This window comes from Poromitra crassiceps, assembly GCF_964638095.1.
Source record: "Poromitra crassiceps genome assembly, chromosome: 10".
Taxonomy (NCBI): domain Eukaryota; kingdom Metazoa; phylum Chordata; class Actinopteri; order Beryciformes; family Melamphaidae; genus Poromitra; species Poromitra crassiceps.
In genome coordinates, this window is record NC_139631.1 from 31,622,002 (window position 1) to 31,743,897 (window position 121,896).

At 43.2% G+C, this 121,896-nt stretch overlaps 6 protein-coding genes across 7 annotated transcripts; 3 read left to right on the forward strand and 3 right to left on the reverse strand.

The window, feature by feature from the left end:
• Positions 1-44,081: 44,081 nt before the first annotated feature.
• On the forward strand, positions 44,082-60,389 carry adrb3a (adrenoceptor beta 3a). Its single transcript, XM_083644498.1, has 2 exons — positions 44,082-45,846; positions 59,342-60,389. The coding sequence occupies exons 1-2, from the start codon at positions 44,513-44,515 to the stop codon at positions 59,367-59,369; spliced, it is 1,362 nt and encodes a 453-aa protein (XP_083500624.1). The 5' UTR covers positions 44,082-44,512; the 3' UTR covers positions 59,370-60,389.
• A 3,487-nt stretch (positions 60,390-63,876) lies between these two features.
• Positions 63,877-73,574, forward strand: got1l1 (glutamic-oxaloacetic transaminase 1 like 1; the record flags this gene model as incomplete). The annotated part of the gene is made up of 8 exons (XM_083645393.1): positions 63,877-64,042; positions 67,842-68,023; positions 68,702-68,825; positions 69,794-70,011; positions 70,113-70,263; positions 72,129-72,294; positions 72,651-72,793; positions 73,435-73,574. The coding sequence occupies 8 exons, from the start codon at positions 63,877-63,879 to the stop codon at positions 73,572-73,574; spliced, it is 1,290 nt and encodes a 429-aa protein (XP_083501519.1).
• Positions 73,575-86,947: 13,373 nt separating this feature from the next.
• prlhr2a (prolactin releasing hormone receptor 2a) lies at positions 86,948-90,217 on the forward strand (the record flags this gene model as incomplete). Its single annotated transcript, XM_083643859.1, has 2 exons — positions 86,948-87,411; positions 89,587-90,217. 2 exons carry the CDS (start codon positions 86,948-86,950, stop codon positions 90,215-90,217), a joined length of 1,095 nt encoding a protein of 364 aa, XP_083499985.1.
• Positions 90,218-93,388: 3,171 nt separating this feature from the next.
• On the reverse strand, positions 93,389-99,252 carry LOC310783935 (E3 ubiquitin-protein ligase TRIM35-like). Of its 2 annotated transcripts, XM_083644869.1 has the most exons (3): positions 99,236-99,252; positions 96,742-97,823; positions 93,389-93,498 (listed from the first exon to the last, which is right to left on the reverse strand). In XM_083644869.1, exons 2-3 carry the CDS (start codon positions 97,804-97,806, stop codon positions 93,487-93,489), a joined length of 1,077 nt encoding a protein of 358 aa, XP_083500995.1. In that variant the 5' UTR covers positions 97,807-97,823; positions 99,236-99,252; the 3' UTR covers positions 93,389-93,486. The 2 variants fall into 2 exon arrangements, with proteins under 2 accessions (XP_083500995.1, XP_083500994.1); XM_083644868.1 differs by lacking the exon at positions 93,389-93,498 and having other exon boundaries at positions 95,585-97,823.
• Positions 99,253-102,542: 3,290 nt separating this feature from the next.
• LOC310783936 (nuclear factor 7, brain-like) lies at positions 102,543-106,312 on the reverse strand. The gene is made up of 2 exons (XM_083644870.1): positions 106,223-106,312; positions 102,543-104,784 (listed from the first exon to the last, which is right to left on the reverse strand). Exon 2 carries the CDS (start codon positions 104,765-104,767, stop codon positions 103,370-103,372), a length of 1,398 nt encoding a protein of 465 aa, XP_083500996.1. The 5' UTR covers positions 104,768-104,784; positions 106,223-106,312; the 3' UTR covers positions 102,543-103,369.
• Positions 106,313-111,097: 4,785 nt separating this feature from the next.
• LOC310784386 (E3 ubiquitin-protein ligase TRIM39-like) lies at positions 111,098-121,000 on the reverse strand (the record flags this gene model as incomplete). Its single annotated transcript, XM_083645394.1, has 4 exons — positions 120,910-121,000; positions 117,305-118,704; positions 112,974-113,026; positions 111,098-111,251 (listed from the first exon to the last, which is right to left on the reverse strand). Exons 2-4 carry the CDS (start codon positions 118,685-118,687, stop codon positions 111,098-111,100), a joined length of 1,590 nt encoding a protein of 529 aa, XP_083501520.1. The 5' UTR covers positions 118,688-118,704; positions 120,910-121,000.
• Between the last annotated feature and the right edge of the window lie 896 nt (positions 121,001-121,896).

The following is a 121,896-nucleotide window of genomic DNA, read 5'->3' on the forward strand; positions in this document are numbered from 1 at the left end:
TAAAAGGGGTGCTTCTCACGGAGAGCGTGTTACCCTATAGCATTATATGACAATTATGCAAAGCCAAGTACATGACTTGACAAAGGCCACCAGGCCGAAACGTTGTCCTTTTATTAAATTCATTGCATCGGAGCCAGAGTGTGCGGTTTCTATTCTTTTTATAGATTCTTGTCCGTCACCGGCACCTCGCTGAGATTTTATGGTGTGCATTCTCTCCATTTTTGACAATTATGCAAAGCCGACCCGCTCTGACTGACCGGCTGGCGGCTGCGACCATATATGGATTTCCTTTCCACTCCCTCCATGACGAATCTGTCTATCTCAAATGCCTCTACCCCTGCGCGTGTCGAATCTGTCGATCTCAAATGCCTGTGCCGCTGTGAAACAACATCAACAATGCTAGCTCGTTGCTACACGCAGAAAACGATTGAATCTGTATTGTGCCCTCTTGTTACTTTGGGTGGTTGGATGTGAAGGTCAATTTAGCCTTTTCTCCCCGCTATACCAGAGTGCCAGCCAGTACAAGTTCAAGTTCAAGTTCAAGTTTATTCATATGTCCCAGAAGGGCACTTTGGGTTGCAGCAGAGCAAAAACAAAACAGTCATAAAATCACACAAGACGTACAGCCAGACTCTCTCCCGTTGTAGGGAGAGAGTCTGGCAAGCGAGACTAGCCGATCACAGACTAACAGCAGCCAGCGCTGAGGCTCTGTCTGGCTCCAAAGAAACCAAGATGGCGACGGTGAAAATGTCCACAAACACGGGTGACGTCATAGAGGCTAAGTCCGTACAGTGAGTCTATGGTAAAACAGCTGATGAAAGTAAATCGGGTCATCATGGGATAGGATTACGAGACAATCCAGATTCACCTGTAACTTTCCACATCAGTCCCTCTCCCCTCAACACAACTGCTCCTACAGCTGGCTGCCGACTGGAGCTGCAGATCGTTATCAATCCTGGCTCAAACTGCGAAGCCCTTTTTAGTCTTTGATTGGTCGCAATCACAAATCCAACAAATATTTTCTATCTTGAGTCAACATTGTGAAGGTTCAAATCTGTGTCCCATTTGATCGCAGCCCAATTAGAAAATGTCCAAATTTGGCAATAGCCGTGGCTGATGGATGTGTGCACCTGATTCTGAGTGTCCTGGAATAAGAACACATTCCTCAATCTGATTTATGTCATCTTTCAGCATGCATGCCTCATTTTCCAAGGAGATATTCACACATCACTCTCTCTGATGCAAGAGCATTGTATCACTTGGGTACTGTAACTCATATCTAATTTAATGCCTGTTTAACTGGGACTGTAAATTCACTGCTTATAGAGAGGTCCAGTAACGAGTCCGGAAATCATCGATGCTAACGCCCCTGGTTCTAAACAGTTTTCGCCTATGGGAGTTTTGAATGGGTTTTTGGCGCGATGCTTCTAATAATCTCTCTGGGCAACGCTGGCTTAATCAAACGCGAACCAGTGTTTAGTAACATCATCTTCACACATGAAGACCACTTTTATGAGTTTTGAAGCTTTTACATGCCGTTAAACGGGCGGCTAGCTAGCAAACGGCTAAATGAGACTACACTGCTGAGTCGATGTGGATATATACGTCAATAACGTCACCACTTCAAAGGGCGAACACGGAAATTCTCTTTCCCTCACCTGGTTCAGCCCATGGATGTATTAGGTTCAGCCCCGTTCAGCCCGAGGTAATCAGTGCACACATCAACAACAGTCCAGGTTGAGTGCTGACGTGACGTGAAGCCTATGCGACAGTGTGTAGTTCAGGATTAGCTTAGCTCGAGCATTTTACTTCTAGGGCTCGCATTTACGCTACAAAACTCATGAAAGTGGTCCTCATGTGTGAAGATTATCCCGCTGAACCTTGGTTCGCGTTTGATTAAACTTGCGTTGCCCACAGACATTATTTGAAGCATATCGCCAAAAACCCATTCAAAAATCCCATAGACAGAAACAGTGTAGAACCAGGAAGTTCGGGACTTCCGCATTCAGCCTACAAAAATACGTCATCCCTGGACCTCTCTATTTAATGCCTATTTAACTCAGACTGTAAATTTCATGAAAATTCAATGTATACTCATATTTAACTCGGACTGTAAATTCACTGCTTATATGTTTCGGTCCCTCGACCTTCGTCAATAGTGTTTTACTGCAGCATTCTTGCAACAATGATCTTAAAGGTGGGACGGGGGCACAGTGGTAGCGCTGTCGTCTCACAGCAAGAAGGTCCTGGGTTCGATTCCCACACCCATTTTGCTTAGAAAACTGCAAGAGAAAACTATAGCATAATGTAATGAATGAATGATAACCAACCTTTTGCAGAATACGGTATACATTACAAAATAAGAAATGGAGTGAAAGAGTAACCATTAGTGCCTCCTGAGAAGATTTATTTGAACGTTTAATTTATTTTCATTATTCTGACGTTTTTCCATTTCCCCCTTTCTCTCAAGTACCCCTGGTAGAACCTCCACGTACCCTTAGGGGTACACGTACCCCAGGTTGGGAACCACTGCCTGGCTTAGGGCATCACATGCCATGGAATCTCACTGTTCAATCCTTTGGGGAATAAAGTTTGCAAATTATGTATCCAGTATACTTCTCTTCTGTTAAGAATTTCATCAATATGCAACATGCATATCTCCACGTTTTCATCGACACTCAACCTTATGTACTTGGCCCGGGCACAAAGTCACCATCTGTGTTGTCGCATTTTTCTGTCTCATTAAAGGAACAGTTTACCCAAAAATGAAAGTTCTGTCATCATCTACTCACCCTCATGCCAGTTGAAAACAGGTGAAGTTTGTCCATTTGACACAGAGAGGTTGCCAGCACAACTCAAGAGGGTCCCCATGGATGTCAGTACAGTACAACTGAAGGCAATGGGAACTGGTTTTCTCTCAAGTTGTGTTGGCAACCTGCCTGTGTGTTATATGACAAACTTCACCTGTGTTCCAACTGTCATGAGGGTGAGTAGATGACAGATTAATTTTGGGGTGAACCCAAAAATGAGAGCAGAGATTAATGAGAGCAGAGATGAGAAGTAACTAAGTACAAATACTTTGTTACTGTACTTAAGTAGGAATGTCAGGTATCTGTACTTTACTGATCGGTATTTATTTTTCATACAACTTTTTACTTTTACTCCCTACATTTATCTGTACTTTCTACTCCTTACATTTTCGAAACTAGTTTAGTTTTAATGCACGACAGACAAAAACAATGTAACGTTGTCTGTCTCTCTCATCTCGCACTCTCTGTGCACCTCTTTTGTGGAAAAACCATATCACACAAATTATTAATCAAAGTATAGTCTTTAAATATCTTAAAACATGTTGGAGGGGATCTTCTAAGTTTACTTACTACTATACTTCTCCAATGTCTGTCCGGAGTTGCAAGAGACGCCGTTGCTCCGACCGCCTCCAAAATTTGCCAAAACACTTTTCAGGGGTCTGGCATGAATCTGGTATGGAGAAAGAACAGAAGACACATCCTTTTTATACCTGATTTCAGAGCCTGTATTTTTTTTTTTTTACTTTTACTTGAGAGTAATCAAGTAGAATCAGTACTTCTATTCTTTTACCAGTCTTTTTTTTTTACACAAGCAGCTAACTGTAATACAGAATGTGTGTACTTTTCCCATCTCTGAATGCAACCTCTTCAAAATTGTCACCATTACAGAATGAAAGTACATGAAGTACAGCCTGGCCTGACCTGAACTAAACCCACCACAATAGGTTTCATTGTGGACCGATTTGGTAAACATGGTCAAACCAACATCATCACTTTGCAAGATTTCAGAGGAAATCCAAAGTAGAAAACAACCGACTGACATGCGTGCGTGCATCTCTGACTTGTTTGCTGGTTAGGTTTTTACATTTGAATTTGAAATATAATTTGATAAATGATAATCACTCAGCATTGATCTTTCTTCTTGGTTTTGTTGTTTGATGTCAGATCAGAGGGGATGATTTGACAAAAATTTCATGTTTTTGCCCTAAATCCCTGTGCGGTGCCGAGCATCCGAGGTTAAACCAGACATGCAATTCTAAGAATTCCTTACAGAGGAGTAAATATATATGCCAGTAAATATTTGTTATTTTCTTTTATGATGATGCCAGAAAACAGAAGTCCCACAGCAATGGCAAGTAGCTGGGGAGGTGCCTTTGATAGCTTAATGCTCAGATGGAATTGTTTTGGAGAGGAAAGTTCCCACTGCGTGTACTGCAGATGCCATATAGACGAGAATAAAGCTGCTTGTTCCCCAGAGTGACTGATACAGATACCCTGACTACTTTCATCCCCCCTCCTGGCACAACACACTGCATTCATCGCATGTATACCCCAGCCCCTGGTGGACTGTAATACTGCACTAATGAGTGGGCAGTGGAGACCTTGGACCTGACCTGACCCTCTGGGCTACTGAGCATGTACTTACAAGAGTCATTTGGACATGATGGCCTGACACTGCCGCACGGATGGCTTCATTTCTCCCATATGTGACATGCCTGGTTTGGGAAACGAGATGTCTCACAGGAGTCGTCTGTGTGGATTGTTAACTGCAAGAGTGGAAGATATTCTTCTGCAAACTGTTTAGGTTTCTACCAGCATAAATCCCAGCCCAAAAGGAACACTAGCAAATTTGGACACCAACTAAAATGTTCGTATCATGAGAACAATCAGAATCGACACTCGTAAAAGACTGGAAGACTTGACATTCGGTGAACAAATGTTACAGGAGTGGCTCCAATCCACAACAAATGTAAACCAATTCATACGTATCTATCATATTTTTGAAGCAGTCCTTTAAGATTCCACTGGACAGTCCATTAGGACTGTAGAGTCCTGAGTGGCATAACTTTTCATACAATACAATACAATGATTGTGAAATTCCTGTAGGACAGGGATGGGCAACTTTGATGATAGAGAGGGACACCATTTCTATTATATTTGTTGATATATGGTCTGGATTATGGAGAATATGGTTATTTTATGGTGAATACGGAGCAGGCTCCCCATCAGATCCAGTCACTGCTCTCACAGAAGAAGAAGCTCCATTGGGGCAAAGTGAGCCTTGACTGGGACAGACTGAAAGCTGTCATTCTCTGATCCTGATACTAACACACACATATACACACCTTCACTGATGGGCTTTTTCCCTATACTTTGTCACTGATCATACTCTGAAGAGATGTTACCAGTGAAGGTCTCTGTAACAGTGGAACAGCAAAGTTACGGGGCGTGCCCACCAACCAACATTGAGCACTTGAAGCGCTGGTGTTGAACTCTGACCAACTCTGACTGTCACGCACCTATCATTCTCACAAACCCTGAACAATATTCTCGACTCACTGTTTACATCACACATGTCATGTACCACTGAACAGTCACTAACTCTGATGCCTTATAGAATGATGTATTTATTTATTGGATGTATTTATTTATTTGGGTCGATGCACTTTACCTTGGTGTTTCACTGTAGCCTACGTCTCAGGGAGATGCTTGTCTATAGGCTATCTCGTTGTTGGAGTAATTTAACAATGACAATAAATATACTTGAGAAATTACTAATCGGGAGCACAGCGGGAGAAAGGGATACTCTCGTGGATATCGGGCGTGTTGGCATGTATATGACATGATTTCTGTGTTTCAACAGATTTTGACAGGTCGTCCTGTCAAATCTGACAGGACGATCACGCCTCTGTAAACAACATCAGCTGTTAAAGACACGTCACACACCATCTAGTGACACCTCTGATGAAGACGGAAGTATTGCCGTCGAAACATGTCAGGTAGGAACAAAAACCTGTGTCTGATATAGAAGAAAACCTAACGATCTATCGCTCTGAATTGTTCAATTGGATCCTTAAAATGAAGCGAATGTAGCCTTTTGTGTAATTTTCTTATAGGAATAGAAAGCCATGAATCTATATCTGCCTAAGTCATCTATGAACCTTACATTTACAGAAGGGGGCTCAGTCTCATGTACCGGTAAATCAAAATTTCGGAATTATCCTCAGTTCCAACGGCTTATTGTCCAGGCAAAATAGACCAGAAAAAGTGCAGGAAAACTGGTATAGGCTAATGCACGTACACTTTGATGCAAAGTTTGATTGCAAAAATTGTACTGATCAGCCATGGCAGCCATTTTTCTTCCCTCTATTACCTGGAAATGGGTTTTTCTCCAGATCTGCTGGAACCGACCGTGGCGCCAGTGTTCAGGGCATCGAAAAGAACATACCGATATTGTTTTTTTTATGCAAATCTGACCCATTTATGTAAATTGCACCTGGACTAGCACAGACGAGAGCGTGAATATTTTTCATCTGCTGCTGCTAAAGCTGGTGAAGGTCGAGGGATGGATGCAACGTTCATCAGTGAACCTGCAGTGCGTACGTGCGGAACGGAGACTCAGCCAGCGCCTGCAGTCATGCTTGGCTGCGGTGCAATACATTGACAAACAGGAGACAAATAAGCAGTCACTGTAAAATAAGATGGATGGTGTGAATTGAACCTGGCATTAAGGGGGTTGTCATACGCATCAGCAATGTTCCTCCTGCCTGACATCTCATTTCACTGCTCCAAAATAACGCACAAGCTTCTGGCAGCATCCCAGGCAGCCAGAGAAATCCGGGTTGAAATAACAAATGAAACAGTAGGAGGATAATGCTTTCTCCTGCCGATTCTGACCTTTTCATACACAGATCATTAGTGATGGGGAAAAATAAAAAAAATAAAAAAATCTCAGTGCACTCTATTAGGGGTGGGAATCACCAGATGCCCCACGATACGACATTATCACGATACGAGAGTATTGCGATATTGCAAATTCTAGAATTGTGATATATTGAGTATTGCGATATTGCGATATATTGTGATTTGTGAAAGACATCTCTGTGGTTCTAACCGATCACCCCTCGCGAGCTCTTACCTAAGATCCAGCAAACTTCACACAAATTTCCTAACAATTACTTTTTTTCAACTGCAAATGATGTCCCCAAATTTTTAGGATGCCCCCCATTTTTATTGCAGTAAAATGGAATTGTCAAACTGACAGACTGACCAACACTGACATGAAAGCCTGTCATAAATGTTGCATGCACTTGACATTTTGTATAATAAAATAGTATGATAGTTGGCATTCGATACGATATATTGCCCACAAAATATCGCGATATATGCTGTATAGATCCCCCCACCCCCACCCCTACAATCTAGTCTATGGTGACATAATTTAAATATAACATTTATATGATTTTACTTTTTCTCTTTTTTCTTTAGAGAGAATGTTTAATGGCCAATTTCTTTCTCCAAATGACTTCAAGAAAGGCTTTCCTATTCATTATTCTATAACTAAATGATGAAATCAAATAAAATCTCAGTGATATTATTGTGTGTGCATGTGATTTGCTTGATTTCTTTTTTTATGCTTCACTTTCCACTTTGATTATTTTGTGGCTTTCACCTTTTCAGGTTCCTTTTGTTTTCCTTGACCCCAGTGAGTTGTGTTTTTTAATCTTGAAATAATGAGTTTGATCTGAAGGTTATGAATTAATATTAGACTTGGGCCACATGCTGCTATAACCTTTCTTCATTTTGCAACTGACAGGCAGCAGTTGAACTATGAACCATTGAGTGTCCTCAACAAAAACCTTTAATTTCATTACTACTTAATTGATAAGAAACATTGTCTATCTTACCTCGAAAATGTTTGGCAACCCTTGGATTATGCTACAGTCACAGCAGGCTAATTCCATTTCCCACTAATGCAATTTTCCCGCTAATTCAATTAGCCACTATCCCACTCAGGAACTGATTCTATGCAATGAAAATTATTTTCTAAGGGACCTGTAACTACTTCAGCCAACTAAGTGTTTGAATGTGGGTGGTTGCAATGAAAATGCAGTGCATTGTTTGGAGGATGGTAGGAAGTGAAATGCTTGTGAATTTTCTTTTCAAAATCATCGGCCAAATCCCATTTCCTTCCACTGCCCTCTGTGCACACAAAAACGTCTGATAAGTAAGGGGGGAGATGATGTTGGCAATCTGGCTTTTGGGTATTTTGCCTCAATTTTTGTATGTGGATGGATTATTAATTTGCCGTATGCCCAAATTCACATGCTCTGTTAACGAAATAAAAGAAATAGAGGGAAATACACATAATCTCAGTTGCATGTGTTGATCAGAGTTGTGGTTAAATGGTTGGGTGGGCCCCGGAAGATTTTCAGATTTTAAAGTGGGCTGCGGCATTCTGAAGTTTGGGCACCCCTGCCTTACATCACTCAACAACTCCCTGACAAGTCATAGATCAACCTGACATATAGTAATGTTGTGACTCACTGTTAAAACAGATTCATAAAATTGGCTTGTGATGATTAAGAAACTATTTTTTATACAGTTGTAGTTTGTTTTGCCCAGTTGGCTACAGCAGATAATAATCCACTTGATTTGGACTATTTATGAAAGTTATGATGACCATCAAGAATGAATGCGAAAAAAGGCCATTTGCAATGTTATATTACAACAGAGCATGGCTAATGATGTAAACAATATACACACATCCCACAGTCGAAAGATATGCAGGTCATGTGGATTGGAGACTCTAAATTGCCCCAAGGTGTGCAGCCGGAGGCTTTCTACACCCTCGTCTCTGAGTGGGAATGTGTATGAAAAATCAGTGACATTTGAATTTGACAATACTGTAGCTCATTGTTTATGCCCTACACCTTCTCATTACAAGGCACAACACATACATCCACTCACTGATTCAACAGACTTCTCACACTCCATCCTTAAATCCTCTGTGTATCAATTTCTTTGTTGAATAAATTATTGATTGTGCACTCTCAGTCGGCGTTTGTCTCCCTTTGTTACCACCTGTTGAAGTTGTAACAATATTAATAATAAGAATAAAGTTTCAGGAATGAAACATTTAATTATATGGAGTTGCTCACTGCATCCACAATAATCGACATAAATATGTAATACCTGTGTAATTACGTGTGTGATTGCATGGGATACTGTAGTAGGCCCTACTTGTCAGAATCAGAATCAGAATCAGAATCACTTTTATTGCCACAGTATGCAAGTTATATACGAGGAATTTGTCTTAGTGTCTGTATGCAGCGTAGCGGTTACATCAATATACAGGGATAAGAAGTAGGAAGATAACTAACGGCAATCGCAAGGTTGCAAGTGCAATCAATTAAAAAATCAAATCGAGTCAATATATACAATATGTAGGAGTGGTGAAGTGTTCTGTGGATGATAAATATGAATTTACGTTGGATTTACATGAGATTTACAGACTGAGTTAAATATACGTTAAATAGGCAGTGGATTTACATGAATTTACAGTCAGAGTTCGATAAGAGTTTACATTGAATGTACATGAAATTTACAGGCTAAGTTAAATAGGCGGTAAGGTGTGGTGATTCATTCACTGAACACAGTGCTGTACATCATAAAAACAGCATGTTCACTTCACATCAATGCATTCATTTATTCATTCAAGCTATTCACACTTTACTCGAAATAAAGTTATTTCTGCATCTTTGGATCTTGAACCCTATCATCTTAAATCCCATCTGGAGAAACATTAAATGTCCATTAACAAAGCCCCCCACCCCTCACCCACTTTCGAGGATACACTCACTTACCAAAGGGGGAAAAATCACACTTGGCTAGACTGTAATGCCTCATCATCGTGTCAAAGGCTTGTCTGAGGTTTGTAAAGCCATTGATTGATTGCGCTCAAAAGCTCCAAAAGGCTATTATTGTGCATATTACTGAGGAAGCTATTATCTCAACCTTTGGCTCCATTCTGAACCCGAGTCTCAGAGCCAGTGTTTGTCTCCGTGTTTTGTGAGGTCATTTTCGCCACTGAGCTCTTTATTTCCAGGGCAGATAAGGTCGAATCGGAGGGAATGTAGAAGAGTAGTCAGTCACTGGCTTTATTTGGTGGAGAGCTTGGTGAGAAATGACTCGGGAATGGGATTTTGTTTGTGTCTCTAGTTCCAGTTCAATAAATCTTGGACTCTAAACTACTGTATTAACACATAGTTGATGGAGAGATGTGTTTGGTTCCTTTAGAAGTCAACATACTTCTTCAAACTGCATGGAAGCAATTTTCTCACAGCACCAGATGGGGGGGTGGGGGGGGTGAAGTGGTGCCAATTTGAAAGAACCCCACTTCCAATAGATCACTGGGTCTCGGCAGCATCAGGCTGGGAAAGGATTAATGAAGTATGAGATTGGGCTGAGGGCCCAAAACCTCTAAGCCCTCGTGGTACAACTGTAGAGGCGCCCAAAAGTTATTCACCTCACCTCACCAGGAAGCAACATCTCACTTAAGCCCCACTCTATCTGCTGGCCTCCGACCTGAATGATCACGGCACACATCATCACATCGTAAATGTTAGTCTCCGGGCATCAGCCTGAAAGGAAACATCTGTTGCGTTCAGCTGCTAAAAGCGTGAGGCGCATGGTCGGCGTCGCATTTCCCAAGCTACTGTACTGGTGTGCACTGACAACGGCGCCTATGGATGAACGGCAGCGCAACAGCGTCCTCATGGCAACAGCCGCGACGACGTGGCTTATCATTAACCAGGTTCTAAAATACTCCAAATGTGACCCGCCGTTTCCCAACCTACTCAGTCATGTCTAAATGTGTCCTGTGATCAAGGCAATTATATCATGAGGGAAGCGATGGCTACTGGCAGTGGCAGAGTGCCAGGTTGTCCTCACTGATCGCTGCTCTGTGTGGTGAACTCAAATCCATTAATGTGACGTCAGTTCTCAGCTTCTCTGTTGACATTTGATCACACTTGAATAAGCTCTAATTAAAGATCCACCAGGGCAATAGATTCCATATTGAATGCATTAATCACTCTGATGCATGTAGAGTCTCAGAATAAAAAGCACGAATAGAATGCTGCCGGAAGGAGTCTCAAAGTCAAACCCTTTTTAATGGGTTTTGGATGCCTGAAATAAAGTCTGTGGTTAACAAAAGTTTATGATACTTAGACGTTTTGTTCAGCAAGGTAATCTTCACGAATGAACACCACTTCATTTTTGAAGCTACGGAACTACTTTCCGGAAATCGCAAAGTGTTTACAGCTGGCTTATTAAGTTGTTTGAAGAAAAAGTCGGCTGGCCCAGTGCATTGCAATGAAGAAATATGCTGCCCAGAGTGGCAGCATGGCTCTTTGGCGTGTTGTTAATGTTGTTTTTTTAATTCTATGGATTTCTATGGCTGCTGGGACATGGACATGGATGAGATTTGTTGGCAAAACAAAATCATTGCTGATTTTGTTATTTTCATATGATTTGTTGACTGTAAGCGATTAATTAAAAAACACCAGCCTTATCCTTTAAGGAAGCAGAGGAGTCTCAGTGTCTCTGCAGTTTGATGAGCTGTTTCAATATATATGATTAGTACTGTATATTGCATGTTATAAAACGGCTCTCTCAAATCAAGCAATCTGATTGGTTCACAGCCATTGTATAAATCCAATAACCCACTCCAATAACCCCATGGGTTATTGAGTTGCCATGGCAACTCTTACTAAAAGGCTTTGGTTACCTCAAATGACAGTGTAGAAAAAACAAATGGCGGAGACAGCTGTCAGATCCTTGTGAATCGATCTTCGCTTATAACTTTACTAATACTTCGCAGAAAATTATGTTTTGTACAAGAATAGACGCGGGCTAATGTCTTAACCCCTCTCTCGCGCGCCCTCACTCTTAACCCCGCATTTCTAAATAAGACGTAACGTTAGTTGGTGTCGGCATACGGCTCTGGTGTCGGGCTTTGCAAAAAGCTTTCAGCTTCTCAGCAAGCGCCAGGATTGGCCAATGTCAACTTCAGTCTCCAGAACAGGGCCGTAGCCAGGGTTCCGAAATAGGGGAGGTCCAGCGGGCGCCGCCGAATTTTTTTTTAGTTTTTTTCCCCCCCTTTTTAAGCCATATTTAGAGTAATATATCATTTTAAATCAACATTAGGATTATACTGTTGTGATGTCATTATTCAGTATATTCTCTTTCATGTCACCACCTGCTCAGCTCTCCTGTCAACATAATTGTAACTAACAAACACAAACTGTTTTAGCCAAATTCATATCAAAATGACACCTACAAACACAGGTACACAACCCAAGCCGTACACAACACACAAAGTCATCATCGATAATAAAAAAAACATACAGAGGGACATTTATTTATTCCTGATAGGAACGATTGAAAAATAAAATAAAATATATTCTGTTGTTTTTAACTTTACACCACCTCTTTTTGTTACTTATTGGGTCATGAAACTGAAACCATGCATATAGCCACCTGCATACCTGACTTCGGGAGCTTGGCAATTGGCATCATGCATGATTAGCCAGTAGCATCCCAACGTGTCACACAGGTAACATTACTTAAGAGACAGACTAGACACTTACTTTCTTGGTTGTTGGTAAAAAATCTGTCAGTGTCACTCACTGTCTGTCATTCACTCGCTCACTGTCTCGCAGCTCGCTCACCTTCAATTATCTCGCCAGGCAGACAGACAGTCATCACTCACCACCATGCTGCTGCTCTCTCGGAATCAAGTTACCGCGGACGCGGCGTCAGATGACTTCCTGCCTGACCTGCCTTTCGTTTCAAAATAAAAGCGATCCCGTGTTTTTCATGCTTTTCCATGCAGATTGTTTTATAAAAAAAAAAAAAAAAAAATTTTTTTTTTTTTTCCTCTGAAATATTAGGGGAGGTCCGGACCTCCCCGTCCTCATAGCTAGCTACGGCCCTGCTCCAGAACGATCCAATCAAATCACCCGCAGGTCTATCTTCTTGCTAGAGGTCCCGCCTTACAGTAGTGTTTCAACTGACTCTATCAGAATACCATGCCAGTCGGACTTATAGTATTATTATTATATTTATATTATCATACTTGGAAACCGTTTTATAAAAGCAATATAGCACTCGAGCAGCATGTGTTGTGGCATATATCCCGCTGCTCAGCAGTTATCCCACGAGGCGCAACAACTGATCAGTGGGATATATTTGCCACAACACACTGGCTCTCATGCTATATTGCTTAAATATCCATAACAAAATCTATAATAGCCTACATGTATACGTCAACACCTTCTAATAATGTAATTAATAATAAAATAAAGTAATAAGACATTCTCATTATCTTTTCCTCTCATAATGAATTTTCTCCACATCTGTGGGTGGTACAAGGACATTCATATTCTGACTATACTGACCTTTTGAGTGGGCTATTTCAGGACAATTTCTTTCTCTCACTTTGGCAATCTCTTGAACCCTCTCAAAAAGGGGGTTTTAAAATGTGAAAAACAACCATACTGCCCTTTGAAATACATGTTTTTTATTGCATTGGGTCAACACAACAATTCCTTCGGAGAGAGAGAGGGATAAATAGCTAGATACCTGGATTAAAGAGAGAGAGAGAGAGAGAGAGAGAGAGAGAGACAGAGAGAGAGAGAGAGAGACAGAGAGCTGACAGAGTCCGGAAGTCCGGAGCAAGACCGGACTTCCGGAACAACACAGTCCGGAACAACACAGTCTGTAAACGGCTGTTGTGGTTTTACAGTCTGAGATACAACAACAGTGGTCAGTGGAGAGATCATTGACCATGACAACACAATTGATCTCACAGCTACAGTAGTGCAAGGCTGTCATAAGCCTCTCAGTATGGCCTGAGCCCAACCTGTCATCTGATCTAATGCGGAGAAATTTCCCTTTCTGCCTTTGCAAGCAGTGCATTAACGCAGAGGCCTATTCATTCACTCGACAACTGTCTCCCATTCCTTAACGCTGGATGCAGCAAGTAAGTCAATGAGTAGAGTCGGACTGCCCTCAACTCAACTGTCGCTGCGCTGCGGCAGGGGCGGGGGGTGACCCAGGGGACGGCCATGTAAAAACCAGCTCCGGGGCCTGAGAACAGGACTGGAATGTGGCACTGCACCGATTCACAAGCAATGCACATAGCCGCCCACTGCTGGGATGAAAATAAACTCCAGAGACATCATAAATAAATGTATAGGTTTAAGCAAGGCTCTCTTGTTTTCAAGTTTAGAAAATATACCTTGCGTCTCCAGGGAACGGGTCTTTGAAGAAGTTGTACTGAGGATTCCCATTGGTCCCAGCTGAGTTCCCACAAACTGCTATTGGCCTCGGCTTCGTATGGGTGGGTGGGAATGTGTGTGTGTGTGTGTGAGAGAGATTAATCATGCTGGCTTAAAGAAACCCAGACCTTTCCAAGTTCACAATACTCTCATGTACCCCCACCCCTTGCCCCCACCCCATCTCCACCCCAAGTCCTCATTTCCCATTGTCTGTCCTCCAGTAAAAACAGCCTGCGTTATCTCCCGGATTGCTGATAATGCCGGTAGGAATAAATGTGGCACTGTTTGTTCAGCCATTATGGAGAAAATTCACCAGCCTCTGTACATTACAGGCACTATCTGACTGAAACTTGTTGCACAAGTCTAAAAACAGAGCTCCGAGAAACCACGCAGGCCAGCTGCGGCGACACTGCCCCCTGTGGTCGAACCACAGTTTGTTGCTCACGGACAACAGCGTTGAGCGTTTCATCATATTTTTGAAGTTGCGTAACTCATTGACTGATAAGCATGCAGCCCACGGTAACTAATCAGCCAGTAGATTACAAATACTGACATTGTATTCATTTTTGCCTTCAAACAGACAGCCACACTGCAGGTGGACGTGGGGTTCAGACTAGAGCGAGGAGGTAAGAGGTGACATGCAGGTAATATCTGATTTGGAGTGAAAGCCCAGAGGAATCTGATGATCTGATGCTGTAGTCCGTCTGGGTTTATGCAGGGCGCCTGACTCAAGCAGCATACTATCCCCACAGAGCCACGTCACTCACTCCCTAAAGCCCGGGAGAGGTGACACTATAGATGACGCTCGCTCTCAGACCACACACAAGCAGCTGCTCGCTACAGCCGATAAGCAGCGTCCATCAAACACACACTATTTCTGCTCAGTAACAACCAGGCTTATAGACACACAGCAGGCTCCTATTACAGAAGCTATAGTTAACATCCCTATCCTGCTTTACACTGGAATTTCATCCATCCATCCATTTAATTTAATGCTTATTTGATATGGGACAGATGCACTAAGCATATATAGGGAATTGCACAACAATTAAAACTATCAGCATTTAGCATTTATAGCTACTGATCATTTCCAATGTTCAGGGGGCACGGTGGCTCAGTGGTAGAGCTGTCGCCTCACATTCAGAAGGTCCTGAGTTCGATTCTCACCTGGGACACTGTGGGTGCTGTGGTTGTGTTCCCCCCCATATCCTCAGTGCCTACTGCCCAGGTGGGGTATCTCGTCGTAAGGGCCTTTCTCTCTGTGTGGAGTTTGCATGTTCTCCCCGTGCTCCCCCAGGGGGTTCCTCCGTATATAACCCCCCCACTAAAAAACATGCAGAAGATCAGATCGTCATCGTCATCCGACCAGTGACGACAACACCCGAAGTTGGTCCCCGGGCGCTGTACGAGAAAGCGACCACTGCTCCTGGCCTGCCCCCCGGAGGAAAGGACATGCCTGGATGGGTTAAATGCAGAGGACACTTTTCACCGGCCACCGTCAGCATTGACAATAAAAGACGGGGCTTGTCCCGTTACGAGAGAGTTTTATGTTTGTCCCTACATGCACCTTTAAAAAACAGACATAAAACATGTTCACATAAAACACACACACACACACACACACACACACACACACACACACACACACACACACCCCCCCCCCCACATGTCTAGATGATTGATTGATTGTTAATTTAAAAATGTTGATTTTTTTTTACCATTTTGGTCTGTTTGGAGTTAGATAGGCAGTGCATTGTGTGTGTTATGTGTGCATGTGTTAGCTCCCTTTATTGAAAAGGACATCATATGTCTGGCCAACGGAGGTCTTCATTCCACTATGATACAGTTCCCTGCTGTGGTATTCCTAGTGGACAATCCAAAGGCCTGTAACGCTCGCACCATAAGATTGAAGTCTGCAAATGCAATGTAGTTGTCCAAACATATTGTAGCGTGTTCAGGTCCCTCAGGATGTGACACTGGTGTGATCTTATTGGCCTTTTGTCCAATATTTTTATTGCATGATTGTATAACCTCTCTAGGGGGCTGATGAACTTGCCTGCGACCATGAGGTAAAACATTAGCTAAGGTGTATGTGTGTGTGTGTGTGTGTGTGTGGGAAGGGGAGGGGGGGGGGTCATTGAGTGCATATATTTTGGCTGCATCAATGTTAGATAGTCTCTGAGTCTAAATATGTAGATTGACTTGTACAGTTCTACTCATTCTTTTTGACATGGTTGTCAAATTTCAGGTGAGGTTCCAAAGTTAGGGCTAGATATTTCAGACCTCGGGAACTTGATTGATTGGCTGACTGTTACAATTTACATCTAGTTCAGTTGATGTGGGCTGTCTTCCAGAAGAAAAAGATGGACCTTATACACGAGTGTTCAAGTCAACAGCTTGAACACCAGCCCTTTTGCACAATTCAGGAAGGTCATTTATGTATAGACTAAAGACTATTCGTCCTAGTACTACTAGGTCCTCCTTTAAGTTCATTTTCTTTTTTCTTTTGAACATTTATTAGAACAGGTTCCTTGACAACACATCTCTCACACAGTTCATTTTCTAAGTTCATTTTCTAAACGTGAGAGATCCCGTTTTGTTTCTACAAGTTTATCTGATTTTGGCAAGCTATAGTTGCCAAAGCATTTCTTCGTTTGTTTCCTGGCTGCTAGAGTCATGTTGTGATTCGACGATCCCATCATGAGATTGTACATCTTCACAATATGTTCTTCCTGGTTAGAAAATTAAAATGTCAAATCAATTTGGGACTCAGGGAGTGGGTTCATCTGGTTATTCGCGTTGGCCGTTTAATCTTTAAGTCATACATGGAACTTTTGAGTTTCTTTGTAGTTTTCTTGTCTCTGCAGTTAGCAGATATTAAAAGCACCAACAATCATCACTTCTGTTTTATGAGAGATAACTCTGAGCAGTTTTTCTAGATTATCATAAAATCTAATGTAATACAAAAATAGAGTCCGCACACTGGCAGCTGCGGACTCTATTTTTGTATTACTTATTTGCACCTCGGTCCTGCACCTGGTTTTAACCCCTCACTGGATGTGCGTGCCTTTTTTGTACTTTTCATCAAATCTAATGATGGTTGAATCTAATGAAACCATGGTTTGGTTGTATAAAACTGAAATACGGAAGTGCATCTTTGGGTCTAGATATACATTTGATCCTAGACTTTCAATAGTGTCATGGCAGATACAAGCCCTGGGCATAATCATTCATATTAAGGCTTTATCTTGTTTGTTTAGGGCTTCCAGCAGCCTTATCTACCCATGAACACATTTAGAAAAAAGGGGGATTTCAGACTGAGTGAGAAGCTTAGTTTGTAACAGGGCCCATTAGCTTCTCTGATGCCGATCCAATGGCTCGTCTTCGGCCAGCACATTCCTGTGAGATCCACTGGCTTCCTCCTCGTTGATCGTTTGGTACAATATATAAAACGTAGACAAAACTCAAAAACAAAACTCAGTTTCAGAAAAGGGGAAACTTCCAATCTATTGCCATATCACAGCATTTAGCCAGATGCCATCTTGCTGGGAGAGAGTGAGAGCTTCACTGTCCTTTACACAGTTCCAAAATGTCTCCCAGCCGTACACTCTCCTCCGTGTGACCCGTTAATTTAATAGATCCATGGTGTGACCTCTAGCAGCTTTCGAGAGTTTACCCGGAAGTCCTTCTTCTAGACTTCCTCAACGGCATAACCCTGTAAGCTCCACCCCCCTCAGAAAGCTACGAGGGTGTGTCCTGCCGTAACAATAGAAACATAATAAACGCTGATGTCATTACTCACGCTGATGTCATCTAAGAAGCTGGCTTAATATAGAGAAAGCCACAGGCCTGCATCCATGTTGTGTGTGTGTGTGTGTGTGTGTGTGTGTGTGTGTGTGTGTGTGTGTGTGTGTGTGTGTGTGTGTGTGTGTGTGTAGAATCAATTACCGTATGTATGCGTGTCTTGGTATCCTGTCAGCTGTGTAGAACTTGCTCATTGTTGGACTCAGGATGTGGGGTTCCTGCTGCAGAGAGGGGAGCAGAGCTATAGGACTGTGTGTTGAGGGACCACTGGGGAAGAAGACTCACATCAGCCTCACTGACTCACACCCACTCAACCTACTCTCTTACCAGGATGGCTGGCCGAGAAAAGTCAAACAAACATGAGGAACGCCATACACATAAAAGCAGTCCATCACGTCGCCCTAATGCAGCTTTCATGCACGTTGAGATACAGCTTTGGAGGTGTTTGCGGTGGCGTCGGTGGTAAGCTTTGGGGTCAAAGTGTGGTCAGCTGCAATCACGCCATCTGGGCTCTGTACCTGCTGCGGAACCCACAGATGGAAGCAGAGTTTGCACAGCACACACGGTCACAGCATTCATTCAACAGGACGACGTGGAGAGCTGGAAATTTCCTTTGTGCCGTGATCACACTGGGGGATAAAAAAAAAAAAAGCCCAGTGAGGGAACATGATTCATTGTGGTCTGGAGATTCCCAATGGCAGGTCTGAGTATACACCTGTTATGAATTAACAATACACTGTGCCTTCATGTACATGGAGTGGTATAATCTTAACGATTAGGAATGCAGAAATAGTAACTTTGTATGAGCTGCAACAGAAACACATCATAAAACTGCGGATCCATCAGAAAATGGACAGAATTGTGAATTGTTTTGGAATGTCAACGTTCGCTTATAATGAAACAACAACAACAACAGTTGTGACTATTTGCTATTGCTATTTGCTAAACGGACGGTGACAAATCCGTCCATCGAGAGAAAGTTCAACTGGGTTGAACTTTGATTTATTTTTCTTCTGACTTGTCTGTCAAAACCAAGTGGGCAAGCTCTGCCCCTTTCCCACAAGGATGCGGAAGTAATCCCGAAAGCTGTAATTCCTTGACTGGCCACTTGAGGCAGAGCTCAGAAGTCCCCTCATTCCAGTTCAACCCCATGTTAAAATGCCCCACTTTTAAGCATCTTTACAGCCTGGGCCTTAACACGGTTTTGTTTTGGTCTATTCACCTTATGTAGAAGAGACCGTCGGGCTTGAGAGACTAACAGGAAGTGTAAATACAATCGGAAATTCCGATTGAATTTACACTTCGTGTGCCTCATAAACCTAGTCTGACTCATATGTTTGTCAGACTGTGCTATACTCTTCCCTTCTGCTCCAATCCATTCACCATCACACGTCTCTCTCTCTCTCTCACACATCTCACCACACACTCACTACATAAACACCTTTCTCTCTCTCTCTCTCTCTCTCTCTCTCTCTCTCAATCTTTCTCTCTCTCTACCACACACTTGCTAGGTATTGGTAAAATCACTCCACACTGCCCTTGTTTTTTTCTTAACCTTTATTTTTTCAGGGGAGTTTTCCTGAGAGCAATGTTCTCTTTTTCAGGGACGCCCTGATCATATTCAGAGACACATTCACACCTGGAAGCTGACCAGTACAACCACAGTCTGATCTGCTGGCCACTGAGCAGCTCCACTGGAGCGGTTTGGGTTAAGGGCCTTGCTCAAGGGCACCTCAGTGGTGGTAATGACGGAGGGGCAAGCGCTGCTTTTCACTTTCCCCACCCAGATTTATCCTGCCGGTCCCGGGGGATCGAGCTGCCGACCTTCCGGTCACAAGCTCGCTCCTCTAACCTTTTAGGCCACCACTGCCCTATTCTCAGGGGCTATGCTGCTCCTATAACATACTGTACGGTTCAAGCTCAGTTTAGTCTCAATGGTGAAGTTTCTGTCTGGATTTAAACCAATTAATTTGTTAATTCCTTATCATTTTTAATTGGTATTTTTGTCAATTGTTACATTTAAACACGCACATATGCTACAATTTGGAAACGAGAAACATTCAATATTACTTTGAATGGGGTGGGCGAACAGCGCTCTGTGCAGCAGGGGGGTGAAACGGGCACGGCACTAGTGGACAAAATTTGCACATCCGCAAATCAGTATGTGAATTCATGCATTCATGTATTCATGAGAGCTTAACCTGTAGAACATTGACTTCACATGATTTGATACAGGTGTGTGAACGTGTTTTGCACCATATTCACTGCACTGCAGCAACTGTAGCAAAAATATGAGCGTACGAATTTCTTAATTTGTGATTTGTAAAATCGGATTTGTGTACCTGCAATGAAGAAATTTAGAAGGTGTTAACTGTTGTGTTTGTGGGAGAGAAGACCAATTCTACAAGCTTGCAAGTTTGACTTCAAATGTACTGATACACATGTGTGGGACTATTTTCTAGAACTACAAGTTCCACTGTCACAGGTCACAGGTCACAGGTGTTCAGTTGTTTTGCTTCAAAAATACATTCATCACACCTACCTGGCAGCAGGATGGATGTGATCCACCCACCATGCAGTGGGAGGATAGGGGAATGCTGGAGCCAACCAAACAAACAGCTTCCCAGGAGACTCTAAACTGAGTAGGAAGCACGATGTACTTCTCAGATAAAGGAGGAATCCAATTAGAAGGCACTCTGTGTGGGACGCCGGGAAAGAGCGGCAAAGCAAAGAGCAAAGCTCAGAAAGAGCGGAGAGAGCACTGCAATTTGACAAGATTTTGAAATAAGTGCGACCGCCGAGTTAAATCTACATTAAAAATAGAAAACTGTCCTCTAAAAATGAGCTAAGAGTCGAACTCATTTGACTTCAGAGTTATAAATTACCAGTGAACTTGCAAACTCAACATTGGGAGAAAATAGAATGAGGTAGCACTAATCGTATTCAGAGACTCATGAAAGAACGGCTGCCTTGGGTTCCCATGGCTTATATAGATATGGGCATTAGTTATCTTCATGGGTGTCCTAAAAGGACGAGAGATCACCAAAGCGTATCGAATGAACGAACTCCAGCTGTGCTCATCTCTTCACAGCGCACTCTCACACAAGAGGCCTTATCATCCATCCTATTAAGTCTAAGTGGCTCATGACAATGGACAGGATCAACAGAAAACTTAATTTGATTTAAACTAACTGACCCGACCTACTTCTGCACCTTTCTGGGAAGGACGTCTCCGTGTGGAATCACACAATAGCAAGCAGACCAACATCAAGATTAGTCCCCGAACTCTAGCAGCCTCTCCATCCGCCTCTTCTTCCAATGTCTGGATCCTGACTTGGAAAACTAGCTACCGTTTCAACAAAGCATGGAAAAATGGTCTATAAGGACAAATATTTGTTTTCACTTTGGCCGCTGGCTTCCTTCATTTTTCTGCCCCCACACAGAACTATGACCTTGCACACTGGGGGGGGGGGGGCATCATTGCAAAATGGATTGTGAAGATGGCTGTATTTGCACGCACATGGCTGCAGGCATGCCGAGTGCACAGTGAACAAAACATTCCCTGCATGGGTGCACATCTGACCATGGCCTGTTGCTCAGCTTAATCTTTGACCAGAGGCTGTAGCAGGATGCTATAGATGAGCCTGCATGACTCAGCACTGGGTGGCAGGAGCTACACTGTGTATGAACATGTCAAATGAAAATTCCACATGTTGAACTCATCACCATTATTCCATGAATGGTGCACCGTGAGGGCACACTAGGGTGAGTGGGACATGGGAAAGCACCACATTCAATCTCAAGTTTCAGGTAGCGATTCACTTCAACTCCAGTGAGTTGTTCAAACTCTTTTCACATGCCATGAATAGCACTAATTAGGTTGATGAGCCTTCTTTCTCCCGTCCCTTCAGGGCTGATTTTGAAACCAAAACAATTTGCTCATGGCCTGCAGGAACAACAATAACAAAAACAACAGCAAATCGGGCAAAACAGGACAAGGCTCAAATCACAGCAATGGGAAATTGCTGATGGCGTAAACATGGAAATGAAAGATTTTCTTTCCTGGATTTTTAAATTTTCTCCCCAATTGTACTTGGCCAATTACCCCTGCTGTCCCGGTCGTTGCTCCACCCCCTCCGCCGATCTGGGGAGAGTCATACAGCCTAAACACACGCTTCCTCTGATACATGTGCCAGCCGCTTCTTTTCACCTGACAGCGAGGACTTTTGACTGGCCGGATGTAGCAAGTGGGAGGATCACGCTATTCCCCCCTGTTCCCCCTCCCCCCAAACTAGGCACCCCTACCGACAAGAGGAGACGCTAGTGCAATGGCCAGGACTCATACCCCCACCACCAGCTTCCCACCCAGAGACACGGCCAATTGTGTCTCTAGGAACGTCTAACCAAGTCGGAAGCATCGCTGCCAGGAGTTGAACCCGGGTCTCCGCTGTGGTCGGCGAGTGCTTTTACCTCTACAATACCAGACGCCCCCGGAAATGAAAGAATTCAATTCTTACCACAGACCTACAGTATTTTTGTAGCACAAGAGAAATCGATAATTTCTTATATAATACTGCTGACCAGCCTGGTAAATACACAGAAACAGTCCGAGAACCAGGAAAAGCAATTGCTCCCATATCTCAGTAAATAACTTCCCCTTGGCTCTAGACATCTCATTTAGCTTGGCTCTGCTATTTGGCATCATTCAAATCTTTCTCTCATATAAGGGGACAATTCTCCTCACGGCCCCAGGTCTAATCTGTCATCTGAGGGCTGCAGCAGCAATGGGAAGCAGAGATACTGTATGTACAGACAGCCAGGGAAACAAACACACAACGGATTCAGGGTGAGAGCTGATGAATAGGTGGGGCACTCAGCATTCAAACCGCTCCAGCGTTTGAAACACTCATTTCCTGGTGTGTCACATGATCACAGACAGGTAAAATTATACCAGCACTCTGTATCAGCACTATCTATCCTAATTAGATGCATTAGTCTCTAGCACATGCCTAAAAATTCCTTTGGGTTGTCACTGATAAAGATCGCTGCTCGGCGCACGTTATGAGCAATCCGATTTCCATCTCGGCTTCACCCAGTATCACCCAGTAACAGCTGATCCATTTCTGAGCAGCGGAATACACAAGTCAAGCAGACTGAGGTGATCTTGCCCACCTGATTGTATTGTCTGCTGCTGATAAGATGGTAATTAGAGCGCCAATCAAAGTCTCCATGACACGTAATCCCATTACTATGCATCTGTCGCCGTCCTAATCAACACTATGTAATCCTGCTTGCATTTCCCACAAATTGTGTTTTTTTGTATCTTAATGTCATCAGGGATGGATGTCATGATTGTGATCAGTGTCATGATAATCACAAGGATACCCCCCCCCCCCCCCCCCGATACAGTATAATAAATAATTTTATCATGGTAAAATGTCCTTGTCATCGTCAGTTTAGATGGCAGAAATGTGTGTTAATCTGTTAAAACAATCTTCATGTCGTCAATGTGGTTCCACTGGGGGACGTGGACGTATTGGATTATCGTCCAGCAGCCGTATGTAAAATTGCCCAAAATGTCTGAACGGCAATTTATCTTTATTCTATGCTACACTTTATTTCCCCATGTTTGCATTCTGCTATGTACTGTTAAACTTTAAAAACAGAAAAACTAAAAGATATTGAACAAAACATGTCTAGCCTGCCACTGAGCTTGCTGACACTGCCTGCATCAAACCAACTGCACTGAATGGACGGTGAAGCCCAATGTCCCCCACTGGCTGCGGTACGGCTGACGGAACACACTCTCGCCCATGTCATAGATGGGCGATGCATGACCGGCAAAAAGATGCACCTGTTCTATTTGAGCCAGATCCTCATGGGGATAAATGAGCTGAAACACCCCACCACCACCACCACCACCACCACCTCATAAATCTCTGTGGTGGATTTTGATTGAGAAAGGATGCAAATATCAACACAGATGTGAAATATGAAATGCAACACCTGACTTTCCATATCCTATTGTATTGCTTTATTGAGGTACCTGATGGAAAGGAGAGCTGTCCCATGTTGAACAGAGAGCCACTTAATGCCATGCCAATAAAGCATGGCAGCATCTACCGGTACTGTGACTACGATTCTGACTCAACAGCGAGCCCAGCAGTTGACAACCACATACAGACACACACACACACACACACACACACGCACACGCACACGCACACGCACACGCACACGCACACACACACACACACACACACACACACACACACACACACACACACACACACACACACACACACACACACATATTGGAGGATTGGTTTCCCCTGTGCAATGAGTTGTCCTGTTTGCATTTTCTTTTTGGGCTGGTACCCTGACTGCTGGCCTCGCTGCAAAGGCAGAACCAAACACAGGGCCCGGCTGTTTCTATTTTAGAAGTCAGAGGAACAGGTCTAAGCTCGTCGCTGGCCTACATATACGTACCATTAGCAATGCGAGCAATGTTCCAAAGCAAGAGGAAGCCGGCTGCAGAGATGCTATCGCGGGGTCGCATGCTCATGTTTTCATGCAACTTCTGGCCCTCTCCCGTCTAAACCTGGAGCCTAAACTCTCCTGCCCTCTTATCTTCTCCTTCAAGCTGATCCCTCATCCACCCTCCTGACAATTCCACATTCTGACAGTCTCCTCCATTCTCTGTCTCCTTTCTGCTCGCTCTCTCTCTCTCTCTCTCTCTCTCTCTCTCTCTCTCTCTGTCTCTCTGTCTCCCCAATGCAACTCAAGCATAAACTGGCCAGTCAAGATTCTTGTGAATATGCAGAGCAGCAGCGAGGTGTGTCTTTCTGTTCTAATCTTAGTCCGACGGCAATTGAGGTGAACGTGTCAAGGGAGTTGCGTGCGGCACAAGTATTTCGGAACAAAGGAGGGCAGATGCCTGGTGCCCCCTTGTCCCGTTATCTCTAACGCCGCCCCCTAGGGATCACCAGCAGGGCAACAGAGACTGACACCAGGCTTTCACAGCGCAGAACATATACGCTGGTTTTATTTGATGAAGTATCGTCCAAAATATCGTCATAATGCGACCGAATGTTGTTCTTCTGAATGAGGGATCATTCAGTCTTTAGGTTACACAATGCAGTTCCCGTTCCTCTACATTTCCTATCCTCAGCTTTATCTCCAATCAGCATGTTAAGCCTTCTGTCAATATGCATTGCATGGCCCCAGGGGTTGAGACTTCCTACGAACTCTTTAGACTTTGGAAATAAGTCAATGATTTTTTTGTGTGTGTCATCCTTGACATGTTTTTATGACGCTGGTAACATGTATTTTTAATCAATCTGTCAAATGAATCAAATAAAAAAAAAGACACTAGTGTCTCTTTGAGACACTGGAAACGGGGAGAAGTCGTCTATCAGTCTGTGAGTGTGTTTCCTCTCTTTTTGTCTCTTAGGATAATGCACTACATGAAAAAGTTATGTATGAATAAATATGATGCTCAGAGAATTTCTGACATACAAAAGATGATACACTGTCTCGTTACAAACAATATTGTGTGAGCTTGAGAATATATCCAATATCCAATAGCTGCATAAAACATGACCTGAGGCCATGCTGACATGGTGCCATGTTGTTAGGTTCTCAGCATAGCCGGTAATATGAATGGGACTTGCAGTAAACAGTGTTATTTGATGGGGGCAGTGATAGGCCAAGGCTAAGAGCAATTAGAGTTGAAAAGTGCAAGCCGTAAAAGGATATGTAAAGGCCCTGCGAATAAAAAAGTAAAGGCAATCAAAAGGAACAGCAAAAAAAAAGAAAAAAAAAGGAAAAATGCGCATTATGATAGAATGCTGAGCAAATTCCTCGATCTATACTGTAGATTCTGCAGCTGCTGTGGGCCCACCAACATGTTCCTAGTGTTAGTCTATTCACCTTAGAAGAGATCTTCTGCCTTGAGAGACTAACAGGAAGTGTAAATACAATCGGACGTTCCGATTGTATTTACACTTCCTGTGACTCGTAAACCTAGTCTGACTCATAAGAAACATACTAATGCTCAGTTTAAATATGCTCTACGCTATATAAAGAGAAATGAGAACACCTTGAGATCTGATTCACTGGCGAGGAAGTTTCAAAGCAACAATATAAATGATTTTTGGAAAGAAATCAGAGTAATTAATAACAGTAAAACACCTTTACCCTGTAATATAGATGGTGTGAGTGGCTCTGATGAGATCTCTCTGCTGTGGCAGAGGAAATATCAGGAGCTGTTTAACTGTGTTAAAAGTAATGTTCTTGATGTTGGCAATGTAGAGTATGATGAGGGGATGATTATTACTCCCTCTGAAGTTCATGACGCAATCTTGAAGCTTCGTGACAACAAGGCATGCGGTATGGATCATATAACTGCCGAACACATGAAACATGCAAGTAAGAAACTCTGTCCTCTGCTTAGTCTTTGTTTTACTGGATGTCTAGTCCATGGCACCTTACCTGATACTATGATGGCTGTCCTGCTTGTGCCGGTCATAAAAGATAAGGTTGGCAAGCTTAACAGCTCTGATAATTACAAACCAATAGCCTTAGCCAGCATACTGTCTAAAAAGTATTGGAGAGAATTCTGATGTATAGATTGGAGAGGTACATCCTCACTTCTGACAACCAATTTGGGTTTAAACATAAACATAGCACAGACCTGTGTATTTTTGCTTTGAAGGAGATCTTGGATAATTACAATAGACAGAATACGTCAATGTTCCTGTGCTTTATTGATGCCTCCAAGGCATTCGATCGTGTGAATCATGAAAAAATGTTTAACAAACTGTGTATAAGAGGGGCTCCTAGATATCTTGTTAGAATATTGGTATATTGGTATGCCCATCAGACCATGAGGGTAAAATGGGGAAAGTCAACATCTGCCCCATTCCATGTGAACAATGGTGTACGCCAAGGCGGAATCTTGTCTCCTTTATTGTACAATATTTATATGGACGATCTGTCAAAGAGTCTCATTGCATGTCGTACTGGTTGTATGGTGGGTGATAGTATGATTAATCATCTGATGTACGCAGATGATTTGGTCATCTTCAGCCCGTGCACTGCTGGTCTACAACAGCTGTTAAGTTTATGCACCCAATATGGAATAGAATATGATATTAAATATAATGCAAAAAAGAGCAACATCTTGATTGTGCGCAGTAGAGACGATCGCCAGTCGAGGTTTCCAGTTTTCTGTTTATCTGGCTCTGCCCTCAGTGAATGTAACGAGGTTAAATACCTTGGGCACTTTATCTCTAATGATCTTTCTGATGATAAAGATATGTATAACTATCTATCTCGTAACGGGACAAGCCCCGTCTTTTATTGTCACACGAACACCACAATACATGCATGCGGCCACAACACACTCATGCTGACGGTGGCCGGTGAAAAGTGTCCTCTGCATTTAACCCATCCAGGCATGTGTTAGGATGACGTCATCATTCCTACTTTGACATCGTCATTCCTACTATGATGTCATCGATCACTGATGATGTCATGATTCATAAGTGTCTTTCATGCCTTTCGCTGGTGATGTCATAACACAGGTGATGTCATATTCGGATCTATAAGGGCCTGTTCCTGCAGGTCCTGGCGAGTGATTCATACTGTCAGGATCGGCGTCGGAAGACATGTGGATCTATTCGTGGGTAGTTGAGGGCCAAGACACTCTCCAAGTGTAGGGGAGTTGTGGAACTTGATAGCTGGGGCTGCACTGTTCGAGGTTGGGAACGGTTGCAGAGGTTGCGGGTTGCAGAGGTTGCAGGTTGCAGAGGTTGCAGAGGTTGGTGTGATCCTAGTTTAGATTATGAATCACTAGCCAGGACCTGCAGGAACAGGCCCTTATAGATCCGAATATGACATCACCTGTGTTATGACATCACCAGCGAAAGGCATGAAAGACACTTATGAATCATGACATCATCAGTGATCGATGACATCATAGTAGGAATGACGACGTCAAAGTAGGAATGATGACGTCATCCTAACAGCATGTCCTTTCCTCCGGGGGGCAGGCCAGGAGCAGTGGTCGCTTTCTCGTACAGCGCCCGGGGACCAACTTCGGATGTTGTCGTCACTGGTCGGATGACGATGACGATCTGATCTTCTGCATGTTTTTAGTGGGGGGGCTATATACGGAGGAACCCCCTGGGGGAGCACGGGGAGAACATGCAAACTCCACACAGAGAGAAAGGCCCTTACGACGAGATACCCCACCTGGGCAGTAGGCACTGAAGATATGGGGGGGAACACAACCACAGCGCCCACAGTGTCCCAGGCGAGAATCGAACTCAGGACCTTCTGACTGTGAAGCGACAGCTCTACCACTGAGCCACCGTGCCCCCATAGACAGTGTCGTAAATTGTACGCTCAAGCGAACATGCTGTGCCGTAAATTTAATATGTGCTCGGTTCCTGTTAAAGTAGCCCTGTTCAGAACATTCTGCACTCCCCTATATACTGCCCACCTCTGGTGCAGATATAGACAGAGTAGCTTGAGACGTCTCACAGTGGCCTACAATGATGGTATGAGGCTACTGCTTAGAGCGCCTAGAAGCTTTATCGCAACCGTGGCAGAAATGACGATGGTGTCTCAGTCCACAATGCACAGCGAGAGATTAGATAAGAGTCCTCACAGCCCCCACTGCTAATCTAGCCTAAGTATATGCTGAACATTGACACCTACACATGGACCTAAATATCCCTTTTTCCATGGACGCTGAGAAATAGAGAGAGAGGACATATTTGTCCTCCACCCACCCACCTGGTACTATCTCCATGTCCATCTCCAGAGGCACCGGTCTGGCATAGTTCCTCAGCTGAAGCGCGGATATTCCCTCCGTGTTCTACAAGAAATCATTTACTTCCTGGCAACATACAAAAAATGTTCCTAAATGTTCCTATTGGTTATTTTTTTATGTGTGTGTGTATATATGTGTAATTGTGTATATACATGTATATTTATTTTTTTAATGTTCGAATGTTTCTAATGTTCGAAAATAAAGTTTCATTCATTCATTCATTCATTCATTCATTAATAATGTATTATGTTTACATGTGTATGGTGTGTGCTACTGTTGGCATGCCATACCTTCTGTCAGTCTGTGTGTGTGTGTGTGTGTGTGTGTGTGTGTGTGTGTGTGTGTGAGAGAGAGCATGTGTGTGTGTGTGTGTGTGTGTGTGTGTGTGTGTGTGCGCGCGCGCGCGCGTGCATCCTGAGATCCCTACGGCCACCTTGGCAGCAGTGCCCTGCTAGCAGCCTGCTACTGTCAGTTGCTTTAAAAGCATCAGTGGTCTCAGATTAATATAGCCTAGTATGCAGAGGACATGTAATTGGCTCGTACACCGATTTTGTTTTGTTTTGAAAAATCGCTCGTGACGATAACAGATCAATAGAGCCACGGCAATGGCCTTTGTGCCCAGGAATTTGCCCTAAACAAAGATTGCAAGGCTGAAGGCCAAATGGATTTGCCCCTAAAATGATGAAATTCCGACCCTGGTGGACCCCCGCGCGTGTTAATAGGAGTTCAGCATAGGAGTTGCGGTTTTAATGAATAACATCACATATTTGAACACAACAACGATGTGTCCTTGACTTGTGTGACATCTGCCCCAAGTGTCAATATGCAAAGCAAATGTTGTACCTGCACCACATCACAAGCATAATGAAGAATGTCCCAGGTGACTTGAGGCACCTCACATGACCGTTGGCCTCACCAGATGAACTGCAGCTTCGTGAAAAACAAGCTTTTGGGAAGAATAATTCAGAACGCTTTTTTTCCTTCCGACTCTAAAGTACAATTATTATAAATGACTCGCTCTGTAATAAGGCCACTTAACATGGGTGGTGGTAGTGGTGGTGGTGGTGCAAGGCGAGCCACAATAACCCCGCCTTAAAACTCTGTGTCCAAATACACACGACAAGCCGTTGGAAACATTTGGTTACTGCAGCATGACGAGTGCGGACGCAAAGCTAGTCAAAAGGGTTTCTGTACGGCCCGAATAAAGGCTGTTTGTGTTCCTGCTGCGAAAAAACCATCTCAAGGCTGATTGACGGGCGTCCCACATCTCAATTATTAGAAGGTGGAATTGGGCCAGCCAGAGAAAATGGGTGGTGCACCTCGTTTACAAAGTTTCAGTCCAGTGGACTGTGATGTGCAGCGCGAGGCCCAAACTGCCTGGCTTTGACAGTCTGATGACGCCTGGGCTTTGACAGTAGTCTGGAAAATGAGTGTCTATATCTTTCCTTCTTCCACTATGACTGTACAGATACTTCTTTATAACATGTTTTATGTTGGAGCACGCTAACCTGTCACAGTAGGTAATGTCTGCATAGTGTCCAATTCCTCACTAATGTTTAGATGTCACAGCAGGAGAGTCTGTGAGCTGCCGCAGCTGCAAAAGCAGTAGCTCACAACATTATAAACAACCTTGAATATGCAACGCCTGTTAATGAACAGAACATGGCACCATTTTAACTGGTGGCACGGTATCGCAACGTGAAAGCGGTCATATCTGAAGTTTGCAATCGCTGGACTGATAAGAATGAACAGCGATAGCAGAAACGACTCATATATCTTGACATCTTGAACATGGTGTTCATAGTGTAGAATCTGTTCGAACCTGTTTTAAAGACCATTTCATGAGCAGGCAAATATTCTAGGCCAGCGTTTATCACAATAAGTGTGAGGTTCACTATGTCACCCACTATGTCACCAACACTGATTTTGTCCCTTTTGTAGGTGATCGCAATGGGGGAAATAGAATTATACAAATAGAATACTTTCGCCGCCTCGGAGCCATTCCGAGCGTGAGCCACATTAACAATTTTAAAACCATGACCAAACCCTATCCCCTAACTTTAACCAAGTTGTTTTACTTGCCTAACCATAACCGTAACAACAAACCGCTGGGACGCATTTCAACGTTTTTCGTGGCATCCCGACGGGTGCTCGGACTTCGAGGAAAAACGTGACACTCACACACTGGACTGAGGCAAAACGTGACACTGACACACGACTGAGGCAAAACGTGACACTGACACACTGGACTGAGGCAAAACGTGACACTGACACACTGGACTGAGGCAAAACGTGACACTGACACACTGGACTGAGGCAAAACGTGACACTGACACACGACTGAGGCAAAACGTGACACTGACACACTGGACTGAGGCAAAACATGACACTGACACACGACTGAGGCAAAACGTGACACTGACACACTGGACTGAGGCAAAACGTGACACTCACACACTGGACTGAGGCAAAACGTGACACTGACACACTGGACTGAGGCAAAACGTGACACTGACACACTGGACTGAGGCAGAACATGACACTGACACACTGGACTGAGGCAAAACATGACACTGACACACTGGACTGAGGCAAAACATGACACTGACACACTGGACTGAGGCAAAACATGACACTGACACACTGGACTGAGGCAAAACGTGACACTCACACACTGGACTGAGGCAAAACATGACACTGACACACTGGACTGAGGCAAAACATGACACTGACACACTGGACTGAGGCAAAACATGACACTCACACACTGGACTGAGGCAAAACATGACACTGACACACTGGACTGAGGCAAAACATGACACTGACACACTGGACTGAGGCAAAACATGACACTGACACACTGGACTGAGGCAAAACGTGACACTCACACACTGGACTGAGGCAAAACGTGACACTCACACACTGGACTGAGGCAAAACGTGACACTGACACACTGGACTGAGGCAAAACATGACACTGACACACTGGACTGAGGCAAAACATGACACTCACACACTGGACTGAGGCAAAAGTGACACTGACACACTGGACTGAGGCAAAACGTGACACTGACACACTGGATGGAGGCAAAACATGACACTGATGACACACTGGACTGTGGCAAAACGTGACACTGACACACTGGACAGAGGCAAAACGTGACACCTCTATTACATGCCATGGCGTGATACCGGGTTGGACCTGCATGTACAGTATGTGTACAGATTGTTGTGCCTCTATTTGACTTTTTTATGCTCAGTTAACAGTGGCTGCATCTTTTGTCCTGTTATATTTTCATGTACTGTAGCCTCTGCGTCCCCTCTGTGTTTGTGCGTGTGTGTCGTGTTGTGTCGTGTCTGGAAGGGGGGGGGGGGGGGGGGGGGGGGGGGGGGGGACGGACGGTGGAGGCGGTGGTGGTGCGCTTTTTCTTTTCCTTTTGTATTGTATTACTTGTTAGTTTGCATTTGGTTTATTTGGGTTTATTTTGGATTTCTGTAATTTAATGTTATTTGCTGTTGCCATTTACTGAGAGTTGATTTGTTTTATGTTTATTTTGTAACCACTTGTTTTCTGATGTTTTTATTGTGCTGTTTGAATTTTTAAAAATCGCAAATAAAAATGAACAGTGGCTGCTGCTGTTTCGTTTCACGTTCCTCTTTCATACTGACAAGATTGTCCTCGCTCCTGTCATCAAGATTCCCCCTCCTATGGTAAATGTGTGTCTGGTATGTTTAGCTGACAGCATTATTAATGGTCTCAGCTGGACCCACACTGTCATCCATAATCCAGTAGGATAATAGGTGGTATTCCGCCATTATGAAGATTAATGACTAAACTCCCACTGACTACAGAGGGCCAACATGGTGCTGATGACACCGGCTCTAGTCATCTAACCCTGGCGACCAAACGATGAGCTGAACCAGAACCACCGCTGCAGCAGAGTGTCTCCCGTCTCTCTCCGTCTGCTTCTGGCGCCAGCACCTGGCCCTCCTGCCTTCCTCACTGATCTTGAAGATGAGCAGAGGCAAACTGGTTCTCTTACGAAGATCTAGGCCCAGAGTCAACCTTTAACCATGTGAAACTCATGACAAAGCTTGGGAGTTTATGGGTCTTTTTTATGTGGTGTATTCTATAATGGCCAAAGGTAACAGGCTAACAGACTTGTGATCTCGCAGCCATCTGCTTTGGATTACTATCGGGTGATGATTCAAGACTGAGAGCTCAATAGGAATATTTGTCTCTGATTCTGCATATCACCAAAAAATGTTTCAAGTTAAGGGTTAAAGTGAAATCCAGGTCACATTTAATTGTTTACTAAATAGGAACACCCACATGCTTGTCCTATATAGCGTGTGACAATGCTTTGGTTTAGAAACAGAATGAGATCTATATATATATATATATAAACCAAAATAATTGGCCTCTTGGCTATAGTATGTGTGCTGTTTTTTTGCAACTCTTTTTTTTTTTTTAACTCTTGTTCATTACAAGCTGTGAACTTGTCCTGTATGGTTACTCCCAAAGAAAACACCAGCGAGCTTCCTACGTGTTGAAGAATGGAGATTTAATTAAAAGGTTGCCTAACGGAGAGGTGCCATGGAGGAGGATTTCCCTTGGTTGATTGTAACTTGAGTGACAACTTCACAGGTCATCAAGTTGAGCCGTCTGCAGTGCGCACACACACACATACGTCTGTGTATTGTAATACATGCAGAAACCATCACAAACAATACATTTCTGACTGAGCAGCCTTTTTATTTATTGCATACATGGAAATACAGTTATGTTTGGCGTTGAAGGCTCCGCTCTTTACAGAAGATGCTCCTCCCTGAACCGGCCCAGCAGCATGTTACGCCGAGCAGGGAGGAGGAGGTGAGATTGAGGAGGTGTGGGAAGTACCGGAAACTTGAAAGAAGAAGAAGAAGAAGAAGAAGAAGAATAACCAGGTCTAGAGTGAAACCATCCAACTGTGAGAGGCAGCAATTGCCGCAAGGCATCAAGTCTGCTGGAAAGTCATTAGAAGAAGAAGACACAATAGTCCAACACACTTTACACAGCCCTTCAAAATAAAATTCAACACACACGTCACACAGCCCTTCACAATAAAAGCACAACACAGACATCACACAGCCCTTCACAATAAAAGTCCAACACACAATAAAAGTCCAACAGACACTTCCCACAGCCCCAACGGGTTGGCCAATCCATCTGAAACTACACATATGGGCATTGAGCATTGGCACATGCAGGAACTGACGAAGCTGGATTTTCCATTTTCCCAAATTTAAGCTGTTTATTAGCATTTTTGGGAAGTCTGCATGGAGTTGTGGCTCGCGCATTGCCAGCTATGGACTAGTAATTAAGATAGTCCACAAAAAAGCCTGATGATGTTGGACCTGGGTTTCTCCCCTGTGTAGAGAGGGTCCGAGGGACATTGGTGTGTCCCTGCAGTGTTGCGGCCTCCAGAACCCCAAGCATGTGGTTCCACTCAGAGTGTAATGAGTGTGATTTCCCCATGCGCCACATGATAGTTGTGGAACGGCGAACTCCAAGGTCTCCAAGGTGGCCGCCTCTCACCTCCACACATGATCTCACACCACATCTGCTGGCAGAGGAGATGATGCTTGTGGGCTTCAACCCTCACAGGATGCACAGACAAGGACAATACTTTCTCTGTTCATCTGTTTTTAGGCCAGGTGGACTCATTCCCAGGATTCATTTTCTTCAGATTCTTATATCTCAAAAACTGTATATAATTTAACCAACTGATGCAGAAATTGTTTTGTAGCTACACAGTACAAATTGCAAGCTCATGTGTGATTATGTGTTTTTATGACTGTGCTATGACACACAGTAGAGCTGTCCTGAGTGCCCCACGGTCTTGTTGTGTGTTTGCTCCTACAGCTACTCCCTCCCCCCTCTGCTGTTGATTAGATTCTCCAGCTAATGGAGAGTTTCCTGTGTAGCATCAGACAAACTCACAGAAGGCATTTGTAAACGTCGGATGTACAGAAAAGTCACAACAATCGAGAAAAAAGTAAAGCTGTGGTTGGTGTGTGTGTGTGTGTGTGTGTGTAATGGCTTAATAATGGCTTATATCTTCTATAAAATCATTCGCTCATGTCAGCTGTATTTTGATCAAAAATCCTTAATGTAGTAGAACATATAAAACATATAACATATAAAAAGTTGGACTGAAGCTAGAGAACCTTCCTAAATGGAATAGCTTGACCCCTTTTGTATTGCTTATTCATATTCATACCTCTGGCTCCTGTTCCACTTTTGTTTGACAGGATGAAGACATTAAACTTCCCTCTAGTCTGCGAAGCAATGGTAGGCACTTCAGCAGACCCAAACAACATCTTGAAAGGTCACTCAATTAAAAGAAATCCACATAATGTTAAACAAATGGCCTAAGATCACTATTGGTGAACATCTGATGTCGCCAAGAGTTCTCCATTGGCAATGAGTGGGCGAGTTAGTTGTGTGCACTTTTCCCAAGCATGGCAGTGTTGGCTCTGTCCAGATAGATTGCACGGTGAATTGAAATGTAAGTGTAACAGCGTTGTGTAGGTGGTACTTGCAGCAACCCATGTTAAGGGCCTGTCCAGGGGTGGATTCGAACTGCCGACCCTCGGCTTGGGAGTCCGACATGTCAACCGCAACGCCAAGAGAGCTAGCTCCCTTGACGGAGCTGATTAACATGCCTTTATACCTGGGGAGTGAGTTTAACCAATCCACTCGCTACCACTCGGGACCCACGAGGAATCCGCGCTGATTCAATTCGGTTACATAAGCTTGTAAAGTCCAGATAGCTAACAGAGTTCAGGCCATTGCTTCATGCTGCACTCAGACAGAGGAACACCAGTAGTTTTTCGAATGCCAGCTGATTGGATCACATCACTGGTGAGATTACAAGGAAAGGAAACATTCCCAGGGTACATGCGGGGAGCCCGCGTGTAATGAACAGGCGTTCTAAGGCGTTGTGACTGCTCCGATGACTTAAGAGCCTGCCATCCTAAACTAAGCAGGTTCTGCAGCACTCCGCAGTCTGTAAATTGGGTTTTCTGTCTATGAAGAATGGTTCTGCATTCAAATCTCTCTCCAGAGATACGGCTCGCTCCACAAAAGGCTGGAAACAGCTGACAGTGACACAAACATTTCAGTGACGTATTGCATATTGTTGGTGGGAGCATAATGCAAGTGTATTGAAAGACCATGTTAATCTGAAGGATTTGCTCTGATGGTTTGGAGGACAGATGTAATGGTAGCCACCGGGTAGTGCTGTGCAGTAAGTAAACCTCATTCTCCGAGACCTCAGATGCTCTAACGACAGACGATTAACGATTAACGGTACGGCAACCATTTTAGGGCATCCTCCTCCCTCAGAGTATTGGCTATCATTCCTCAGTCTAAGCGTTGTCAGTTCTTGTGTCTCATACTAAATGATGTCTTGGACTATTTTCAATAATGAAGACTACTTAACAGCCAACGCCCAGTCTCGTCATATCACGCCCCCTTTCTTTGAGGTCGTATAACCCATTCATTGTTAGGCTCGCCTCCTTTCTCTGATGCTGTCTCCTCACCCATTCACAGTTTACCACACATGTGGCAATAACCAATCAGCCCAAGGTATTCCTCTCCAGCTGATCCCAATCACCTAATCAGCGTAGTATATCAGGGTCCATGTTTACTCTGTTTGCTATGTGCTGTGTATGTGCCATGTGTCATTCTCAGTTGCTGATCATCATCGCTGAAGCAGTTGTTTTCGCCCCACCTCCTCCCCTGACCACCACCATCGTCATGACTCCTGATCGAAGAATTCCCTATGGGTGATTTCCTATCCTATTCTTCACTGACGACGCCCTCTCATCATCTCAGGAGAGCGTCATCATATCATGGAGTCATACGCCAAAATTAATTTGTTGTATCATTAAAGCTTGTTATACTTTCTACTAGTCTCTCATTATTGAAACCGCATCGGGTCTGCTCTGAAACGCCTTCAGTCCTCACACGAAAATGTTGTCATTCTTCCTGCAATGACATTCATCCTCTGTCAGCGGCAGAGGATGCATGGTGCCTGTTTAAGATTACATTTTTAGGGGTCATTAACCGGCTGGCCCCGGTCAAATCGGTCAGGTTTAAAACTAGAACTGAACCCTGGATAAATGCAGATATCATAGAAGCCATTAAGGTTAGAAATAACAGCCTGCAGAAATTTAAGATTATAAAAGATGAAGCCTCCTTCGGCCTATTTAAAAAACACCGAAATTAAGTAAATAGGCTAATCAAAAGCAAAATCAAAAATCAGCAAAATCAGTTTGCTCTTTCTAACCGACCACATCAGAAAGGAAGTTGACGCTGGCAAATACTGTGGTATGGTCATGCTGGACCTACAAAAGGCATTTGACACCGTTAACCATGATGTTCTTCTGTGTAAGCTCGGGGGTCTGGGCTTCAACAGCACTTCCCTCAACTGGGTTAGGTCCTACCTGGAGGGTAGGGAGCAGGTGGTGGACGTAAATGGAACGATGTCATGTCCCCTCCCCCTGACGTGTGGGGTCCCCCAAGGAAGTATTTTAGGGCCTTTATTCTTTTTAATTTATATTAACGATATGCAATCGGCCTGTGATTGCAACCTGTTCCTTTTCGCGGACGACTCCGCCCTCTTGTTCTCGCACAAGGACAAGGGGGAGATCGAAAGGAAATTGAGCAGCGAGCTTCACAGTGTTAGTGAGTGGCTCTCAGATAACAAATTATCACTTCATCTGGGGAAAACGGAGGCCATTTTATTTGGGTCAAATTTTAATTTAAAAAAGTCCCCCGAGTTTAAAATCATGGTTGGTGACGTAATTGTTAACACCAAGGAGGAGATTACATACCTTGGCTGCATTTTAGATAACAAACTTTCAGGAGAAAGCATGGCCGCAAAAGTGATTTCCAAAGTTAGTCAAAGAACCAAATTCCTAGCCAGAATTTCTTCTTTCATTGACAAGAGCGCCCTTGAAACCTTGGCAAATGCTCTGATTCAATGTCACTTTGACTATGCTTGCTCCTCTTGGTTCACGGGAATCACCACCAAACTCAAAAACAGGCTTCAGACCTCCCAGAATAAATTAATTCTGGTTATTCTGAAGCTTCATCCCAGAGTCCATCTCCTCCCCTCCCACTTCCATAGCCTCAGGTGGCTCAGAGTGGAGGAGAGGGTTTCCCAAATTAAATTGTGCATGGTTTTTAGGATTATTAAACGGGAGGCTCCTCGTTACCTCACTGACTACTTTTGTAAAGTCAGTGAGGTACATGGCTACTCCACAAGAGGAAGCACCTCCAACATTGTTCCCACCAAATTTAAAACCCTAAAGGGTAAATGCACCTTCTCCTACTCAGCAGCTATTTTATGGAACAAACTCCCTGAGAGTATTAAGACACTTAACTCCAGGTTCTCTTTTAAGCTTGCCCTGAAAAAATGGCTGGTGGGCTCACAAATGTGGTCTTAAACCTTTTACTTTCCTTTTTATTTTTTCCTTTCTTAAACCTTTTATTTTCCTTTTCTAATGTCCCCTGAATAGGCGGGGTTTTTAAATCCCTAGGTAGGTTCCTCTTTTTAGTATATGAGCTGGTCTCTATCTTATTATTTATTGATTGACGCATTTTTACTAGGTATCTAATTAACCATTCACTTAAGGTTTTAGAATTTTGATTTGAGTGGTAAATGATATCATCTGTTTGTGTATGTTTTTGTCCTGCGCACACACGCGCTCATACCTGCATACAGATTCACTACTCTTGTCCCACACACAAGGACCACAATGGAAACAAGCCCTCGGGCTTTATTGTGTTTTATTCCTTTTGAGCAATAAGTTACTGTTGAGTTTGTCCTGTACTTACCTGCTATTATTGTTTCAATAAAGTTATCAATCAATCAATCAAATACTGTTTCACTCCTCAAGCGTCAGTGATCGCACAATACGGTGTCAATCATCAGTCCTCATTCCTCAGTTATCACAGTTCATACAAAACCTCTGTCAGTCGTCGCACAAAACGGCATCACTCCTCACGCCTCCTATCATCACGGCGTCATTTCTCCTCCTTCACTTTGAAAAAATGCAATCTATCACAAATGGACTACTAGAGTGTTTAAAGTGTGACTGATCTGTGTGTGTGTGTGTGTGTGTGTGTGTGTGTGTGTGTCTTGGTCATCAGTATTTATTTCATTTATTCAGTTGGTATTGTGGTTATTATTTATTATTATGTTGTTTCTATGAGCAGGGAAGGGGATGCTGGGGGATAACGGGGGAGGGCGGTTCAATTATATAAAAAGAAAAAAATATGATTCTATAATACTGTTCATCGTTCATCTGCCGGACCATGCTGAGGATGTTCTATGAGTCGGTAGTGGCTAGTGCCTTCCTGTATGCTATTGTGTGCTGGGGCAGCAGGCTGAAGGCAGCGGACACCAACAGACTCAACAAACTGATCCGTAAGGCCAGGGACATTGTGGGGCTGGATCTGGGCTCTCTGACTGCGGTGTCGGAGAAGAGAACGTTGTCCAGGCTACGCTCCATCATGAGCAATGACTCGCACCCACTCCACGGCATGCTAGTCAAACACAGGAGCACGTTCAGTGAGAGGCTGATCCCACCTAGATGCAATACGGAGAGGCACAGGAAATCATTCCTGCCTGTGGCCATTGGACTCTTTAATGCCTCTCTTAAAAGAGCACCTCAGAGACACTCAGTCTCCCTGAGACTGAGCCAGCCGATAGGTTAACTGTGCCTGGCTGAGCCACGTGTAACGTAAAGGGCAAGCCGACTTAATATAAGTCCAGTGTGCAATAACTGCAATTGTTACGTAATGTATACTTACTCTGCTTATTTTACTTACTTTATACGTACTCTACTTTATTTTGCTTATTCTTGCTTACTATCGCATTTTACTACTGTTTATTTTATGCTATGTTGTGTTCTGTGTGCGAGCTACTGTAACCTGTCCCAATTTCCCCCCGGGGATCATTAAAGTCTTTCTGATTCTGATTCTGATTCTGATCATAATGCAACTTGTCAAATAAAATTTGTTTTCAAAAAAAGTGCTACAATAGTCTTGTCAGTCCAGTACAGTGCATGTAAAAAAAGTTGTATATATGTAATATAATTCATAACTAGTTAAAGGTGCGTTCACACCGACCTATTAAAGCTGGCATCGAGTTTACATACAAAGTCAATGCAAACGAGCGATTTAGCGTATATTCGCCCGGGAGAAAAATCGCTGGGCGTCCGAGCGGCAGAGAGAGAGCGATAGGGCGAAAATTCGCTCGTCGCCCGAGATGAAATATCACAACTCGTGCGAAATTTCGCTGGCATCAGTCGCTCGCTGTTCAACGCTGATTGGCTGCCATGTGAGAGTGAGTCAAGGATCACACTGGCTTGGAACAAACCGCTGGTTTATTGTGTGGCAACAAACGACATTGACAGCTGATTGACAGGCTGACAGCTGACATGAAGTGAAGTCTGTACTACCGGTATAGAGCTCGCGTTAGGAGCACGCTCATAGGCTTAGCTTGTAAACAACTACGGTGGCTCGTAGTGGACAAACATCATGACGTTGCGTAACGTTATAGCCCCCAGATGTCCGTCAATTATTGTGCCTGTTGACGAGCGATTTAAACACAGCGACAGAGCGATTCCAAAGGGTTGAATCGAGCGACAGAGAGAAAAATAAATATCTCGGTGTGAACACAGCTTAAGGGTTTGCCTTGCACAGCGCACTAATGTTCTCAACAGTGCTTCCGCTGTTACGGTGAGAAAACTACCGAGGCTGATTTCACTATAAACAGCTCAGCTCAGCTTGTGCCAGTCGCCATGCTTGACTAGACTAGGACTGGCTCCAGATCCATCAATGGCATATTCTCACGCAAACACAAACGAGCAGCTGTCAAGCTTGTCAGTTGTCAGCTCCACAGTGGCGACCCTCGTCTAACGCCGTCAGATAGGGCCTCTTGGACATCAAGCCTAAAACGGGTTTAGTGTTTTGCTTTTGCCCACTTTTCCGTCTCTGAATGCTCTCCCAACTTCACAACTTCCTGTCTAAAGACCGACAAAAAGACCTGAGATCCATTAAAACCTAAAAGGGGGGGGGGGGGGGGGGGGGAGGGAGGGGGACATCAAAAGGTCCAGGGCATGCAAATATATCATGACGACAAAGAAATGTACATGTTTTAAATACAATTTGATTAAACGTCTCTCTAAGCTTCTCTCTCACGACCATTTGTTTCAGAGTTGACATTTATTGGTAACAAATAAGTACAGATGCAGACAGCCAGCGTTCCACCTACACACAAGAGCACTGTGTGCTGTTCAATGAAAAGGAAAAAAAGAAAGAAAAATAGAGACTAATGCTCAGTGCCTCCAAAGTAGATCATCATAATGCTAGTGCCTCCACAGTAGATCATCTGTCGGTAGGGGTGTCACGATACACTCAGTTCACGATACGATACGATACACGATTTTGGGTTCACGATAAAGATACGATATTTTAACAATATTTTTTTGCGATCGATTTGTAAGTTGAGGGGGCATCCTCCACGCTAATTTGAGTAATTTCACCATTTTCATCCTCCGTGTCTGTAACGTCCCTCGTCTGTTCAAACAAAGCAATGAAAAGGAGAGCGAGCATGCAATCAGAATGCAGATCAGTGCCACCATGTTCAGCTTCTTTTTCTCACGATATGAGATTTCATCTCAACGATACATATTGTCACGTTTTGATATCGCGATATATTGTGGGACGATATATTGTGACATCCCTATCTGTCGGTAATGCATTTAATAACCCAGGTATCATCATGCTCTGATTACAATCCCCATTGGACAATCCATAACTAAGAACTTCGTATTACAGATACCGCATACCTAGTCAGCTTTCAGAGCGATGCCACTCAGCTGATCTCATGGTTTATTATCCTTCTAGTAAAGTTTTCCTAAAAGCTTTTGGTGTGATAAAACAATGATGTGCTAGCAAAATACGGGAAAACACAAGTATATGGTACTGGATGTGAATCTATCAAATGACAAGGAGTGAAATGAGGAAAGCGCCTCACTTTGTAGCTATCAATCAATCAAAAATCACCATTCAGGATTAATCATCTGTCCCAAAAAAAAAAGTCATTACCAACAACAAATTCATTCTTATCTCTCTATTTGGATATCCTGTAATTAACTCAATGAAAGAGTAATGACAAGAGAAAAAACCAAAAGCACTTGGTAAGAGTGATCAGAGCTGCTGTAGTAGAGCTGACCAAAGAAGGAACTCCTGGATGACGAGTGGTAGCCTGGGTAAACCCAGCCTTCAACGTGACGTCACAGGCTATGCTTGCTTTATACTTCGTGACTTTGGGGACCTCGTCTGTGGGGGCAACCCATACGTCTTCGTAACTGATAGCACATAGAGGTCACGTGGAGGCTGGGTTTACCCAGGCTAGACGAGTGGTACACTCGCAGCGCAGCACTCCTTCAGATGTCTGAAGTGAATAACATGAAAGGCATTTGCGTGATTGTTCTTCCTCAATGCACTGGCTCGAGTCACAGTGAGATAGCAATCTATTATTTTCTTTGAGTGCTTTGAGTACTACAGTAAGTCACAGGGAGGCCACTGGTTTCCTGTTCTCTGCAGTTTTAGGGGTGTCTCATCCCTTGTGGTCTGCAAAGTTGACCACAAATTATGTTACAAATAAACCATTGGAAACACTTCCAGGACACGAAGTCTTGCTAAATGTCTCGACAATGTGGTTTCCTGGATTACAGTATTAAATCAGAGATGATGAGCTGTAACCAAACTTGACAACTGGAATAGCAACATGGCAATATCAACTATTTTTAAACATAAATTAAAGGAGAACTTCACCGAAAAACAATGCTAATATATTTTGCACATAATCTCACATATCTGAAAACTGTAAACAGATTTGCAGGCATTCATTTAGTTTGACAGTTATTGAGAGTTGATTTGAGTTAAGTTCTGGACCAGTGATATTATTTGTGCATGAGTGACAGTTCTCCTTTATGCTTTATTTTGATTTTGAAATGTAAAGATATTATTGCAAAATATATTATTCCTTTGGAAGCATGGCATTTCGGCTTTGGAAATAATTTGTGTGGGATAAGGTGCGTATGTGTGCACTTCTCAGTGACTTCTCTTCGCCACTAAGCAACTTTGGGCGCTGGATTTAAAGATGGGTCAGGGTTTGCATAGATATTATTATTATTATTTGCGTATGTTGTCTTGTTTACTTTTAAACGGTTTTGTTGTTTACATCTAAACGTCTGCGTGGGATACCTTTGGAAGACGATACTGCGTGGTGAAACACAGATTGGATAGAGTAGAATCAGGGATACCCAACTTGCTTTGCCCGGGGGGCACTTTTGCAAAATGACAGGAGGCCAGGGGCCAGTTAATAAACAAACATTAATGTTCATTTTTCTCTAGCGGATTGTAGGTTTTTGGGGTGTCAGCCGGAGTTTTGCGCACACAGGATAGTTAGTTAGTTAGGTTAATTTAAGTTAGTTAACTATATACTGTAAGTGCCTGGGTGGCGAGCAGATGGCCATAATTGACAATTTAGCTGGAGCTCAGGCAAACTTGATTAGTTTTCATTGTGAATTAAAAAATGGTCAGGGGGCCACTCTGCACCCTGTCGCGGGCCGCATCTGGCCCCCGGGCCGCGAGTTGAGTATCATTGGAGTAGATAGTCACTGGACAGGTTAGTCATGGTTTTAGTAGGGATTCTAAGTAAGGTTTGATAGATGAGACCCCAGGGGAATACGCAGAATAGCTCAATTGTGTGTGTGTGTGTGTGTGTGTGTGTGTGTGTGTGTGTGTGTGTGTGTGTGTGTGTGTGTGTGTGTGTGTGTGTGTGTGTGTGTGTGTGTGTGTGTGTGTGTATATATATGGCTTCAGCAGACAGGCACACTTCACGGCTCCTCCCCTCTGCCTTCCGCCGGGGTGTGATTAGAGCCAATACAAGCTGGGGCGACCTGACTAGAGAGAGAGAGAGAGAGAGTGAGAGAGAGAGAGAAAGAGAGAGAGAGAGAGAGAGAGAGAGAGAGAGAGAGAGAGCAAAAGAAGGAGTGGGCAGCCACTCTGGTGCACTCTGGTGGTTCTTGCAACAGCGTCACTGTTGCTTGATCTCCAACAGCCCAACAGCGGCATCTCTACCAAGATTCAGCGAAAAAACTGCTCTAATCCCAGTGGACACATTCTAATGGACCGGGGTGGGTTTTCCTTCTAAGAACTTTTTTTCACACAACCATTTGGACATCTTTCTTTTTCTTCTTTATGAAACTGACTGCAAATCGATGAGCTAATATTGTTTTTTCCAAGCCTTTTGGACACTTCGGATGCACATCTTTGAAAACCATGTTGCTGTTATATACATCAGGAGAACCTCTCACATGTCTTTCCTGGTCTTTGGGATCAAGGCAAGAGCAGCCAATCAACCACTGATGGTACCTGAATGCTGCCAAACCAGGTGTCAGATGTAAGCAGTACCTGTAACACACAGCGAATGAGAGAGTATTCCACAGAAACGTTTTGAGCTTTTGAGTTGGAGCGAATTTAAAATGCCTGTAAGAAACGTTGATTGTTTGGTTCTGTCAACTTTGCCACTTAAAAACACATCTTTGACTTGAGTTGCACATAGCTTTGTCCTCCGGTGAACATGGACTACAACTTGAGTTCCGCGGCCTCCTATCTGGTCAACACCACCACCATGACCCCGAACAGAACGGGACCCTACCACCCTGCCGCGGGACCCTGGAGTCTCATCATATTGGTCATCATCATTCTGACCATCGTAGTGGGAAACCTGCTCGTGATCATAGCCATAGCGCGCACCTCGCAGCTACAGACAATGACCAACATTTTCATCATGTCTCTGGCCTGCGCAGACCTGATCATGGGGATCCTGGTGGTGCCTCTGGGCGCCACCATAGTGGTGACCGGGAACTGGCAGCTCAGTGACACGTTATGCGAGCTCTGGACTTCCGTGGACGTCCTCTGCGTGACGGCGAGCATCGAGACACTCTGCATGATAGCAGTGGACCGCTACCTAGCCATCACAAGGCCGTTCCAGTACAAAGTCCTGCTCAACAAGTGGCGCGCCAGGCTAATAGTCTGTCTGGTGTGGATTGTATCTGCCCTGATTTCTTTCGTACCCATTATGAACCAGTACTGGCGCGAGAGGGATAACCAGGCGGCGATGGAGTGCTACCAGGACCCTGCCTGCTGCGACTTTGTGACCAACAGGACCTTTGCCATTATATCTTCTGTAGTGTCTTTTTACATCCCTTTGATCATAATGATATTCGTTTATGCCAAAGTCTTTCTAATAGCGACGCGGCAAGTACAGCTCATAGATAAGGAGCGCCTACGCTTCCAGGGCGAGTGTCCGACGACGCAGGTGCAGCTCGGCCACAACATCAACAACACCCTGCCGTCGGCATGCGTGGGCTCAGTCAGCCCGCCAGTCACACAGAGAAGGGGCGCCAAGCGAAGGCCGTCGCGGCTGACGGTCGTCAAAGAGCACAAGGCCCTGAAGACGTTAGGCATCATCATGGGCACCTTCACCCTGTGCTGGCTGCCGTTCTTCGTGGCCAACATCATCAACGTGTTCAACAGAGACGTTCCCCCGGGGGAGATCTTCCGTCTGCTGAACTGGCTGGGCTACGTCAACTCTGGCCTCAATCCCATCATCTACTGCAGGAGTACCGAGTTTCGCACCGCTTTCAAGAACCTGCTGGGCTGCCCCTGGCTGTCCACCACGGGACTCAACACTTTCTATAAAGAGCTACGGAGCCGCTGCTCCTGCTTCCTGTGGCGGGCTGAGTCCGGCACGGCGGGCCCGTTCCAGAAGTGTCCCACCAGGACTGAGGGCAACGAGAGCCTGGCCAGCAGTCCAGGCAGCAACAAGAGTGAGGAGCGATGCCGAGGCCCTCCCCGCTCCAACGGCAGCAGCACACAGTTCAGTGACATCTCAGAACCAGAAACCGAATTGTAAGTTCCTTGCCTTACCTAATTTTTTCCAGTTTCTTTAATTATTCCTCAACTGATGCTCACTTAATATAATAACTGGTTTGATTCATCTCCAGTATGGCATTACATTATGTAATTTAAAAGATGCTTTTGTTCAAAATGACTTAAAGCACATTTTGTCAATAGTAGTTTCTAGTTGTATATCAGTTGTTGGAGAAATAACATTCTCTGTCATCAGTCTTCTTCATCAGCTAAGCCTTCAATAGGAATAAGTGGCATAATTTTTCTATAAACCTCTAACCCTATAAAATGTGATTGAAATATTCATTACTTATATAGTCAATATTAAACATTCAGCTATTAGAAAGAAACTTAGTGGATGTAATGAACAACACAAATAATTGATGGCTATAGATATACATTGCAGCCATATCACATTATTTATTTTATTATCCATTCTTTAATATGAAATATTACAAATCAAACATTACTTTTACGTTTTAAAATCTGATTCTCTAAACTGTTACTTATTCCTATTGAAAAGGCTTTGCTGATGAAGAATGTGATACACAGTTGGTTTAATGACTGTTGACCAAATGTATTTTGTTTGTTGACAAAAGCGTCTGCTAAACATCATTATGTAATGTAATTACTTCATGAAATCTCTGCCCATCTTAGATTTAAGAAACTTGCCAACTAACCTTTTCAACAAATCACTATGAAAGTGAACAGACAGTTCATTTCTTTGATAAGTTCACTGGGTTCACCTGCAGTCAGAGGCATGGAGATAAAAATAAATGCACTACTACATATCATTTCATATAGCATTACAGTAGAATAGAGATTTTAATTTGACATGACACATTTTAATCATTCAATATGAATACTGTCAAATCAATTATGGGGAAGACTTCCTGTGACTGATTATCAAACTAGTGACCCAGGAGAACAAGAGTTCATGTGTGTACTTTATCATTGTGTGTGTGTGTGTGTGTGTGTGTGTGTGTGTGTGTGTGTGTGTGTGTGTGTGTGTGTGTGTGTGTGTGTGTGTGTGTGTGTGTGTGTGTGTTACGAAGTATATATCGAACTAAATTAGAAACAATGTATATGCTTGCATCTGGGTGAAAAGTAAAGGTTAAAACAAAATGATGAGAAAGAATAACAAAAGAGCCGTTACACATACAGTACATACTGTACCACATTGGCAAAATGTGCAACAATGTCAATATCTCATAGGGAGCCACCCATTGTCTGTGCCAGAGAACATTTCAAACATGCTTTCAAGTTGTCTTTAATTATGAGCACCATAAACTAAACCTAAACATAGCAAACCTATGAATTAAAGATTGTATCAATTGTCCATTCAATTGATATCAGTCTCCAAAAAGGCAAGTTTTACCCTCAACACCCATGTCTACGGTATTTTAGAAAGCATCATCAATCATTATAAAGATTTTATATACGTTTACAATTAGAAATTACAATGAAAATAAAACATTGTTTTTAATGATCTGGTAGTCTTTTATTGAATACATGGAAATATTACCTCTATCACCTGTGGACTCGCTGTAACCGTTGTTTGAACTGACTCCAGCATTCTACGCCAATACTGACTTACAATGATTGACCTATCTCAGTGAGAAGTGTGTCATGACATATATATATATATATATATATATATATATATATATATATATATATATATATATATATATATATATATATATATATATATATATATATGCAAGTATATACATTTCCCTGTTTCTAATTTAGTTTGTAACACACACGCACACGCACACACACGCCCCCACACACACACACACACACACACACACACACACACACACACACACACACACACACACACACACACACACACACACACACACACACACACACACACACACACAATAGTGATAAAGTACACACATAACTCTTGTTCTCCTGGGTCACTAGTTTGATAATCAGGAAGTCTTCCCCATAATTGATTTGACAGTATTCATATTGAATGATTAAAATGTGTCATGTTTTTTCTTTGGGGGGTCATAGACTCTTCTTCATAGACTTTTCTGATTAAAAAGTACAGATAAATTATTAGTAGTAATAATAATAATAATAATGCAATATATAGATAAATACAAATAAAATAACTTTGCATGTTATTTGTACAATATATAAAGACTACGTTGTATGTTAATAGGTACCTTTAAAGATGCCAGTGATAGTTTTTGGAGATCACAGATAAACTATTCAAAATGTCTTGGTTTTGATAAAAAAAAAGCTAAGTTCTGCAGCTTACTCTGTATGAACACCGAATAAATTAAAGGGATCCATATTTGGATATATTCTGAATACATCAGTGCTGCTGTCCTTGATTAAAATAGATTGAGCAGAACAAAGAAGAAAATAATTTCTGAAACATTGGCTGGTGTTGGCATATTAGAAAATTACATCGCTAAATTTGAAACCTAATCTTTGGATAGCCATGAAATGATGCAATAAACATAATACATTTGAACACTGTACCTGTATCTGTTACAAATTACTAACAGATGTGTGTAGATTTATCATAACCATAAGAAATGAGGCACAGTCACTGATACTGTGCTTGGAGTGGGCAATATGTTTTTAGCACACTAAAACTAACAATAATAACATTCATCAATTTATTTCAAATCTTGTGGTAAACTCCATAAATGTAGCCTTCGTTCTCAATGTGATTATTGGGAATCTGAAAAAGCAGCATCCCACAATGATAATGCCAAATGTAAACATGGCATTGTCAGACCGTTAGTCCTTAACAGGCTGATTCAGAGAACTGCGTGGCACTTTTAACAGACCTTTCCAAGTATTAGTGTGGTTTGAGAGGTTTCCGCCTGCCACAGGGCCTCACCACCCAACACCCCCTGCAGCTGATAAATCTTTATCGCTTAGGCACAAGACTTCCCCCTGAACTGGAGAGGCTGTTTACAAGACTAACAGCCATACGAACACACGTGTTAACAAGGTACAGCCGCTGTCAGACTGCTGCCTGAACACTTTGATTCGCTACTCTGCTAACAGAGGTGAACCACAACAAATTGCCAGCAGTCCTGCCACAGAAATCCAAGACGACGATGATTAGGAGTTACAGCACACTGAGCACAGGATCAAAGGGTTGAATAAAAGAGGGTGTAACATCTACTGGTAGTAACTACTAACAGGTGGATTTAGGAAGTAAGCCTAAACAGTGACTTTGGCTGTGACTTTGGCCTCATCATGAATCGTCCCTAAATAACCCCGCTTTAGGGATATGTCATTTCAATATTTACTCTGCATCTTTTATGATGCTGTCCTCTCTGTGTGATTTTACAGATGTAATCAATGGGGCAGTAATGTGGGAGATGTTTAGGAGCATAATAAAAGTCTTCCTTAAAAGGAGCCTGGTGGTGGTGTGTTCTGTAGTGGATCACCCCCGAGCGGCAGGCTCAGCTCACTCACACTGCGCTTTGAGCAGGATTACAAGAATGCAAGGGAGAACAGTGGTTCATGCAGTTCGTAGAGTTATTCAAACTCAGACTCCTACATTTATTTACAATAACATACTTTATAGTTCAAATATTCATTCACACTCCACCAGAGGGGCAATTGGGGGACATATTACCTTACCTCGACCAAAGTCTAACTACAGTACATGAAGAAGGCTGTAATATACAGGGCTATAGTGTCGTGGAACAGACTTCCAGGTGAAGTCCGTTCCATCAAAGGAAAGGCATGTTTTAAAAGGAAACTTAGATTTGACCTTCATTCACACAAACCATCCTGATTTAGATCATATCATATCTCATCTCCTCTGCTTGCTATGTGTGTTTTATAGATTACAAGGAAATGTTTTTATCATAAGTTAAAATGTTGGTCCACTGGCTAGTTATGGGGCTAGCGGTCCATGCTACATTGTTTTATCTGGTTCTAGATTTGCTTTTAACTCTTGTTTTCTTTTTCTTCTTCCTTCATTTTTCTTTTTCTTTTATTCTTATGTCATAGGTGTTTTTTTTAATTATCATGTAATGTACAGTATATTGTTGTCTTGGACCCCAGGAAGACTAGCTGTCGTCTAGGTGTCAGCTAATGGGGATCCTTTTAATACACAAATAAACAAACTCAGACAGACAGACAGACAGACAGACAGACAGACAGACAGACAGACAGACAGACAGACAGGGCCACGGCTCCAAGAGAGGGTCAATGGAGATGTATGACAAAGCCTCATTAGCTCCCAGACGGAGTGCCACTTGTCTGTGACAGGCTGGTGAACCGGTTGACCACGATCACATGAAAACACCATTATGCATTTCTAGGTGTCTGCCAGAGATCACACACCTCCTCATCCCTGTCACCTTTCTATGTCTATTCTATTATCTAAAAGGCAATCTATGTTCAATCCATGTTCAGTTCAGTTCAGTTCTTCTTCTTTTTTATAGTGCAACATCACCCCAAGGGCTCTCTGCATGCCTCTCTTCCCCCTCCAGGGGAAACATGCAGTAGAGGTATCAGAGTTGAGTAAGTGAAGGGGTGACGCCTCCCTCTCCCAGGTTGGTGGTCAGGATCAATAGGAAAGTGAGGTAAGACCGCTAAGATGAATGATCCCTGGGGGGCAGAGCGGCTACATTGGAGGCGCTGCACAGAATGGCCATTATCAACACATGCTTTGTTTTCATGGAACTACACGGAGGCATATCACTGCTGCCCACATCAACATCCACAGCTACGCTCGGTTTCTGCCACGTACAGTATGTACCATGTTGGGTATGTACCATGTTGGGTATGTACCATGTCATGTCTGACAAGGAGATAGTTACAAAGAGACAGGAAGATATGGGCGAGAGAGCGGGGAGGACATGCAGCAAAGGACGGTGGGCGGGATTCGAACCCGGATCGCTGCCGGAAGCGGTAAGGTCTGAGCCTAAAGGCTTGGTTATGCTTTCCGTATGGACGGTCGCATTGGAAAGGCGAGACAGAATCATGAAGATGATCAAATGTTTGGAGCTTTTATACGCCTGTGTGGTTTTCTCCTCGCTGAGTAACCGTTATTTTGAAAAAGCAATTTGTCCGCAGTTAGAACATTTGGGATGTGCACGGCCATGTGAAAATGCGCTGCACGGGACCTTCAAGCTGCCTTCACATGATAAGCGATCTTCTCTTCGCTCACCGAGAGGGAGAGCGGAGAAAGGTCAGCGGTAAGGTCAAAGTTGAAACAATTTGAACTTGAGCAGCACAGCGGCGGCAAATTCGAACGCTGCGTGACGCCAGGCGTAGCGCTGCCGCATAGTTGGGAGGCAGCTCTCTCCCAATAGGAAACAACGGCACAGTGGGCGCAGAGCTGTTTTACCGCGGATCATGTGGGGGGGGGGGGGCTTCATGAAGGGGCGTGTCTGCGGATATGCCGCTTCATGGTACTCGCTCTACGCGGTTGAGTCACCGGGGCGCCCCCACATTATGCACCATGTTATTTGAGTATGATTTTTGTGGATTCGCCCAGTTTTCCTCATGATCATAGATGGATTCTCTTGATCACAAATGATGACGTTGATACTGGGAGTAGAGACAGATTAGTTCTGCAGTCCCCAATGTGATTTTGTATCCCTGTCAGTTGTATGCACTCATTTTTATTTTTATTTTTAACTCTATGCACTTTACATCTACCTGTCGAGGGACTATGGATGGAAATTAGCTAAGGCTACAATCCGGCACATTTACATGCAAATGTTCATTAATGCTGCACTGTCCCTATGAAATAAATAAATAAATAAATAAAGAATAAATACATTTCCCCCCCCACATAATTTCTAAAAGCTCAGCTGTGTTCATCAGTTTTGTCACATACAGTATGTTGCTGTAAACTGAGACTGGCTGCTACCACATTAGTTGTAATCAGCGTAATGGAAGCATTAAAGATACGATTTTCATGTACGTGTTTCATAATAAGCATGGTGTGTTGTGCGTTAGGCGTGGAGGAGGTTTTGTGTTAAGGAACTTAATATGTGATTAAGAACACTAACACACAGCTAATCTTATCTCCACAGACAGCTGAGTGCTTGTTACTGTGCATTACATCAATCAATGGGAATGAAGCTTAAGATATTGATGAGGAATAGATGGTTGAGCTATACAAGAAAAATAATATTATACCGCATTAATACAGTAAGGGTTTGGCTGTGCCTTTGTTCCCCTGTGCTAAGAAGTTATGGACCAAACTGCAACCTGAATCCTACTAGATTGTAGAATAGAGGTGTGTTTCATCTGAAGAGTCTCTCAATACACTTGACAGCAAGAAACAAAGGAGCAGATATTTCTATAGAGCCAGCCCAGTGCTACTTGCATTGTGCTGCTGTTTACTATAGCTGGGTTTATGCATTACTATGAGTGCGTTTACATGCACACCAATAAACTGATAACTGTGAGTAATCAGTTTATGGCAATAATCTGATTTCTGCGTTCACATGCACTTTAATAATCCGACAATAGGAAAAACCCGGGTTTACATGATTCAGTCAATTACGGTAGTCGGATTTCTCTCCAGAAGGCGGCGGTAATTCAACTTTTTACATGCAACTTGTACATGCGCAGATGTATAAACCCACAAGAAACCTGATACGCTGTATACATGCACTCAAAAGACAGGTTATTGGCCAAAAACCTAGGTATGTTTATCGGTTTATTCATAACCTGATAACGGCCATAAACGGATAAAGCTTATCGGTTTATGCTGTTTACATGACCATTTGAATAATCAGGTAAGTCCAGAAATCCGCTAATAAACTGTTTATTGTCTGCATGTAAACGCACTCAATGACAGCACAGACATGTGCAGTAGGAGATACACCCCCCAAAAAAAGTTTGCTCTTGAAAAGTGGGGTAGGGGTGGAGAGAGAAAAAAATATCTTGCCCTAGCCATCAAAAGCATTCTAATATAACAGTAACCCTATTTTTTTGTCTATTTCTTTGTTTTCATCTTAAACAAACTAAAGAAGCATAAATATTCAAAGTTTAGCACCTGAAACGCAGTCAGTGACATCATGAAGAAGTGAATCGAGGAAAAGCAAACAAAAAAACAAGCAGTACAGGCACTCAGTACAGGATGGATTAAGAGGTTAATCCCTCTGAACTGTGATATTTCACGAGAAAATCTGCTCATGGAGAAACATGACATTTTGTTTCATTCTCGAGTCTTGAAGTTTGTTATATCCTCTTGGGTGTTGTTATATGAGAAAGAATATAGATTCCATTCAGGAGAGAGAGAGACAGAGAGAGAGAGAGAAAGAGAGAGAGAGAGAGAGAGAGAGAGAGAGAGAGAGAGAGAGAGAGAGAGAGAGAGAGAGAGAGAGAGAGAGAGAGAGAGAGATGGAGGAAATGTGTACTTGAAACCAATCCCAATACTTACTGAATCACTAATGTCACCATAACCGGATCATCACTCCAAATGATTGTCTAAATATTTTAGACACATTCAGTGACAACACCACTGTGCTCAACTATAGCAATAGAGATACATGACAACTGAGTAATGCTTCAAAACCACATACTGTATTAGACCACCAAGGTGAAAGATCCTGTCCAGGACCACATCACCTGTGTTGAATGCTACTAACTGCGGCACAAAATGGACGGAGTTACTGTGGGATAGATTTCTCCACACTGGCCTTTTTTGGAAGGTCAACATCAGCGTTTGAGTTGTGTGTAACGTAATGAGTATTATTTATTATAATACATTCAATTAAAATTTATATAGGGCTTTTCTAAGTACTCAAAGTTGCTTTACACACAAAATAAAACCATTTAATAGGTACAAAATAGAATAAGAACATAACATAACATAGTAATAACAATAAAACATAAGAAAACATGTAATTTAAAACTGGAGTCTTGAGATGGAGGGGAGGATGATGTTTAGCAGGTGAAAGTGAGTTTGAAGAGGTGGGTCTTGAGGGTCTGTTTGAAGGATGGTAGAGCGGTTGCCTGACGGATGTGGATGGGAGGGCGTTCCAGAGGGACGGTGCGGCAACTGAAGAGGCCCTTTCGACCCAGGTCCGGAGCTTGGTCCTGGGGGTTATCAGGGTGTTTGTGTCAGCAGACCTGTTTTTATATCTGCAAGGCAGGTGGTGAGGATGGAGTGGGTGGTTGAAGTGATGGTCTTGGAGGAGAGGTAGAGTTGGGTGTCATCTGCGTAACAGTGGAAACGGAGGAATGGCGCCGGTGAATTTGTAGGGGAGGAGGCAGAGAGCTGGCAGTGAATTGTGTCGATTTTGGATTGGAAAAATGACAGAAACACCACCAGAGTTTTCTGGTGGTGACGGAGTTGGAGATGGTGTCCATTGGCTTGAGGAGTTTGTTGATGATGGAGAAGAGCGTTTTGGGGTTGTTGGAGCCGGTTTGGATAATGGAGGAGTAGTGGGAGGAGCAAACATTGTTAAGGGCATCTTTGTATGGTTGTTGGTGAAGTTTGTACTGTAGGCATCCAAGTGAACAGTGAGACCGGTTTTATTGGCAAATCTTTCCAGTTGGCGGCCCTTGGCTTTGAGGTGGTGGAGTTGATCGGTGTACTAGGGGGTGGAGTGATTGAAGGAGACGGGTTTGTTTTTTTATGTTAAAAAGATCAAATGTTCTTATCACCTATAGATGGTTGCTTATTTATTTAACGTAAATGGTCAGCAATATACTGATGTTATTTAGCTATTTATGTTATTTTGTATGTATTATTTATTTTCTCAGGGTTAATTTCTTGAATGGGTTGACAATGCAATGTTAAATATTCTTTAATAGTTATTTATTTGAAAGCAGCCTTCTGAGTAGCTTTGCATAGTCCAATCAGACACAATCCACATAGAAAAAATCGATTGGGCTCCAGTAACCCCTGGTAAGAAAAAATAAAATCACACCCAGGTGGAGGTTTAGTACACTAGGCTACTGTATGCACTGTATGTAAGCAAACCGCATTAAAATCCGTTGCTCGGTTGCGGTAGATGTGTTTGAATGTGTTAGCAAGTTTAGCAAGCTAATCGGCTAATCTGTGTGTCGCGTTGACAATGACGTTGCGACAGCTTTAGGTCGCCGCTCTTTCTCTCTCTCCATTCACTCTCTCTCTCTCGCTCGACCACCGAACCGCTCTTTATCTCGCTCGCTTGTGGACCCAGGGGGAGGGGCTTAGGCTACGAACGGACGGACACACATGTCAATTATGGAAGCGGCTGCACCACTTCAAAATAAATCATGTGGCTCACCTGGTAGAACGCGTACCATGAAGGCTTAGTCCTTCACGCAGCCGACCCGGGTTCGAATCCGGCCTGCGGTCATTTTCTGCATGTCCTCCCCGCCGTCCTGTAGCTGTCCAGCAAATACTGTCCTATCAAATAAAGGCAAAATGCCCAGAAAATAAATAAATCATGTGGAAATCCATACAGGCACCGACTGGTAAACCACACACACACACACACACACACACACACACACACACGACTCAATTCCTTAGTAAATAGTAAACCGTGCTCTGGAAGTACCACCCTCTCAGCTCTTACCTGATTGATGATCAGTCAGGAACATTGCAGGCTGAGAATGTTTTCTGCTTTAAGCCCTGTGAATGAATCGAAAAGGACATTGTGTTTATAATGCAAGCGAGTCTGTTTATAATCCAAGCAATTCTGTTTTACAGGAACAGTCAGTCAAATTGTCTCATTTATGCCATTACAAAAAATATAATACCATTTCCCACACATGCTGCATTCTCCCTTTTATAAGTCATGGCACTTTGTTATTAAGTGTCAAGAGTGGACAGCATGTAGTACAAAATACAACGTAAGAAATATGGACAGGAGGTTTCGCTCGTAATGTCTGACTATAGCGGCCATGTAAGGCCATGTGTGAAACAGGCATTTGAATTGGTGTCAGATGATTGCTGCAGAATTCAGCAGCGTGTGATTGAGAGTGACTCTTTCCTTCAGTGGTGGTCGGCTAGGTGACCACACCAACGTAATGAAATGTGTGGCAGTTTATAGATCCATGTGATTCTGAAGCTGCCAAAATGCCGGTCAAATAAGTCAAAGCACTGCAGTGAGCATTAGGCACACATTAGGCCATAGGTTTTCAAAGTGGGAGGCGGACCTCCCCAGGGCGGCTCCAAACAGTTTCAGGGGAGGCTCAGTGAATGGGAGTGGGGGGGGGGGGGGGGGGAATATTACATTAGTTATCAAAATGAGATCACATAGATAGAATATCCTAAATGTGCCTGATTTGGTTAAAGATAGTTCAGAGATACAATTTTCCCACTCTCCCGGAGTCAGAAATAAATGCATGCCTTCAGAGTTCAGACACAGCTTTTTTATAGTATGAAGCTATCTTGTCTCAGTTGTTGACATCAAATAATTGTTGGGATCAAATAACATAATCATTATCCCATAGGCATCCAGGAATTTAGCGAAACTACAGTAAGCAAGTAAGGTGTGTGTGTGTGTGGGGGGGGGGGGGGTCGGGGGAGTCGTCCCTAAGCTTTGTCGGAGGTGAGGCCCACAGCCTCAGACTTTGAAAACAGGCAATAGGCTGGTGTTTTGATGCCATTTTAGAAGGGGCCTTTGTACTAGTTCTCTGTGCTGTGAACCATGTCCTGAGCTTCTCTCTGCCAATGAAGACAACCTCCAGTGACTTTACCTAGCTTGTAAGGAGATCAGACCTAAGAGGGCATGAAAATGAGAACCAGGATAAGAAGCAAGATGGTAATGACATGTGGGAACTCTTCGACTCCCCAACACTCCTTTTCAAAAGCTGATATCAGATCCAACCGTACAGGTCTTTAAATGGAGGGCTCTGGGAGTTGAGCAAACACTTCAGTGTGGGACAAATCCAAATCGTTAAGATTTCCAGATAAAAAAAATCACTAAACCATAAGTTTATTTTCTTTTTTCCGCCTCATTAAAACAGCAGCCAAAATCAATACAGTTTGGGGGGGTGGGGGGGGATGGACTGAAGTTTTCAGTCACTGTACAAAACTGTACTGTACAACAATAGCAGATGGAACAGCTGAAATATTACCATCATGCTAATAGCATCATTTGATTGATTTTAATGAAAACACCTTTTCATTTTTGCATATCATTGGTAACATTTAGCTATTCTATGGAAGTTGCTTATATAATGAAGAAATACATTTAATCTTGGTAATTTACAAATGTCAGCTCCAAATACAGCAATGACTTATATTAATGTCCTGTAAGTTTACTGTAGAATAGATGCTCCACAACAAAGTTGTGGAGTGGTTTGATTAGGTCCTTTTGATGTCTATAATGATGTGGCATAGCAAGTCCTGGCTAAAGCGACTTGTCCAAATGGCCTTATACTGTACTTTGAAATCCATTCTCATAAGCAAAGTTTTCAACAGATCAATTTTGTCACTGGTTTTATAAAAAGTAATTTAATTTAAAGTTAAAGTTCTATTTTGTCAAAACTGACTGTTATAAAACCTTTTGACGTCCAACTGGACGTTTGAGCCAAATTCGAAGAAATTCCGTGAAGGCATTCCTGAGATATTGCGTTAACGAGCATGAAAATGGGCGGTCGTGAGTGCATAGTGACCTTGAACTTTGACCTCTGACCACCAAAATCTAAGCAGTTCATCCGTGGTATCGCGGTAACAAACATCGGACGGACAGACGTATGTACTGTACTACATACGGATGTACGGACGCATGGACGGACAAGCCGAAACCATAACGCCTCCGGCCCGCTATCGCCGGCAGAGGCATAAAAAAGACAAATCATTGAAATGATAGTGACTATATAATAGTTTGTCTCAGTGCATGCCATCACCCTCTGACAGATGGAAACAGAAAACACACATGGCTCAGATGATGGATGGATTTTCCTGCCTTTGCAGAGCTTAACTCCATTCACTTGGATGCAGACTTCAAAAAATGTTTAAGCTATGTCTGAGGTTTATGGTTTGATGTAATCCAACTGTACTCAATTGTGCGTGAGAGATTCAAGACGCAACAAAATCATAACAGAATACTATTCGGGGGATCAGACATTTTCCCTTTAAATTTGCATGACTAAAATAAACCAAAGGCTCCACTCACTGGCTCCATCATTCTTCGTTAAAAGGGTTTCAGCTAATTCGTCCAAATAGTGGGAGTTGTGGTGAATGCACATTGCCATTTGTTCCATGCATATTTCTTCCATAGGCATCCATATTATGTAAAGCTTAACAATGGCTGTGGATAGTTGACGTCTTCCTGTGGCGACACGTACAGTAGAGATGATAGCATCAGAATTCCTGCCTTTTTGAAGTAAAAAGAAACAAGGATGGGAGAAACCTTACAGGACAGCATAACCTTCTGTGATTGGTTAGGGAGAAGAGGTGAAGTGAGTCAACCAAGATCACTGTATTCCAGCTGCAAACACACGTACAACTAACCTGTAAATCAACTGACTACGCCTAACATGAAACAGCCTTATCTGATAGAAACTGAAAAACACTCACAGGGTGTGACCAGGACAAACCAACAACTCACGCAGCAACACCAAAAACACATTGTCGTCCAACAACAGTTTGCCAACAGGGTCACATCTCACAGGCCAATATGGTCTCATGGTAGTTTGTGTTGGCATGTTAACAACTTGTTGTTATGGTGCGCCTAAATCAATTGGTTAAGGTTACGGTTACGGTTACGGTTTGGGGTAGGCTTAAATAACAAACACGTTAAATGTGAGTATGGTCTACTTTGGACATGCTGGGATGCGAACACAGCTCTCTGGTGTGAAAGAGGAGGGTTTTGTTCCCCCATCATCCACCCCGACCACTGCACCCTACGTGGCGGCCGCCCGGCTTATTTGAAGTGAACGTCACACAACAACGTGCTGCGGGCACGCACTCGACTTCCAACTGTAATACATTTGTTTGAAAGTTGTCCTCCCGAGTGTCACGAGTAAATTTAACAAAACGTGTGCATGTACACGATTCAATAGATTAAACAATGTGACTGCCAACATGAACTGCCGTGAGAGCGGGTTGCACAGGGTCGCATGCCAAGTCTAATGCACCACGAGCTTCCTGATCAGACAGCTAGTTGGCCTCAGTGTGGGGTGCTTCACTTAAAGCAATGAGACTGGAAAAAAAAACACCATATGTTCAGAATTTCACGGAGAAATAGGATGGACAAAAGCAAATGCCAGTGACATGATCGCATATGTTTGCTGAATCATTTCATGCTATTTTCCCCCTTCTAACTTTTAAAATAGTGATAAAACTATACTATAAAAAAATATTATAGAGTAGACGTTTCAACTCGACAATATAAACACTCGGCTTACTTCCTGTTGCAGTGTTTGCTAGTACAATAACTGACAGGACATAAGCTAGGTTCCAAACAGTTCCCTAGCAACACAATTCCGTGAAAACCGTTTAACATTCCCTCTCTATTTTATATTATTACGAAGAGCTTTCATTTCTGCAGGAACCCTAAGTGCTAACGTGTCCTTTTGTTCTCAGTTTCACATTGCAGGAAAAGGACGGATGATGACAGTAAAAATGTCAACGCTACGGAAGCGAACAACACACTCCAACAGTCGCTGACATTCCTGCAAAGGCTGCGACAGAACAGCGGGGAGGACAACCGGCAGGACCGACAGAACCCGCCGCCCTGATGAGGGAGGCAGAGCCAAGACGGCTGCACTGAGCGGGCTAACTGGACTGACTGAAGGGAGGCAGCTGTGAATGTGTCGACATCCCAGGCGGAAAATGGCGGCGTGGGTGATCGCAAATCAGTGCTCGAGTGGCAGGGTGTCGACACTCCTCCGTGTCGTACTGTCTGTCGTGCATACTGTTCCCGACAGAAGCACACTCTCTGCTCCTGAACAAGAAAGAAAGACTTCTGCACATTTTGAATGCATTCCAGCAAACCTTTGGGCACAATGTGTGTGACCTTTGGTTTCAAAGTGAGAACCAGAACTAATCATGTATCTAGTAAATTATCTATTTATGATACACTGAATCTGTAATAAAATAGGAAAGTTGTTAATTTAATACCAAGGCTGTATACACTGTCCGGTCGAGGAACTACAGGTTTTTTATTGACTTTCATGGCACAAACTAATGTCAATTCAATCAAAATCAGCTCTGCATTAAAAGGTTCCGGTTCGCCGTCTCTTTTCAGCCTAAATGTCTCTGTTTGGAGCCTGGAATCTGTAGCTGATCCAACCGTACAATAGGTTTTCCTTCAAAAAGTCACTAAAACAAATCTTGAATCCACAATAACCATTTTGTTGTTTTAGATTATTGTTTTTATTGCTTTTTATTGATCGTTTCTATTGCTTGTGATTGTTTTTATTGCTTGTGTTTGTGATAGTTTTTATTGCTTGTGATTGTTTTTTGCTTGTGTATGTGATTGTTTTTATTGCTTGTGTGGACCCCAGTAAGACTAGCAACCACTTTGTGGAAGCTAATGGGGATCCGAATAAAGAATAAAGAATAAAGTACAGTTCTTCAACCTCTAGATTATGTAAAGATAACACCATCTGTTGCACTGACAATTAAAATAATCTAAAACTGTGTAAAAGCATGCAAAGTCATCATTCCCATTCGTTGATGCATCATTTCTCATAGCACTAAACGATGTATGGCTATTAGGCTACTGCTGTTACAACACTAATTGTACTTCGATAGGTTCAAGGCAGATTTACAAGTTAATTTTTCTAATGTTATTTTAACACACAGACACACTACACACAGTACTTCCCACATCCCACCCTCGCTGCTATTAGCCTTTTTCACTTCCCACCCAATTCACCCATTTTGTGTCTAAAAGGCAGGAGTAACTGGTAACACAGGTGCAAGCAAAAAATTAACGAGGGCCCCAGCGCTGGATCACCAAATGGATTGGAATTTGAAAGGCTCATTAATGTTCTGCTTGCACCTGTGTTACTTCCTGCCTTTTAGACACAAAATGGCTGGATTGGGTGGGAAGTGGAAAAAGGGCGAATAGCTTCGCTACTGTTTGAGGAGAGGTTATGTGACTTTGATGTTATAAGAGGGATTTGCAAGATTAACATGTATTCAGAATGAATCTGGGGGGAAATCCTTGGGGGGGGGGGATACACAGAGAATGTGATCCATTTGAAAAGAAGCTGTGACCAGTGTGTGACCTCTGCCAGGCGGCCTGTGTGGCTTTTAAAATATCACGCTGCACAAAAGCCACAACAACTTAGCATGGAAACAATTATCCTGCCTGAAGCTCAGCTAGATTACTATCAGGTGATTCTTGTTACAATTTTCTACAAGCATTAGAAGAGAAGAGAAGAGTGTGTGTGTGTGTGTGTGTGTGTGTGTGTGTGTGTGTGTGTGTGTGTGTGTGTGTGTGTGTGTGTGTGTGTGTGTGTGTGTGTGTGTGTGTGTGTGTGTGTGTGTGTGTGTGTGTGTGTGTGTGTGTGGGGGTTTTAATTGATCAAAGAACTTGGTTGGTCATATTGGCATGTGCAACACACTAGATTGGAAATGTGCAGGATATTAAAGTTGAGTTTGGAGTTGAGTCGTGTGGTCGGGAGCCAGTGTTGCAGCACATTTCTAACAGTTAGGATTATTCTCAGAACAAACACAGTGCATGTGAGACATGCTGGCACAAAACTCAGATTTAGCAGCTGGGCAGTCTCTGATCCCTTAAATCAGTGGTTTTCAAAGTGGGATCCGGGGACCGCCAAGCGTCCTTGGGGGGTTCCAGGGGATCCCCAGCAAAATAATTTATTTATACTAGAATTCCAACCATAAGTAACACAGTGACAGAATGTATGACTATTTTGGTCATAGGTTTCATAATAAAACATCTAAAAGTGTGACAATCCTCCCAGCCTGCACTCATTGGGCTTAAAATGACCTTCAGACCATTCAGTCTCTCTCCCTCCTCACCGATGCATCAATAGACCAGAAAGCAATGAGCAACGCATGCAATAAGGGCACAATACTTATTCTCAAATGGAAAACCTCTCAATTCACTTTCACTATCGTTATCACCATTTTTTTTAACTTACACATAAAGCCCACAGCCAAAGGTCACGTCAGACACATTCCCTGGCTGGCAGGTTCTGGAAAGGCATTCTGGGAAATGTAGGAAATCACAAACAGATTTAGAAATGGAAGAGGCAGGTTTGAGGGAAAGCGGCAACAAGAAGGTAAATTACAACACTACATCACAATATAACTCTTGGAATGCACTTAGCATCACAGATTGATGATACATGACAGAGAATCTGAAGGAGGGAATTTTCCTTTCAGATCAAGTTGGCCTAAACAAAAATAAACAGAGATTCATCAAAGGCTGGCTTGGTGAGCAATAGCTTGTAACGTCCAACATCATGTGTTCAGGTTCAGCTCACAACGGTTGGTGGTCCCAAGCAAATGATTCATTGCTAATAATGGCACTGACATAAAACATTATACACAAGAAGGCAGATAGGCCTCTTACCCCAGCTAATTGACAAGTCTAATGGCTAGCTACTGCCATCTAGTGCAGCGATTTGTAATTACTAGCTTCATAAACATAATACTGTATATAGCTTATACAGCTGTTCTCTGCCATAATAATGCAGGGTGTAGCTGTACAAGGGTTTTCTTTGATTTTGAGGTTCACCAAGCTGCAAATAATGCTACTCCTACCCTGACAACTGACAACTCTGCCTTCAGTCACCTGCTTCAGAAATAATTTGGGTTGAGGTAGGGCAACATCACACTGCACTATACATACGACATAATACACAATACACTGTATATTAAAACAAATGTGTCTGTTTTACCACATCTGTGTGTGTCTTCTTTGGCTCAACACAGCCTATGTGTTTCTTTTCAACACAACATAGTTAATGACAATTATACATTTTCAGTTTTTGAACATACTGTATAATTATGTTGTGTTGAACAGTAATACAAATAAATGTGTGTTGTCCCAAAGAAGATAGGCTACACGTCTTAAAAATGACCTACTGGCCTGCTGTAGGCTAATGGATTTTTATCTGACTGAGTGTGTGTGTGTGCTGTACGTGGTGTGAAGTGGACACAGTCTACGTTGATGCACTGAATGCATCATCTGAAGTTAATTATGAAGGCTAGATGGCTGAAAGGTTTAATCTCTGTGATGTAACATTTGCAGCAGGCCAGCAGCAGAAGCGGACAATCATCCACTTCTCACATCTACGTCAGCTCGGGTTTTGATTTTAAGAATGTCGAGTTTTAAGAATGTTCCACCCACTAGCCCTTAGTTCCTTTTGAAAATGAATCAATCCCTTCTTCCCTGATGATGGATGTTTGTTTCAACCTTAAAGGAACACTCCGCTTATTTTCAACCAGCTTTGTATCATTAGAACATCAGTAGTATATCAGAAAACTGTAAACGGTTTTGAAGTCTGTCATTTAATTTGACAGTTATTGAGTGTTAAAGTGTGGTCCACACTAACTCAAATGAATAACTCATTAACTCAAATCAACTCTCAATAACTGTCAAACTATTCATCATTCATCTAGTTTGACAGTTATTGAGAGTTGATTTGAGTTAATGAGTTATTAATTTGAGTTAGTGTGGACCAGTGATGTCACTGGTCCACACTTTAACACTCAATAACTGTCAAATTAAATGACAGACTTCAAAACCGTTTACAGTTTTCCGATATACTACTGATGTTCTAATGATACAAAGCTGGTTGAAAATGGGCAGAGTGTTCCTTTAATGAATCTGACTAATTTAAGGTCAGCAGAAAGATGCATCATCACTGTGTATAACTTTACTCTGTCTGAAGCAATAATACTACCAGGGCCTTGGATTGCTAACACAACTGAGTGATAAAATGCTTATTTCATTTCCTAACAGGCTATTTGATTAACTCTAGCTCACAGATTAGCCTGACAGATAAAGCCATCCATCACAAACATGTTGCCAGGTTACAGTAACTAGCCAAGCCTACCCTACGTGCTGTAGCTTAGCAGCCATCCCCAAACAAAAGCCTCGCAGCTTGCCCGGGCAGATCGCATGATAAAGGTTCAAGATGAGCAGCCAACTCGACAACAACAGTGACGCAGCAGGGGTCAACCAAAGTGTCGACCTCTCCGTGTTTATCAATACTCACCCTGCGGCGGTGAATGCTGAAACAAAGCTGCTTTCTGCCTACGAGAAAGACGCTCACACCAGCAAAGTTTACCTGGCGGGGAAAGGTGAGTCACGCTGGTCCATGAAATAATTTATTGGACCTCGATCCTCCCTCCACCCAAAGGGTCCTTGCGCAATGTCCTTGCATCCATCCCGGTGTCGCGTGGAGGTGACTTCCATGCTTGGGGCTCTCTTCTGGCTCATGGAAGCCGACTTTGGTGCTTAAAATCCGGGTGACCTCGAAACCTGAGGATCTCTCCTGGCTTTATGGAGGGGGGTGCAAATCTTGGCGGTTTGTACCTGCCGAGATTTGCGCCTGTTTAACAGCCCCAAAATATGGTGGGGGTGTGCAATTCTGGCGGGGGTGCAAAACTCGGCATGACACCGGAAGCGAGCGGTCATGAAATTTCCCACTTGTCAACTGTTTTCACTTTTCAGTTTCGATGAGGTGTTGTGATTGATTGTTAGCATACTCTGTGTTGTCACACAGCTAGCAGCATGACTGTTTTGGTTTACCCCGCTCGCCGGACGCTTCTGGCTCATACTGAGCGCATTAGCGCTAATGCGCTCAGTATGAGCCAGAAGCGTCCGGCGAGCGGGGTAAGTTTTGGTCACATCTAGTCACATCACAACATGCAACAGGCTATTTGCGTTGTGAGATAATGCCAGTCTACTTTTCATGCATGCTATTTTGAAAATGCCCAAGAGTTGCTGCACACAGGGCCCCGGCCCTGCACATCTGGGGGCCCTAAGCAGGATCAGTTTGGGTGTATATACACTTAGCCTATATTACAATTATTTTAAGCAGAGATACCCATGTGGACTCTTTGGATTCACAAGAGTCTCAGCTTTCTTGCCATACCCAATTTCTACAATTCCATGACTGTAAAGCACCACAGTGTGCAGAAATATGGATAGAAAAAAAAGACTAAAATGTCATCTTTTCACTGCATGCTGTCTTTCGGATCCTGGAGCTCTTAAACCCTATGTAGGCTAGCTGATTATGTCACACATGACATGGCTGTAAAGACTCCTGTGGTTCTAATGAGTCCAATGTCATCTTTTATATTTTGTATCACTTGTATGTACTTTGGAATTGAAAAACTTTTACCTTTACCATATTATTATTACTCTGTAAAGCACTTTGAACTGCCCCCATCAGTGCAGGAAATATACTAGAAAAGCTGCCTTGCCTTGCCTACTGTGCTGAAAATAAGTGTCAGACAATGCTAACTACAGTCCTATTCAAGCCATAAGCCATGTGGAGCGCTGACCACATAACAGAGGGTTCCATTTAAAGCCACTTTCATCCAGCCTCCATGCCTCTTTGCTACTGTACATGGGGGCAGCAACAGGAACAGAATGAGTGGACATTATAATAAGAGGGAAATGAGTGACATTAAGGAAGGGTCGCAGCTTGATAGCTGTCAAGTCTAAAGGTGCACCCCGCAGCTACCATGCAGGGTGCTGGCACACCAACTGGAGCAATTTGGGGTTCAGTGTCTTGCCCAAGGACACTTCGACATGCAGACTGGAGGAGCCGGGAATCGAACCACAGACGTCTTTTGTCCAAAGCGATTAGTGGACGACCCACTCTACCTCCTGAGCTACAGCCGCATCTCAAAGTGCTTATAACGACACAAAGAGACCAAGCTAAAAATAAAGAAACATGTCCATGACACCAGGTTCAGTTAGCGAGAGAGAAAAGCATACTGTAGACTGTGGAATCAAGTCACCAAATTGAACAAAAGAGATTGAATTGAATAGAAAAAGAGAGAATTCTATCAGCAAAGAATAAAAGGAGTCTAACAGGGCTGCCTGTCTGTATCAGCAATGCATTCCTGTCTCAGGGTTATTGCTAGCAGAGGGGAGAAATATACCCTGGTTGATAGCTAGTTATGTGTCTCTGCATGTGTGAGATGTCTTATGACTAATAGCTCATACCATTAATTATGTGTATGCAATTATAGCTTATTGATTATTAAATGCCAATCAATTGAACTTTAATTTTCGACAAAAAAAGCTATAGATACAGTCGGTCATGTTACTTCCGGTATACCGTGTGTGTGTGTGTGTGGGGGGGGGGGGGGTATGGGAGGATTTCCCCCATGCTGACCCATTGACTGAATGTATGCAATGTGTTGAATGATATTATGGGTAGAATACCTTTTTACTCATTACCCTGTTCTCTTTGATCAAATTGGATTTTGTTCTGATCTTCATCCGTACAGGACTAGAACAGCCACTGCTGGACTACTTTCATTACCGTGCCCTAGAACTAATGCAATGAAGAATACTCTATTATATAGAGCCTTTTCCTTATGGAACACACTTCCTCTGGATCTTCAAAACATTCCTGGGAAGATAGAACTAAAATCACTTTTTAGTCTGCACCTCTTTTACCATTACTATTTGGTTATCTAAATTCCTACCATGGAGCAAGCTAGCATAACAATGGTGGTACCTACCTATTCTCCTGAATGTCTAGTTTCTGCCACTAATACCAGTCCAGAAGCTCAGCTCTAGCTTAAAATTTGAGCGTGTGAGAGCCTGCCAAAACCAGACCTCTGCCATCTTCTTCCCATCTTCCATCTTCTTCCCTGACGGCTGCGGGGCCCTAAGCAGCTGCTTAGTTTGCTTATAGGGAGGGCCGGCTCTGGCCGCACACCTTTCTGCTCTTAGCCAGCTAGCAAAATGGGTTTTGTTTTCAAAAATAATACAATAAAAGCAAAATATATGATTGGAGGACAAGACAAAGATATAATATTTATTGTTGGAATAGCCTCCTCCTAACCCCCCCTCCATATACCAGTATTATTATGCCACATAGAAGAGTTAACGCTAACGTACAAACATCATCTGAAACTGGGAACTTGAAGATTAGATGCTTATTGTTTATTGTTTATTTGCACAAAGAAAAAATGAATAACAACAGATAGTACAAGTATCTTGATACAAAGAAAATTGTGCAGGTGAGGGAAAGAAACCCGGAAGGGCTTATAGAATCTCACCTTATGCAGATCAGCACTGTGTTTCAAAGTTTGTCTAGTCATACATCTCTACTAAACCTTGTGTTTTTGGTTAGGCATCTATTCAAATGGTCACAGGTCATTTTATAGCCTGGTGAGGTCATACAAGTTTCAAAAAATGGCCTCACACTACTATGGGGACTAACATCATCACATCATTGGTCTCACTGAATGCAATTCCAAGACTGTTTAGGGACCCCAGTATGCAGAAATATTCAAATAGAGTATAGGCAAAAATAACATACACTTAATAACTTATACTGCAGTGCACGCAAAAACTGCATGGTTTTCACCAAAACCTGCATGGGATTAGCATAAAGTGGGCATATCTGTAAAGTGGAGACTTGAAAATGGCCATGCCATGTTTTTCCCTTGCAATTTTTTTTGCCTAACTTTGGAGCATTGTTTACCCCCCTTCGTGACAAGCTAGCAAGACAATGGATGCCTTAGGTCTTCTATATCATAATGATACCACCAATCTTCACTCTAGCAGTAAAAATGAGCCCCCGACACCCTCTGAAGGACAGCGATGTCAGCTGCGCCCGCCGTCATCTGGGAGGAGTTAAACAAAAAATACCCAGGAAAAAATACATTGGACATGACCTCGTGTCCTCAATGTACAGAGTACAGACATGACAGAATGTTCTCAGACCGGCTTTTAGTTGAATAAAACTTACAGTAATAACGCGGCTATTATAACGCCTTCCTACCTCTTCCTACTCCAGTCATGTCCTTTCTCTGTCTCTTGACTTCACCTTCATTTCTTGATAATGGTGTTTCGCAGTTCATGTTTTGCTGGATGATTGAACATAAATGATTTGTCTTCTTTTCATAGAATATCTCAGTGAGCAAGGACAGACTTTTGTTCTGCCTCTTGTTGGAAAACTCAAGCAACAGATAAGCGCTGATCCTACACTTTGTCCAGAGTATCCGTCTTCCCTTGGCCTGACCGAATTCACCAGGAGAGCCACAGAGTTTGCTTTGGGGAAGAACTCGCCTGCTATATTGGAGAACAGGGTAATCTGAACTGAACAGAGCGGTATATAACTTATTAGAGCTGACATACTACACCTTGGTACTTACACATAGACACTTCAAGGTGAAACCGTCTGTAGCTAATCTTCCCCAAAATTGACACTGTCATAGAGAGGCAAAGTGAACGTCACTTCCTGCTTCAGCACTGTACCGGAGTTTTTCTTCCGCAATTTATTTTCCCATAGACATTTCGTAAAATGCCTATAAAAATAGTTTTACTCGGTCAAACCAAACGGTTCAGCTATATTTAGAATCGGGAGAGACCGTAGAACATTTCACTCTGACCAAAACTTTAAAAAACAACATTGAAAAAACATTTTCTTTAAACCCGCATTTTTTTTTAACGTTTTGGTCTGAGTGAAATGTTATGTGGTCTCTCCTGTTTCTAAATATATCTGAACCGTTTGGTTTGAACAAGTAAAACTATTTTTATACGCATTTTACGAAATGTCTATGAGAAAATAAATGGCGGATGAAAATCTCTGGTACAGTGCTGAAGCAGGAAGTGACGTTGCACTTTGGCTCTGTATTCTCAGAAGCAGTGTGCAACGAAACCTATAATTGGCCTGTCTTGTGTATACAGCCAGCAGCAACAAACTCAGATCAGATCAATGGGAAATCTGTGCTTCTGTCCTCTTGGTATTGCCTGCCTTGCTGCAGGTGCTGGGTGTCCAGACTGTTGGTTGCACTGGTGCCCTGCGTCTGGGAGCGGAGCTCTTGAGACACTGGTATGATGTGAGTGCTGCTTGGTGTGGCCCGGTCTATCTTTCTTCCCCTTGTGATGGTAAGTTAAACCTCACTGCCTACTGACAGCATTTGAAGATACTGTCATCTACTGTACAACCAGCTATTTATTTGACTTCAACAAATTACCATAGTGCATAACTTATGTTTTTGTGTTCTTGTTTAGCATGCTGATGGAAAAAATGTGTTTGGAACTTTACTAACCCATTGAAAATATATTAGATTAGATGACACCTTAATTATTTCTGCGGGGCAATTGGACGATTGCAGCAGCAAATAGTACTTGTCTTGGACACATCAAAGGAAAATAGGATATACAAAATAATAGTACATACACATATGCCACCAAGTGGATGAATATAAAATGTGCAAAAAAAGTGTGGATTCTAGCAAAAACAGGTATGCAAAACAGCAGCTGTAGATATGCATTGAGAGAGTTTATAGTTGGGTAATTTCCAGCAGTTCCATGACCGTGGACTGCAGAGATTCAAGTGGTCACGGAACTGACCGAAATGACCCAACTATTATATTTGACTTCACTTTACAGATGGAGATAATATTTTCATATGGAGGAATCCATATACAGAAACAGCATGTCCAAGAATGTAGAGAATGTAGAGGAAATTTGACAATGTGCAAGAAACATCTCAGCAAAGTACTTTACAGACAGAAATCATATGTATAGACCTGTCCTGCACATTTAGGAACCCTCCAGAAAAGATGGCAATGTGCAAATTGAATACTCAAATCAGAACATGTTGCAAATGCAAACACATTTTTACCGCCTCAGAATACAGTTTTAAAAACACTTTAAAATGAAACAATAGTCTTGTAATGATGAATCATGAAATGTCAGAATGAATGAATGAAAAAGACAGTGATGGTATCGCAGTATTTCAACAGAGGATGTCACACTGCAGTCACAGTTTGGGATTTAAATTGGGGTTGATGCAGAAAAGTTCATCCTGCTTTAGGTATCTAATGTAATCACTTTGCTTGATCCTGCAGATTCGCTGGCTCCTATCTTCCAGGCAGCGGGGATCCAAGACATCCGTCCGTACTATTACTGGGATGACGAGCAGCGAGGCGTTTGTTTGGAGAAGCTCCAGGAGGATCTTGAGAGGGCTCCGGAGCAGAGCGTCATCGTTCTGTCTGCTTCGGCCCACTGCCCAACTGGAGCAGACCTCTCACAGAAGGACTGGGTGCTGATCACACAGCTCATGATGGTATCTGTGCTCTTTAAGAAGAATATCATCTTTTATCAGGCTATAGTTCTTCACTGCCGTCTGATTGTCATCCTTTCCGTTTCTCCCCACTCTTTCAACAGAGGCGCAGGCTGTTCCCTTTCTTCTTGCTGCCTGCACATGGGCTCTGCCGTGGGGATCTGGAGCGGGACGCCTGGCCCGTGCAGCACTGTGTGTCGCTGGGGATGGAGCTCTTCTGCGCTCAGTCTTTCTCCCACTGCTTTGGGTTGTACGGTGAGAATGTGATGTTTAAAGGCCCAGACGCACCAAACTTTTATTTATTTATTTTGTTTAACCTTTATTTAACCAGGTAGGTTTTATTGAGAACCAGTTCTCATTTACAATGAGTGCGTTTACATGCAAACAATAAACAGTTTATTAGCGGATTTCTGGAGTTACCTGATTATTCAAATGGTCATGTAAACAGCATAAACCGATAAGCTTTATCCGTTTATGGCCGTTATCGGGTTATGAATAAACCGATAAACATACCTTTTTGGCCAATAACCTGTCTTTTGAGTGCATGTAATGACATCACAACAGTATAATCCTAATGTTAATTTAAAATTAAATATTCTTCTAAATATGGATAAAAGTCCAAAAAACATAAAATTTTCTTCGACGCTACCCTTGCGGGCAGCGTCGAGATTCCATTCCTTACAGCACCCCCTACTTAATAATAGTTCCAGCGCGGCTGCGAAAATGTGGTGGCGCATTGTGTCAAGTGTACATATAATGGCTCGGGGAACGGTCCGGCCCCCAGCCCCTTAGGTTTCTGACAATGTGGCCCCCTGAACAATTTAGTTGAATAGCCCTGGTCTAATGCATCCAGTCCAGCAGACTTATGAGTGTCCAGGCTGAGCAGCTCCCCAAGTACCTCAGACTCCCGTATTGGCTGAAAGGAGAAGAGGGGGGAACCTAAGGCAGGTCAGTGGGTGACAGAGGCTAGGTTGACAGGAGAGCAATTAGGAGTACTGGAATTGTCATCATAGGCACAGCCGGCTTTGACAAAGTGTCTATTGAAGTGGTCCACCATTTTGGATTTGTCTGTGACAACAACACCGTCATATTTAATTACAATGGGCAGATGGGAAGGCATATTTTTCTTTTCCATTGTTTTGATGGTATTCCAAAATGTTCGGGGGTCAGTACCATTAGCAGTCAGTTGCTGTTTGAAATAGCTCGATTTTGCCTGTCTAATAGACTGAGTACATTTGTTTCTTAAAGCCCTGTATGATTGCCACTCAGATGTTTTGTTAGAGCTATTTGCTCTACACTATAGAGTGTGTTTTTGGCGAATAAGCTCATACAGGTCAGGACTGAACCAGGGGCTGAAAGATCTAGGGCAGGCATCTTGAGGCGGCTATTATTTCTAGATTTTTGTTGATTCAATTGGTCTTCTTCCCCCCAATATGAGTGGGTATGTAGAAGGTTTTTCAACTCATTTTTTTAAACACAGATGACGGGTAGGCACAGCTGTGTCCTCCACTGTGAATAGCAAATGCATCATTGATAATGTCATGGTAACCTTTTCCATTACATTTCAATTTTATTTTCTCAAGTTGAGTTGAATACAGTTTTGCCAGAATTTCCCTACGGGGATGAATAAAGTACTCTATCTATCTATCTATCTATCTATCTATCTATCTATCTATCTATCTATCTATCTATCTATCTATCTATCTATCTATCTATCTATCTATCTATCTATCCATCTATCTATCTACAACTTGTACTAGGGATGAAACGGTAGCCTAATTTCACCTCCAAGTCAGCTTTCAAGGAACATATCATGGACATTTTCACTGACACCTGCAACTGCCTAAACTAGCACTTGCCTCCTGCCTGTCTGCTCCGGCTGTTTTTATTGTTTTGTTTTTGTTTTTTTGTATTTGCTCTGTTTGTCTTGCCGTGTTTTAACTGTGTTTTAACTTGTTTTAACTTTGTATTTATTTTACCCCCTATTCCTCAAAAGGCGTGTCTTTTGCCAGGTCGCCATTGTAAATAAGAATTTGTTGTTGTTGACTAAGCTGGTAAAAAAAAAAATACTTGAACACATTTCCTTATATTAGCCTCATCTTTCCACTCCCGTCCTGCAGGTGAGGGTGTGGGACACCTGCTGTGTGTCTTAAAGCAGAACTCCATCCTCTTGGCTGTGCAGTCTCAAGCTGAGAAACTGGTCCAAGCGCTGTGGGCCCAGCCATCTGTAGGAGGAGCACGCGTCGTTGCGACGGTGCTCAGTAACCCTGCCCACCTGGTTGAGTGGTGAGTCACATGCAACTTGAAGGTATTCACAGAATGTGGCCTTGGTCTTGGCTGCCACACCTACTTCACATCTCCTTTCTGTGCCATGTCTGTCTCAGTATGCATGTTCACCCTGCAATGTCTGGTGCTCTGCTTATGGCCCAAATTACATGGTAGAAAATAAAATACCATACCACTACTGTCAGCACACCATTAAAACATTAATGGTGTGTGTATTGTAAACATAAAATATTTGTACTTTTTAAAGGATAATGGGAACCTAAGTGATTGGTTGACACAACTTACAACTGTGTCAAACAGTTTTGCCGAGTTGTTCCGTGGGATATTGGAGGCATTGAATCAGTTGTATCTCCCAGGCAGGAGGCAGTGAAGCACATTGTGGAGAGATGCATGCTGATCAGAGAGAGGTTGAGAGAAAGATTGAGGCTTCTGGGATCTCCGGGATGCTGGGACCACCTGACTCAGCAAGGTGGACTGTACTGTTGCACAGGTTTGAACGGTGAGGAGCAAACAGATTCTACCGTGTTCCACTTTCACCATCAGATGACCTCTAGGATGAGGTGAAGATCACCAATGTTCTGGAGCAGGCAAAACAAGTCAACAAGCATCTGAAAAGAACAAGACAGAACATGCTTTTATCTTTAATAACAGCATTTGTCAGCACTTGCTTTCTTTCACTTGATTGATCCTTTGAAATCGATAATTGGCTTTTTACATTCTATATATAAATGACATGTAAATGTGTCATTTTCAAATTGAGTCTGTCGCCTTTCACGCCTTGCATGGATGAGATATACAATTACTGCAACTCGCCAGTCGCCCACACAAAAAACACGTTATGAGATATGGCTGGATTTCATGGTCTGTTGTACTCCTCTAGGCTTGTAAACTTTCTTGTTCAACTTATCACAGAGAAAGTATTCATTATTGACGTGCCATCATCAAAAGGATTTGTAGGTAATAGGTTTTACAGAACCTTTTCAGAAACATAAATTCACATTAAGCACAAACAACTGATTATTCTATCTGTTATTTCCAATCTAGCAAACTTTAAAAAAAATCCACGGCGACACTGGCCAATGTCGCCGTGTTAATTGTTAATTTCTGTTAATTGCTTTTGTGTTTTTCCTTCTGCTGCAGGTCAGCAGGTAGAGTTTCTGTCACAGAGGAGACACGTCTACCTGCTTCCTAATGGCTGCCTAAATGTGAGTGCAATCAACAGCCGTAACCTGGACTACGTAGCTGAGTCCATCCATCTGGCTCTGACCGCTCCACTCTGATGACTCAAACACATACAGACAAAAATCATTGTAAACCAGTTGTTGGATTTCATGTTGGTGCTAGTTTTCTGTAGTTTGCCAGAATCTAGGGCATCTTCTCATGTGAGATTCAGGTGTTGATGTGTTTCAGCGAGTTAAAATGGGTTTCAACTGTCAGTTGTGCTGGTTTCGGCCACCCCAGTAGCCTATATTTATTCAGGGAGTGATGGTGAGGCCAGAAATTGAGATGATGGTGAGATGTTGTGTACCGTAGATGCAATTTTAGAGGAGTGAAGCTAAAGTGAGCATGTATGTCTGAGGGGGTGTGAGTCATTTCAGATTAAATGGGCTCATAAAAATGTTGTTCTCGTTCAAACCACTGTCAGATGCATAAGATATTGAAAAAAATAAAAGGGGTCTGCTTAAGGGAGAATATGAAAGAAACTGATCTTGCCTAAAGCCAGAATAACAAGACCATTACTTTATATTACATTATTACATTTTGTTAGATTTGTGTCAATGTAGAACTGAACTATTCTTTGGTCTGATGTCTTTAATGTCGCTATCAACATTTTCCCCACTATATTATATATATTCCCCACAGTACACTCAAATATTGCTAATTTTTACCTCTTCACAATGCAAGTTGCTCAGAATTTCACATTTGCATGTCTGAAATACATTTAAACACAGCCAAGAAGCTTATTGAAACAAATATGCCTCGTGATTATAGAAAAACTTGTGCACCCCATTTTGCCATTGAAATGTAAAAAAACAAAATCTAGATTTTAGTTTTAATTATGACGCCGCAATAGATACAGTCGGTCTGTATGGGAACGCCCACAAAATGTTACTACGGCTGGCGTGCGAGTGGGGTAAAACCCCCCATATATCTCAATGGGCTGACTCACCAAAGGAAAGTGCTGCGGCTCTACACTACAGGATTGGGGATTCTAGAGCAGGTACATAGACGTCTGTCCAGATGTGTATTTTCTGCGGGGTTTGAATCACCGAGCCTGTCTGCCTGGGCTGGGCTAGCAGCTAAATGGTAACTATGCTGAATGGGGAGAGCGGGAGGAGGTAGTTACCCCACCCTGACCACGCCCCCAGCCAGCTACCCAAGCGTCTATGACGAGACATTGACTGTGTCTATTGCACTTATTGATTTTGATTTATTTCTAGGTAGGACTGGCTCAGTGGCTGTGATAGTTATATACCGTAAGCTGATTCCCTTACACCAGTGTGTTAGCCACTAGACTGTAATGAACAAGGAGTAGGCTACTCCTTGGGGTGACTGGGGGTCGACCAACATTGTGTTGTGACAATGACTGAGATAGAAGCCGATATTTCTTCTAAAACCTGCTGTATTCACCCCTTCATCATGTGCCAGGTCTGTAGAACATTTCTCCTCTATTGTCTTTCAGTTTCTTCTCTGTCCTCTATGTATGATGTAACATATGTGAATTTAGTAAAAGCCAAGGAGAAACAGTGTGTTTGCACGGCCGTATAATTTGTTGTTACAGGTTACACACAGCTGATGTGCAGACACCATCACTCAATGAAGCTGGTGAAAACAGCCTGAGGCAAAGCTTTAGAGGTGACGATAAGCCTCGGGCAAGTGCACCTCTGTCACTGACCATTAACAGAAAGGATGCACTCCAGCTCCATGGATTCCGCCTAGTTGCCATGAACATCGCCCACATGTAAAGCCCAGATATATGTGCTTGGAGAAAGGTGGTGTTGTGTGCACAGCAGATCCCAGCCGCTATTATAAGACAACTGGGTTTACTGAGTCAATAACCTTGACTGCAGTATTTACACCTCCTCATTCATCTTCAAAGTGACTCAGATGCACTCAAGCATGAATTAAAATGTGCACGTACACCAAGGTCTGCTAACGCACTCGTGTGATAATTGTACTTCATGCCCTTCTCTTGACTATCATGGTATGAAGTTGATATTTTGCCCAATATTGCAGTAAAGAAAGACTGGGAGGGGATCCATCCGCCATTGTAATTTAAAGTGGCAAAAACGCAGCACCAGAAACAAAAATCACTTCACTTTGAATCTAAATTAAATTCATATTTAGCTATTTGAGATGTCGTTATCTGGAGGCTGTGTTGCGCACACCAATGCTTCCACTTTGGGTGAACACTTAGAATTTCATTTGTATTGATTTCATTGGAGAGTTCACTTCCACTGCAGCAAGAAACATTTCCAGATTATCTCAATTTTCTAGAAAGCACAGCTAAATACTGTTTTCCTACAGATGTCGGTGAGTAATACTTGTCTTGTCTATGTGGCCAGGGACGGAATATTGATTTCAAAGGTGTGGGGGGGGGGGGGGGGGCAAAATCATCAAAGGGGCTTTAGCTTTTTAGATACCACTGCCCGAGGTAGAACAAAACGAGACTTTCCCCCCATAATTGAAGCCCATCTAACCGAGATCCCTGAGCTTGCTGACCAGCCTGGAGGGCACTATGGTGTTGAACACTGCACTGTGGTCCACGAACAGCATTCTCACATAGGGGTCGTTCTTCTACAGGTGGGTGACGGCGGTGTGCAGGATGTGTGCAATGGCATCCGCTGTGCTCCTGTTTTCACGGTATGCAAATTGCAGAGGGTCGAGGGCAAGGGGGAGCATGGGGCAGGTGAGAGATTTAACCAGCCTCTCCATACACTTGCTAGCTATTGGCGTAAAGGCGAATGGTTGCCAGTCATTGAGGCTGGATACCTGCTGTTTGGGAATGGTGATAATTGATCCTTTTCACGGGGGCCATTTTCTGTCGAAAAGGCAAGGTAAACACCGGTGCAAGCAAAACACTAATGAGGGTTTCCAACTTCCATGATTGGAATCTGGAAACCCTCACTAGTGTTTTGCTTGCACCTGTGTTTACCCTGCCTTTTCAACACAAAATGGCCCCCGTGAAAAGGGTCTATACCAGATTTAAAACAGGTGGTGCGGAGGGAGAGGGACTGGTTGTAAATGTCTTAATACCCCCTCCAGCTGGTGGGCGCAGACTTTCAGGACACGTCTGAGGATCCCGTCTAGGCTGGCCGCCTTGCGTGGGTTGACGGCCGGCGAACATCAGCCTCAGAGATGGAAAGAGGGCGGTCTTTGTCTGCAGTGATGGCAGAGGGGGGAGGGGGGTCAGGCCGGTTTCAGTTCATCCGGGAGGGAGGGTGATGTGTTTGGGATTTGTTGTTGTCTATCCCCCTTAGAGTCAGTAACAGCATGGAGCCATTGCCATGAGCCTACTCATCTCTGCAGACTCAGGTGCCCTCAACATCCTGATACTCCTAGACCTCAGCGCAGCCTTTGATACAGTGTGTCATTCCATCCTCCTCCAAAGGTTGCACCAACTGGGTGTTGAGGGCACCGCACTGGACTGGATCACCTCCTACCTCACTGACAGACAACAGTTCATCTCCCTCTCTGGTCACACCTCCACCCTCTCCTCTGTCACGCAGGGGGTCCCCCAAGGCTCAGTCCTCGGCGCCCTGCTCTTCATCTGTTACATGCTACCCCTCGGTCACATAATCCGCAAATTCAACCTGGACTTCCACTGCTACGCCGACGACACCCAGATCTACATCAGCACAAAATCCACTGAGAACACACCCCTCACCCTCATCGAAACCTGCATCTCCACAATAAAAACCTGGCTGACCCACAACTTCCTCAAACTCAACAGTGACACGACTGAACTTCTTCTCATCTGCAACAAATCTACGCTCAACAAAACCGGACCCATCTCACTCACCATCGACAACACAACCATCACCCCCTCCACCCTGGCTCACAACCTTGGCTTCATCTTGGACCCCACCCTCTCATTTGATCCCCATGTCAACTCCATCATCCAAACTTCATATTTCCATCTCTGCAACATTGCAAAAATCAGACACTGCCTCTCCCCCCTGCTGCTGAATCCCTCATCCATGCTTTCATCTCCCATCTCGACTATTGCAACTCCCTCCTCAGTCCTCACTGGCATCACCTCCCGCTCCCTCCATCAACTCCAGTCCAGATGGTTCAGAACTCAGCCGCCCGCCTGCTCACAAACACCCGGTCCCGTGATCACATCACTCCTGTCCTCCACTGGCTCCCCATCAAAGATCACATTAACTTAAAATTACTCCTCCTCACCTACAAAGTCCTCCATAGCCTGGCGCCCCCTTATCTGACTGACCTCCTTCTCCCCCATCGCCCTAACCGTACCCACCGATCCTCATCCACTGTTCCCCTCACCGTTCCACCATCCAAACTGAAAAGCTTTGGAGATCGAGCATTCTCGAGAGCTGCACCCCGACGCTGGAATTCCCTCCCCCAGCCTATCAGAGACTCTCCTTCACTCCCCACTTTTAAATCCCGACTCAAAACCTACCTATTCTCCCAAGCTTACAACCTTAACCTTAGCCTCCTCCCCTTTTCCACTTCCCTCTCTTCTGTCTGGCCCCTGTCCCTCCCACACTCTCCCTCCCTCCCCTCTGTTTCCATATATCCCGGGCGTGGTGTATAAAGTACTCGAAAACCATACTTAAGTAAAAGTAAAGATATCTTCCCAGAAAAAGACTTTGGTAAAAGTCAAAGTCACTCATTAGAATATTACTTGAGTAAAAGTCTTAAAGTACTTGATATTTTCTGTACTTAAGTATCAAAAGTAATTTTCTGATATTAAATGTACTTAAGTATTGAAAGTAAAAAGTACAAGTAAATGCTGCAAAAAGAATCAAGCGAAAGACATGCCTGGGCTTGAGTGGAAGTCTATTTCTTCTTGACTTTTATAGCCGCTGGCAAACAACGTTATGTTGCATTACAGCCACCAAATGGAATGGCATGTGGATCGTGATTAACGTAACTTGCAAACTAGGAGCACTGATTTGCCAAACCTGATTGCTTGCAGGCTACGCAATTTCTTCTGATTTTACTTTGTAACTAAGATGCTTGGGGGAAATGTAGTGGAGTAAAAGTATCCATTTTAATTGGGAAATGTAGTGGAGTAAAAGTGAAAGTTGACATAAATAGTTGATAGGCCTATAGTTGATATAAATACTCAAGTAAAGTACAGATACTCAGAAAAAATACTTAAGTACAGTACTTAAGTATTTATACTTAGTTACATTACACGATGTGTTAGTTGTATCTGTTGCCTGTTGTGATCTTGTTTTCTATGTACTCATGTGTCAGCGTCTTTGGGTCACTGAAAAACACTTCATAAATAAAATGTATTATTATTATTATTACCATTAGCCTACAAGTGCCTCGGGTTGTTGGTGTCTACTACCCAAGTGGCCACCCACTGTTGTTCAATTCTGAGAAAATATTTGCAAAAAGGTATTTAATGGAAGCACACTGTGTTGTTCACACTTTTCATTTCAGTGGCACTGGGTGAGTCTGAGCCGTTAGCAATCTTCATAATCAAAGTGCAGTCATCCCTGCATACATGAATAAACTTTTCTAAAAAAACAAAATAATTACCGTGGAAACAGAACATTGACTACAAAAAACAACAGTAAATGGGGAGAAAGGTGTTTACTGTGAGACTATTCACAGAGTGCCCCTTGGCCCTACTGCTATTCAGAACCACAGACCTGTCTCTCTTCTCTCACTCCTTTCCAAAACCCTCGAACGAGCAGCTTCCGATCAACTTTCTCTCTATCTCTCCCAGAATTACCTCCTGGACCCTCTGCAGTCTGGTTTCAAGGCTTCTCACTCTACTGAGACAGCTCTCCATGCAGTCACAGAGGCCCTTCACACTGCTAAGGCCTCATCCCTCTCCTCTGTCCTTGTCCTCATTGACCTGTCCGCTGCTTTTGACATAGTCAATCACCAAATCCTTCTCTCCATCCTGTATGACCTAGGCATCTCAGGATCTGCACACTCCTGGTTTGCTTCCTATCTCTCTAACTGCTCATACCGGGTCTTGTGGAGAGGGTCTCTCTCCAGATCCTGCCCTCTTACCACCGGTGTGTCCCATGGCTCAGTCCAGGGCCCCTTGCTTTTCCTTCTCTATATCAGATCTATTGGCCATGTGATCTCATCTCATGGCTTTTCTTATCACTGCTACGCCGATGACACTCAGCTTTACCTTTCCTTCCCCCCCTCAGACACCCAAATCGAGGCACACATCTCTGCGTGCCTCAAAGACATCGGTGACTGGATATCTGCCCACCACCTCAAGCTCAATCTTGGTAAGACAGAGCTACTCTTCCTCCCAGGGAAAGACTGCCCTCTCACAGACCTCTCCATCTCCATTGACAATACCACTGTGCTTCCCTCCCAAACAGCTAAGAACCTTGGGGTGATCCTTGACAACCAGCTGTCTTGCTCGGTCTACATTGCTGCGACAGCACAATCCTGTAGGTTCTCCTTGTACAACATCCGCAAAAACTGTCCGTTTCTCACCAGGGAAGCGATACAACTCCTGGTCCAGTCACTTATCATCTCCCGCCTGGACTACTGCAATGTGCTTCTGGCCGGCCTTCCTGCCTCTGACATCCGACCGCTTCAGCTCATTCAGAACACTGCAGCTCGTCTGGTATTCAACCAACCCAAATTCTCTCATGTCACTCCCCTCTTCCGTGACCTTTACTGGCTTCCCATCTCAGCATACATCAAATACAAGACACTGGTTCTGGCCTACAGGGCGGTACACCAGACAGCCCCTCTGTACCTACAATCTGTGGTCAGGCTCCAAACCTCTTACCGCTCCTCCACCAGTGCAGGACGCCTCGGCCCTCCTCCGCTACGGGGGCTCAAAAGTCGCTCATCCCGTTCGCAACTCTTCTCGTCCCTGCCACCTCAATGGTGGAACGAGATCCCACCTTCGGTCAGGACGGCCGAATCACTGCCGATCTTTTGGCAAAGACTAAAAACATACCTTTTCAGGCTCCATGGGCCCTTCCTGAACTAACATCTCTCTCTCTCTCTCTCTCTCTCTCTCTCTCTCTCTCTCTCTCTCTCTCTCTCTCTCTCTCAAAAAAAAACTTTACCACTATTCCTTCAGAAGTTGTAGCTGTCATAGATTGTGTTGCATAGTTGATTTCTCTATTGCTGACAAAAATATGTTATTGTAAGTCGCTTTGGATAAAAGCGTCTGCCAAATGATGTAATGTAATGAATAATCATATCCTGCAAGTGGGAAAAACAAGCTTGTTTAGTGCAGTAGGAGCATGTGGGGAAAACGGCTGCCAACTGAAGCGATCTTGGTCAACACTGCGTCAATTTCAAAGATTTCTGTTCACATTACTTAGTTATACATAAAAAATAAAATAGGGTCCAGGTTGAAAAATACAGAAATTCTCTGGCTCATGCTGCTAATTGACATTCAATTGAATATGACTTGCCTGTGTAGCTGCCTTGTGATGTAGTTTCTTCACATTTAAAATCGCTTTTCTCTTTTCTCTTCTTTTCTGCACACGCTGTAGAGTGTTGAGCACCAAGGGGCAATCAGCATCCACATTCCCAGATTCAATGAAAAGTGCCCAGCCACTGGCCGATAAGGATAAATATACCCATGCTGGGTTGTCCCTTTTTGTTTGATGTACCTTAATTTGCCTGTGCTTGTCAGGTGAACTCCAGCACAAGTAGTTTACTGCATTCCCTTTGAACTACATTATACAACTGGTGGTGTTGGTGCATAGAGAACAAGTGATGCATTTGCTCTTTGCCCAAATAGATCTGTTTGCTTGTAAACCGAGTAAATTGCTAGAGCAACAAAAAATAATAATCTCCAACAGCCGACTAGTTTAGCAATGGGCAAATTAGGCCTTTCTGTAACGTCAAACATCTACTACACACTGCTATGATTCATGGCCCTATGGATTTGGGAACGCACAATTAGTCCTTGCATGCCCTGCAATTTGTAAACATTTTATACAGGCAGTTGGGGATGGGAGACACGGACACGGACACGGTCAAGAGAAGAGGATTTTGCTACATGTATCTGAGAGACATATTGTCAGGGCATCTTTGCCAGACCCTTCTTCTTATTTGTTTCGGTAGGCTTTTCGATTATTAACTTCCCGCCTGAGCCTATTCTGTATGCTGTTCACAACCAACAGAAAAATATGTTTGACACATCCCAGTGAAGCATATTTCATGCAATTTTGGTTGGGACACGCCAATGTACTTTATGTTTGCATGTCCAGTACAATGATTGCTGCGTGAGGAAAAGTTTGATGTTGATTTCTTCTAGCAAAATGAACATAATGTTTTTCTTTGGTTTTGTTGGTTAGCTGGCACAAAGCTTGTAGGACTGAATGAGAGCCAAACCTTCCCTGATAAGTCTGTAATATTTCTGCTTTTGGGGGGCAAATAGGCCTATCCATTGTTGGCACTTTTGCAACCAGCAACAATAGAGGCACAGAGATTTTGGCTGGTTTGGCAAGTAGCATATAGGTGATATAATTTACATTGGAATTCTGTTTGATTCTATGCTGAAAACCAGAGAGAGAGAGTTTTGTGAAATTAGTGAAATTCCCTCAATGTTATAATAATTTAGGTACTTCTACATTAACAGGGCCTTTGTTAAATTATCCGTAAAAAGTTAATCTGCACAACAGGATACCGCTCCAAGACATTTATTGACTACAAGTACAATGGTACAGTGGATTTCTGAAATATAGGGATGGAGAAGGAGGACATACCTCATGAAGAGGGAGACATCATAACATAGAAAAACACGGGTTGCGAGCACACGCTGAGGAAGGTCTTTGACTGAAACGTCCGTTGTCTGCTGCCCAGGTTTGAGGAAAATAAATCATACAAAAAGACATTTGGAGTGCTGGCTTCTCCCTTCTCTGAGACATCCTAACATCTCATTACTGTGAGAGGCTTATTGGATATTCACTCTGCACACTCTACATCCAGGGGGTGAGGACTTCGACATAACATGGTTCTACTGTAGGGTTATTTTGTAGGACTTGGAGTACCAGTCAAATATTTTGGCCCAGAATCCAGATAATGAGGGGCAGAATAAAAAAGCATGAGACAGTGTGCGCTCTGAGACCCGACACCTATCACATAGTGATGAGACAGAAGGATAAATCTTGTGCAGCATGGAGACTTGTTAAACAGACCAGAACTGCACTGCATCAACTCAGACAGACAGCAGTGTGACAATATAGACTAGAGTATTGTTTCTGAACGCAGTCCTCAAGTCCCCCTGTCTTGTTTCTGAATGCAGTGTTCAGGTCCCCCTGTCTTGTTTCTGAATGCAGTCCTCAAGTCCCCCTGTCCTGCAACTTTTAGCTCCAGCTCTACGCTAGCACACCTGATTCAATTAAGGTGTCAGGCCAATTTGTGGCCCTTAATTGTGCAGAGTAGAGTGGTATTTTTTATTACCTGCTGCCTGAATAGATGGAATATTGAGGTGTGTCTTCACAGCCGAGCTGTGCAAGAAATAAGTAGCCAGACATGTACACATTCCATCACAGTCCCTGTTATATTTTATTTAGGCTATGTTCAGGAGTCTAGTTGTGTTGCCATTTTTTAAATATGTTTTATTCCACTATAGCGTTTTTTTCCAATATTCTATTTTAAATTTTTTGGAACACAAAGAACAAAAACGAACAAACTCAGACATGGGGGGGGGGGGGTAAGATAAGGCATATAGGCTATGTTTTCGTGAAAAGATGCATGAGAGATGTGAAGGGCAGGATGGAATGAGAAGTGAATTTGAGAAGCGAATTAAAGACAAAACATGAAAGATTATGGTCTTCCTGACTGAACCCCCGCTGGAGCTTAATCAGTTTTTCCTTACCAATGTTTTTGGTAAAAACAGGCTCATCTAACCCCGCTCTCCCCTAAAATAGATCCTATCTAACACATAAAAGGGCAAACCTATGTATGTTTGTATTATGTAGGCTGAGGCTCCTATGTATGTATGTGTGTATGTATGTATGTAGGCTATGTAGCCTATGTACGTATGTATGTATGTATGTATGTACCCTCTCTGTTGCTGCATTTTTCTCGGACACCATCGATCTGACAGCATTTATTTGGCACAGGTACCGACAGAGGTCCCAAGAAAATGGTGACGGAATGAATTCACTTTCGAGTTTGGCAAACTTTAGGCTAGACCGGCTAAACAATCCATCACGGGTGCTAGAGACGCATGCGAAGACTGCACCTGTTGATCGCCAAGCAACACGACGCGCTTTTGCTTAACAGCCTAATAACAGCTGCAGTGCAGTTAATAAGTGGAATGGTAAAAGAATAGTGTCACTGCCGCATGGGCCCGGGTACATTTCAGTTCCCAATTATTATTATTTTTATTTTTTTTAAGATTTTTATTTTTTTTAACAATTAAACCTCATTTACTTATTACACTCGGTTGTTTTTCAGATGTGATGTGAATCTAAAGTGAACTAAACAAGTCAGATCCACTATAAATGTTTTTCAGTAGATGCTGTGATGTAGCCACAAGAAAGGTGCAATATTAATGTTTTTCAGGAGATGGCGATGTTGCTAGCTATAGGTTCTAAACAAGAAATATGGTTCAAATGTTTACAGTAGTTTTCCTTTCTTGCTGCACTACAATGTTACAATGCTGTGTGAGACGGAGCTAAACACAAAAGATGCAATATTAATAGTTTTTCATGAGATACTCAGTATTTAATACTAATACTAATACTAATAATAGAAAAGGAGAAGATACTGAATAATGACATCACAACAGTATAATCCTAATGTTAATTTAAAATTAAATATTCTTCTAAATATGGATAAAAGTCCAAAAAACATAAAATTTTCTTCGACGCTGCCGAGATTCCATTCCTTACAGCACCCCCTACTTAATAATAGTTCCAGCGCGGTTGCGAAAATGTGGTGGCGCATTGTGTCAAGTGTAGGGCCTACTGGCTCGGGGAACGGTCCGGCCCCCGGTCCCTTAGGTTTCTGACAATGTGGCCCCCTGAACAATTTAGTTGAATAGCCCTGCTGTAAAACCCAGTCGCATTCATATTCTGGTTTATTTCAAGAAAAACATTTTGGCTAGTTGAAATTAATTGGCTCGTAACTTTAAAATCTAGCAGCCATATTGGCTGGTGATAAAAAAATTTTTAATCTCAAACCCTGCAGGGAGAGCAGGTGGTGACATAGGAGTGAGTGAGAAAAGGAGCAAATATATGATTGTTAAGACTGAATACTGACATCACAACCGTCTAATGTTAATTTAAAATGAGATATTCCTATATGAATCTGGCTTCAAATGACCAAAATCTTTATATGATGATAATAATAATAATCAATGATGGTGGTTCACAGACGTGTGTGTGTGTGTGTGGGAGGGGGGGGCGGTGACACGCCCCCCGGCCCCCCCAAGTTCAGATGCGTTCCGCTACCTATGCTGCCACGGGTCCTCAAGCCTCAAACGGACAGCCTACCCCATGCATTAATTGTGTCGGAAGCAGCGCGTATCTCTCCAGAGGCGCACAGACTTTCAGACACTCTTCAGCAAAAGGCAGCTGCATGCTGCACATCTGACGCTCTCAAGGATACCGTTAACCATCAAGGCTATTCTGTAAGTGACTGAAGACGACTGAACAATCTAGATACGGTAGTAGGCATGTTCTTTTTCAAACCATTCCTGGTGTAGGCTACCTACTGTATACAGTAGCCTATAGGTGATTGCTTTTAATGCTTTATTCTCAAAATCCAGTAAAAAAAAAACTACAGTAGCCTAAAGGCTACCACCCTACTGGGGCTTGCAGTGCGTCTTAATAGTTTAAAGTTATTAGTGCTTTATGGGTTTGCTTTATTCTGTGCTATAAAATTCATATAATATTCCTATAAGGACTGCTGTGATCTAGATTCTATAGCCTTCAGTTCCCCCTACAATTTACCATAGGATAGCCTAATATAGATATTTTCCCTAGGGGAATATCAAGGGGTGAGTTGAGGTGAATTGATGTAATTTCTTGCCTTGCACTGATTGATAGTTATAGTTTCAGCATCTTTTAATCTATTTGGCAGAAGAAGAGGTAGCCTATATGTAGCGTTTTAGTTCTCTGGTCTATATTCTTGGGCAGATCAGATGGGTGTATTCCAAAAAACAAGTTGTTGACTAGATAGATCAATTTGTTCCTATTCCTATGCACAAATTGAAAATTATTATTCCAGCAACCATGATATTCATCCACTGGCAAGGATATGAAAACAGTATACTAAACGTTATATGAATGCAGATTTCTGTGCTTTACAATATATATCCGATAGCACCATTGAATCAATAAGACTGATCAGCCTCTTGAGGAAATATGTCAGATTTTATTTGCAAAGATGAATGCTGTCTTCCACAGAAAACAGTAGAAAAGCAGGAAACACTAACATCATAGTCCTATATCTATCCCCCTCTCCTAGTCTCCTATTATCTTAATCACAATTTCATCATGACAGTATGTGACCTATAGGGCTCAGAAGCAAGTGTGTTATTATTACCTTGATGCCACTGGAGCCTTTTACACAATCCAGCCATGTGTATTTAAGCCTATAGGGACAATACAGAGTTGGATTCTCTCTGGATCACACATTCACCGCTCCCAGTGCTGGGTGCTCTCATAACATGTCTGAGCATCTAAACAACATCAGTGTGGTGCCTGAAAAGGCAAATAATTTGAACAGACCGGTCTTAAGAAAAGAAAACAGTATTGACTTTTTAATTTTCCACTCTTATATCCCACTCAATTATATTTGTGAGCCACTTTGCTGTGTAAATTCTCTAAATCCTACTGTAAATGTGTCTGACAGCTTCAATTTGTGCTTCCTCTCGGAAGAAATTGCCTTCAAATGAGTCGTTTTAACTTCCGTAAGTTACAAATATAAAAGGAATTTCCGCACACTTGAATCTGTACAGATTTCACATATGTGACAGATGTCAACTTCCGTAAGTTGACATCACAAAGTAACACTCATTTAATTTACCCACTTAGCGCTGCAGACCGGTAACTGAATGCGGAACACCAAACCTTGTTGTCTGTAGCATAGCTGTGTAGTATGGAAAAATGTCCAGAAAAAAAATCAACTGCACCAAAGATGGATCTATCCTAACAGACCATCTTATCAGAAGTCCCTCCCCCTCAAAACATCGCATAGTTAATGAGGGGAGAGACCGAGTGTAAGTCCCACAGAGGCTGGATTTGAATTTTTATTTTATTTTTGAACAGAATTCATAACCTTTCTTTTTCAATTGGACCATTTAACTGGTCAGTTTGTAGCATTCTCACACACACACACACACACACACACACACACACACACACACACACACACACACACACACACACACACACACACACACACACACACACACACACACACACACAGTATAACAGTGTAATGATCATGATTTCTGTTCTGTCACCTTGTAGGTTGACATCAGCCTTGTGGGATGGAGGCCCCGGGCAGCAGCTGGGCTCCAGAGCTCACCCCCTCGTGTTGTACTATAGGCTATGGGGAAGGGAACGGCACCGGCCAGGTCTTTGAGGTGGCGCTGCAGAACGGCTCCTCCAAGCGCAGCTCCCAGTTTGTGGGAGTGGAGCTGCTCCAGTCCTTCAAGCTGCTCATCATCCCCTGCTACACCCTGGTGGTCCTGGTGGGCGTCTTCGGCAACTACCTGCTCCTCTACGTCATCTGCCGCTCCCGCAAGATGCACAACGTCACCAACTTCTTCCTCGGCAACCTGGCCTTCTCTGACATGCTGATGTGTGCTACCTGTGTCCCATTCACGCTGGCGTACGCCTTCAATCCCCGAGGTTGGGTCTTTGGCCGCTTCATGTGCTACCTGGTGTATCTCATCCAGCCAGTGACAGTCTACGTGTCTGTCTTCACTCTCACTGCCATTGGTGTAGACAGGTAAGTCATGGCCTGGTGACTGTACTGTAGGTAGACTACCGGTATAACCGGAGTGGCTTTTTCAAGGATCTTATATGCATTTGGCATCACGTTTATCCACTGAAATATCCCTGTAGCGTAGGCTAAGTGATCAAATGAGTAATGGAATAGATAGCCCCTTTTGGAACTGTGTCATTTAACTGTAACAGAGTTACCAGTGTGGAGGGCAGTGTTGGGAAAGTTACTGAAAATTGGTAATTAGTTACAGTTACTAGTTACTTCTCTCAAAAGGTAATTTATTTACTTTAAAGTTACCAGTTACTTACTTGATAGGCTTACTTGATAGGCTTATAGCCTATCAAGGTCATTAGCCTCTGGGGCTCTGGCTGCAGCTCTTTCCCCGGACTAGGTCTGAGGATCAGAAACTGGGTAATCCTCTGAAGTTGTCCGTTATTTTCATGTCCTAAAGTAACTAGTAACTAGCCCAGTTACTATTTTAGTAATTGTAACTGAGTTACTGAATTTGAAAAAGTAATTAGTTAGATTACTAGTTACTGAAAAAAGTAGTTAAGTTACAGTAACTAGTTACTAAATTAAATGACACAGTTCCAAAAGGGGTTATGGAAATAGAATGCTTTCAATGTCCCCAGCTGGAGGCACTCAATGAAAGAAAAATATGTAGTCGCCCTTATGCAGCTATTCTATATAACTAATGTACCAATTAACATCCCACACAATGATAATAGAATAGTGAATCTTGCTCACAATTGAAAGGAAAATTGCACAAAATTGCAGTGGCAAGGGAAAATGTGTCAGAGTGGTGGTGTGGGGACTCGGAGGACCCAAATGCAGGAGACAGGATGTTAGAACTTGAGAGTGTATTTTACAGACAAGGGGAAGACAAAGGCAAGAGCTCTTCAGTCTTCACAGAGAACAGACACACGTAACAGGAACAATGAACCACCAAGACTGACTGGGGACACAAAACTTCAGATACACATGGGGAGGTGATTATTACAACTCAGAGCTGGGGCAAACCGAGAACATGGCACACATAGAACTACAAGAATTAGACAATGAACCGCGATACACAAAGAAATACAAAACCTAAACAAAGACCAATAGGCAAAAGTCTCAACCCTGACAAAATGGCAACATCTGCATGTAGGCCTGAAAAGAGAGCTTTGATTTACATATTCTGTTTCAATAAGTTTCCAAATGCTAACAATCCATCCTATCATCATGTAGTTTACTGTTTCAGTTTGTGTTTTGTCTTTTGCAGGATGGAAAGCCAGCACTCATGTCCTTTTGTCTTTCAATTAAATGGGCAGCTACAGTAATAAAGCACAAACTACGGATGTGTTAAACTGAATTGAATATAAGATAAATGTCTCTGCACCTAACCGTATGTCTCACTTTTTAAAATCAAAATACAGATCCCCTACACAGAAAATGGAAATGAAGGGGGGCTAAAAATGAAGGGAGGCCTGCTGCAGCATGTTCTATTGGCCAATTTACCCTAACCCCAACCAAGTTGAAACCACCATTGCCTAACCCCAACCACCCACCAGGGGGACCATTGCCTAACCCCTACCCATCTACCTGGTTGAAAAATAAGGAGAAAGGGGTGACGACAAGGGTTCCTGACCCTGGGTTTCCGAATGGAAGCTCGCTACATCTAGTTTTTGTTGAGGCTGTGTCAGAGGTGTTCATTGAATTCTGTGATTATTTGTGTGAGGCCTTCAGTTTGTATTTAGCAGGTATCTCATCTGTATGTCTATCCCTGTGTTTCTATCCCTGTGAGCTTCCAGCTGCCAACACGGTTCCTCTTTGTTTGGGCTTAGCGTGGTGTCATGATCTTTTTGACTGTTCCCTTTGCCAAAAGAATAAAACATATGAGCACCAACTATTCTGCTTTTTTGGAAAGGTCACATATAAATGGTAACTATCAGACCTGTTTTAAAGCTGTTACAGTAATTGACCTTCATTTTAATGACCTGCGTTTGTAATGATGGTGTTACTTCAAAGTTAAATACCTTTTTCCATGTGGGGTTTCTCTTGTTTTGTCCACACCATCTGTATTTGTGAGAGAAAGCGGACAATGAAATAACCCTAACCAATCTAATCTAAATGTAATACTGTACAATACAACCTAACTTGTAAATTCAGGCTATCCTCTCCTCCCCTTCTCTTCAGATATTACGCCACGGTGCATCCTCTGAAAAAGCGCATCTCAGTCTTGGCGTGCACCTATCTCCTGTCTGGGATATGGCTGCTGTCCTGCGGTCTGGTGGCGCCGGCTGTGGCCCACACCTACCATGTGGAGTTCAAGAGCGAGGGCTTCACCATCTGCGAGGAGTTCTGGATGGGCCAGGAGAAGGAGCATCTGGCCTACGCGTATAGCACCCTCTTCATCACCTACGTCCTGCCTCTGTCGGCTCTCTGCATCTCGTACCTGTGCATCTCCGTCAAGCTAAGGAACTGTGTCGTGCCTGGCCATCGCACCCAGAGCCAAGCGGAGGCCCAGCGCGTGCGCAAGCGCAAGACCTTCCGCCTGGTGAGCCTGGTGGTGGCGGCCTTCGGTTTCTGCTGGATGCCCATCAGCGTGTTCAACGTTCTGCGCGACATTGACATTGATCTGATTAATAAGCACTACTTTCTGCTCATTCAGCTGCTCTGTCACCTGTGCGCCATGAGCTCGTCCTGCTGTAACCCCTTTCTCTATGCCTGGCTGCATGACCGCTTCCGCGCCGAGCTCCGCAAGATGTTCACCTGCCGCCATCGTATTGGCGCCAACAACTGCGCCACAGCCAGTGTGGTGCTGTGAAGCTCCGCTCATCCCCAGACCAGTTTGAGATCATTCCTGCTTCATTGGACAGTATTAGTGGAGATAATGATCAGCCCGCTTTCAAGTCATGACATTGATCTGCACTATAGTCAAGCACCGCCCCTTTAATCTATCAAAAAACTCTTCAGCCTATAATCAGTGGGTTGACAGTCCATCGGTAACACTTTACAATAAGGTACACAAATAATATAGTAGTTACTAGTAAACTAATGAGAAACTAACTTTTAGTTAATGAATAGCTAATGGATTTTAATCATTAGTTAATCATTAATTAATTATTAGTCAAAGTCAGTTCTGAGTACAGTAGTTAATCATGAATTAATGATTATTTAAAGTCACTGTGAGTATAGTAGTTAATCATTAGTTAATGATTAGTTGTCTGTTCCTTAGTAGAGTAATTACTCATTGGTTAATGGTCAGTTTGTGACTATAGTACTTAAGCGTCTTTGAGTAATTACAAAAGCGCTATATAAGTCATATGTATTATTATTATTATTTAATCATTAGTTCGCCTAATTATTACCTGTCCATCAGTTACTCTTTTTGTGTACCCTATTGTAAAGTGATGCATCATACGGAGTAGTTCATGAGTACTGAATCACCTGTCCATTAGTTACTCTTTTTGTGTACCCTATTGTAAAGTGATGCATCATACGGAGTAGTTCATGAGTACTGAATCACCTGTCCATTAGTTACTCTTTTTGTGTACCCTCTTGTAAAGTGATGCATCATACTCAGTAGTTTATGAGTAGCCTACTGTATCATTACTAAACTATTACCTTTCCATTAGTTACTCTTTTTGTGTACCCTAATATAAAGTGAAACTTCATGTACTTATACCTAACAAATAAATTCAAGACTTGTTCCAGGTGAGATTCGAACTTTCAGGCGCAAGAATGTTAGTCTGGTTCTCCAACTGATGTAACCAGCCTATTAATTACTGAGTAGTTTATGAGTACTTACTCATTACCTGTCCATTAGTTACTCTTTTTGTGTACTCTAATATAAAGTGAAACATCATAATACTTACACGACTTGTTCGAGGTGAGATTTGAACCCTCAGGCCCACAGGGTGTGAGTCCGGTTCTCTACCAACCAGGCACGGACTGCATAATCGGGCACGTCGGGCAAATGCCCGGTGGCCTGGCCTGCCAAAAAAAAAAAAAAAAAAATTGGTGCCCGCAGTCAGGCCACTCACTGAACAGCAGGCCAGGCGCCGCCTACTGGTTTACTAGTGGTTTTATTACTTTATTCAGGGTTAAAGTGGGTGCATCTCATTGTAAAATTGGACTCGGCCCAAATTGGGCTTCAAACGGCCCAAATTGGGTTTCAAACGGCCCAAATCTGGCTTCAAACGGCCCAAATTGGGCTTCAAACGGCCCAAATCATGCTTCAAACGACCCAAATTGGGCTTCAAACGGCCAAAATCTGGCTTCAAACGGCCCAAATTGGGCTTCAAACGGCCCAAATTTTTCGCCGGCGCCCTTCGGATGCCGGCACACACATCAGCCCGTATCGGCCTGGCCTGCTTGGTATCTAATGCCCAGCCTGAATTATTTTCCCAGTCCGCCCCTGCTACCAACTGAGCTAACCAGCCTGTTAACACAGCTCAGTCGGTAGAGCCATACTATGGATCTGTAGAGCCGGAGACCAAGTATTATAGTTTTGAAGGTATATTCCACCCAAATACTACTATCTGTCCAAGTACTTATAGTTTTGAAGGTATATTCTGTGCTTTAAAACACAAGTACTTAGACAGAAGTAGTATTTGGCTGAAACATACCTAAGTACTTGGACATGAAGTAGTATTTGGATGGAATATACCTTTAAAACTATAAGTATTTGGAGAGAAGGTAGTATTTGGGTGGAATATATCTTCAAAACGATAAGTACTTGAACAGAAAGTAGTATGTGGATAGAACATAATACTTAAGTCTCCAGCTCTACAGATGCATAGTATGGCTTTATGAACTAACATGCTGCTTAGGTCAAATGGTAGAGAACCAGACTTACAATTTCAGATCTCACCTGGAGTGAGTGTTTATTTGTTAATGATATGATCTTTCACTTTCACTAACAAATGGACAGGTAATAATTAAGTAATGATTCAGTACTCATAAACTACTGAGTATGATGCACCACTTTACAATAGGGTACACAAAAAAAGTAACTAATGGTCAGGTAATAAATAAGTAATGATTCAGTACCCATTAACTACCAGCGTTTGGGGAAGCTACTTTGAAAGCATAGCTTAGGAAGCTACCAACTACTTCACCATTGAAGTAGTTGAAACTACAGCAAAGCTACCCTGGGAGAAATGTAGTTTAGGAAACTACAAGCTACGCAGAAAAAGTAGTTCAAACTACTTTGTAAAATAAAGCATTAAATTGACAATGTACATATATGAAATAAAATATAATAGCCTACAAAAAAGCGCAATGCCAGCTAAAATATGCCTCTTAATTGAGTTTATTGACACGAACAGTATGAAAACTTGGAGAAATCAGATGCTAACACCCACACTGAGGAACAGCTCAGCGGGATGAGCAGCTGTTTCTCTGTCTCTGCATTAAGGGCTGAGTGTCGGTTCCCTGATGGAGGAGAAATGTTGTTCCGCAAACCGGTCTCCCATCTCTTTAACATGGCTGGAAACACACTGGCTGACAGAGCGTATATCAGAATCTTCTCGTTCCAAAAAGAACAAGCAACAACGAAAGCTGCTGGACACTGTTTTAAATCCTGATGTGTGGTTACAAAGAGCAGACACAGAGACCCCACACACATTAAAGAGGAACAGGAGGAACTCTGGATCAGTCAGGAGGGAGAGCAGCTTCAGGAGGACACAGAGACCCCACACATTAAAGAGGAACAGGGTGAACTCTGGATCAGTCAGGAGGGAGAGCAGCTTCAGAAGGACACAGAGAACCCACATATTAAAGATGAACAGGAGGGACTCTGGGTCAGTCAGGAGGGAGAGCAGCTTCTGGAGGACACAGAGACCCCACACATTAAAGAGGAACAGGAGGGACTCTGGATCAGTCAGGAGGGAGGGCAGCTTCTGGAGGACACAGAGACCCCACACATTAAAGAGGAACAGGGTGAACTCTGGACCAGTCAGGAGGCAAAGCAGCTTCAGAAGGACACAGAGACTCCACATATTAAAGATGAACAGGAGGGACTCTGGATCAGTCAGGAGGGAGGGCAGCTTCCAGGGCCGGAGGAGGAGGCTGATATCACCAAGTTCCAATTCACTCCTGTTTCTGTGAAGAGTGAAGATGGGGAAGAGGAATCTCAGCTTCATCAAAGCCAAACTGAGGAGAAGAGAGAGGCAGAGCCTCTAGCCAGCAGCTCAACTGAACAGATGAAAACAGACGCTGATGGAGAGGACCATGGAGCATCAGAACCAGCCAGTGCTGGCAAAACTTCAGACTCTTCTGAGACTGAAGACAGTGATTTTTGGACAGAAACTAGTGAACCTCAGTCAGGTTTAGACTCACAGAAAAACAGTGAAATTGTTGGGAATAAATACTTTAGTTGTTCAGTTTGTGGTAAAAGATTTGTTGATAACAGTCACTTGAACAGACACAAGAGTCCACACAAGAGAGAAGCCATTTAATTGCTCAGTCTGTGGTAAAAGTTTTAGTCAGAATGATTACTTGAAGAGGCACGAGTCCGCACAGGAGAGAAGCCATTTAAATGCTCAGTCTGTCGCAACAGTTTTGGTTGGAAAGGAAACTTGAAACAACACATGATAGTCCACACAGGAAAGGGACGATTTAAATGCTCATTCTGTGGGAAATGTTTTGGTTATAAACAAAACCTGAACAAACACATGATAGTCCACACGGGAGATAAAGTGTTTAAATGCTCAGTCTGTGGGAAATGTTTTGCTTATAAAAAAACCCTGAACAAACACATGATAGTCCACACAGGAGATAAACCATTTAAATGCTTAGTCTGTGGTAACAGTTTTGCTCGGAGCCAAACCCTGAAGGTACACATGATAGTCCACACAGATGATTTACCATTTTCATGCTCAGTCTGTAGTAACAGTTTTGCTCGTAAATACACCTTGAAACAACACGATAGTCCACACAGGAAAGGAACGGTTCAAATGTTCAGTCTGTGGTAAATGTTTTAGTTATAAAGGAAAACTGAAGGAACACATGAGAGTGCACACAGGAGATCAACTGTTTAAATTATCAGTCTGTGGGAACAGTTTTGCTCATAACCGAACCCTGAAGGTACACATGATAGTCCACACAGGACATAAACCATTCAATGCTCAGTCTGGGAAATGTTTTGGTTATCCTCAATCCCTGAAGAGACATGATACTCCACACAGCAGAGTTCACTTAATATTGGGATAGACAATATTTCAATATCATTGTCCATCAGTTGAAACATATTGTGAGACCATTGATTGATTGTCATAACAATTCCGTTCTAAATTAATTATAAAATGTGAATCATTGTCTCAAAATTAGATTAAACAAATGAGAGAATATCATTTTAAAATTATGTTTGTATGAATGTATCTTATCCTGCATTTCAATTGAAATGTAATGGGGCAATAGTCTCCACCCCCTTTGGCATTGGTAATGGAGCTTGGCAGGGGGGTACTCCCCACTCCCCACCCCAGCTCTCTTTAATTTATATATGGATGAGCTAAGAGGCTGACTAGTTGTATGATCGGCAACACCTTGGACACAAAAACACATAATTGTCCTTAATTTAACTAATTATTTTTTATTGTTGCTTTTAATTGATCCGTATTTAATAATTATTTTATACTGTTGTAATGTATTTTTTATGTAGTGTTTTTTTGCTTGTTTTAATGTTTTGCATGTAAAGCACTTTGAGCTGCATTATGTATGAAAGGTGCTATACAAATAAAGTTTATTATTAAGTGTGAATTTGACATTTCGCCAACTGAACAGCAATGCATCACTATCTCTATCTCATGCTCTCTTCCCACAGTTAAAGCAATGCCATAACTGTTAGTTGAAAACAGTTTGCTTCCATAAAACATTTTCATTCTACAGGGTGTGGGTATCTTGTAGGAATTTGTTAACTTCAATTGATCCCTTCCCTCCCTTGTTTTTATGTACAGTGCAACGTTATAATTAGAACAAACTGTATGAACAACAAAGTAACTTTTGCCTAATTTGATGACAAAGATCATTTCTTCATAGAACCGGCATTGATAAAATATTAATGGAAAATTCATCATGGTGACACAAAATGTTTATTTTTCTGGGATCAGTTCACACAAATGCAGATATATTCCAATCCAAAAATAATCAAAATGTGGGGAGAATGGACGAATCATGTAACTGAATGAATTTATCCAAAATAGAAAAAAATCAACAATGTTTGCACAACACATACTAAATAAATACACTTAACCAATGTCTTTAAGGTGTTTGATTATACAATACTGTATGAATTCAGTCATCCATTTCAAATGAGGAAACCAGTTGAATAGCCAGAATGTAGTAGTTTGCTGTCACTAGTGTAAAACAACACAAATGTGTAGAACAGCACTGGACAGTCCTGGCAGGGGGTCTCCCTGCCCAGTGCATGCTGCCTGGGATACACAGCAGCCCCTCACCACCCTGAGCAGGAGACCTCTATTGTTTTTCCAACCCAATTTAGATGAAACCACGCCCACTTCTGTATGACGGAACCCTCGGCAGAACCAGCCATTGGGTCATCTTGTCACTTTTTGGATAAGATAGCAAAACCGCAACCGAAAAAAGTTTATTAACCAAACACCTAACTAACTTCAAACATAGATAATTTAATTTCTATTCTTTTATTTGATTATTTTGTGATTACCAAAGATAACTTATCGATTGTTGCTCCTTGTACTGCTGGCAGCCTGTAACCACCAGTCTGGGGGAAAACAAAAGTTGGGAACCATTGGTGTAGAGCAACTAAGAATCTGGAATAAAGTCTGATAAAATAAATGTTTAACACTTCAGATGAAGAACCAAAGAACACAGGGTGAACTTTTACCTGCAGTCTAAATCGAGAAAATAACTTTAACAAGTAGAGCTCGCCTACTTTGAGGTAAAGCAAAATAAGAAGAACAAAGTTCCCTATTTCAGCTCAGCACCAGCGCTTTCAAGCCCTCAACATGTTAGTTGGTGGACATGTCCCTAACTGTGCTGGCCCACTGTTACAGAGACCTTCACAGGTAAAATATTCAGAGAACATTCATCCGAAGTATAAATGTATGGAAACAGCCTGTCAGTGAAAGTGTGTGTGAAGGTGTGTATGTGTGTGTTAGTATCAGGATCAGAGAATGACAGCCTTCCTCTGTTCCAGTCAAGATGCACTCTGACCTTCTGGGGCTGCTTCTCTAGTGAGAGATCAGTATAATCTGGTGATAGCGAGACTGCTTTGTATTCACCATCAAATAACCTTATTACCCATACTCCAGACAGTGACTCTATACGATCTCCCTTTCTCTCAACAGATTCTGGTGCCACACCTACCTCCCAGGTTTCACTGTCTCCAACCTCAACAACCCAGCTGTGAGTTCCTGAGTTGAAGCCCTCAGAGCCGAGGACAGAGCAGGAGTCAGAAAACCTCTCTGGATTGTTAGGAAGTAGATGCTGATTTCCAAATATCACACTGGTCAGATCTTCAGACAGGGTGAGGTATGGATCAGCAGTGTTGTGGTCCAGAATCACAGGCGTGTAGGAGACCATCTCCTTCATCTTGTCCCAGACTGTGAACCTCAGGTTGCCCAGGTGTTTGGCCTCATCCATCAGAGCTCCTGAGACCGGCAGCTGTGGATCCTCCAGAAGGGTGTGCTCGACTCTTTGCACTCTAGCCTTATAGTTCTGCAGGAACCAGACAGCGTCTTCAACGTCTACAGCTCTGATTGTGTCTGAAAGAGCTGCCATCTCTCTGCTCAGACCCTCAATGTCCTCCTTCATCATCTGACTCTTCTGCTCCTCTTCCTCCCTCAGTGCAGCGATCCTGGCCTCCTTTTCCTCTTGTAGAAATTGGTGAAGCTTCTTAAACTCCTCATTAATCTGCCTCTCTATGCGTCGGGCCTGGACCTTAATGTGTTCTGCTACTTGATCACAGTTTTGTTTAACTTCATGGAAGTACTCCAGTTTCTCCTGTAAGGGCTTCAGTGACTCCTGAAGTTCCTTCTTGTGATGCCGTGCAGCTTCCTCGATGGGTCTGAATCTGTGGTCCATGTGTGTTTCTGAATCTCGACAGATGATACACACTGGCTGCTGATGGTCCAGACAGAAGAGCTTGAGTTTCTCAGAGTGCAGACTGCAGAGAAGCTCAGATCCTGCTGAAGCTCTCTGATCTCTCTCCAGTAAGAAAGCCTCACACATGTTCTTCAACACCAAGTTACAAGGTGGTTTACTCTGTGAAGATGTAGTCCTACACACTGGACAGGCATGTATTTGTTGACTTCTCCACCATCTCTGCAGACAGGCTTTACAGAAGCTGTGGCTACACGACAGGATGACTGGATCTTTAAAGATGTCATGGCAGACAGGACAGGAGAGATACTCCTCTGATCTGGAAGCCATTTTCTCTCTCAGTGAAGCTGAAGACAAACCAGACAGAGATGAGTTATATTAAATGAGGAACGAAAGGTAATTACTGTAGATAGGTAAATATTGTATATTGTGAAGACTGTATTTTTTTTAATCTCACGGTTATCGTCATATGAGACCCCTAGTCCAGACGTCCCTTTTCTTGTCCCTATATTTTTATCACACCACACCAGATTTCTTGTGTGCCTTGGTTTAAGTTCTGCCAGCTCCCAGCTGCATCTGCTCTGCTGGGTTCATCTTTAGAATTGACCAGTATGAAGATGTTCTGTCTGACAGCCCGGGCTAGTCTAGGAAAAACGTGTGCGTGGTCCCAAATTATCCTAGATGCAAAGTTGAGATTTTATTGAAATAAGTGCTGCCTCCAATGTGCCTATATACGCCTGTATATTAAGTTATGCCGAATTGAAGGCAACTCATAACAATTCTAAATAGCTCTTCGCTCATATTAAACCTGGCCGATAAGCAGGCCCGACTGAGTTTCCAGTCCTCTTCATACAGACACGAGGCCGTCACATATCATGGCGTCCTCCTGAGCTGAATGTCCGATGTTCGTCTTACTAGATTTGATTGATTGATTTTCTTTATTTAAGTGTCATGCTTCCAATGAAGCCCAGCCCATGTGGGCTTACAGGACACTTTTACTGTTCATCATTTAAACAAACAATGATCAAACATAAAACCAACAAAAACACCCAAAATACATACAGTGAAGTTCTACAGCATGAAAACCACAGCCTGAACCTACTTAAAGAGCTGTGCTTGCCTTCTATTCCAGGCCTTAGAAATAAAGTTAACAGTCTTAAATACCTCAGTCTTAAACAACCACTCCAACTTCTGCCCAGAAGAGCTCTTTTGCATTTCATCAAATAAGGAAATCCGTACAATAAAACATGAAATTAAACTAATTTGCAACATCCTTTAGGTCACAGACATTGCATATCCTGTTCTGTTCTGGTATAGCTGTGAACCGCCCTACAACCATGGCAAGAGGCAGAATACCAATTCTCAGCTGAGCACATAAAGAACTCTGGTTTCTGGTTAGAAAGGAAGTGACATAGGGCTCAGGACCAAAACGCTGCTTCATCTGAACATAAGCTTAGGTTTAGACCTATGTCGTTTGCCCATTCCTCTCTTGTTTCACCATATTACCGTTACAGCAAAGCATGTTGTGAAAAATATATGCCAGGTCTGCCTCTCTAAAAATGTTCTTTATCCAGGGGTGACTGTTTACCCCGCTAGCCGGGCGCTTCTCGCTCAGCGCTCGGCTAGCGGGGTAAAATGTGACTGTGAGTGAATTGTCCCAGTTGAAAGAAGGTCTAAAGTAAAGCCTAACAAAATCTACTAGATTTTGATAACATCTAAACAAAACATCACACATCAGAAATATAGCGAAAATACTTACAGTAAATAGTCGTTTTGAGCGGATTTAATGCTGTTTACTCACAGCTGTTCCGTGTTGGTGGGTTGGTGGGAGCTGATATTTGGCGCGCACACATGCGCACGCGCGACCGGAACACCACGCCGGACGCACTTTGACCTCGGACAAGATGGCGGCCGGATCAGAATATTCGTGAGCGGTGGTCCCATCCATGGGTCAGCTACCTTAGCGATCCCTCTTTCGTTAGTATAGTTTACAACTGTAATTGACCAACAGAAGACTTTGTATGTATGTATGGTATTATCACGAATATATAAAGTGGAGACGAGGCTCCGTTTAGCACTGAGAGGAGGAAGTAGAAGCTCTCTTATGGACTCAGATGAATGGGTTAGCTGTGAAGCTATTGAGCTAACGTTTATAATGCAACTGTTGTCAGTAAAACTGTATGGAAATCTCTAATGTTCAAAACCCGACAGGGTTGGTGAACTAGCGACTAACTGCGGCTGTTGAAGAGATATTTGGGCTGTTTGAAAGAAGATAGCAGAGTACGAGGAGGAAGCTTCTTTGCCTGAGTCTAGACCTTCGGATCTTCCCACTCCACTGAGTTGACCGACTGCTTCTGAAGAAGGAAATGGAGTGTAACGAGTTAACCATTCAGTCTGATATCAGGCTAGAATCTTCTCGTTCCAAAAAAAACGAGCAACAATTAAAGCTGCTGGACACTGTTTTAAATCCTGAAGTGTGGTTACAAAGAGCAGACACAGAGAACCCACACATTAAAGAGGAACAGGAGGAACTCTGGATCAGTCAGGAGGGAGAGCCACTTCAGGAGGACACAGAGACCCCACACATTAAAGAGGAACAGGGTGAACTCTGGATCAGGAGGGAGGGAGGGCAGCTTCAGAAGGACACAGATAACCCACATATTAAAGATGAACAGGAGGGACTCTGGATCAGTCAGGAGGGAGGGCAGCTTCTGGAGGACACACAGACCCCACACATTAAAGAGGAACAGGGTGAACTCTGGACCAGTCAGGAGGCAAAGCAGCTTCAGAAGGACACAGAGACTCCACATATTTAAAGATGAACAGGAGGGACTCTGGATCAGTCAGGCCGGAGGGCAGCTTCCAGGGCCGGAGGAGGAGGCTGATATCACCAAGTTCCAATTCACTCCTGTTTCTGTGAAGAGTGAAGATGGGGAAGAGGAATCTCAGTCCTCACAGCTTCATCAAAGCCAAACTGAGGCAGAGCCTCTAGCCAGCAGCTCAACTGAACAGATGAAAACAGACGCTGATGGAGAGGACCATGGAGCATCAGAACCAGCCAGTGCTGGCAAAACTTCAGACTCTTCTGAGACTGAAGACAGTGATTTTTGGCCAGAAACTAGTCAACCTCAGTCAGTTTTAGACTCACAGAAAAACAGTGAAATTGTTGGGAATAAATACTTTAGTTGTTCAGTTTGTGGTAAAAGATTTGTTGATAACAGTCACTTGAACAGACACAAGAGTCCACACAAGAGAGAAGCCATTTAATTGCTCAGTCTGTGGTAAAAGTTTTAGTCAGAATGATTACTTGAAGACGCACAGGAGAGAAGCCATTTAAATGCTCAGTCTGTGGCAACAGTTTTGGTTGGAAAGGAAACTTGAAACAACACACACAGGAAAGGGACGATTTAAATGCTCAGTCTGTGGGAAATGTTTTGGTTATAAACAAAACCTGAACAAACACAGGATAGTCCACACAGGAGATAAAGTGTTTAAATGTTCAGTCTGTGGGAAATGTTTTGGCTATAAAGGAATGCTGAATACACACATGATAGTCCACACAGGAGATAAACCATTTAAATGCTCAGTCTGTGGGAAATGTTTTGCTTATAAAAAAACCCTGAACAAACACATGATAGTCCACACAGTAGATAAACCATTTAAATGCTTAGTCTGTGGTAACAGTTTTGCTCGGAGCCAAACCCTGAAGGTACACATGATAGTCCACACAGATGATTTACCATTTTCATGCTGTCTGTAGTAACAGTCTTGCTCGTAAATACACCTTGAAACAACATGATAGTCCACACATGAAAGGAACGGTTCAAATGTTCAGTCTGTGGTAAATGTTTTAGTTATAAAGGAAAACTGAAGGAACACATGAGAGTGCACACAGGAGATCAACTGTTTAAATTATCAGTCTGTGGGAACAGTTTTGCTCATAACCGAACCCTGAAGGTACACATGATAGTCCACACAGGACATAAACCATTCAATGCTCAGTCTGGGAAATGTTTTGGTTATCCTCAATCCCTGAAGAGACATGATACTCCACACAGCAGAGTTCACTTAATATTGGGCTAGACAATATTTCAATATCATTGTCCATCAGTTGAAACATATTGTGAGACCATTGATTGATTGATTGTCATAACAATTCCGTTCTAAATTAACTATAAAATGCGAATCATTGTCTCAAAATTAAACAAATGAGAGAATATCATTTTAAAATTATGTTTGTATGACTGTATCTTATATATCCTGCATTTCAATTGAAATGTAATGGGGCAATAGTCTCCACCCCCTTTGGCGTTGGTAATGGAGTTTGGCAGGGGGGTACTCCCCACTCCCCACCCCAGCTCTCTTTAATTTATATATGGATGAGCTAAGAGGCTGACTAGTTGTATTAACGGCAACACCTTGGACACAAAAACACATAATTGTCCTTAATTTAACTAATTATTTTTTATTGTTGCTTTTAATTAATTGATCCGTATTTAATAATTATTTATACTGTTGTAATGTATTTTTTATGTAGTGTTTTTTTGCTTGTTTTAATGTTTTGCATGTAAATCACTTTGAGCTGCATTATGTATGAAAGGTGCTATACAAATAAAGTTTATTATTAAGTGTGAATTTGACATTTCGCCAACTGAACAGCAATGCATCACTATCTCTATCTCATGCTCTCTTCCCACAGTTAAAGCAATGCCATAACTGTTATTTGAAAACAGTTTGCTTCCATAAAACATTTTCATTCTACACGGTGTGGGTATCTTGTAGGAATTTGTTAACTTCAATTGATCCCTTCCCTCCCTTGTTTTTATGTACAGTGCAACGTTATAATTATAACAAACTGTATGAACAACAAAGTAACTTTTGCCTAATTTGATGACAAAGATCATTTCTTCATAGAACAGGCATTGATAAAATATTAATGGAAAATTCATCATGGTGACACAAAATGTTTATTTTTCTGGGATCAGTTCACACAAACGCAAATATATTCCAATCCAAAAATAATCAAAATGTGGGGAGAATGGACGAATCATGTAACTGAATGAATTTATCCAAAATAGAAAAAAATCAACAATGTTTGCACAACACATACTAAATAAATACACTTAACCAATGTCTTTAAGGTGTTTGATTATACAATACTGTATGAATTCAGTCATCCATTTCAAATGAGGAAACCAGTTGAATAGCCAGAATGTAGTAGTTTGCTGTCACTAGTGTAAAACAACACAAATGTGTAGAACAGGCACTGGACAGTCCTGGCAGGGGGTCTCCCTGCCCACTGCCCAGTGCATGCTGCCTGGGATACACAGCAGCCCCTCATCACCCTGAGCAGGAGACCTCTATTGTTTTTCCAACCCAATTTAGATGAAACCACGCCCACTTCCGTATGACGGAACCCTCGGCAGAACCAGCCATTGGGTCATCTTGTCACTTTTTGGATAAGATAGCAAAACCGCAACCGAAAAAAGTTTATTAACCAAACACCTAACTGTAACTTCAAACATAGATAATTTAATTTCTATTCTTTTATTTGATTCTTTTGTGATTACCAAAGATAACTTATCGATTGTTGCTCCTTGTACTGCTGGCAGGCTGTAACCGCCAGTCTGGGGGAAAACAAAAGTCGGGAACCACTGGTGTAGAGCAACTAAGAATCTGGAATAAAGTCTGATAAAATAAATGTTTAACACTTCAGATGAAGAACCAAAGAACACAGGGTGAACTTTTACCTGCAGTCTAAATCGAGAAAATAACTTTAACAAGTAGAGCTCGCCTACTTTGAGGTAAAGCAAAATAAGAAGAACAAAGTTCCCTATTTCAGCTCAGCACCAGCGCTTTCAAGCCCTCAACATGTTAGTTGGTGGACATGTCCCTAACTGTGCTGGCCCACTGTTACAGAGACCTTCACAGGTAAAATATTCAGAGAACATTCATCCGAAGTATAAATGTATGGAAACAGCCTGTCAGTGAAAGTGTGTGTGAAGGTGTGTATGTGTGTGTTAGTATCAGGATCAGAGAATGACAGCCTTCCTCTGTTCCAGTCAAGATGCACTCTGACCTTCTGGGGCTGCTTCTCTAGTGAGAGATCAGTATAATCTGGTGATAGCGAGACTGCTTTGTATTCACCATCAAATAACCTTATTACCCATACTCCAGACTCTATACGATCTCCCTTTCTCTCAACAGATTCTGGTGCCACACCTACCTCCCAGGTTTCACTGTCTCCAACCTCAACAACCCAGCTGTGAGTTCCTGAGTTGAAGCCCTCAGAGCCGAGGACAGAGCAGGAGTCAGAAAACCTCTCTGGATTGTTAGGAAGTAGATGCTGATTTCCAAATATCACACTGGTCAGATCTTCAGACAGGGTGAGGTATGGATCAGCAGTGTTGTGGTCCAGAATCACAGGCGTGTAGGAGACCATCTCCTTCATCTTGTCCCAGACTGTGAACCTCAGGTTGCCCAGGTGTTTGGCCTCATCCATCAGAGCTCCTGAGACCGGCAGCTGTGGATCCTCCAGAAGGGTGTGCTCGACTCTTTGCACTCTAGCCTTATAGTTCTGCAGGAACCAGACAGCGTCTTCAACGTCTACAGCTCTGATTGTATCTGAAAGAGCTGCCATCTCTCTGCTCAGACCCTCAATGTCCTCCTTCATCATCTGACTCTTCTGCTCCTCTTCCTCCCTCAGTGCAGCGATCCTGGCCTCCTTTTCCTCTTGTAGAAATTGGTGAAGCTTCTTAAACTCCTCATTAATCTGCTTCTCTATGCGCCGGGCCTGGACCTTAATGTGTTCTGCTACTTCATCACAGTTTTGTTTAACTTCATGGAAGTACTCCAGTTTCTCCTGTAAGGGCTTCAGTGACTCCTGAAGTTCCTTCTTGTGATGCTGTGCAGCTTCCTCGATGGGTCTGAATCTGTGGTCCATGTGTGTTTCTGAATCTCGACAGATGATACACACTGGCTGCTGATGGTCCAGACAGAAGAGCTTGAGTTTCTCAGAGTGCAGACTGCAGAGAAGCTCAGATCCTGCTGAAGCTCTCTGACCTCTCTCCAGTATGAAAGCCTCACACATGTTCTTCAACACCAAGTTACAAGGCGGTTTACTCTGTGAAGATGTAGCCCTACACACTGGACAGGCATGTATTTGTTGACTTCTCCACCATCTCTGCAGACAGGCTTTACAGAAGCTGTGGCTACACGACAGGATGACTGGATCTTTAAAGATGTCATGGCAGACAGGACAGGAGAGATACTCCTCTGATCTGGAAGCCATTTTCTCTCTCAGTGAAGCTGAAGACAAACCAGACAGAGATGAGTTATATTAAATGAGGAACGAAAGGTAATTACTGTAGATAGGTAAATATTGTATATTATGAAGACTGTATTTTTTTTAAATCTCACGGTTATCGTCATATGAGACCCCTAGTCCAGACGTCCCTTTTCTTGTCCCTATATTTTTATCACACCACACCAGATTTCTTGTGTGCCTTGTTTTAAGTTCTGCCTCTCCCTGTCTGCATTTTACTTTCAGCTCCCAGCTGCTCTGCTGGGTTGATCTTTAGAATTGACCAGTATGAAGATGTTCTGTCTGACAGCCCGGGCTAGTCTAGGAAAAACGTGTGCGTGGTCCCAAATTATCCTAGATGCAAAGTTGAGATTTTATTGAAATAAGTGCTGCCTCCAATGTGCCTATTAGCCTGTATATTAAGTTATGCCGAATTGAAGGCATCTCATAACAATTCTAAATAGCTCTTCGCTCATATTAAACCTGGCCGATAAGCAGGCCCGACTGAGTTTCCAGTCCTCTTCATACAGACACGAGACCGTCACATATCATGGCGTCCTGAGTTGAATGTCCGATGTTCGTCCTACTAGATTTGATTGATTGATTTTCTTTATTTAAGTGTCATGCTTCCAATGAAGCCCAGCCCCTATGGGCTTACAGGATACTTTTACTGTTCATCATTTAAACAAACAATGATCAAACATAAAACCAACAAAAACACCCAAAATACATATAGTTAAGTTGTACAGCATGAAAACCACAGCCTGAACCTACTTAAAGAGCTGTGCTTGCCTTCTATTCCAGGCCTTAGAAATAAAGTTAACAGTTTTAAATACCTCAGTCTTAAACAACCACTCCAACTTCTGCCCAGAAGAGCTCAGGTGTTTGCTTTTGCATTTCATCAAATAAGGAAATCCGTACAATAAAACATGAAATGAAACTAATTTGCAACATCCTTTAGGTCACAGACATTGCATATCCTGTTCTGTTCTGGTATAGCTGTGAACCGCCCTACTTCAATGGCAAGAGGCAGAATACCAATTCTCAGCTGAGCACATAAAGAACTCTGGTTTCTGGTTAGAAAGGAAGTGACATAGGGCTCAGGACCAAAACGCTGCTTCATCTGAACATAAGCTTAGGTTTAGACCTATGTCGTTTGCCCATTCCTCTCTTGTTTCACCATATTACCGTTACAGCAAAGCATGTTGTGAAAAATATATGCCAGGTCTGCCTCTCTAAAAATGTCCTTTATCCAGGGGTGACTGTTTACCCCGCTAGCCGGGCGCTTCTCGCTCAGCGCTCGGCTAGCGGGGTAAAATGTGACTGTGAGTGAGCTTTGTCCCAGTTGAAAGAAGGTCTAAAGTAAAGCCTAACAAAATCTACTAGATTTTGATAACATCTAAACAAAACATCACACATCAGAAATATAGCGAAAATACTTACAGTAAATAGTCGTTTTGAGCGGATTTAATGCTGTTTACTCACAGCTGTTCCGTGTTGGTGGGTTGGTGGGAGCTGATATTTGGCGCGCACACATGCGCACGCGCGACCGGAACACCACGCCGGACGCACTTTGACCTCGGACAAGATGGCGGCCGGATCAGAATATTCGTGAGCGGTGGTCCCATCCATAGATATATATAAAGGCTAGATAGCTTACCCGCGCTGCCGGCCAATGGAGAGCGACGTCGTCGCATGGCGGCCATCTTGCTACAGGGAGCTACTAGGAGTTATGAGCATCTGTTGTTGGGTTAGTATGGCAACATCATATGATCATAACTCCTAGGGAAATGGATGAAACTGCATGAAACTTTGTGCCTGAATCCCTCTCATGGCATAGATGCTTCGGTTTAATTTTGGTGTAATTTGGAGCTCATTAAAAAAAATAGTGTTTTTAGTGTTTTTTTTTTTTTTGGTCTATCTCGGGAACGGAATATGCTTGTAATAAACCAAACCGTTTGTAAATCCGTCAAGATTTCAGCGAGTTATGAGTATTTTTGTCTGTGCAGGTCACCAGCTACCATAGAATGTACCAGAAAGGCACTGTAGCAAGATGACGGCCGTTCAACGACGCTGCTGACTCCGCCTTAAGCCATCTAGTATCTATGGTCCCATCCATAGCGTGTCCTGCAACGGACACCTGGACGCCTGTTTCGTCACGTCCGGGTCAGAGGTCTCTCGACGTGGTTTCCGGTACTTTAGCAGGCATTTCAGATGCTGGATCGCCGCTTTGTGAAAGTGGAACTAATTTATACATCTATATGTGTCAATATGTGGAATTTCATATGAATATGTGCATGGTAACATGTCAAATTACTTTAGGAAAGTGACTTTGATGACAGAAAGCCATAAGACGTGCTTGGGCGACGAGAGTTACTGATCGTTAAAGTTGCTAGCTTGCTAGCTAGCTAACGCTAGTTTTGTCTAAAACACAACAAGGCCAGCATGTGGCAATAATGCAGCAAAATGGGACTCAGCGACCACTACAAGCCACTCTTTGTTGACTATTACTGGCTTGCTAACCACTGGCTTGCTAGTCTCGCTAGCCAGCCTCTCTTCCTTTCCGTCAGAGAGAGAGGCTGGCTAGCGAGACTACTGGCTTGCTAACCAGCAGAGCCGCAGAGTGAGCTGTCCGTAACAGGACAAGAGCAGCTTTCAGTTAAGACGCCAGCGGTAGCGTCCGTTCCCCGACTCTGGTAAATCAAAGACACAACTAAAATAAATTATTTCAACGGTATGTTGCTAGAAAGAAGTTCGACTTAACGTTTTCGCCGTTAAACTACACGGAAACATGACATGATCATTGTAGCAGTGTTTGAAGCACAATTTTAACAGGAGTTTTGTAAAAAATATTGTCCGTTGCAGGACACGCTTCCGTTAGATATATATAAAGGCTAGATAGCTTACCCGCGCTGCCGGCCAATGGAGAGCGACGTCGTCGCATGGCGGCCATCTTGCTACAGGGAGCTACTAGGAGTTATGAGCATCTGTTGTTGGGTTAGTATGGCAACATCATATGATCATAACTCCTAGGGAAATGGATGAAACTGCATGAAACTTTGTGCCTGAATCCCTCTCATGGCATAGATGCTTCGGTTTAATTTTGGTGTAATTTGGAGCCCATCAACAAAATAGTGTTTTTAGTGTTTTTTTTTTTTTTTTGGTCTATCTCGGGAACGGAATATGCTTGTAATAAACCAAACCGTTTGTAAATCCGTCAAGATTTCAGCGAGTTATGAGTATTTTTGTCTGTGCAGGTCACCAGCTACCATAGAACGTACCAGAAAGGCACTGTAGTAAGATGGCGGCCGTTCAACGACGCTGCTGACTCCGCCTTAAGCCATCTAGCCTTTATATTGTAGTGCGACAGCAGGGGCTGTCTCCCTGCAATCAACTAATCAAGAGACAATGACTCGCACCTGATGATAATGACTCTCACCTGTGTGGCCAGAGGAGACACAGACATTCAAAAGGCAGCCAGCCTTTGACTCCTATGTTGCTGGTGGAGCGTCTGTCTGTTCTCGGCTGGTCACTCTCGGGACGGGAGGGAGCGTTCGCAGCTGATTAGGGCTGCCGGCGCGGAAGACAGTTAGCCAGGGGGAAAGTGTTCCTGTAGTCAGTGAGGGCCGGGCTATAGGAGTGAACCTTGTCGCCGCGCTCCAGCCGATCTTCAGCAGCGGCACGCTGCCGTATGCTGTTTCCACACCACAAGCCTGACTTTGTCCAGCGCCGCCGACGAAGCCGTGGTTCCCCGGGGAGTCGGCCGGCGCCACAAGCGTAGACCCCGGGGAGGGTCTCGCCACACCCGGCGAGTTGAGTAGCAGCCCACACACTTTAACTTACATGTTTTAATGTTGATGTGTATGTCCTGTCTCTGTATTATTTCATCTTAGCTACGTTCTTAGGGTTTTATGAATTGCATACGCAGCCAGCTGTCTATTTGGAAGTAGTGGGGAGGGCCAGCCTGTTGGTGGGATTGGGGTGTGTGGTCTTCTTATTAGCCCACGGGCTCAAAGTGTGCAGTGACGTCACGTGTGTCTGCCTGTTTCCAGTGCAGTGCTTGCAGTGCTTAAAGCTAGTCCGTTCTATATCTAGCTCTAATGTGTGAGGTGTTTTACAGTTGCCTTAACTGTCCAGTGTGCAGTGGAAGCTAGACGGTTGTATATCTAGCCTAGTGTTTGCAGTGCTATCCAGTGTGCAGTGTAAGCTAGACGGTTGTATATCTAGCCTAGTGTTTGCCGTGCCATAAAGTGTGCAGTGTTGTTAAACCACAATGTCCCAGCCCATTGGCTGTGTCAGCTTTCCCCCTGTTTGATCATGACCTGGTTGCTATGCCTTAACTTATTTTAGCTAATAAAGTGTCCTTTTTGTATTGCCCCCTGTTTCCTGTGTGGGATTCTTTCAGCCTCTTGATTGTGACATTAAGCCAAATACTGGTTTTATCCAGGTGGCGGCAGCATTTCACTGCCTTAGTTAAAGGTTTTATCACACTGGTGGCAGCGGTGGGATATTTGACCTTTAATCAAAATGTCGCTTTCGGAGGCTGAACCCCAGCCAGGCGGGTCAAATGGGCCTGTGGTCGCAGCAGGTACACAACCCCATCTGCCTAATACGCTTTCCACCCCTCGGCCAGTATTTATGCCAGAAACCTTTACTGGAGTGGGACGTCAGTGGACGGACTGGTCTGAGCAATTTGACTTAGCTGCAGATGTCAATAATTGGGATGATTCCCTTAAACTTAAATTCATGTCACTACTTTTGTCTGGGCGGGCTCGGGATATTTATAGCGGCATACCAGCTGAAGCTAAAAGCAATTACTTACTGCTGAAAGCAGCCATGACCAGGTGTTTAGAGCCTAGTGACAGTGATGACTGGAGCAGAGCTGCGTTCGCGAGCAGGAGGAGGCTACATAATGAGACTGCTCGCGAATTTGGTAATGTGTTACGCCGCATGGCTGTTAGAGCTTATCCGACAGCGGATGAGGGTACCCGTGACCTGCTGGCTAGGGACCATTTTATAACTCACTTTGCTACTGGAGACTTTCGTATCAGTTTGCGGAGTGCCAAGCCGGACACCCTGGAGTCTGCCATTAATCTAGCTGCTGAAATGGAACTGTTAAGAAATTTAGAGCACTCCCAGGCTCCCCCTCCTGATGTGAGAGTCCGTGAAGTTTCAGAACATAGGACAAAAGTAGATGAGAGAATGGATAATCTGCTGGGGGTGGTGGAGGGATTGCGCCAGGAGATTAAATCATTGCAGGGTACAGTCCAGGCCATGCACAGGGCCCCCACTGATATGTCGGCCAGCGGGGGACATCCTAGAGACTCCGGCGAGCCTGCCCCGCCCACTAGACCCGGGTGGTCTCGGGAACGTACGGTCCTTTGTTGGGAGTGTCGGTCTGACCGACACATACGCCGCGACTGCCCCTATTTGCAGGGAAACTAGAGGGGGCCGGTACGGAGGGCCAAATGCCCGCCCCCTCACCTTCTCAAAGCGTGGCCTCTGCAACGGATGTTGGTGGTTCTGCCTATCTGGCCGCCAAAATAGAACCAGTAGCAACACATGATGGAGGAGGGGTACCCCCGTTGAGACAGCCGCCCCACCCATCCCGGCAGCCTGTCAACCCATCGAGACATCCGCCTGATGTCAACTGGGAGCCTAGCTGGGCCTACCGGAGGCGCCAGGATCCAGCCAGGACGTCTCGAGAAGGGAATGCCACGGCGGATGTTTCGAGGCCGATGGAGAGGCCAGGCCCGGCGGTGATCACTTCTGCACCAGTCCAGCCTTCACTCGACTCCAGACCAGAGGGGGTCTCCATCTCCCCACACCCGCAGCGGAGCAGTGCTGCCCAGGGCCCTGGAGAAGAGCCGGGGGTCGTGGGACCTGGAGGAGGGAGGCCACAGCGCCACCGGAGGGCGCCAGCGTGGTCCCGTGACTACAATGTGTCTGTGGAGTGACTTGGGGACAAGTCTCCTTTGCCAAGGGGGGGAAGAGTGTAGTGCGACAGCAGGGGCTGTCTCCCTGCAATCAACTAATCAAGAGACAATGACTCGCACCTGATGATAATGACTCTCACCTGTGTGGCCAGAGGAGACACAGACATTCAAAAGGCAGCCAGCCTTTGACTCCTATGTTGCTGGTGGAGCGTTCTGCCTATTCACGGCTGGTGACTCTCGGGACAGGGAGGGAGCGTTCGTAGCTATTAGTGCTGCCGGCGCAGAAGACAGCTAGGGAGGTGGAGGTCTGCTGCTGTGTTGCTGTAGGAGGGGAGGTCAGCTGCCTCCTGTAGTTTAGGGATAGGGCCGGGTAATAGGAGTGTCACTGGCCGCCGCTCTCCAGCCGATCCGCAGCAGTGGCACGCCGCCGCTTGCTGTCTTCCATGCCATTCATCTGACTCTGCCCAGCGCCGCCGACGAAGCCGTGGTTCCCCGGGGAGTCGGCCGGCGCCACAAGCGTAGACCCCGGGGAGGGTCTCGCCACACCCGGCGAGTTGAGTAGCAGCCCACACACTTTAACTTACATGTTTTAATGTTGATGTGTATGTCCTGTCTCTGTATTATTTCATCTTAGCTACGTTCTTAGGGTTTTATGAATTGCATACGCAGCCAGCTGTCTATTTGGAAGTAGTGGGGAGGGCCAGCCTGTTGGTGGGATTGGGGTGTGTGGTCTTCTTATTAGCCCACGGGCTCAAAGTGTGCAGTGACGTCACGTGTGTCTGCCTGTTTCCAGTGCAGTGCTTGCAGTGCTTAAAGCTAGTCCGTTCTATATCTAGCTCTAATGTGTGAGGTGTTTTACAGTTGCCTTAACTGTCCAGTGTGCAGTGGAAGCTAGACGGTTGTATATCTAGCCTAGTGTTTGCAGTGCTATCCAGTGTGCAGTGTAAGCTAGACGGTTGTATATCTAGCCTAGTGTTTGCCGTGCCATAAAGTGTGCAGTGTTGTTAAACCACAATGTCCCAGCCCATTGGCTGTGTCAGCTTTCCCCCTGTTTGATCATGACCTGGTTGCTATGCCTTAACTTATTTTAGCTAATAAAGTGTCCTTTTTGTATTGCCCCCTGTTTCCTGTGTGGGATTCTTTCAGCCTCTTGATTGTGACATTAAGCCAAATACTGGTTTTATCCAGGTGGCGGCAGCATTTCACTGCCTTAGTTAAAGGTTTTATCACAATATATATCTATGGTCCCATCCATGGGTCAGCTACCTTAGCGATCCCCCTTTCGTTAGTATAGTTTACAACTGTAATTGACCAACAGAAGACTTTGTATGTATTGTAACGTATCGCTGATACGCCAAGGAACGGAGAGTTGTAGTTGGTACAGGGTCTTTATTCACAGGCTCCTTTAGCTCCTAGCAGCTAGCTTCACACCGCTAGCTCTACACACAGCAACCGTCTCAGCTCGCTCCATAGCTAGACTGACATCCGGCCCACGGCCGCTGGTCCTATATACCCCGTTTCCCCTAGGAACACACCCACACACATTAGTTCCTAGGTGCACTCTAGACACTTCTATTGTACATCACATTACAGGTAATACCTGGATTACCTGGAACGCTACAGTATGTATGGTATTATCACGAATATATAAAGTGGAGACGAGGCTCCGTTTAGCACTGAGAGGAGGAAGTAGAAGCTCTCTTATTATGGACTCAGATGAATGGGTTAGCTGTGAAGCTATTGAGCTAACGTTTATAATGCAACTGTCAGTAAAACTGTATGGAAATCTCTAATGTTCAAAACCCGACAGGGTTGGTGAACTAGCGACTAACTGCGGCTGTTGAAGAGATATTTGGACTGTTTGAAAGAAGATAGCAGAGTACGAGGAGGAAGCTTCTTTGCCTGAGTCTAGACCTTCGGATCTTCCCACTCCACTGAGTTGACCGACTGTTCTGAAGAAGGAAATGGAGTGTAACGAGTTAACCATTCAGTCTGATATCAGGCTAGAATCTTCTCGTTCCAAAAGAAACGAGCAACAATTAAAGCTGCTGGACACTGTTTTAAATCCTGAAGTGTGGTTACAAAGAGCAGACACAGAGACCCCACACACATTAAAGAGGAACAGGAGGAACTCTGGATCAGTCAGGAGGGAGAGCCACTTCAGGAGGACACAGAGACCCCACACATTAAAGAGGAACAGGGTGAACTCTGGATCAGTCAGGAGGGAGGGCAGCTTCAGAAGGACACAGAGAACCCACATATTAAAGATGAACAGGAGGGACTCTGGATCAGTCAGGAGGGAGGGCAGCTTCTGGAGGACACACAGACCCCACACATTAAAGAGGAACAGGGTGAACTCTGGACCAGTCAGGAGGCAAAGCAGATTCAGAAGGACACAGAGACTCCACATATTAAAGATGAACAGGAGGGACTCTGGATCAGTCAGGACGGAGGGCAGCTTCCAGGGCCGGAGGCTGATATCACCAAGTTCCAATTCACTCCTGTTTCTGTGAAGAGTGAAGATGGGGAAGAGGAATCTCAGTCCTCACAGCTTCATCAAAGCCAAACTGAGGAGAAGAGAGAGGCAGAGCCTCTAGCCAGCAGCTCAACTGAACAGATGAAAACAGACGCTGATGGAGAGGACCATGGAGCATCAGAACCAGCCAGTGCTGGCAAAACTTCAGACTCTTCTGAGACTGAAGACAGTGATTTTTGGCCAGAAACTACTCAACCTCAGTCAGTTTTAGACTCACAGAAAAACGGTGAAATTGTTGGGAATAAATACTTTAGTTGTTCAGTTTGTGGTAAAAGATTTGTTGATAACAGTCACTTGAACAGACACATGAGAGTCCACACAAGAGAGAAGCCATTTAATTGCTCAGTCTGTGGTAAAAATTATAGTCAGAATTATTACTTGAACAGACACATGAGAGTCCACACAGGAGAGAAGCCATTTAAATGCTCAGTCTGTGGTAACAGTTTTGGTTGGAAAGGAAACTTGAAACAACACATGATAGTCCACACAGGAAAGGGACGATTTAAATGCTCAGTCTGTGGTAAATGTTTTGGTTATAAACAAAACCTGAACAAACACAGGATAGTCCACACAGGAGATAAAGTGTTTAAATGCTCAGTCTGTGGTAACAGTTTTGGTTGGAAAGGAAACTTGAAACAACACATGATAGTCCACACAGGAAAGGGACGATTTAAATGCTCAGTCTGTGGGAAATGTTTTGGTTATAAAAAAAACCTGAACATACACATGATAGTCCACACAGGAGATAAACCATTTAAATGCTTAGTCTGTGGGAAATGTTTTGGCTATAAAAAAAACCCTGAATACACACATGATAGTCCACACAGGAGATAAAGTATTTAAATGCTCAGTCTGTGGGAAATGTTTTGCTTGTAAAAAAACCCCTGAACAAACACATGATAGTCCACACAGGAGATAAACCATTTAAATGCTTAGTCTGTGGTAACAGTTTTGCTCGGAGCCAAACCCTGAAACAACACATGATAGTCCACACAGGAAAGGAACGGTTCAAATGTTCAGTCTGTGGTAAATGTTTTAGTTACAAAGGAAAACTGAAGGAACACATGAGAGTGCACACAGGAGATCAACTGTTTAAATGATCAGACTGTGGGAACAGTTTTGCTCATAACCGAACCCTGAAGGTACACATGATAAACACAGGACATAAACCATTCAATGCTCAGTCTGGGAAATGTTTTGGTTATCCTCAATCCCTGAAGAGACATGATACTCCACACAGCAGAGTTCACTTAATATTGGGCTAGACAATATTTCAATATCATTGTCCATCAGTTGAAACATATTGTGAGACCATTGATTGATTGTCATAACAATTCCGTTCTAAATCAACTATAAAATGCGAATCATTGTCTCAAAATTAGATTAAACAAATGAGAGAATATCATTTTAAAATTATGTTTGTATGAATGTATCTTATATATCCTGCATTTCAATTGAAATGTAATGGTGCAATAGTCTCCACCCCCTTTGGCATTGGTAATGGAGCTTGGCAGGGGGGTACTCCCCACTCCCCACCCCAGCTCTCTTTAATTTATATATGGATGAGCTAAGAGGCTGACTAGTTGTATGATCGGCAACACCTTGGACACAAAAACACAATTGTCCTTAACTAATAATTATTTTATATTGTTGCTTTTAATGAATTGATCCGTATTTAATAATTATTTTATACTGTTGTAATGTATTTTTTATTTCGTTTTTTTGCTTGTTTTAATGTTTTGCATGTAAAGCACTTTGAGCTGCATTATGTATGAAAGGTGCTATACAAATAAAGTTTATTATTAAGTGTGAATTTGACATTTCGCCAACTGAACAGCAATGCATCACTATATCTCATGCTCTCTTCCCACAGTTAAAGCAATGCCATAACTGTTAGTTGAAAACAGTTTGCTTCCATAAAACATTTTCATTCTACAGGGTGTGGGTATCTTGTAGGAATTTGTTAACTTCAATTGGTCCATTCCCTCCCTTGTTTTTATGTACTAATGACCTTAATGTGTTCTGCTATTTGATCACAGTTTTGTTTAACTTCATTAAAGAGCTCCAGTTTCTCCTGTAAGGGCTTCAGCGACTCCTGAAGTTCCTTCTTGTGATGCCGTGCAGCTTCCTCGATGGGTCTGAATCTGTGGTCGGTGTGTGTTTCTGAATCTCGACAGATGATACACACTGGCTGCTGATGGTCCAGACAGAAGAGCTTGAGTTTCTCATAGTGCAGACTGCAGAGAAGCTCAGATCCTGCTGAAGCTCTCTGATCTCTCTCCAGTAAGAAAGCCTCACACATGTTCTTCAACACCAAGTTACAAGGTGGTTTACTCTGTGAAGATGTAGCCCTACACACTGGACAGGCATGTACTTGTTGACTTCTCCACCATCTCTGCAGACAGGCTTTACAGAAGCTGTGGCTACACGACAGGATGACTGGATCTTTAAAGATGTCATGGCAGACAGGACAGGAGAGATACTCCTCTGATCTGGAAGCCATTTTCTCTCTCAGTTAAGCTGAAGACAAACCAGACAGAGATGAGTTATATTAAATGAGGAACGAAAGGTAATTACTGTAGATAGCTAAATATTGTATATTATTAAGACTATGTTTTTTTAATCTCACGGTTATCGTCATGAGACCCCTAATCCACACGTCCCTTTTCTTGTCCCTACATTTTTTACAGACAATGCTAAAAACAGGCACTCTCCTAGCAATGAGAACTACTAAAGCATATTTTCTTCTTCAGAGATCTGAATTGCCTGGTTATTAAACTCCAGAGAATATAAAGTTGAGCCTGTGCGATCATCTGTGGAGTTTGAGTACCTCTGGGCAGACAATCGTTCTGATTCTGTTACTGGCACACATGAGGCCTTACATTGACCATTGTTACTCCATCTAGGCCTAGAATGGACACTGCTTACACCCAGTCTGAATTGACTTTAGGGAAAAGAATAGGACATTAATATAGAATTTGCTGTACGGAAATAGGAAACGGATAGTTTCTTATATGCCTTTGGTTTGTTATCATTTTAATGTAAATACTAATTGTAGAAAGGATAAATCAAAGTGTGAACTTTGAAACAAAACCAACTCCCCATGTCAGTAAAAGATCAACAGTCTGTGGTTTTCTGACTCATAACCTCTGATCATATCTCTGCAGAGGTCGGGGGGCAGCTTGATAGAAGTCCTTGTCGTTTTTTTAAATACAGCTACTGTAAACAGATGACATGCTCCCATGTTCAAAACATATTTTTCACTTATAGGCAGATATACTCAAGTAAACATCTATTATAATTAGAGCTGCTGCACAGTGGTGAGTCGAGGCAGTCATTTTGAGGAGGAAAAAGAAAGAAATGAGAAATACATGAGGGTCCATCAACGAAACTTTATTGCTCTAAAATGTCATTAAACCTTGAAATAATGGGTCTCTAAACTGGGGACCCCCCCCAAAAAAGAAAAGACAAACCATCACAATAGTCTTATCTATAAAATATGAGATGAGAGAGTTTGTGCATAAATGAACATTCCAGACCATCTATATCCATGTATTGCCATTTCCACAGCACATTAAATGAACTTGCTTTCATAGGCTGGATATACCGTTACATACCAAAATACCCTAGTAAAGGCTTGGGCAATATTTAGGTATCCGGATTCTGACTTTATTCTCAGAATCCTGTCTTAAACTCAGAACTCAAACAAATGTTTCACATGTGGCTTTAATCCACTTTGGTAGTTTTAAATTGTAAAAAAAAAAAATCAGGCGACCCCAAGGTTGGGAACCACTAGTGTAGAGAAGCTACGAATCTGGAATAAAGTCAGATCAAATAAATTTAACACTTCAGATGAAGAACCGAAGAACACAGGATGAATTGTTACCTGCAGTCTAAATAGAGAAAATGACTTTAACAAGTAGAACTCGCCTACTTTGAGGTATGGCAAAAGTAAGAAGAAAAAAGTTGCCCATTTCAGCTCAGCACCAGCACTTCAAGTCCTCAACATGTTGGTTGGTGGACATGTCCCTAACTGTGCTGGTCCACTGTTACAGAGACCTTCACAGGTAAAATATTCAGAAAATCTTCATCCCAAGAAGTACAAATGTATGGAAACAGCCTGTCGGTGAAAGTGTGTGTGAAGGTGTGTATGTGTGTGTTAGTATCAGGATCAGAGAATGACAGCCTTCCTCTGTTCCAGTCAAGATGCACTCTGACCTTCTGGGGCTGCTTCTCTAGTGAGAGATCAGTATAATCTGATAGCGACTCAAGCGAGACTGCTCTGTATTCACCCTCACTGAACCGTATTACCCATAATTCAGACTCTAGAAACTCTCCCTTCCTCTGGACAGATTCTGGTGCCACACCTACATCCCAGGCTTCACTGTCTCCAACCTCAACAACCCAGCTGTGAGTTCCTGAGTTGAAGCCCTCAGAGCCGAGGACAGAGCAGGAGTCACAAAACCTCTCTGGATTTTCAGGAAGATGCTCTCCATCTCCAAATGCTACACTGGTCAGATCTTCATACAGCATGAGGCGTGGGTCAGCAGTGTTGGGGTCCAGAATCACAGGCGTGTAGGAGACCATCTCCTTCATCTTGTCCCAGACTGTGAACCTCAGGTTGCCCAGGTGTTTGGCCTCATCCATCAGAGCTCCTGAGACCGGCCGCTGTGGATCATCCAGAAGGGTGTGCTGGACTCTTTCCACTGTAGCCTTATAGTTCTGCAGGAACGAGACAGCGTCTTCAACGTCTACAGCTCTGATTGTGTCTGAAAGAGCTGCCATGTCTCTGCTCAGACCCTCAATCTTCTCCTTCATCATCTGACTCTTCTGCTCCTCTTCCTCCCTCAGTGCAGCGATCCTGGCCTCCTTTTCCTCTTGGAGAAACTGGCGAAGCTTCTTAAACTCCGCATTAATCTGCCTCTCTATGCGTCGGGCCTGGACCTTAATGTGTTCTGCTATTTGATCACAGTTTTGTTGAACTTCATTAAAGAGCTCCAGTTTCTCCTGTAAGGGCTTCAGTGACTCCTGAAGTTCCTTCTTGTGATGCCGTGCAGCTTCCTCGATGGGTCTGAATCTGTGGTCGGTGTGTGTTTCTGAATCTCGACAGATGATACACACTGGCTGCTGATGGTCCAGACAGAAGAGCTTGAGTTTCTCAGAGTGCAGACTGCAGAGAAGCTCAGATCCTGCTGAAGCTCTCTCATCTCTCTCCAGTATGAAAGCCTCACACATGTTCTTCAACACCAAGTTACAAGGTGGTTTACTCTGTGAAGATGTAGTCCTACACACTGGACAGGCATGTATTTGTTGACTTCTCCACCATCTCTGCAGACAGGCTTTACAGATGCTGTGGCTACACGACAGGATGACTGGATCTTTAAAGATGTCATGGCAGACAGGACAGGAGAGATACTCCTCTGATCTGGAAGCCATTTTCTCTCTCAGTGAAGCTGAAGACAAACCAGACAGAGATGAGTTATATTAAATGAGGAACGAAAGGTAATTACTGTAGATAGGTAAATATTGTATATTATGAAGACTGTATTTTTTTTAATCTCACGGTTATCGTCATATGAGACCCCTAGTCCAGATGTCCCTTTTCTTGTCCCTATATTTTTATCACACCACACCAGATTTCTTGTGCGCCTTGTTTTAAGTTCTGCCTCTCCCTGTCTGCATTTTACTTTCAGCTCCCAGCTGCTCTGCTGGGTTCATCTTTAGAATTGACCAGTATGAAGATGTTCTGTCTGACAGCCCGGGCTAGTCTAGGAAAAACGTGTGCGTGGTCCCAAATTATCCTAGATGCAAAGTTGAGATTTTATTGAAATAAGTGCTGCCTCCAATGTGCCTATTAGCCTGTATATTAAGTTATGCCGAATTGAAGGCAACTCATAACAATTCTAAATAGCTCTTCGCTCATATTAAACCTGGCCGATAAGCAGGCCCGACTGAGTTTCCAGTCCTCTTCATACAGACATGAGACCGTCACATATCATGGCATCCTGAGCTGAATGTCCGATGTTCGTCCTACTAGATTTGATTGATTGATTTTCTTTATTTAAGTGTCATGCTTCCAATGAAGCCCAGCCCATGTGGGCTTACAGGACACTTTTACTGTTCATCATTTAAAAAAACAATGATCAAACATAAAACCAACAAAAACACCCAAAATACATATAGTGAAGTTGTACAGCATGAAAACCACAGCCTGAACCTACTTAAAGAGCTGTGCTTGCCTTCTATTCCAGGCCTTAGAAATAAAGTTAACAGTCTTAAATACCTCAGTCTTAAACAACCACTCCAACTTCTGCCCAGAAGAGCTCAGGTGTTTGCTTTTGCATTTCATCAAATAAGGAAATCCATACAATAAAACATGAAATTAAACTAATTTGCAACATCCTTTAGGTCACAGACATTGCATATCCTGTTCTGTTCTGGTATAGCTGTGAACCGCCCTACTATACTTCAATGGCAAGAGGCAGAATACCAATTATCAGCTGAGCACATAAAGAACTCTGGGCCCCGTTCCAATACCCATACTTCCATACTATTTAGTAGGCAAAAAAAGATTTAGTATGTCCCAATACATAGTATGTCAGATGCAGTATGCCAAGAGTACCAGGATGTTGTACTACATCAGCTCCTATTTCGGAGTATGCATCGATGCATGCTGCTTCAGCCAAACTTCCCCACAATCCTTTGCGCAGCAGGAAGTTATGTCTTCTTCTTCTTCTTCTAATGTTTTATGGCGGTTGGCAAACAACTTTTTGTGCATTACCGCCACCTACTGGAGTTACGTCGCACTGACTGAGCTGCGTGTTCATGAATGAGATAATTAACTTTAAGAAAGCCTTAAAATATGTTAAAACCAAACAAGCATGGTGTGTACCAAAACATGCATATCTTGATTCCTGTTTAGATCTCTGACTTAATGTTTTTGCTTTATTTATTTTATTTTGTTTATTTGATTGTCTGTTCCAATTTTGTAAATGTTTAGTCTGAATTTTTTGTATAATGTACTGTTTGTTACTGCCAGACTTTGTTTATTGAATAAAAAAAATAAAAAAAAACTCAAATGTGGCGCTGCAGACGTCGGCGGAAGTGAGCAAGAGGTCGGAGTTCAGGAAGCTCACGTGACGACAGATGTAGTGTGTCCCAATAGTATGCATTTTGCATGCATGCTGCACACTACAATCCATACTTTGTGAGGGCAGCGGCAGTACATACTACAAGAAAGAAGTACAAGTATGGGTATTGGAACGGGGCCCTGGTTTCTGGTTAGAAAGGAAGTGACATAGGGCTCAGGACCAAAACGCTGCTTCATCTGAACATAAGCTTAGGTTTAGACCTATGTCGTTTGCCCATTCCTCTCTTGTTTCACCACATTACCGTTACAGCAAAGCATGTTGTGAAAAATATATGCCAGGTCTGCCTCTCTAAAAATGTCCTTTATCCAGGGGTGACTGTTTACCAAACTTTACCCCGCTAGCCGGGCGCTTCTCGCTCAGCGCTCGGCTAGCGGCGGGGTAAAATGTGACTGTGAGTGAATTGTCCCAGTTGAAAGAAGGTCTAAAGTAAAGCCTAACAAAATCTACTAGATTTTGATAACATCTAAACAAAACATCACACATCAGAAATATAGCGAAAATACTTACAGTAAATAGTCGTTTTGAGCGGATTTAATGCTGTTTTTCACAGCTGTTCCGTGTTGGTGGGTTGGTGGGAGCTGATATTTGGCGCGCACACATGCGCACGCGCGACCGGAACACCACGCCGGACGCACTTTGACCTCGGACAAGATGGCGGCCGGATCAGAATATTCGTGAGCGGGGGTCCCCACAGCTACCTTAGCGATCCCCCTTTCGTTAGTATAGTTTACAACTGTAATTGACCAACATAAGACTTTGTATGTTGTGTATGGTATTATCACGAATATATAAAGTGGAGACGAGGCTCCGTTTAGCACTGAGAGGAGGAAGTAGAAGCTCTCTTATGGACTCAGATGAATGGGTTAGCTGTGAAGCTATTGAGCTAACGTTTATAATGCAACTGTTGTCAGTAAAACTGTATGGAAATCTCTAATGTTCAAAACCCGACAGGGTTGGTGAACTAGCGACTAACTGCGGCTGTTGAAGAGATATTTGGGCTGTTTGAAAGAAGATAGCAGAGTACGAGGAGGAAGCTTCTTTGCCTGAGTCTAGACCTTCGGATCTTCCCACTCCACTGAGTTGACCGACTACTTCTGAAGAAGGAAATGGAGTGTAACGAGTTAACCATTCAGTCTGATATCAGGCTAGAATCTTCTCGTTCCAAAAAAAACGAGCAACAATTAAAGCTGCTGGACACTGTTTTAAATCCTGAAGTGTGGTTACAAAGAGCAGACACAGAGAACCCACACATTAAAGAGGAACAGGAGGAACTCTGGATCAGTCAGGAGGGAGAGCAGCTTCAGGAGGACACAGAGACCCCACACATTAAAGAGGAACAGGGTGAACTCTGGATCAGTCAGGAGGGAGGGCAGCTTCAGAACGACACAGATAACCCACATATTAAAGATGAACAGGAGGGACTCTGGATCAGTCAGGACGGAGGGCAGCTTCTGGAGGACACAGAGACCCCACACATTAAAGAGGAACAGGGTG

Coding starts and splice junctions, on each gene's coding strand:
- LOC310783935 (XM_083644868.1), bottom strand. CDS start 97,806: ATGGCTTCCAGATCAGAGGAGTATCTCTCCTGTCCTGTCTGCCATGAC.
- LOC310783936 (XM_083644870.1), bottom strand. CDS start 104,767: ATGGCTTCCAGATCAGAGGAGTATCTCTCCTGTCCTGTCTGCCATGAC.
- adrb3a (XM_083644498.1), top strand. CDS start 44,513: ATGGACTACAACTTGAGTTCCGCGGCCTCCTATCTGGTCAACACCACC. Junction 45,847..59,341: donor TCAGAACCAGAAACCGAATT/GTAAGTTCCTTG, acceptor TTTTGTTCTCAG/TTTCACATTGCAGGAAAAGG.